The sequence below is a fragment of the Amblyomma americanum genome, chromosome 10 (genome assembly GCF_052857255.1).
Source record: "Amblyomma americanum isolate KBUSLIRL-KWMA chromosome 10, ASM5285725v1, whole genome shotgun sequence".
Lineage (NCBI taxonomy): Eukaryota > Metazoa > Arthropoda > Arachnida > Ixodida > Ixodidae > Amblyomma > Amblyomma americanum.
The window spans coordinates 61,987,091-62,131,269 of record NC_135506.1 but is presented as its reverse complement, the minus strand read 5'-3'; the positions used below and the strand labels follow the sequence as shown (position 1 = coordinate 62,131,269).

The 144,179-nt window shown below is 47.0% G+C and overlaps 4 protein-coding genes and 1 non-coding gene across 8 annotated transcripts in view; 1 reads left to right on the top strand and 4 right to left on the bottom strand.

Annotated features, from left to right (window-relative positions):
• Positions 1-34,217: 34,217 nt before the first annotated feature.
• Positions 34,218-39,067, bottom strand: LOC144108870 (uncharacterized). Of its 2 annotated transcripts, XM_077642097.1 has the most exons (3): positions 38,841-39,067; positions 37,959-38,090; positions 34,218-35,667 (listed from the first exon to the last, which is right to left on the bottom strand). In XM_077642097.1, the coding sequence occupies exon 3, from the start codon at positions 35,465-35,467 to the stop codon at positions 34,433-34,435; it is 1,035 nt and encodes a 344-aa protein (XP_077498223.1). In that variant the 5' UTR covers positions 35,468-35,667; positions 37,959-38,090; positions 38,841-39,067; the 3' UTR covers positions 34,218-34,432. The 2 variants fall into 2 exon arrangements, with proteins under 2 accessions (XP_077498223.1, XP_077498224.1); XM_077642098.1 differs by lacking the exon at positions 37,959-38,090.
• A 17,553-nt stretch (positions 39,068-56,620) lies between these two features.
• Positions 56,621-72,942, bottom strand: LOC144107470 (sodium- and chloride-dependent neutral and basic amino acid transporter B(0+)-like). The gene is made up of 7 exons (XM_077640484.1): positions 72,790-72,942; positions 69,570-69,736; positions 62,018-62,118; positions 60,459-60,580; positions 58,584-58,696; positions 57,519-57,647; positions 56,621-56,873 (listed from the first exon to the last, which is right to left on the bottom strand). The coding sequence occupies exons 1-7, from the start codon at positions 72,905-72,907 to the stop codon at positions 56,706-56,708; spliced, it is 918 nt and encodes a 305-aa protein (XP_077496610.1). The 5' UTR covers positions 72,908-72,942; the 3' UTR covers positions 56,621-56,705.
• A 7,512-nt stretch (positions 72,943-80,454) lies between these two features.
• LOC144108769 (uncharacterized) lies at positions 80,455-129,401 on the top strand. 3 transcript variants are annotated; one of them, XM_077641941.1, is made up of 6 exons: positions 80,548-80,718; positions 90,730-91,005; positions 95,606-95,770; positions 97,803-98,110; positions 99,631-99,977; positions 124,969-129,401. In XM_077641941.1, the coding sequence occupies exons 3-6, from the start codon at positions 95,609-95,611 to the stop codon at positions 125,166-125,168; spliced, it is 1,017 nt and encodes a 338-aa protein (XP_077498067.1). In that variant the 5' UTR covers positions 80,548-80,718; positions 90,730-91,005; positions 95,606-95,608; the 3' UTR covers positions 125,169-129,401. The 3 variants fall into 3 exon arrangements, with proteins under 3 accessions (XP_077498066.1, XP_077498067.1, XP_077498065.1); XM_077641940.1 differs by lacking the exon at positions 90,730-91,005 and having other exon boundaries at positions 80,455-80,718; XM_077641939.1 differs by lacking the exons at positions 80,548-80,718; positions 90,730-91,005 and adding an exon at positions 91,089-91,246.
• Positions 104,208-104,281, bottom strand: TRNAS-GGA (transfer RNA serine (anticodon GGA)). Its single transcript has one exon. It is a non-coding gene; the product is annotated as a tRNA-Ser (tRNA).
• A 4,258-nt stretch (positions 129,402-133,659) lies between the features above and the next one.
• The window catches only part of LOC144107059 (regucalcin-like), a 15,933-nt gene continuing 5,413 nt past the window's right edge, over positions 133,660-144,179 (bottom strand). Inside the window, exons 4-5 of the mRNA XM_077640036.1 lie at positions 139,525-139,671; positions 133,660-134,073 (exon numbers count right to left, since the gene is read on the bottom strand). Coding sequence (XP_077496162.1) covers positions 133,880-134,073; positions 139,525-139,671 — 341 coding nt within the window. The 3' untranslated portion in view covers positions 133,660-133,879. The remainder of the gene's footprint in view (positions 134,074-139,524; positions 139,672-144,179) is intronic.

Below are 144,179 nucleotides of genomic sequence, written 5' to 3'. Positions count from 1 at the left end.
GCACGCATTTCCCCCCGCATCGGTCATCCCCTTCAAGTTGCCCGGCCTCGTACGCACACTACTGCATTTGAATCGTCATTCTTTCCACGTTCAGCTACGGAGTGAACGGCCTTCCACACGACATCGCCGCAGTCACCTGTCCAACAACATTTGTGAATTGTTTAAAAAATATATTTAACAGCGTATAATTTATGTACCTTACGTGTTTTCTTTGTTTATTATCTGCCTTCCACACGACATCGCCGCAGTCACCTGTCCAACAACATTTGTGAATTGTTTAAAAAATATATTTAACAGCGTATAATTTATATACCTTACGTGTTTTCTTTGTTTATTAAATCTGTTTTATACATGTAACCCGCCCCTTATGTAACACCCCCAATCCCGGGGGCCTTTAAGGTAATAATGTGAAGTGAATTGCAACTACAGAAAATGTGTCACATTGCCAGGTCGTGCCAAGTCCTCACATCACTGCCAGTGCATAGGTTAAGCGATGCGCCACTGCATTGGCCAGCGACTGTCTCAAGCACAGCCACCAACGGGGCTTGCGAGACCCAGGTCACTCTTTCCAAGCAATGTGACAAAGAATAGCTCCCACAAGCCTCATTTTTGCACAGACAGTTCTTCAGGACGACGTATATTTTGCTCATAGGACTTCTGTTCTCCGGGTAGTTGTCTGCTCAGTTCCTTGTCTCCCCTGCGAGTGAACAGGGGATAGGAGGCAGGTAAGAAGAGGGGACAACTGGCAGGTGGAGAGATAAAATCCCTCTAAACACTACTTGACACGGTTGGCGGGTGGAGGATTTATGATGCTGCTGCTGCCGAGGGAGGCTTCAAGAGCCTCCCAATGTTATCACACTAAGATGCAGCATTTCTTTTTACTCATCGGCTACTGAAGAAGAGCATTTCAACAGTAGGAAAGGGAATTTGTTTACGAAATCTCTCTCGCAAACAGATACAATCGAATAACCTTTTATTGATGTATTTCGACATGCCAAAGCAACACCATCGGCCATGAGGCACAGCATAATGAAGGCCTCCTCTTGGGATTCCATAACGAGCAGCAAAATGTCAGTACACATAATTTCTGCACTTCGCCTCCATTGAAATGGTGCCATCATGGCCAGGATTGAAACCATAACCTTCAATCTAACAAATGAATGTCATGGTCACTGCGCCACAACTGCGTATCACTGTTTTCAAAGTGCAATTGAGGCCCTTTATGGTTTGATGCCATTAGAGAACAAAGCATTGCAGAGGAGCCCCATTTCTCCTGTAACGTGATACTAAGCAATGTTTTGGGAACCTGCCCGGCACCTGATCAGCACACACTTGCCAAGGTCATTTACCTGACAAACATTTGGACAAATGACCCTCGACAACACATCATGCTGCAGTTCACTTAAAAAGGCAGTAGCAACACCACAAGTGCTGACATTCCAAGGATGAGTCGTTGGGTATGTACAGAAGAAAATGTTCACAGCGTTCAGACAGATGAAGCTGATATGCTTGGTAGCTAGCTGCCACTCCTCACAGAAGTGCAAGCTGTCAATAAATGTGCAATACCTTTTACCCCATGGCCTTTGCTTCATTCATTTATACCTCCTGTTAGGGCTTTTAAAGAATGCGCACATTGCTATAGAAATCCCAGTGGCCTGCCTCCCCTTTGCTATTTGCAATCCTGGCTTCAGAACACTGCATACATTCAGGCGTTGCCTTGTCACTGCGATGCCAATGACAAATGTAAATACAATTGACCAGGCATTTCTGAAAATGACGGCAGCTTTCAATTTAAGCCACAAGATATTTTGTTACATTGTATTTGCATTACCTATTAACACAATCAAAGTTTCACTGCAGCACTTCTTCACCCACACACCCCAAAAAACCCCTTCCACTGAGGCCCCTATGGTCAAAATGCACCGCAAAGATAACGAATGGTTATAAAAGATTTATTTCAATGCAATAAAATTCCATCATATACAAAATATTATTGGACAGCACATAGTTTTTAGCAGTACTGTCAGAAAACCTGCATGGCCATTGTCCTGCATTTTAAACAACGGCGAGACAGGTCTAACAGAGTAAAGGTATAGGGCAAAGTTGACGCTCCCTTTAGAACATTATGGGAAGGAGGGGGGCCCTGCCCCCCCCCCCCCTCCCCCGTGCGCACGTCTATATGATGTAGACCATAGAGTTTCTAAATATTAAATAGAGGGAAAGCTGGCAGCCTTGTTGGCATCCAAGTAGGACATCCTAGGTATGCCGAGAAGACATGGCTTTGAACTAACATCTGGTAGCTTGTAGACCCTTCTAAAGATCAGATTTTTTTAGTTCAGTTTCGTTTTCAATGATGTTTTTCGTGCTTTCAGTGGTGTAGTTATCCAGCTATGCAGGCAGTTCATTTCAGATCCGTAGCATGTGAAGGCTGGAACTGAACTGAACACAGTGTCTGGCTGCATGTTGGAACAGAAATAGCTGAAAACAGACAAGGACAAACGAAAAGGGGACACACACAAGCGCTTTCTCACAACGAAATTTTGTTGGGAAGGCTGCAAAATATATATTGAAGTGGAAGCAGGCAAAAACAAAACAAAAAAGGAAGAAGAAGGGGAAAAGATTGAACTGACAATTGCGGAAAGAAACAGGTCTGAAAAAAAAACATAAAACACATGTATGGCAGCATTATTGTTATGTGGCCCAAGGCGAGAACACAAGAACGACCCGGGCACAGCGCACTGGCTGACGGCACAGGGCCCGCACAGAGCACCCAAGCCCAGAACATGTGCACCACCGAGACACTCCGTTAACCTCTCAACTCACAATATCCGTTGCACGGCCCCTGGTCGCAAAAACACCGTCTCTGTGTACATTGGGGCACGGCCGGGGATGGCGAGAGGTAGGACTTGAAGCGAGAGACGTGGACAATGTCAAGCTGAGCTGCACGGGAGATGGTCTCCGGGAAGGCCCAGGCAATCGCGTAGGTGACAGCGGTTACCTGGCAGAGCACACGGTATGGGCCAACATACCGGGACAGATGTTTTTTACAAAGCCCGACGTGGCGAGATGGCGACCAAAGCAAGACGAGGGCGCCAGAGGAGAAAGTGACCATGAGATGGCGGCAGTTGTAGTAGTCCTGCTGTGAGGCCTGCGATGCTAGTAGTCGGGATCACTCCAGTTGGCGGGCGTGGTCTGCCCGGGCAATTGCGTTGTGTGCGTATTCAGAAGGCTGTGAAGTAGATGTCGGAAGCAGCGTGTCCAAAGGTAATGGGGGCTTGAAGCAGTACAAAAGATAGAATGGTGAGTAACCGGCAGTGCCATGACGGGAAGAGTTATAGGTGAAAGTCACATATGGAAGGAAGCCCAGTCCTGATGGTCCGGGAAAACATATATTGCAAGCATATCCGTGAGAGTGCAGCTGAGGCGCTCTATGAGGCCGTTGGTTTGGGGATGACAGGCGGTGGCCAGCTTATGTTTAGTCAAACAGGAATAGGGAACATCGTCAACAACTTTAGACACAAAGCAACAGCCACGGTCGGTGAGAAGTTGGTGGGGTGCACCATTACGAAGGATGAGATCGTACAGAAGAAAGTCTGCAACTTCAGTAGAAGTACAGGTAGGGAGGGCCCGCATGATAGCGTAGCCAGCGGCATAATCCATAGCAACTGCAACCCATTTGTTTCCGGAGGTGGACTCAGAAAACAGGCCCAAAAGAACCAAACCAACACGATGTAAAGGTTTGGGGGGCACATCCACAGGTTGGAACATGCCCGCTGAGAGAGTGGCAGGGCGTTTCCAGCACTGGCACTGGTCGCAGGCACGAACATAGCGGCATACGGACTGGTAGAGGTGTGGACAAGAGAAGCGATAACGCACGCGGGCATAAGTACGCGAGACACCCTGATGTTCAGCAAAGTGGAGGTCATGAAGCTCGTGGAGGACGGGCCTGGCGGGGTTCAGGCTTCTCTGCGGTATAGTGTGTCATAATGCAGCACAAACCGGCGCACAGCAGGGACAGATGGGGAGGAGTTGAGGCGGTCAATAATAGAGTGCAGCTCAGTATCCCGTTGTTGCTCATCGCCAACGTGAGCAATAGCAGAGTGCGAGAACAGGTCGGCAGCGCAGGCAGTGCAAGATGGTCAGGAGGGTCAACGGGATATCGGAAGAGGCAATCAGCATCTGTGTGTGGCCGACTTGACTTACAGACCGCTGCGTAGTCATAGTCTTGTAGGCGCAAAGCCCAGCAACCTAGCCAGCCAGTAGGATCTTTCAGAGAGGTGAGCCAGCAAAGAGCATGGTGGTCTGTGACAACCATAAAAGGGCAGCTCTATAAATACGGGCAAAATTTTCTAACGACCCAAACGAGGGCCAAGCACTCTCATTCTGCGATAGCTTCTCATTCCGTGAGGCGGCTGGCGCAGGCAATGACACGGTCAGAACCAGATTGCCGCCGAGAAAGGACAGCGCAGATTCCATGACCGCTGGCATCAGTGCGGACTTCAGTGGGAACGACCACATCGAAGTGTATCAAGACTGGCGAGGTGGTGAGCTTCGAGATTACAGCGGCAAAGACGTTTTCTTGTAGGGGTCCCCAGGTGAAAGTCATGTCCTTTTCGAGCAGATCACTGAGAGGGCGGGCGATGAAAGCAAGCCTGGCACGAATCGACGGAAGTAGGGGCACAGTGCCAGGAAGCTCCGCACGTTGTTGCAGGAACGCAGCACCGGGAACTCTTTCACGGCTCAGATTTTAGCTGGATCAGGGTGAACACCCGTGGCATCGACGACGTGGCCCAAGATTGTGATCTGACGACGCACGAAACGGCATTTGGTGGAGTTGAGCTGTAAGCCAGCATGACGGAAAAGGTAAAGAATCTTGGAAAGGTCATCGAGGTGAGAGGAGAAGCTGGGGGGAAGACTATGACGTCGTTGAGACAGCAGAGGCACGTGGACCATTTGAATCCATGCAGAAGGGGCGTCCATCGTACGTTCGAAGGTGGCCAGTGCATTGCATAAGCCAAAAGGCATAACTCTGAACTAATACAGCCCATCAGGTGTCATAAACGCAGTCTTCTTACGGTCCTGGTCATCCACTGCTATCTGCCAATAGCCGGAGCGTAGATCTATGGAGAAGAATTTGGCACCGTAGAGTCAATCAAGGGTGTCGTCAATGCGTGGGAGACCCGGGTACAAGTCCTTTTTACTTATCTTGTTCAGGTGGCGATAGTCAAAACAAAAATGCCATGAGCCATCCTTTTTCCTCACAAGAACGACTGGTGAGGCCCAGAAGCTGTAGGAGGGTTCGATAATGTTCTTAGCAAGCATCTTCGTAACCTCAGCGTTGATGACCTGGTGCTCAGCATGGGAGACTCTGTATGGTCGATGATGGATAGGAGAGGCATCCCTGGTGTCGATGCAGTGCTTCACAGGGAGAGCTTGGCCCAGCAGGCTATTATTGAGATCAGAATGTCTGAAAAATATTCGAGAAGGCCTCAAAGCAGTGAAGATTGGGTGGGGCACAGGTCGGAGGGCATCATGGTCGCGAAGGCGTCCAGAGAAAGAGAGGTAGGCTGGAAATCGGCTGCAGGATTATGAGAAGGGGCGGTGTCGAATGTAGCGATTTAGCACAGTGCGAGGGGGAGATCGCAGCAATGCAAATGACAGAAGGGAGAACTTGGGGATAGAAGCCGAGGTTGAGGAATGGCAGAGACAGTGCGTTCGCCTTGACGGAGGCGACTGTATAGGGCAGGGCAATGTTCCGGGTCAGCATGAGATCGGTACTCGGGGCAACAAGGTAGTCCCCATCGGGAATTGGGGAAGGAGTCAATGCAATGAAGGAGGCGCTTCAAACGGCAGGCGAGTATAGTCAGCACTGAACAAGCGGATAGAGGGATCGACATGCTCGGAACCAGGTTGTGGGAGCTCGAGTTGGAGGACACTCTGTGAGCATTCAATCAGAGCTGAATAGTCGGAGAGGCAATCCACGCCGAGAATGAGGTCGTGGGCGCAGGTGGACAAAACGGTGAACTGAACCGAGGTACTACAGTGATGTGAGCAATACATAGTACGTCGACAGCAGGTATGCCTCCATCCATCACGTGCACACGGGAAGTTGCGGGCGTGAGCTTTGCCGAGGCGTTGGCGAAGGGCAGAACTCATCACAGATACGTGCACACCAGTGTCAATAAGGGCGATGCAAAGAAAAACCATCAACTGTGACGTCCAGTGAGTTCGGTTGGGTGGCGAATAGAGGATTTCTGGTCGGGGTTATTGATGCATCATCTAGTTTTCCAAAGTGGAGCGGACGTTGGGGGCAGCTGTCGAAAGACAGGGCGACTGCGGTGATCGTGAGCGATGGCCTTGGGCCGACGGAGAGCGGGAATGGCAGAAGGAGGATTCAGACTGGTCTGGCTGGAAGCGGGGCGAGAAGAGGCGGTGAGGTTCAGGTCGGTAGTTGGAGAAGCCACCACAGGGAGGCTGCAGCAATGTCGAGAAATGTGTCCAATGCGGGAGCAGTGAAAGCAGATGGGTCTGTCGTCAGCCGTGTGCCATTCTGCCGGATTGCGGTAATAGGGCATGGAGTAGTAGGTGGGGCGCAAGCAGGGGAAGGAGGCTGGTGGACGGCTGGGCGGCCAATAGAACACACCTAGGGAGAAAGATCTATGTTTGCCAGTTCTTGCTTCATGACAGCCTGAATTAGCGACACGATGAGCAGCGTCGTATCAGGGATGTGTGGTGGGGATATCACAAGTGCGAGGGCCTCCAGTTCATGTCCGACGAACCACGTGACCGAGCTGATGATGGGAGAAGCGTCCGAGGCCACGTGGGATGGAAATCTCTGGTCCTCACAGGAAGATGTCACGGCTGTGTTAGGAAGGCGGGAAAACGGCTGCAGAATGCAGCGGCCTTTCATTTGTTCAAATTGACGGCACTCTTTAATGATGCAGTAAACAGTGAAACAGTCTTTGCAAACAAGCAAATGGAAAGCATAGTCTGCAATGCCTTTGAGCACGTGGCCCACCTTGTTTGTCTCACTCACGGCAGCTTCGACCTTGCGGCAAAGAGCCAAAATGTCCTGGATGTAGGCCACGAAGCTTTCTGTTGAAGACTGGGCTCGAGACACAAGCTGTTTTCTGGCAGCGAGCTGCCCGTCATCAGGCCTACCGAACAGCATCCTCAACTTCTCCTTAAAGGTGTCCCAGATTGTTAGGTCATCCTCGTGGGTCTCGTACTACACTTGTGCTGTGACATTGAGATAAAATATGACATTGGCGAGCACTAATGTAGGGTCCCACCTGTCATAGGTGCTGACGTGTTCGTAGAGGCTAAGCCAGTCTTCCACATCCACGCCATCAGTGCCGGAAAAGGTGCCGGGCTTGCATGGAGGAGCCATAACCATGAAAAGAGTGCTAGAGGGACTCCTTGACTCGCCGGGTTGAGCCACGGCGGAAGACCCGGTCTGACGACTACTCTGAAGGTGCGTGGTGTGCTGAGCGTAAAATCCGCACCTCCACCAAAGATGTTATGTGGCCCAAGGCGAGAACGACACCAGAATGACCCGGGCACAGCACAAGCCAAGAGCACGGGGCCCGCACAGAGCACCCAAGCCCACAACACGCTCCGCCTTGAGACACTTCGTTCACCTCTTCACTCACAATATCCGTTGCATTACTACTTCACAACTGACTCGAGGTAGGCAGTCTCATTTTTGTTAAGGTAACAGATGCGTTACTTGCACAGCTGTCCCCTCCTTTCATGATATGGTAAGCTTCGATAACTTCTCTGGTCCTCTGATTACATGCTTAAGCACAGCAGTTTTATCAAAAAAGGGGCAGCATTTACACTACATGCAATGCTTAGGCAAATTTTCTAGTGCTATCAGGGTTAAAGAAGTCCTGCGTTAAAACAGGTGGATATTCAAACAGTGGCCAGCCTGCCCGACGTAGTATTTTTTACGAGACAAAGGGATTTTGTAAATTATCTGCGTTTTGCACTGTATAAACCTAGATTTGCAGTTGATGTAGCAACAGTGCTCACTTTTTAGCGCAGCTGCTTTTCTGTGAACTGACACGGGAGCTGACACAACAGTGCCCACATAGTACTGACTGGCAACCTATGTGAGAAGCGGTGCACGTATGGCAGAACAAGCTTTTTTTTTGGAGTCAGACAACACAGGCCTCTTGGTGTCCTGGCCCTTGACCCATCGCAGACACGTCAGCTACTAATTACTGATAGTAGATGCCCAGAACTGGTCAATCTGTTGACTTGTTCAAGAAAGCTTGTGGAAATTCTATCCTGGCACGACTTAAGAGCAGAGTGGAACAGAAGGAGAGAGCTGCATTTTTCACTACTTTGCAGTGTCCGGAGTGAAAATGAAGTAAAGGTAAAGTGGAGCTAGGGTAAACGCTACCCCCTTTTTGAAAAACTGCTGTGCTTGGTAAAGCACATAATCAGTGGACAAGAGAAAATATTGAAGCTTGCCATGTCATGAAAGAAGGAGACAACTGCTTAAGCGACACATCTATTACGAAAAATGAAATTGCTTACCTTGAGTCGTAGTAATGGTTCCATACATGTTTTATGCTTTTTTTTCATACCTGTTTTTTCCACAATTCATTGTCACTGAAATTTTCTACCTTTGCCTTCCTTTTTCACTGTTTTTTTTTTGTTCCCTGTTTCCACAATATATATTCTGTAGCCTTCCCAATAAAATCCAGTTGTGAGAGAGCACCCATGTGTGCCCCCTTTCTTTCGTTAGTCTCCTTTGTTATATTTTTCCACCATGCAACAACTCTTACTGACCCAGTTTGACATCCTTGTGCAGTTCTCCACAGTGTCTGGTACCTGCTCGGTTTGCTGACAGTTTGCCTCATCACTTGGAGCCATTTACACAGCAAGCTGGGTTTGTACAGCAAGAACTTGTGCATTGTAAGGTGACAGATGACAACAAAGTTTTTCATGAATTTAAAATGCAACAACCTGTTGCTGTGACCACTATACACATTTCTCATAGGAGTCTCAGAGACACTTGCCTTCTAGATGTGTAAAGTACTTCGACAAGTGACTGCGACATTGCAACTAGCGTGGAAAGCACAAGGACAGAGGCAAAAGGAACAGACGAGACAGCACGCTAGACTTCAACTGACGTTTAATGCACACGTAACAGATTTTAACACTTGCTTTCGGCGCATGCTCAGGAGACTGTGCCCCCGCCCTCCTCCACTTTATCAAGAAGCAGGTTGTCAAAACAAGGAATAAACATTTAAACCAAATTGGTGCGCAAGTTTTTCAACAAATAGATTATCTCCTTTTTTGTGAGGGCTACTGAGGGTGTGCTCACGCACTTGTCCCCTGCCTTGTCAATGCAAAATGCCTCAAATATTTCCCTGTCACCCTGCCTATGAAGCCGCCTCAGCACTCTGGTGTGGCTAAAGAGTGGAACACATTTTTCTTCATTACCGCCTGCTGTTTTTATTTTGCATTTGCGGCAATGTGCGGCCAAATGGCCTCCGGCCATCAGAGCTGTGACTGTAGACCGGTGTTTTCGTAGCCTTTCATTAAGGCACTGACCTGTTTGGCCAATATAACACTTACCACAGGTCAGTGGGATCAGGTACACTACACCGATGGTGCAGTTCACAAACTGCGTGGCGTGTTTTGTTGCGCAGGTTTTTGCCTGGTAAGCATTGTTCACCATTCGGCACATCCAAGACAGCTGTCTAAAAGCTGTCTAGGATGTGCCGAATGGTGAACAATGCTTACCAGGCAAAAACCTGCACAACAAAACACGCCACGCGGTTTGTGAAAAGCTGTCTAGGATGTGCCGAATGGTGAACAATGCTTACCAGGCAAAAACCTGCGCAACAAAACACGCCACGCGGTTTGTGAACTGCACCATCGGTGTAGTGTACCTGATCCCACTGACCTGTGGTAAGTGTTATATTGGCCAAACAGGCCAGTGCCTTAATGAAAGGCTACGAAAACACCGGTCTACAGTCGCAGCTCTGATGGCCGGAGGCCATTTGGCCGCACAATGCCGCAAATGCAAAATAAAAACAGCAGGCGGTAATGAAGAAAAATGTGTTCCACTCTTTAGCCACACCAGAGTGCTGAGGCGGCTTCATAGGCAGGGTGACAGGGAAATATTTGAGGCATTTTGCATTGACAAGGCAGGGGACAAGGGCGTGAGCATACCCTCAGTAGCCCTCACAAAAAAGGAGATAATCTATCTGTTGAAAAACTTGCGCACCAATTTGCTTACAATGTTTATTCCTTGTTTTGACAACCTGCTTCTTGATAAAGTGGAGGGGGGCGGGGGCACAGTCTCCTGAGCATGCGCCGAAAGCAAGTGTTAAAATCTGTTACGTGTGCATTAAACGTCAGTTGAAGTCTAGCGTGCTGTCTCGTCTGTTCCTTTTGCCTCTGTCCTTGTGCTTTCCACGCTACTTGCAATGTCGCAGTCACTAACGAATACACACCAACTAGCCCAACTGTCTTCCATGATCGTACTTCGACAAGCACCACATGTGTTAAATGCACTCGCAGACAATTGTATTTGCTTCATTTCTAAGTCTGGTGGTGCCCACGCACTGCATTCAGAAAGAGACTTCCACTTGATGATTTAATTCATGGAAATACCTGCATACTGCACTCGCCAGCATGAACATGGCCATTAATCTGTATGGCCGTATTCGTAGTTTGTGTTGTAATCAAAAGCATCAATATCTGCTGCAGCACCCATACCTGATTGGTCGAAATGCCAGAAGCAGATGTGGAGGTTCGGATGAAGCGGAAAGTATCAAAGAACACTAACCGTGATGTCACATAGATCACTCGGCACCGGGTCAAAGACGGCAGCTTTCTGGATGTTTCGTTGCAGAAACCGCAGTGCAGTGACATCCTGCTGCTGCTCACAGTCGCGACCAAACCGACATCTACTTCCGGTGTTTTGAGCAATCAGGTTTGGCCCCTGCAGCAGATTGTGATGCTTTTGATTATGACACAAACTCAGAATACGGACCTTACTTGCAGTAGACAGGTTTCCGTTTCCTAATTCATGCTTTTTATTTTGCACAAACCACAAGACAGTGCCAGGACATGGTGACAGCCAGCACTTTGCATGTGCAAACAAGTTTCTCATAGAAAGGTGAAAAGTCAGGCATGTTTTTCATAGCATGAACCACAGCCTATGCACGAGCATAGCGTGCAAATCCAGAATAGCAGACTACAGCAACGAAACGTTTCGATATTTCACAATGCCAAAAATGGTTTTATGGGAGTTAACGTCCCCAAGCGACTCGGGCTATGAAGGACAACATAGTGAAGGTCTCTAGAAATTTATGACCACCCGGGGTTCTTTGACGTGCACTGACATCGCATAGTGCACGGACCTATAGAATTTCGCCTCCATCGAAATACGACTACAGTGGCTGGGATCAAACCCACGTCTTTCGGATCAGCAGCCGAGCGCCACAACCACTGAGCCACCGCGGCGGCTCAATGCCAAAAACGGAAACTGAAGTGTTAAATTTTTTTCAATGAACATTTTCTCTGATATGTATACATGAGGTTCCATAGTGCAAAATGAAGGGACAAGACACAAGCGCCCTTGTACTTGTGTCTTGTCCCTTCATTTTGTGCAATGGAATCTCATATGTGAATGACCCACTAGTCTCAACCATCACCCTTCGGAAAAGTGGATCTATTAAACAGAAAAAATTGTTTAACTATATTTGCTAAGATAAAAAGCCCTCTCTAAACTCAGTGCTCATTTACAACTATTTGCTTTTCTGTTCCTTTATTGCCATGTAAATTTTTTATTATAGGTCACTTTGACTGTAAGATGAAGTTTCCTTGATATATATTTTTAAAATTTATTTTTGCAGTCGTAGTTATGTTTTACGGCTAACAGTAGCGAGGCCGAGAAACCTCGTCGCCTCAGCGATTCCCATAGTCGAATAGCTCTTTTAAGGAGTATAGACAACTAATTAAGTATACATTGATTACCATGCGGTATCCACTTATGTATGCAAAATAATTTATATTCGAATTTCTCTGTCAGAATGCTGGCTCCGACGTCAAAGTTGCATATAGGTCACGTGGGGCATGTGAAAACAGATATAATCACTGCTTCATTGCATTAATTCACTGCAATGCTAAGCCAGCAGCCTCAAGAACCGAAATAACGAATGAAGGAGCAGCGATTATACTGCTGTCTTCACACGCCTCACGTGGCCTATACGGAACTTTGACATCACAGAGCTGTTGAAACCAAAACCGAAATTGCATTACAGAAAAATTCAATTGTAAATTTGTTAAGAGTTGCAGGCAAATATCACGTGATTATCCATATATACCGTTTTATACAAAAAGTGCAATGGTGTCAAAGCTATGCCTGTTGTTTGTGCTGCCTGCATCTGTGGCCAAAAAGTAGTGTGTTTCTTGTGGTGAGAAGAAAATATTAAATACTTTGCCTCCAGACTTACTACATGTTACATTTGTCATGAGCTTGATTAAATGCACTCTTATAGCTGACGACACATTGTTGCTTTCTCGTGCCTTAGAACACTACACCACACAAGAAACGCTGAGTAATATGCCTCCCTTTATTTTTCCGTGCGGACTACTTCCGTACCTTTCACAGCGTTGCACCTGATGTACGAAACGGAGTAATGTGTTATGCATCACTACAATGAAGAAAACATGCCACCAAAATTATGTATCTATACTCCTTTAAGAAACTCGCAGAAACGGTGGCGCCAGCTTTCCCTTTAGGTAATATTTAGAAACTCTGTGATGAAGACGATCAGTTGCTTGAGCATGACAACATGGCCTGGGCAAGGTGACAGTTTAAAAACTTTTGTGCACAGTAGAGATGCACTTGTTAGTGAATAATTTTGTAAATAAGAACACCTGCACGCTGCAGTCAATGATGACCAAAATCGAAGGAACAGTCATAGAGAGAGTCACAGCGAAACGCTTATAATACAGACCATTGACCAGGCTGAAACTGTATGTAAACACGATCAACGGAAAAGCAGTACTGAAGCAAACAGGCGTAGGCACGTCATCTTTCACAATCGGCTAGGCCATGAAGGAAGCATCGTGAACAAGAGCAGGTTTACTCTAGACGCAAGACGTGACATTTGTTCACAAGTGCGGCGTCGTTTTCCATGTCTGCTGTTTCAAGATTGAAAGAAATGGAAACCAACCATCATATCCACCAGCAGCCTCGAGTACTATGCTTTGTCCGCACATTTAGCAGTAAGGCAATGTAAACAACTGTAAGGCACGGTTTGCTCCTACTTACGACGCGCAATATCGTACTCAACTGCGAGATTTCTACGAAGAACATGCCGCCGACGTACATACGGGAAGACCGTTGCTGTAAGGCGTCATGCTCCTTTCCATCATGGCGACTTCAATTTTGGATTGGATTGGGTATGAGACGATACGTCAACTAGGCAAGGCAACTATAGACGTCCTCATTGTTAAAAGATGAATAAAATAAAAACGTTTCTGATATTGCATGCGTAAAAATTTTTTTTCAGAGTTAGTAAGCACATAAAGCGTACTAGTGCGCAAAATAACATTCGCAGAGTATGACACAAACGAAACCCAAACTCTTCATATCGCGCCGCTTATGAAGCGTTGAAATGCACGCGCTAAACTATTGCGCGAAAGTTTCCAAGTTCTCCGTGGTGTGTCTTCTGTACGCCGACAGCTACGCTAGCTGAGTGACAGCGACCTGCACAGTCTGATCGCATCCCTTAATGACAATAAAGTTGGCACCATAAATTGCGCCATGGACCTTGGGCCATCCATATCTTCGCAGGGTGATGGACCGGCCGCCGGCGCTCTAGAGTGCATGGAAGATTGCAGGTCATCCACTAGTGATGTGAAGGTTCTCCGCTGCAACTTGCCTGATGGAAAAGCCGCAGAAGTGTGGGTGCGCCAATATAGCACCAACACTAACACCTCCTGGATTGGCGAGAAGATCCAAACAAAATGCACCAAGAGGACCTTGGTGTGGGCTAGTTGGTTCATACTGCTACGACACAGACTGACAAAGCGCAACGGAACTAGGACGAGTAGAAGAAACACGAAACACAGGCAAAGCGCAACTGAACTAGGACGAGTAGAAGAAACACGAAACACAGGACAAGCCTGTGTTTCGTGTTTCTTCTACTCGTCCTAGTTCCGTTGCGCTTTGTCAGTCTGTGTCGTAGCAAAATGCACGAGGTAAGCGAAACTGCGGTTTTGGCATGACGAAATGTGATGCGTGTTATTCAAATCAGGATGTATATGTCGGTGGCTCCGGATAAATTTCAACCACCTAGGGTTCTTTAAAGTGCGCTGACATCGCACAGCACACGCGCGCCTTTCGCCTCCATCGAAACGCGGCCACCGCGGCCGAGATTGCAACAGGGTCCTCCGCCAGTAGTCGATCGAGCGCTCTCGCAATTCTAACCTCAAGAATTTTGATGCCTCAGGCTTGTTTGATATAAAGTCCCTTCATGAGCTTTACGAAGATCCATCCATCCATCCATCCACCCACCCACCCACCCACCCACCCACCCACCCACCCATTCATCCATGCATCCATCCACCCACCCACCCATCCATCCATCCATGCATCCATCCATCCATCCATCCATCCATCCATCCGTCCATCCGTCTGTCCATCCATGCATCCATCCGCCCACCCACCCACCCACCCATCCATCCATGCATCCATCCACCCATCCATCCATCTGTCCGTCCGTCCGTCTGTCCATCCATGCATCCATCCATCCATCCATCCACCCACCCACCCATCCATGCATCCATCCACCCACCCACCCACCCATCTATCCATCCATGCATCCATCCATCCATCCGTCTGTCCATCCATCCATCCATCCACCCATCCATCCATCCATCCGTCCATCCATCTGTCCATCCTTCCGTCCGTCAGTCCATCCATCCATCCATCCATCCATCCATCCATCCATCCATCCATCCATCCATCCATTCATCCACCCACCCACCCATCCATCCACCCACCCACCCACCCACCCACCCAGCCACCCATCCATCCATCCATCCATCCATCCATCCATCCATCCATCCATCCATCCATCCATCCATCCATCCATCCATACGTCCATCTGTCCATTCTCAAGGATGGAGGAAGCCGATGTTGCATGCAAGCAGCTTGAGGAACCCTAGACTGCTGTACAAGCAACAGTAGCAGAAGGCATATACACACTTTATGGAGCACTTTCACAGGGTGACAGATCGTAATGGCTACATTACAACGAAACAATTTAATGTATAAATACAAGTATAAAAAAACTTGATTCTTTAAAAAAGACTAAAAAATTCAGGGGCACTTTGTTAACCTAAAGTGCGGTGAGGCGAAAGCCTTTAGCACAGTGTCACTGATGTGTAGTTAAGATGTTAATTAAGTACACAATTATTTGTGAATCTTAAATGCTGGAGACACTGGAGGGCATTTGGGACGCATCTGCCTGATTCGAAGCCTTTCTGCAAACACTCTCCAGCAATGTAGACAAGGAGAACTACATATGCGTTGGCAGGAAGTAGTGTAGTCGTTAGCATGCTTACCTGCAGAACGGGAGTATGGTAGTTCGAATCCCATCGTGAACAAAGATTTTTTTTCTTATCGAAATGAAGTGTCACGGACAGATGGACGAACGGACACTGCGAGTATGAGCCATTAAAGGCTTTCGCCTTCATAATTCAGCTTAAAATATATACAATTAAGTGTGATGAACATATTGATATTAGAGGTAAGAGATCATGAGCAACTTGATTCCTGACGGAGTTTGGTTGAGAATTTCTTTGCCTCTGTTGTGACAACTGTTTAGAACTTTGGGTAGGTGACACTGAAGCATTTGATAACCATAATTAGTACGGGAGCTGGAAACTTTCCACACATCTGTATGATGATTTAGACGTGCTGATGCAGACTGTTGCAAGTTCGCTATTTCAGTTAATGTCATGCAATGTTTTCAACAACTGAAATAAAATTGTTTTATTGTCTTCGGTTATAGATCTGCTGATTTTTAGGAAGATTATATTTTTTGAAGACAGGTTCAGTGTGCTCTGTATAAGGTAGGTTTTCAAAAAAGATTTTTTTTTGCAATAATAGAAGTTTGTTAAAGGAGTATAGATACCTAACATTTGGGCGCGTGTTTTCTTCTTTGTAATGATGCGTAAGATATTATTATACATGGATCACCACGTGTTATTCTCCTACGACCGCTGAGTAATTTATAATCGTATTTCTTTCTCGTGCTGTTTCAGTTTCAACAGTGTAATGGGGACTGTGATGTCAACTTGTGCTTACAGGTCACGTAAGGCATGAAAAAACTGCCATATAATTGCTGCTTCTACATTCGTTGGCATTTCGTCTCTTGAGGAAGGCTCACTTCAGCACTGCAGTAAATAAAAACAATGAAGCAACGATTATACGGATATTTTTCCATGCCTCACGTAACACAAAAGCAGTCTTTGACATCACAGCCATCGTTCAGCTGTTGAAACCGACACAGCATAACAGAAAAATTCGATTATAAATTATTTACCAGTTGCAGGTGAATATTGCATGGTGATTCATGTGTAGTAGTGTCTTCCACATCATTGTAGAGAAGAAAACATGCCATCAAAATTAGGTGTCTATAGTCCTTTAATGTTGGATTCCGTTGTCGAGCGCCATACCAAATGGGAATACTGTATATTAAATATAACGTATATATTGTATATATGTTATGTTATGATGATAAAAACGTTTGCAAGGGTTGGTCCTTTGTTTGTTGGTTTGGTTTTATAGAACTTTAATTAACGTCCTAAAACGGCTGAAGCGAGGGACGCCGTACTGGGGAGCTCCGGAAAATCGTGACTACCTAAGGGTTCTTTAAAGTGCACTGACACTGCACAGTACACGGGCCTCTAGCATTTTGCCTCCATTGAAATGCGACCGCTGTGGCTTGGATCGAACCCATGTCCTTCAGGTAACTAACTGGGAGTGAGGAACAGAGCTTCAAAAAGTGTTTTTTGATGAAAATAACCCTCTGTATTGTGCTCAGTCCATTCATAAAGTGTAATATTTCCTCCAGGCGACATAGGTTGACTGCCATCAGAGCCTCTAACTTTTATCTCGGTGTGTTACCACCATCTGTTCTGGCTTGACATTCTTTGCAAATTCAAAATGTAAATCCTTGCTGAAACCCCCAGTTTTCCTATCGTTATTGTCATCATAGGGAAAGTCTGCAAGAATATGCCAATATTTTAATCTTGTCCCAACAGTAGACTTCGTTCGTTTAAGGATTTTGGTAAACTGCGTTATGAATTTTTACCTCTTCATTATAATAAGCTTCAGCTGTAATAACATTTTATACGTAACTATGAAACAGTACTGAAGTATGAAGACCAAGAAATCCCTTCCTGGCTCAAAATTTCAGAATTCCTCAAAACTTTTCATAATAAGCATGCCTTATGAGCACTATTTATTTTAGCTCTCCCCAAAGGCACAAGGCACATATATCACCCATATATCATGTATGATGTCAAATAATGGCACATAATTTGCTCCATATGCAATCTTTTAGGCCATGTTTTTTTTTGCCCTGCAGAGGCCTTCTCAGTTATTACACTCCTTGATGTGTCTGGATTCATTTCAAATAATTTGGCTTGCCTGCTTTGCACAACATAAAGACTGTCTTGTTAAGGTCATTAGCAAACCTCATAAGGCCTACATTACGCACGTGTGCACTGACTGTGGAATCTTTTGGTTCTTGTAGGATGGTCTTCCACAAGGTGTGGCGGTGCCAGCATAATCCACGTGACAAATTGTCACACCTCAACACCTTGTGCCCAGTGAAGCTGGATATCAAGATTAAAAAAGTGAATTGCGACACTATGAAAAATGACCTGTTCCTCTGCCGGCAGACACCGCTACGGGCCGTTGTAAAGGTATCGCAACACAACCTGCAGTCATCTGACCCACTAAGACTTCTCCAACCCAGCGAAGAAACAAAAACTGCTTTTCAAGAATATTTTGAAGATGGAATGACGACAGCTCAAGCAATAAGCCACCATGAGAGGGTTCTCACTGGAAAACCAAATGGGCACACCCTGCTGGCAAATTCAATGGCCAACCCACCACCAAGGAGTGTTTACCGGTGGCACCAGGAATGGCGGAGTCAAAAATATGGACCCCAGGGTAACCCGTCTTTAAAGCTGCAGGAAAACAAGCCCAGGTATTTAGCCCAAGGTAAGCAGGATTACCTATTCCCAAAAATTCCAGCATTATTCTTTGAAATTTTTAATTTCTGCTACTGCTTCCAATCCTGATAAGTGTTTGCATCACCACATATCAGAGATGTAAGTAATGTACAGTTGTGTGATGGGGAAGACATTCAGGAAAACACTTTGGACAGGTGCTGTACACTCTGCAGTGATTTAGCTCTTCATCATCCGGGCAAAGCAGAATTAATGCATTGCTAGCATCTGTGCTTATTCATGAGAGCGTATTGTGAAAACAAAAGATGGGCCATCATTTCCAAGCTATATTAGCTGTGCATTTTCAGTGAAAGCCCTCACACTGTGGGAAAAAAATTTATGTTATAAATTAGAGCAATAGGATAGAAAAAAAGAGCTAAGGAGAGGGAAAAAAACAGAAAGGTAGAATAAACGCAAGTCCCACATTCATGAAAAGAAGAGCGTGGAGTAAGTTCAGCAGGGTGCATTGCTGGGCAAGTTGTTTGACATACTCAAATATGCGGCACTGGCAGACAACAAAAGTCATCTGCCAGTGCTGCAAATATTAATGCAGTAAGTGCTCAGTGTTAATTGCTGACTTCAAAATTATTCTTGTACGCCAATGCACTGCACATGTAAAAGCTGTGTAGTGACACACCTGTGCCAAGTTTAGCACAAAAAGCCATAAACAGAGGCATTTCCATGAAATAGTCTCAATACTACACTACAATGTTACAAAGTTCTAAAAGCGGCACTGTTCCCAAAGTGCCCTCTGTTATTGTAAGTCTACGAATTCATACCAAAATGATGTGTGTTCATTATTATTTACCTTAAAACACCTTAAACGAAATGAGGTCACAATGCAACTCACTGTAACTCTAAGTTGTCTGAGAAATATACATGAATGATAGATGGGCAATACACTGCATATGTGTACACTCAAGTACATCTTCATCACCCATTTTGAAGAGCCAGAAGTATCATAAAATTGAATACAGCCGCTTTTATACATTTTCTCCTTCCTTCTGTGTATCTTTGAGTAGAAGGATTACCTGTTCGTATGACTACTGTAAAAAATTTATCACCGCCTCTACTGCTGCTGCACTGCATGAGTTGCAGGTTCTTTGTGTCCCACTAGTCCTAATTCTGACAAACTGGCTTATATTTATCTGTTGAGCCATTGTTAGAAAGCTGCAAAGCATTGAAGACAACAAGAGAACTGATGCATGACATGATAAAGGAAATGAACCATGTAAACAGTGCACCAACTCAGGCGTTGCAAAAAGATTCTCAGCTTTAAGTAAGCGTAGATGGAGACTTTGCAAGTCACTGCTGCTGGTAGCATTCCATCACATGCACTTATCAATCTATGATTATTTTTAAAAATGCGTACAGTCATTTGATCATTTCAATGATATAAAGGTAATGAATAGATTTAAGCAAATAATCTATAAAGTGCTGCCAGAAACTCAACAGCTGTGGTATACAAGAGTGATAAACATCCTGGCTGAAAATGTGCTAATCCTTGTTCACTGTCCAGAGAACTGACCAATGTGGGAGTTACACACATGAGCAACATTATCTTTTAGAGTAAGTGAGAACAAATTTATTGTCGACTTTGTCGCTTACGCTTGCTGCGGTGGACAGAAGAGGAATATGGGAATATCAGATTTGTCCTGCTCTAGAATTCTAAGGAAAAACTAAAGCTATTTATTAACGTCTTTTGCCGAGAGATTAAAATACAATATCTTTATATTTTGCATTGGCAAAAAATATTGGCAAATACGCTAAGATATGTGGCCTCTACAAAGCAGTGTAAAGCGTGGCTAAACCAACCGTGTCCTTCATTCATGTATCAATAGACCCCTACTTTTCCCTTCCTTAGCAACCCAATTCCCCAACAAATGGCCTTGAGGCTCCCTTTCTAAATAAACATCTCATTCATTAATTCATTCATTTTGCATGAATTATCAAACTGCTCTGAAAATGCACTTTAAGATGCAAAGATATAAAAAAAGACTGTCTTTGAACAAGCTTGTGTTACTGGAGGGAACATTCTGTGATAAAAATTTACAATGCACAAATAAAAAGACTGCCTTTGAACAAGCTTATATGTTATCAGAGGCAACATGCTGTGATAAAAATTTACAATGCATAAAATCTTCTAGACAAAGTACTGCCAGTACAAGAGCTGGAATATGGTATGTAAGAACACCTGCATCAGGATTAGTGACTAGCTAAAATTAGTGATAAGCTCTTGTTCAAAATACTTCGCACACCAGTTGCAGTGCGGAGTAAAAACTGATGTTCAGAGTGCTGTGGTTTTATAAAAACAATGGCGAGCAAGCTTGTGAAGTCAAACATACAGATTTTACTTTACTCCGCTGCTGTAATCCATAGTGAGTAATAGAGAGTTCTCCTATGTACATAAAAATGTTACGAAAGCTAGCTATTGGGCATAAAGAGAAACACAAAAGGTAGAGAGGCTAACCCTGACGTTTATCACTCTTTTCATGCTCCTTCAATGATATGCTTGTCTGTTTTGCAGAGACAGATGTCAGCATCACGAGTGTGGCAGATGACAGCTGAGCAGTCCTTGTCGTCACACCCATCATGCATTGAGCCCAGCAGCTGGAGTCCGCACGTGACATTATATTCGTGGACTCTACATTAATCATCATGCAATGAAATTAGCAGCACCATAACGGTGCTGCTGACAGCCACAAAGGCAGGGGCAGTGCCTATTGCACTCGTCATACACAGCTCCCAGACCAGGGAGGGGTACAAACAGGCCTTCCAGAAACTCAAAAGCCAGCATCCATTATGCTTTGTAATCAGCCCGGTTGGTTGCTTTATTGAATTATGAGCAAATTGGAATAACATTAATTTTTTTTACAAGGCTTCTCATCCAAACCACCTTACTATCCGAAATATGACAATGGTGACAGATTGATGTGGCACGATATTGGCGCGTGCTCATGGGAGCGCGCCGACGATGAAGACGAAGTGTGCGTGTGCCGGTGGACAAAGATGAAGTATGTGTGTGGTTCGGACAGCCATCTTGTGAGTTCCCTGCTGTGCGCTGGACTTCACTGAGACTGTGATCTGTGCCGGTCCTGTCTTCATTACAATATTGTATTTTGATTTGGTTTTCTGTGCATCTTACAACTTTTACGTCTGCCACTTCTAAAATGACCACTGTATTTTTCTCTTAGATGCCTATTTGTCACATGCCCTGCATTAATGCTGCTACTAAATATACCTTGTACCTATGTATATTTCTGCCTTTAAGTTTTGCCACATACAATAGCTTATTTACTTTTTGCCTTCCATCTCATGTTGTATTAATTAGTTTTTCTTGTGCATATGTCACTTCTTGTCCCTCTTACTCAATGCCTTTCTGACCCTTGTAAGGTATTATGAATAAATAAATGAATAAATACAGTGCATATCTAAAACCAAACACAAATGCAGGAAAAGTTGGGTTTATAACGCAACAAGCTGGACAGTTTTTTGGTATAGGTTCAGTCACATGTCAGGCGAAAGATTACCAACTTTCCTTTTCGAAGAAGATTGGATAGAGGCCAGGACACATGACAGACAAACAGCTGCATGTCGAAATTAGCAATTTTTTGGTTAAGGCGTGTCTGCCTACAAGCTGATTTTCTCAATCACGCTGCCTTTCAAGGCATGTTTCCACCAAGAAATTTTCAAAAGGAAACACAATGCAGGAAAAGCAAGCTACCAATTTTTCCACCAACTCGTTCTTGGTTTTTATCAAGGAACTCCTGCAGACTGCTGCTGCAGACTGTTGCTTTACCCCCCATGTAAATCCCTCACCCAAGGGCCCTTGAGGTATCTATAACAACAAAAAATAAAATCAAGCAAGTTCCTGAATTCTAGATGAATCTTTAGCTTAGTTTTGATAAGTTATGTAACTAGCTGCATAGTCATCCTCTTCTTATCTTTCCAAGAGCTCTTCACAGTAGAGAATGCTTTCTTCTCTGACTGCTGTTGGAAGGCACCTAGGTTAGAAAATGAAAGCCCTTTGGAGTGGCTATTTATTCCTGACTATATGACCCGATCGCACTCAAAAAGTGGTTATTTTGATAAGGTCATGTTTGGAACAGAAAGTGTCCTTTAGACAACCCTCACAAAATGTGGGCTAATCAGTAATCATAATCAACAGCATTGACTGCTTTTTTATACATGGCAAAGTGCTGGCGAGCATTGGTGTTAATGTCCCCACAATAAATACATGTCCCACTACAACGTTTTAAACATGGGCTGTAAGTGCCTCTGCATTTAGAAACCTGCCACCCACAGGCTCTAGTATGTGCCAGAAGTAAGCATAAATTTTTTTTAATCCTCTTGCCACAGTGTTGGCAGAATATTCAAGAAAAAACAGGGCATAGAGTTGGCAATTATGGGTAGAATGTTAAAATATAATCTTGCCGAGGTGTATACGAGTGCGTCAGCCTGTTGGTTTATGCTTGTGATGGGTTCCTTTTCACATTACAGTTCTAGCTGTGCTTATGACTGACGACTTAAGACCCGAAAAAGATGCCCTACATGAAACATGGCCCAGCGCACGACAGCTGCTGTGCCACTTTCATGTTCTACAGGCCGAGTGGCATTGGCTGACCTCCACAAAGAACCAGGCAGCAGGGAAGAGCGAAGTCACTTGATGAGAGCTTTTCAGAAGGTGATGCAGACACTGTCATTTGACTACCTGCCTAGGCCATACAATACAAAAGAAAAGAGAGACACTCTGCACATAAAACACTTCGCCATGCCTATTTTGGCTGAAACATTGCATTACTCAGAAATAAGAACATAAGAAGAGCTAATATTTAAAAGGACGCTAAGGATAAACTGAAGCTGGCCTGCACTGATAGATTCCTGCAATCTAACGAAAAGAGGCTAACCACACCCCTATTGATGTAGCTTTTAGAAGTGAACAAAGACAGGAAAAAATGAGAGTTATCGCTACCGCAACCATTCTAACAAGCAAAATAGAATGACATTAAGACCTAATCTAATACGCAGATTCCCAAGGCAAGGATCCATCACCTCCCACTTCTAAACAGTGATCACAGAGCTCTTTCTAGTCTTGACGGCATGAGTTTTAGTCAAGTGGAGGGAAGGAAACAAGTGTTTCATTTTCACATCCAACTTTCTAAGAAATAAATGCCTCTTTCACTGCCATACGACTGAGTGGCACTAGTGATTTTGTTTTTAATTTTCAACGAAGTATGTGCAACATACAGAACCTGTCACATATAGTGCACACCTTGAGGTAAACATACGATGACAGGAAAAGAATTCCATGCACTTCTCCTGTCACATACATAGTCTCATTGTCATGCTTCACAACAGTGCAGAAAACACAGATGAGAGAGACTAGACATAACAAGCACTTGTTGTGTCTAGTCTCCCTTTCACCCGTGTTTTCTGCACTGTTGTGTATCATGAATATATATATTAACTCGCCCAACCTTCTATACTCTCATTGCCACTTGATTCAATGGTGGCCACTGAACTGAATGGAAATCCGCTCGTGCCAAACATCCGCTCGTGCCAAACATAAGTTTTTTCACTTGCCATTTAACTCTATGGAGATTAAATTAACAGAGGTTCGAAAATGCAATTAGATAATGTCAAGAAGCCATGAGGTCAGCCACATGGTCACCATACATTGGAAAAAATACACAGGATTGAAAGAAGAAAAATGAAAATTTTCTGTTCATTATTTTATTAACTGTTGACTTAACTAACTCCTTCAGAAATTAATTTTTATTCGATCATCAAAATAACAGCTCCGCAGATTTCCAGAAGTAAGCAAAGCAATACCATCTTTTTTGTATGCCACATCTCTGTATTTTGCCCATTTAAGCATAATTGCATGCTTCATGACAACCAAGAACTGGCAATTCCTTGCTGGTGCTACAACACAAAGAGAAGAGAACAGATAACAATTTGTTTGCGAAAGTACCACTGGAAAAAATATGAATGCTTCTGAAATGAAATGCACCGTGTTGCCTCCCATCTCTGTCTTTGGATTGTGCCTACTTGCAAAGTGTGCAGTGCTTTATTTTCTGAACATGTGTGAATTAAAAACTGCATTTACAACAATAAGAAATGTTTTCCTAATCTGCTGCTTCAGAGTGAGTGTTCGTCCCGAATGTAACTTACCTAGTTAGATATATCTTGTGCCAGCCAACAGATTTCATGCTTTCTTATTAACAAATTCATATCTGCGACAGCAACACACATGTATGGCCCTTGAAGAATTTTATGGTCATTGACTCCTTGTGCATTTAGATTGCTCATGTGACAGAAGATCCCTGGTGAGAAAAACTAAGCAAAGTTTACTGATCAAGAAAGGATGATGAGGAATGCAGAAACAGCTTGTACTTGCTCAAGATATAGGTCCAATCCATTTGTGATATAAAGACATTCAGTTCAAAAATGAGTTCACATGGTATGGTACGGAAATAATGGTACGCAGCTAGTAATACAAAACACCACTGTATGCGTAGATGATATGCTTTTTTTGTTCTGGTTTCAGATTCTGCATGCAAAAACACTGGAAGAGCTCCAGACAGCTAAGGAAGAGCTTCACTACCTCAAACACAAAGCCTTCATAAAGAGAGTGGAGACCTTTCTTCAATGCCAGCAAGAGTGGGTGCTCTTTTACTGTGCAGGCACAGTCACCAGAGGCCGTAACACGAATAATTATTCAGAGGCATCCGTACAAATCCTGAAGGACATAGTTTTGTGCCGTACCAAAGCTTACAATGCTGTAGCCCTGGTAGAGTTTACCATCACAACTTGAGAAAATATTTTGAGGAACGGTTGCTGAGGCATGCGCATAACCGTAGGAAAGAGAAACTTGATGTACAGTGGAGCTTTTATCCTTTCAACTATTATTATGAACTATTGTAGAAGCATAACAAAACTTCTTGGAGGTTAATGGCATAGTCATCACTTTCAGCATAGTATATCCCTGTGCTCATTACCTGGCTGATAAGAATATTGTAATGAACCACTGGGTTGTGGACAGTTTCTGTTATGTACTCTGTGCAGCAGGGTTAAAGTTTGGGGCATGCTTGCCCCAACTTGTAACCAGCAGCTCCATAATATTACATAAGTGTGAAACAATATATGAACACAAGGCAGAGACACACCACCAACATCCCATTCCCAATAGTGTTATATCTTGTGGTGAGCCTTCAGATAATTTTTGTGCATCTTGAAGCACTGAAAAGCACATGTTGTGTTTCACATACATGAACACATTAATACACTACATGCAGTCATATACATGCATGTATATATATGTGCATGCCTATGAACACATGTATGGCAAGCATACTGTTATCATTAGTGAGAAAGTTCCTGTTCAGGCGAGAAGGCCCTGAAGGTCAAAACAAAATGAAACAGCAGATCATGCATCAGTGCGTTCACCTTCACTTGGGATGGCGTGCGTGCATGTGTTAATGATTACAGTGCACATATATTCAGGAAGGGCAACCTCCTTGAGAATACTGACAGCGTGATAAATCTAATGGCCAGGAAACTTCACTTATTCTTGATAACAGAGAGATAGATGCAAGGAAAGGCACAAAGATTCACCAGGAAATGCCCAACAGGCTGCCCTACATGAGGAGAGGGTGAAAAAAAGGACAAAACAGAAGAGAGAAGGAAAGTTGAATTCATTTACTTGAGAGGATGCAAAATGTCCATATTGTCGTCTATAATCTACAAAAACAAACAAGAGCTTGTGTGTATACAGACTGTAGCTTAGGATAAACGTCATGTTTGTGAGAGTAGAGGTAGTTCTGGCAGCAGCACATTTTAGGCATGCAACCAAAACAAAAATGTACACTTTTCTGTAACTCAAGCTGGAAAGGCTGATGGTGGGTCAGTTGGTGTAGGATGTTCAGGAGGGTGAAAACCAGCAAAAAAGGATACGATGCAGAAGATAGAGGGCAGGACAGTGGGTTCACTAAGAACTGAAGTCTGTATCGAAGAGTGGCTGCGAATTAGTAACATAGCCATGCATGGGCAAACAGAAATTTATCTATGAAAATTCACAACATATCAATGTCTTTGTTATAGATGGTGCACTCACATTTTGTGCTTCCTTATCAGGAAGGTCTGAAGGATTTTGCATGCCTTACGTGTTTTCTGGTGGCCTAGAATGGAAACCTTGCCAAGATATGGTGGTACATCTGCTACAGTGAAAGGTAGCATTACAACCAAGGCGGAATGCCTGTTCAGCTCGGACTTTCCATCAGGAATGACAAAACAGCAGAATCCGTCTTGAAAAGTAAGAACAGCAGTGCCAAAATAGAAAAAAGGAAACATGTGACCAAAAAAAGGTACATTAAAGCCAGTCATTACTTATTTGCACATGATGCACAGCATAAAAAATTTACCAAAAATCAAGGCATAAATATGATTTTTTTTCAAGTCCAGCAAAGCCATCGTGCCTCATGAAATATGCACTGAGTAAAAAAGAAACTGTGCACTACCAAACATGACAGCCAGCACATGTAATGCACCACAGAAGCGGTTTACAGGATTCCTTTAATTTGTGGAACAAGTTATGCCTGGCAGTGCGTGTGTTAATGATAAGAGAAGTGATAGATTGTTAAAGTACTAAGGTAGTGAGCAATACTGATGCTGAAGAAAATGATCGTCTTGCCTTTTAACGTAGCTGATGTACCACAGTATATATAGTTGCAGCCATTTAAATACGAAGCATTTGTTAATGATCAAACTCCTCTCGTACCTCACCTATAGTAAATTAGGAGGTACCCGACATGCACACAAACAAGTTCCGCTGGTGTGTTCATACATAACGTCTTGAAACTATCACACTTTCGCTAAATGTACGCAAAAAGTTCAAATGATGAAGCTTGCTCTATACAATTGTGGCCCTGACTGCACGTCACGTTTAGTGAAGTTTACATTATAGGCCACAGCGACATCCTTGAGGCCTTTGATATCAAGAAGTTTGGTGATTCTTATGTGAGTGTACCATCTCTACCGCTGGTGAAAAAGGAATTTTATGTTATGATTTCTCATATGTAAATTTCTCTTAGCTGCAGTTTTGGCATATTTAGGCTGTATTACTTGGCAGCCTGCCTTCAATAAATATTTTAGTCCAGCATTGTCCACCCCTTTGTGTTGTGTACCGTCTTTTCTGGTTGATTTTCATCTGCCTGTTACCCACTCTACCCACCCGTCCATTGAAAAATGTCGCATCAGTTTTTAACCCTTTGAGGTGTTATTTTTGTTTTAATCGAAAACAAACATTTTTCTTCTTAAATAGTATATTAAAGCCCCATGAAGAGATAATTTGTTAGTTTGCAAGTGTGAAATACCACTTTATTTTTTAAACGGATGTGCAAAATCCTGTACAATGTGTCACAATTAATCGAAACAGCAATAATGAAATGACAGGAGTTGTCGAGTAAACAGCCGAAAAATAGTGAAATCAATTTTTGTTTTTGAGTTACACATTACGCTTGAAATTGCGAGACAAAAGATGACCTTACTGCTGGTGGCAAGATCTATCTGCATAAAAATGGCAAAGGACATACTAATACCCTGCTCAATGTTTCGCTAAATATTACTTATTGTACTTATTAAGTGGCACAAATAAGAACCACATCATATGTGACATGAAGAACACTAATTCCATATGAAAGAAAGAAATTACTGCTAGGCATAGCACACTCTCAGAACAGCCCATTAGTTTGCCCTGTACACAATTATGTACAAAATGCCTTAAAGGGTTAAGCAGGACTCACTCTTTCAGTATACAGTCAGAGATAGTATCATGATTATTTTTTTTATTTTGCATTGCAGGATATGGAGGAAAAATACTGTGTACTTGAAAACTTGAAAAGGAGCTGCGACGTGTGCACAAGCTGGCTGAAGACAGCGCTGTTTATCCTAAACTACTGGATGCAGTCACTGCACAGCTCAAAAATGTGACAAGTAGTGGTGCACATGCTCTTCTGCTGAAGCTAAAGGCCTCCTCTGCAGCAGATAAGAGGCGTGGCCAAATAATAAGAGTACAGCCAACAATCCTGGCAAGGTGCCGGCCTGGCCTACCAAGGGGCTCGAAACGTGTTCCTGCTGGGCAGCCAGTCACAGCAGGACAAGCAAGAAAAACCAAATGTGGCCACAATTTAGGCAGTAGCATTCAAGAAAATGAACCGGGGGCAAAAATTCGTTACTAGACCTGCTTTCATAGGTAAAGACAAACAGGATGCAGCAGCACAACAATACAACCACTGCTACTGCATCCTAGTGGCATCGCTATAACTGCACCCAGTGCGGTGGCAATTGCGTCACCCTCCTCCCCCCTCCACCTTCTCTTCCAGTGTGTGGCGCATGAGCCCTACTCTGCTTCAGTGTTTAGCTTACTTCGTACCATATGAATATAATTCAACTAACAGTGGCAAGAAAAACATGCTTGGTGAACTTTCATATTCATATTAGCAGAGCCAGGAAAATGAAGCCTCTGAAATTTGCTTTTTGAACAAAGGTGCACCAATGAAGAGAAATTTACACTAGTGTTTTGAAGATGTAAATGAATGCAGCGACTGACAGTGTGAAAAGAATTGCGAAAATTGTGTGGACGTTTAAAAGGTTTGCAAAGATATGAGTACCAAAAGCTACAAAAAGTTATAATGGTAACCGCCCAAGGACTGTTTCAGATGTATACAGAACCACTGAATTGATATCTGCAGAGGTAATTAAAAAGAAACAATAATTAACTGATGCAAACTTCTTTCCAGTATGTGAAAATGTGTGTACTCATTACGCAGGAACCATGAAGGACAATTGAACTGTTGAAGTGCACAAGGCCCTAACAAAAGTACAGAAAACTGAATTTTATTGCTGTTGGAATAAGCAACAAAAATGTAACCATTCAAGAGAGTTTTGACAGCTAGAAAGTTGAATTAAATTGCAAGAATGACAGGGCAACCTTATTTATTACTGCTAAAAAAACACCTTCACAACGACTAGTAAGTCGTTAATTGCAGTATGCGAAACACTTCTGGAGATGTACACACTAGCACTTCACTCCGATTAAAGCACTGGCAGTAACGGGATGACAACTGTAGTTAAGTGTGGGCTAAACAGAAATCAAAGGATTTCGAACTCTGTGCAATGGAATCACAGGGTTCCCAACTGTATCTAAAGAAATGTAGTGTACAAATTTCAGCTGGAAAGATTACGGCAACAGCCTTTTACAATACAGGAGGCTTTTTATTACTATAATACATGCCATGTAATACGAAGACTTCAATATGCTTCAGTAACGACAAATATGGGAGAAACCAAAGTGAAATGTCGTGTGAAGCTGACAGCAAATGCGTTACGGCAAGTCTGCTCACGTCGATGCGCCAATATACAAGCCTTTCAAATCTAAGCTATCTGGGAAGGTGGCCTCATGAAGCTTGAGCATTCACCGTGCTGTTCAGGCCTCGGTGGTGGTGAATATTTTATCTTCTGTAATACAAGCAATTTCTGTGTGGGCAATGATTTCCTGATGATAATGTAATCAAGAAGCGCTAAGCAGGTTCCTGCAGCACCAAGAAGTCTCCTTAGTTGTGAGAACAATGATGTAAGATGAAATTTGTGTTCTTGTCAAGTGGTATTACACTGATAACATGACGTTCAATTTCTCTCCGAAAATTTTGTTTCAAATGCAAGTAGACAACCTATTAGCACTTGGTGAACAACTGACTCACCTTGAGTTTGTATAGCGCAAATGAAACGAGCAATAATTTTTTTATTCAAGGAGAGGGTTGCAAGAAGCTCCTGATCATTTCTTCAACTTTGGTGCTTTTTGCCAGTTTGCTTTCAAGAGATAATAATGCAAGGCTTGAGAACCTAGACATCTTATTTGTAGATGTTAAGTAGTTTTTGATAAGTTAGAAATTAAAACCACTGACCATCTCATTACGCCCCAGGCAGGGCTATCCTGAGGAATATTTGAACGTCTAGTGAAAAAGCTCAAGATGAAAAACCCAACTGAGGGATGAACGCGAAGATGTGCAACAAGGACGAATGCTTGGCCTCATGCAGGTCAGTGCCTGCCACTTCAATGTGTCTCCGTAGCCAAAATATTTTGGCTCGAACAAATGATCAGAGAAAGCAGTGAGTTTAGGAAATGAAGCATTAAGCTAAGTGGCAGTTAACAAAGGCACTGCATGCCCCCCGCCATCCTTCTATCCTGCAGCTGCACTGTCTTGAGCTCTGCACCCGATGCGGACCGCACCCCATCACCCCCCTTGTGATGCCACTGCTGCATTATGCCACTGACTTTGCAAAGTGTCGCATTGCTATGCCTGCCGCTTCTAGAAAAGGCCTCCCACCTCAGTTGTTATCAGTGTACATTCCTATTTCATGTTGGAGTGTGCTATGAGGTGTCCAAATAAGCTCTAAGGGGCAAAAGAGAAAGGCTGTAAAGCTTTATTTAGCTGTTAAAAAAAACTGAACACCTGAAGACTTGAGGTTACTGGTATGTTTACGATACCTCAGTGCATTTCGGTTCCATAGAGTTTTTTCTGTTTCACCGATCCATTTTCTGCTTTGCAATAGCTTATTCCCGGTGCGAACTGTGCAATTTTTACACTTTCCTGTACACTGTTTTTTTTTGTGTGTTGCCTTACGCTATGATACCTCAGTGCATTTCTGTTACATAGAGCTTTTTCTGTTTCACCGATCTGTTTTCTGCTTTGCAACAGTTAAGTTGCCGTGCGAACTGTGCAATTTTTACACTTTACTCTATTACTGTTTTTGTTTGTGTGTTTCCTTACGTGCCTGGTTTTTAAGAATCTATTTTCGTACGGGGCCACAGCCAGTATTAAAACTAAATATTTGTGGTTCACTCCCTTGTCGAAAGTGGCAAATAAATTAAGGCTTATTAAAATACCCCATGCTTTGATATAGAGCCAGGACCAACAGTACATTGTTATGGCAAATACACAACAGCTGTGTGCAATTTTCTTATTGTCCATGCGATGTCCATGTGGCAAATTTAATTTAGGCATAGAAGAAACATGTAACCTTTTTTGTCTGTACACACTAGCAAAAGTCATGACCTGTATGCAAAATGCTCCTTTTCATATGCAAATCTATAAGGCCAGTACCTTCAACTGCACAAGAATTTTTATTGATATAAGTCGTCATCAGCGCCACCCAAGTGCAGTACAGGACAGAGGCTCCTCCTGTTGGCCCCTAAATTTCCTGTTTTGTGCCAGCCAAGGCCATGCTATCACAACTAATTTCATGAACTTGTTACTTCCTCCTGCAGTCAGCCACACTTGAATGCTCTTTCCTAATAGTCCAGAGTGCATGACAAAGAATTGAATTCAACTAGTACATCAGACTTCCAATCACATCTACCTCACTCCACATCAGCAGCCACACGCTTAAGTTAATTAGTGCCTGGCCACTCAGGGTTGAGTGAAAAATCTAGGATGACAAAATTAAAGGGGCTTCTTCCCCTGGCTTCAGTTTTTACCTCATCACGAGTGCACCTACTGATATTTTATCAGTGGATTACTTGGAGACTTGACTTGACTTGAGTAATAATATTCAATCACTAGGATATATATCAGCAGAGAAGAAAATACAGTTTAAAAAATAAGCAAACATATAGTCAGAGAAGTACAAGAAGATCATCACATCAATCAGCATACTAGTATATTGCAAATATGCAAAAATGCTGTGCACTGAAGACAGCTCAGAAATTCCTTATCAGATTATTGCTTTGAGAACAACTTTTATAACTCAAGTACTCTGCTGATAGGTAGACAAATTGGGAAATTTAGTGTCATGTCACAGGTATTTTACTTCTGAAGAAGTGTTAGTCCTGACTCATAATGCCCCATTATTAGGCAAGCACCGACGTGGCTTTGAGTGATGGAGTAGAACTAAGTTCAATATATAATGACCTCGCAAAAGAGATAAAAAATGTTGGGGCACAATTTTCAACATGAAAATATGCAACATTCAACAGAAATACATAGTAATGCACAAATACAGGAGGTAAAATAATTTTTTTAACAAGAAACAGCAGTTAAAAGACTAAACATAAAAGTTGGCAGACACACTTAAGACTGCTTACGTGTGAGAAGGCGTCAGCTCGCCCGTTAACTTTGTGCATGCAGTTGCCGCAAGCTGCAGCGTGATGCAACCCGGTGCCATGCAGCTGACAATTCTACCTCTGCATGGCCCTACATAGCCGCTGCTGTGAGGACACTGCACCCCTTCTGATCTGTGTGCCAATTTCGCAAAGGCAGTCACCGCCATACCGCGGCCCCCGTGCTCCGCCTTAAGGGTATGATGCCATGGCTATGGGTTAATGCCCATATGTGCACAACTGGTCTTTCTCTACTTAACATGCATAGATCCTTGGGAGTCCTCATAGCTCACTGGTGCAGTGGTTAAGCGATGCGCCACAGCCCTGGGATGGCAAGTGCTGCCACTGGTGTAATTTGTAACCTCGCGTAACCAATAATTTCAACCACCACCTGCCAGGTTGCATGAGGACGCCATCTTTTATGGGTATCATCGGGCGTTAACGCAGGCACATGCAGGTTTTCATTAAATGGGCAAGTAATGCTCTTGTTTTAAAAGCAAGACATACGTTTTGACAGGATATAACTTTTAGTGTTCTCATACATACCGGTGACACTGCTTTACCACTAACACAGGAAAAACACCACACGCACAGGCGTTTCCTGCACCACTACGGGAAGAACAGCTCCAGTGATGTTAATGCTCAGATCTGTAAACTAGTCAGGAAAACACTCTGAATGCACACAATGTAAGTGTGGCTAGGTGCAATCTTGCTTCCCCTACAATCTTGGTAAAAGGATGAGAGCTTGTAGAAGCAACATATATCAATACGACAGAGTCTTAGACTTTGCACCACATGTTTTGTAATGATCAGAAGCGACGTAATTCACACATGCCACTCAGCCTTAGTGGCAAATGTTTTATTTTGGAAAAGCTTACTTCATAGGGAAAGGTTTTAAACAGATTCTCTCTGCAAGGGTAGTTCAAAAACATGCAAACTTCCTGTTTGAACAAGGAGCATGGGGGCAACCTGCAAATGTAAGCACTCACGCTGGTCATCAGCTAGCAGTGCTTGTCGAACGCAATACAGGCAAAAGGAACAAGAATTTCACGGAACAATTGATTCCCATACTGCATGTTTATTCTCACGGTACCATTTTTAACCAAAATTACAGACAAACGCCTTTGGGCAGAGGTGATGAAGAAGTGGTCTTTCTATACTTATTGGCTTGCAGATGCCTTTGAGGCTTCCGCTTTGTGTAAACACCATGAGGAACAGAGAGCAGTGGTATGGCTTCTCGTCTGTACGCGTCCACCAATGTTTTTCGAGGGTGCCACTGTCAAAAAAGGCCATGGAACACTGAGCAGTGGCATGGCCTCACGCCCGTATGTGTTCGCAAATGCATTTTGAGGGTTTGACTCCCTAAAAAGCCTCGTGGGCACAGTTCACTCAGGAATGGCCTCTATCCAGTGTGCAAGCGAAGGTGTGTCATCAGGTTGTCCTTACGCGTAAAACTCTTGTCGCAGTGGTCGCACTTCTATGGACTTTCACCGGTGTGCAAGCGAAGGTGCGTCATCAGGCTGCTCTTTTGTGTGAAACTCTTGCCACAGTGGTCGCACTGGTATGGACGTTCACCGGTGTGCAAGCGAAGGTGTGTCATCAGGCTGTTCTTTCGTGTGAAACTCTTGTCACAGTGGTCGCACTGGTATGGACATTCACCGGTGTGCAAGCGAAGGTGTGTCATTAGGTTGTCGTTTCGTGTGAAGCTGATGTCACAGTAGTCGCACTTGTACGGACATTCACCGGTGTGCAAGCGAAGGTGTATCATCAGGTTGTTCTTTCGTGTGAAACTCTTGTCACAGTGGTCGCACTTGTATGGTCTTTCACCGGTGTGCAAGCGAAGGTGTCATCAGGCTGTCCTTTCGTGTGAAACTCTTGCCACAGTGGTCGCACTGGTATGGACATTCACCGGTGTGCAAGCGAAGGTGTGTCATCAGGTTGTTCTTTTGTGTGAAACTCTTGTCACAGTGGTCGCACTGGTATGGACGTTCACCGTTGTGCAGGCGAAGGTGTGTCATCAGGTTGCCCTTTCGTGCGAAGCTTGCCACAGTGGTCGCACTGGTATAGACATTCACCAGTGTGCAAGCGAAGGTGTCTCATCAGGCTGTTCTTTTGTGTGAAACTCTTGTCACAGTGGTCGCACTGGTATGGACGTTCACCGGTGTGCAAGCGAAGGTGTGTCATCAGCCTGTACTTTCGTGCGAAACTCTTGCCACAGTAGTCGCACCGGTATGGATGTTCACCGGTGTGCAAGCGAAGGTGTGTCATCAGGTTGTACTTTTGTGTGAAACTCTTGTCACAGTGGTCGCAGTGGTATGGACGTTCACCGGTGTGCAAGATAAGGTGTGTCATCAGCCTGTCCTTTCGTGTGAAACTCTTGTCACAGTGGTCACACTGGTATGGACTTTCACCGGTGTGCAAGCGAAGGTGTGTCATCAGGTTGTTCTTTCGTGTGAAACTCTTGTCACAGTGGTCGCACCGGTATGGACGTTCACCTGTGTGCAAGCGAAGGTGTGTCATCAGGTAGTTCTTTTGTGTGAAACTCTTGTCACAGTGGTCGCAGTGGTATGGACGTTCACCGGTGTGCAAGCGAAGGTGTGTCATCAGGTTGTCCTTTCGTGTGAAACTCTTGTCACAGTGGTCACACTGGTATGGACTTTCACCGGTGTGCAAGCGAAGGTGTGTCATCAGGCTGTACTTTCGTGTGAAACTCTTGTCACAGTGGTCACACTGGTATGGACATTCACCGGTGTGCAAGCGAAGGTGTGACGTCAGTTTGTCGTTTCGTGTGAAGCTGATGTCACAGTAGTCGCACTTGTATGGACATTCACCGGTGTGCAAGCGAAGGTGTGTCGTCAGGTTGTCCTTTCGTGTGAAACTCTTGTCACAGTGGTCGCACTTGTATGGTGTTTCACCGGTGTGCAAGCGAAGGTGTGTCATCAGGCTGTCCTTTCTTTTGAAACTCTTGTCACAGTGATCACACTGGTATGGACGTTCACCGGTGTGCAAGTGAAGGTGCATCATCAGGCTTTCCTTTGTGCAACTCTTGTCGCAGTGGTCACACTGATATGGACATTCACTGGTGTGCAAGTGAAGGTGTCATCGGGCTGTCCTTACGTGTGAAACCGTATTGACGCATGGAGCACAGTTGGATGTTGGGGTCGTGTCACTGCAAGAACTTGGTCCAGTAGGTTTGCCTTGCTTGTCATGTATAGTGACTGCACCTGCGTTGTGAAAGACGGAACTTTCAAAAGAATGTGGGACCTCATGTGTCAAACTCTTTTGGAGCTTTCACCACACGTTAGCAAATGTGGAAATGAATCTTGCACAGCAGCCATGCAACTATGAATAACTCACGGTTCAGAAGCTGACCACACACAGAATTACATTTTGAAACAAAATTTTGGTATTGAAAATTTACAAAAAAATTGAAGCCAACATTTAATCTGTAAAGGGTGCATTATTACCAAGTTGGTTAGTAACAAATTTTAATTTGGTTAAAACACACGGTGCCTTTAAACCAAGAGCTCACACCATGACAAGCTTCATGACAACAGCACGTTAGTTGCCTAAGACAATACAACTATTTAGGAACAGGTTTGATTTATTGCGTTTAACGTCCCCAAGTAAATCAGGCTAAAAGGAACACTGTAGTAAGGGCTCCAAAAATTTTGACTTCCTGGGGTTTTTACCGTGCATTCACATAGCAAATATTTTTATACACGTGAATTGTTGTTTTTTGTGCAATATTTGACATCTCTGGGCGATCAAAAGTGACCTAGACTTCACCTCTGCCTTGTTTTTAGCATAAAATACAGTTGTAATTCCTGTAAACAAGACGTGTTTGATCAAGTGCAGCGTCGTCACTGCTACTCTATTTGTCCTATGGAGCCATTGTGTCGTAACACAGAAATGGCCGTATTAAGAGCTATCCTTGCCGAAGGCAGTCGTTCAGTCGTACCAAAAAGTAAAAATATCAAAGTTAAAGCTAACACACAAGCACCATTAGCATCAATATCAATTCTGTTAGGACCATAAAGTTGCACTGTGAACTAGATCAGGACAAACAACTCAGGTTCGAGGAACGCGATCATCCCAATTGAGATTTCAGCCCTGTCGACGCATCAAGCTGACTGTTAACAGGCATTCATGTCCCCGCAGTACACTCTTTATTTCTGCCTTGGCTGCTTCATTGCTTTTCACAGACACCATACTCTACAAAGCCACCCAATTGTTATGGCGGCTGACAGGAATACGAGGTACATTCAAATGGGCACATCTCGCATGAGGACGTGCATTGTACCTCCTGGTTTTGATTGGTAGCAAAGGTAACAAAGGCTACCATTCCCAACCGCATACTGCCCAATGTCTTGTGGCAGATCTTTTGAGTCCTCTTTGGAACTGCATCCAGCCCATTTCTGTTAGCAGCCATGCCGAGTCGAGATGTTGTTTCAGAGGGACGATTTCTTGACAAAGTTATCTGTATTTTGGAATTAGCAAATGCTGATTATAATTCTCTTGAGATGGACATTAACAACAGCATACTTCAAGCTTACATAAAGACAAAAGCTGTTCTTGCAAATGCTGGCGTCAAACTTCAGAAAGGGGACTCATCGCGATACAAGTTCTAGTCGGACAAACTCTATTCATAAAGAGGTGCCTCTTTAAGGATAAAGCTTGTATAGGATAAAGCTCTAATATGGGGTTCATCTTGGCACCAAGAAAAACTTTTATCAAAGTTTAATATTATGTTCTGTGAAGAGGCACTACACGTGAAATTTCTTACCGCAAGAATGTTTTTATGGCAATTTGGCTAGCCACAGGCATATTTCTCCTATATACTGAACTGAAACTCTGCACCACAAGCTTACACTGCAAGGTCCTCGCAGCTCCGAACTCGTGGAGCTGAATGATATAAATTAATAAGCATGCAGTACCCATCTTTTCATCCACATTGCACCACTGAAGGCTATGTCAATGCCTCATATCTGGAGGCAAGCAGCTTAAGCACACAGGATAGGTCACAGACAACACACACCAAACCCTATGTGTGCAGTGCCCTGCTGCGTAATGTGCTTACTAAGGCTTGTCTAGGTCATCACTGCTGATTTCTGCTTGCCTCTATGGCTACATGTTTTACTCTTTCCCAGCAGGATGATCACGTTTCTGATCACCATTTGCTGAAGCTATCATTGCCTGCAACGCTGCCGCACGAGTTTTGTGCATATTCAACTTTCAAAAAGTCAAAAATATCAAGAAACTTGTCCAGAAAGTTCACCTTTCTGTGGCCTTTCTCAACTGTCAGTTGTGTGTTTGTTGAAAATGAAGGCAAACATGCATATCAGCACACATATAGCTGCTGAAGTCTTTTGCTTGTTATTTGCTTTGTGCATTCCACGAAGCTCGACAATCGGGGCTGTCTGATTCCCGCATTTGTTAGACACTTTGCGCATTGGAAAGCATGAGCTCAGCTCGAAGCGGCGCACCTGCGAAATTAACAGAAAACGGGATTCACCTTGTGGCGCTTCAGTGCTTTTGCTGCCTTCGCCTTCTATCGCCCAGCTTGGTCATGCACCTTCTTCAACAGGCAACAAACGCCGAACTCGAAGCATGCGTCAGTGACTTCGTGTGAGAATCAAAGCTGGTTCTGAAATGTGTTTAAAATCTAAATGAAAAGCACACATATTGCGCATGCAGACACGAACGCGCGAGCAGCTCAGGATACATGCATGACAGAGATACGTGTAGCAAAAAAAAATTGGAGGACGCTTATGCTTCGTCTTTAAGAGTGAGACACGACAGCGTTGCCAAAGAGTGCACGGAACGCCATCGCCCGTTCGGTGCGACGCATAGACCGTTGGACAATTTAAGGAAAGCACGCCTGTCTCACATATCTCGGTGGACACCCGAATCGAGAAGTAAGGGAAGGAAAATGAAATGAAAATTGATTTTAAGGAAAGGAAAATCTTTTCCCTCCCGGCGCGGTTCAGGTGTCCACCGAGATGCGCCATTTTTCGCTCACGGCCAACGCCGCCGACGCCGACTACACCGGCTTTTCTTCGACACGAGCACCTTAACTCTGTCGCGTTAAAAACCCAGCATTACATTCCATATTCCATGCTGCCTTTGAACCGGCGGCCAGACAAAAGCTGACCGCGGTTCAGAAGGTCATCGGGCAAACTAACATCCTTAGCAGATCCTCACCAAGACTGAGCTCCAGTCTGGGATTGCTCTGGCCAAAAAACAGGCGAGCCTTTTTGCCCGAGTTCGGTGCCGGGCGTTGCGTCTCGCTGCTTTACCCGGAAGATGAGGGAACGCAGCAGAAAATAACCGCCAGCAAGGAGATTAATAGTAAATCTGAGTGTGCATCCAGCAATGAAAACGGAAAGGTACTCACGGGAACATACTGAAATGCGTAGGAAAAATTAGGGATATGATGTCAGATTCCTCTTGCCCACGATGGTGATTATGTCCTCCGGCTGAATGGGAACGTGGGCGCTACTTCCTCTTTCACAGTCATCATGTGAAAGACCACACGACAAGCAAATAAAGCTCCGCTTAAACCCCGCGGCTTAAACCAAGCAGCACGAACGCAACCAGAGGAAGAGAAGGTCGGCGAGGGTCCGGGCTGATTTTATATGGATGGATGGATGAATGGATAGACGATGATCATTTTATTCTTTGTATCTGACGGCAGCTTGCGCTACCTATCCATGAATTTCCCTCTTGCCCTTTCCTTATGCTCTCTTACTTGAAGGGGCCATGACATGGTCGTTTTTCACATTTCAGTTTTGTGCTTAAGTAACTAATTCAAGATCTTATGATTCAATTTCCGAAATTTGGCTGCACTGGATGCGCTGTAAATTCCAAAAAAATGCGATCGAAATTAAGACCATAAGACTCTTACCACCGGCAGAGACCGCCATATTTAATGATATCGTGACGTCAATAGAGTATGCACGGAACAGCGTCGTCTGCTCTCGTTGCTGCAATATACGCAGCGAGGTCTCATTCCTCCCTGTACTTTCGCGGGTGATCGAAGTAGCAGTCGTCCCCTATATATGATTGATTGGTGCCGCAAAAGCGATAATAACAGTAAAGCCTGTTTCACATGCAAGCGAACCGCTCGCGAATCCGCCTTTTTTCACGGCGCGACTGCGCATGCGCCCATCCCCTGGCGGCGGTATCGCGAAACATATTGGAAGCGTCGCGCGCTCCACTCGAGACCGGCCGTGGAAGTGTAAACAAACCGGCTTCTTACGCGGGGTGCGTTGCTGCGGCCGTCGGGCGTTCAGCGCGACACATTTGGCGATGCATTCGACATGTGTTACATACGGCTGCAATGCCCAATATGTAAAGGGAAGTAAACTCGGATTTTTTCGCTTTCCGAACGCTTCCCGGGACCGCCTTCGACGCAAAGCGTGGATAAAAGCAGTTCGCCGGCTCGACGATCGTGGCCGCCCTTGGGCACCGTCAAGACTGTGCGAGAATCACTTGGTGACAGGTACGTTGGTTTTAAATGCATGTGCAGTCTATCACGAAAGGTTTTATTAATGGCCAGGAAGGCCTCGAATGTCACCGCGGCATTTAGACTTCGTTCCGACGCTTTTTGCTTTCTCAAGCAAGAAGGCCGAATGGGCAAGTGCTGTGAGCCACTTTCAAAGCGCGATGGAGCGGACAACGAAAGAGAAGCTACGAGAGCATTGACGCATGGTGCTAGAATTTTTTATAATCTCCAATAGAAATTTCCTTGTTTATGCCTCTACACCCTGGCCAATCCCCCGGTGTGAGTATGTGCCATATATTAAGAGGCAGAAGAAGAAGAAGGTGCGTTATGCGTGTGTTCGAATCATATCCATGATGAAGAGCGCTGCGTGGTATCGCCGGAATGACTCAATGTGCGCCCCTCGCGCTCGTCTTTATGGACGTGCATGCTTGTTTAACCTATGCAGCGGTGTGCTGTGGGAAAATAAAGTGAAATTCTAGCGGAGCTGCCATGTTGTGAGTACGCTAGTGCTTCTGTAGTTCGTGTAGCTATTTGGCAGCGCTTGAGCACAACGATTGCTTGTGAAAACTGTTGTCCCCAGTCGTTTTCTGTGCCACGGTGTGCACGATGTAGTATCCACCTTATAATGGATGGCAGGCATACACAGCGGAAAACGCCAACCTCAGAGATCGGGGATATTGCATTGAGCATTATGTTCCGAATGTAGCCTTCATCTCTGAAGCGGCGGCCCTTGTTCAGCTGGCGTTCGCATCGCATGCCGGTTGATCAGAGATACTGAAGAATTTGCTCTTCGGTGGGCACAGCAGCCTGCTTCGGACTTCGCACCGAGCCATCAGACAATCGAAATCCTCCAGGTACCAGGTGCTGCCCAGGACACGCCATCGTTGACAGATTCCAACAAAACGTGCTCCGCAGCGGCACTCAGTCCGGCCAGGTTGGGCGCACAGTATCCTTCCGGTGAGCTTCCAGCGTTGTACGCGAGGTGGCAGCACAGGAATATGAAAAAGGCCTTTCACCCACTTGGACAGTCGGCGGCGAGAGTGAGCGGAATCCGCTACCACGGCAAAGATTCCGCCGAAATACCCAGCGGAAAGGCCGATGGGCCCAGGACCGAATTTTGCCGCCAGTAAAAAATCCGCCGAATCTCGTCAGCCAATAGAAAGGCGAGTGCCCGCGGCGACAAAAATGGCGGCGTCCTTCGATGCACGACGCCTCGCTTCGGGCTGAATTCGTCGCTGTTACTGCCTTTTTCAGCGCGTTCACTGGACATAAAAGATCCAGTAGTCTTTCGCTTTGTCTTATCTCGCCCATAAGAAAACGTTTGAGAGATAAGTTTGCTTTAATTTTTATTTCGGGTGACGATTCTTCCCCTTTTAGGCTTATGAGGGGCGTCGGTTTGTTGACAATAATGGTTCCTCTCTTATCCACCAGATGGCGCCACTAGGCGTTTAATGTGTTGGAAATGGCCTAACGTCCCACAAAATAGCTGCATTTAGCGTACGCGAGCGTGCATACGGTTTTGGTATGCAGACAGCATGGATTAACCTCTTGCCAAATCTGTGTACGCCGTGAGCAGACGACACACAGACGATGACCGGAGACGCGATGGCCGGGAAGTGTGAATGAGAGAGCATTTCGGCGGCCGCGGATTCCGCTCCCTCTCGCCGCCGAATGTCGAAGTGTGAATGCGCTATCAAGCGGCGGAGGAAGCTCCAGCGGCTGGAGCGGCGAGGTTCGAACAAGTTGGAAATTTTCGCGGCAGCACCGCATCTCAGCCAATGACGGCCCGGCGTTGCCACGCGAGTTTGTACGCCGCAAGTACAAACTTTTGTTAAAAAATAAATTGTATAAAGTGCTGTTTAATGCACTATAGGCCGATGCGACGGCGATCGACGGTCGGTATGCAAATGCCGTCGCTTACTCACTGCATGGTCTGTCACGCTAGACCGATGACGACGCCAGCGCGATCAACGACAGCGTATCGTAGCAATGTTAAGAATCAGCTTAGTGGGAACCAGAAGTGTGGTAGGGGACTAGTTGGTATGACATTCTATAAATTTAAGAATTTAAAAACTTATTGGACCTCATGCCAGCCATGGCGACATACGTACGCGATGTGCGTGCACCAGCGAAGATGTGCTTTCAGTCGGTGCCTGCGCATAGAACCGATCGGCGAGCCAAGCGACACGGGCAGAAAACGCCGCACTACGGTGCCGCTCGTCGCCGTCGCCTGGGCTTGTGCGGCCGAGCGAAAGCTTCACTCCCTGGGAGGCGACGGCCGGAAAAACTGCACTTGTGTACCTTATCCGTATCGGAAAATGCGAAACGAGCGGCTACATATCATATCTTCACACTTTCTTACAAGTGAGGAACTTTTTGCCATATTCTTGAATTTCGGTCGACGGTGGACCGCCGGCTCCTTTCGTGACGAGGCCTAGCGAGTCCGCAGGGTTCGTCTGTGCGATTTCGTCGATTGCGGAAGCGAATTCGCAAGTTTTAGCGGTTGCAAATAGCTGCCGAGCGTAGTGACCTCTAAGCGGCGACTGCCAACGTCGCAGGACGCGAGTATACAATAAGGAGGAAGTGCCGATATGTGACCCGATCTGCATATAATATGCAGAAGGCAGCCGGCAGCAGCCGTCGGCGTCGACTGTGGACAACAAATCTGGCTGTTTTCATTAATTCAGGTAATGTCCGAACATAACGCCGGTATCGTATACACGAAGCGTTTCCCAAGCAGGCGATATAACATCACCGGAGTTTATTGCAGAGTTATCATGGTGTGTAAAGGAGTAAAAGTGCAATTTGTGCGCAAGAGTACGTAATATTTAAAATAAGGAGAACATCTTGCTTTTTATGTCACGCAAACTAGCTGTACTGTTTGCGCACAGCCATGTAAGCAACCTCAGCGCGGGGCTGCGGTTATCGTAATCGTCGCACTCCTGGGGCACAATGCGCACGCACAGCAAAATGCTGTACCATTATTTCGAACCACTCATTTAGACAGCGGCGACTATCCATCGGTGCGGGCAGTGAAAGCATTCGAGTCGCGTAGGGTTTTGCAAGCGGCTTGGTTCATGCAAAAGGGTTCTACGAGTCGAAGGGAATGTATGCTCGACTTACAAACGCGTACATGGAGCGGGGAAGTCGCCGCACTCGGCACTTTTCTCTGCTCTTTTCGTGCCTCAAGGTTACTGTAGTGCCACCTTTTGATAATTTGGGTTTAATTATCGAGCCGATGAATAGCGGGCAAGAACTTGGTAGCTAGCTACAAAACGCCGCGGCTCTCACGGCGCACATCGGCGAAGGCTTGCACGGCATGTGCCGCTTTTCACATACGGGAGCACCTGACTGCTCAAAAGAGACCACACTCATAACTTACGAACAGCATGCTTCTAAGCGTAGATAACAAAAGCAGGGGTCCATCGATTTCTGTTTCCTCAAAAATCAGAAAACGGGCGCCACGAGCAAGTCCGCTTTCCCAAGGGTAACTCAGCTCGCGTACTAAGCTGAAGGATTCCCAAAAGAGACAAGTCCGCTTTCCCAAGGATCACTCAGATCGCGTACTAAGCTGAAGGCTTCCCAGAAGAGAACACGGAAAATGCATTTTATTTCGCTAAGCTAAAAGAAAAAACTTTTCGAGCGACCGCTGTCTACGGTGTGCATGCAAGCACCTCAACAGCTCCCAGCAGACGACGCGGGGCGTGTATGCTCTCGTGATGTCAGCGATCAGAGGTTGCCAGACCAGCAAGCAGTTCGCAGAAGAAACGAAAAAAAATTCGTTTTAAAAATATTTACTGCACAGAATCAACTGAAAACTCGGGGAATTGTACTTTAACCTGTTCGGAATTAAAGGCGATAAGCAGGGTGTGCGTGAAAATAGGCTATCATGGCCACTTTAAGAATGATTTATGCGCTGTCAAGAAGTCTACTGCCACCCACATTTCATATGTTAAGGTATTTAGGTTATTGCTTTCAAAATGAGCTAAACTATTCACATGAAAATAAAATAACCAATTCACATGAACAATGTTTTTGTAGATGGTCTGTAATTTATTCACTTGAGGTTGTGTGGATGTTCACCAGGTTGTGTGGGTACTTCTGGCGGATGTTTGAATTTTCTATGTTTCTATGTATGTTTTGCAAGTGAATGTGTGCGGCTGCTGTGAAGTAGTGGTTCGAATGGTTGAGATAAGCGAGTGCCATAAGACAAGCAGTGTCATTTTTCAACAATAAACGCAACTTCGCACTTACCGTGAACACTGGTGCACCATTTATTTATTATCGACTCTGGTGTTTGATACAAATGATATCAATGATACTTAATGATACTGTTCCCTCTCTGCTGAAAACTAGGAAACGGCGATATGTGTTTGCCACAGATGTTTGAAGTGAAAACTAATGTGTCGTTCTTGTGTGATTTACAATAAAAATATTCCAGGCATATTGCCTATGTGAGTATGCTTTCTCATGGAAAAACAACAAAATTCCTTCTTAGTGCAGGCTCATTGTAATATTTCTGTGGTTGACGCAATACTGCTGTAAAAACTGCAAATTAAACAATAATATTGATGTGCACGTCATCTCCAAGTGAAGGCATAAGGCATGAAGCTCAGCTAGAGTGGCGATGCAGATACTATGTGGGTACATAGCAGTCAATAATTATAGCTATGTTAATAACCTTGTTTGTGCCAATGCTCAAGTATCGCATTTGATGCAAGCTCCACTGCAGAGCAAACCATAACGCATGGTTGTGAGTTCCGCTGCATGGCTGCTATTTCTTGTTAATACCATTGTTCATACCCTGGTCATACCATTTTATTATCCCGCACATCTCGAACATTGCCACACTTGCTGCTGTTGCCTGCTAAGCGTTAGAGAGAAGTAAACTAAAAAAGTGAGACGGTAGGGAAAGAAGCAATATCAAGAGAAGTATGTTGGACGAAGCCGCATCATTATGTACAGTACATCCCTGTCACGGAGAAACATCACCGACTTGTGTGCAAATCTACTAAAAGCAATTCCTGGCGGCAATCTCGGCTAGCTCGTTGCTGCGCCTGTGAGAGTTAATGCGAAAGCATTTCTTGTCTCATGAGCGGCGAGCACAGTACTTCTCGGCAGACTGTGTGCGCACGAACTGCCCATCATCAATTATAGGGATAATTAAAATAGTTGACTACATAAGTATGTAATTAAAATAATTATTAATTAAATATCAAATGATTAATTTTGGTAATAAAATGGATAAATTAATTAGTGGACTTAGTCAACTACTTTACAAAGTAATAGACAATTCAATCGAATTTACAAATTAGTTTATTAGAAAATTTATTAAATAAACAAATGAATTCATATAAGCCACCAACATTATTAATTCGGTAAACGACCTATTTAAATAGTCCAATTAGTGAATTTTTCACATATAGTTGAATATTTAGCCGAATTATACTTAATTACTAAGTTATTCAGTCAATTTAATTCATTAGTACTTTGGTGTGCATAGTAGGTGCTCTAGCAACTGGACTCTAGTCTTCGGATATTGTAGAAGCGAAGTTAGAGCGAGCCGCCGCGGTGGTTTAATGGTTATGGCGCTCGGCTGCTGGCCCGAAAGACGCGGGGTCGATCCCGGCCGTGGCGGTCGCATTTCGACTGAGGCGAAATTCTAGAGGTCCGTGTACTGCGCGATGTCTGTGCTCGTTAAAGAACCCCAGGTGGTCGAAATTTCCAGAGCCCTTCACTACGGCGTCTTTCATAGCCTGAGTCGCTTTGGGACGTTAAACCGCCATAAATCAAACCAATCAAGTTAGAGAGAAAACACGACTTTGAAGTGGAAAAGGCATAAACAAACGAACACACAACAACATAATCGGCAACAGTAAGAGAAATGCTTTCGCATTACTGCACCTAAGCATACCTAAAGGGCCACAGAAAAGGGCGTTTTAGCTTGGATTTACAAAGCTTGTACTGCGTAGAGTACAGGCCACCGAGCGTCCATGCAATGTACGAAACCTCGAAAGCGCCGCGAGAAGTTTGCAATACATTTTTAAAAACTCCCGCCTCGCACTTCGTGGCAACGAGTGGTGCCGAGTTTTCGCTCGAAGCCTGGTATACGACGTCACGTCGTGCAAGTGACTTCCGCAGCCGGGTGTTATCATTGGTTCACCGCGCCAAATTCAGACATCACGCGCTACCAGGGCCGCGGCAAACCCGCGCACGCCGCAGCCCAAAGGTAGGGGAGGGGCCGATTGGGTGGGGCCGGCGATGGTGCTCTGACGTTTTGGTGTGCGAAAATTGACTAGAGTGAGAGGCCCAAAGACGCGGAAGTTCAAATTTTGACTGCACATAACTAATCCTCCACAAAACGCATTAAAAAAAGAATTCTTGGAGGATATTTGTGAAGCAGTGCCCTTTAACATCCCAGATATGCCGCTACTTTATTGAGAGCCCCTTCCTGAGGCCGAAGTGCACCCCTGGAATTTTTTAGCATGTGCTTAGAAGGTTTTAACAGCAAGTGCCGCTGCAGTATGAATATTAACTCATATGCATGTGGGCGCGCACCAAATCGCTCCTCCATGCCAACGGCACCTCTTTGCGATTGAGAAACACATACCTTAAAGCGTGCATCTCTGCTTACCTGCCGCTGTGTGTGTGGACTTGGCCTCTTTGGCGTGCGCCTTAGCGGAACTTATTCGGAATAAAGGCCCTTGTGTGGGGCCTTTATTTATGAAGTGCGCTGTGATCCCAGCTGTTGAATGAGGTTGGTTGCGCGTGCAAATGTTGCGATAGCAAAGGTGAGTACAAGCAAAATCACTGCGCGGGAGTTTCGGACCTTAGTAATTTTAGGATGAAATCGTGCCACCAGAACTGTCGAAAATACAGACTGTTCCGCAATTACACGCGCGCCGTAGAATGTTCCTCACGGAAAAACTGTCAGTGGTTCGCGCTGATCCCCAAAATCAGCAGCTTTGAAAGCAGTGGTCCCGAATTCAACACATTTCAGCTCGTCACCACAGCTACAGACCACACTGAATTTATCACGAGATACATTTTCAAGCTATACGCGCGCTGACGAACGGCTTTTATTCACTGCACAGAACCGGAGAGTAGCACCAAGCAAGAGCCACTACGGGACGTCATGTCGGCTTCTTGGTCTCACAGGCTTCGGCACCAGTGCAACCATGTCCGTAAGTCGCAGTGAATACAGTACAGTACAGAGCAACACAGAAAAGAACAATACAGTATTCCAGCAACATATTTAGTGGTCCTCATATAGTGTGAGCGGTCAGCACATAAGAACGAAGGTACGAAAATATATATAAATAAAAAAAACATCCGACTGTTCTTGCGGCAGATTTCAGTTTCGAATATAAAGGCGAAATTTGTCATTGGGGCCCAAGGAAGATCTGTCGTTAAGAGGCAAGTAGAACGATGCAGGACAGCAAAAATAATATGCGGCCCATGTAAGTCGGGGTGCGCAGTCGACGTTTGGTAGAGTCCGCAAGTTCTGTGACCAGGCCACGCTGTTAATACAGCGTGTCCCTGGTCTGTGGTCCGTGGGTAGAAGCGCCGGTGCCAAGGGTCTCTCTGGAGCTGTCCAAACGACGTTAAGAAACCTTAAGTGTATTCCTTAACTCCCGACTTCACATTTCAAGAGCCACCGCGGTGGGTCAGTGGCTAAGGCGTTCAGAGAGTGAGGTCTAGTTCTCGAATTTGTGCGTCGGTGCTATTTAACTGAAGGGGGAATAGAAAAAAGCGCCCATGTTCTCAGACTTCAGCATGGAGTAAGAAACCACAGGTAGCCGAAGTGATTTTGGAGCCCTCCACTAGCCGTACTCCAATAGTCATCATCATCATCAGCCTGACCACACCCACTGCAGGGCAAAGGCCTCTCCCATGTCTCTCCAATTAACTCGGTCCTTTTCCAGCTGCGCCCACCTTATGCCTGCGAACTTCTTAATCTCATCCGCCCACCTATACCCTTCTGCCGCCCCCTGCTACGCTTGCCTTCTCTTGGAATCCACTCCGTTACCCTTTAGGACCGGCGGTTGTCTTGCCTTCGTATCACATGCCCTACCCAAGCCCATTTCTTCCTCTTGATTATGACTAGGATGTCATTAACCCGCGTTTGTTCCCTCACTCACTCTGCCCGCTTCCGGTCTCAATAAATCGATTTCTCGCATCAAAGGCCAAATCCCGCTGTTCATGGTACTGCCATGACTAGTTTTATTTAGTGCTAATATAAATAGACAATTTTCCTCCCCAGTATCAGAGTTTTTCAATGTTCTTGGAGGACTCTGCCTATGTGGTGTAGTCGTCTACTCTTCGACGACTTGTAAAATAGAAGTGCGTAATTATCGCTAGTTTCGATCTAAAACGATATATCCCGTTGTTTTGATAGTATCCATGAGTAAATTATAAATTGTGGGTGTCAACGTCTCGAAGCGACGCGTGGACTATGGAGGGACGTGGTAGTGGAGGGCTCCGGACTAATTTATTCTGACATTACACAAAACACTAGTGCTTTTACATTTCGCCTACAACCGCCACGGCCGGGATTCGATCTCGCGACCTTCGGATTAGCAGCCGAAAGCCAAAGCCACAGAGCCATCGCGCCGAGTAGGCTCCGTGAGTCGTGAGTACCGTGCGCTCAAAGATTTTTTGGGACTAGGATGTCCTAAAGAAGAGACGATGTTAATATCATCGTAGAGGTATGTCTACCGTACTTGAGGAAAGATTCATGTAATTCATGCTGGGTAGATAATGGCTTACGTGTACCTGCAGTTCAATTAAGTCACACAGTAAGTCCCACAGTATGTCACAAATAGCTAGACTAGAGGCACTCAACGAAGGCAGCAAGATGACCTTGGGAATTCCAGTGAGTGCCATAAGGTTTAGGATTTTTAGGACTTGAGTGACAAGAATAGGTGCTATGTCAATATCGTGGTTAAGATGTAATTTACCACACCTGAACCTTAGTAAAATGTCACACATAGCTGAAGTCGACCGGGGCATACCCATGACAGCAGGGAACGATCTGTTCAGGCAAGCGGGCCGACATTGCACTGAAGAACTGATTTCACTCCTCCAAGGGGGCAATTTTTACAGCACATAAAACCTAGAAAATAAAGGCAAATCAATAACAACGATAATCACAATTACTTCCCCCTGGAGGGTCGATAAAAAATAGCATCTCTAACATATCAGGGGTTAAGCAGTTGCAGAAGACCAGAAACATCCCAACATTAAGCCTGTCTACGGACCACCGCGCAGGATACAATTTAAACTTGTGGTCTTACCTTGAGGCTGTTTCACGTGCAAGCTACTGAGCGAATTCTGCTACAAGGGGCACGGCGCAGCGACGAATTTCCTTCTTTTGGGGACCTCGTCGATCTGGCCGCCTGAGCCACCACGGCCGCTAGAAACAGATTTTTGCACCGTGGCGGCAGGAATCAGGAGCGTATTCGCTTGCATGCGCAACAGCCTTTAAAATATGGCAGCAGAAAGAGCTGTAGGAGTGCTCGGTATGCTTGCGGTGGCTGACGATAGCTGGAGCGCAGCTCGATTTGACTACTCACCTTGTTCTTTCGCTTGTATCTGGCCGGCGGGGTGAGCGCGATCACTTGACTGTTTCGCGACATTTCTCTACTGGCCGCGGCTCAGGCGGGCGCAGAAAACACGTTGCGATTTGCTTATCTCCAAAAAGCCTTAAAGTGGCGTGGCTTCAGACCGCTCCAGCGTTTTTCCAGGTCGGCCAAGGCGGATTTAAAGTGGTGGCGAAGGCTGGGCCGAAAAGTGGTTTAGCGCGACTGCAGCACAAACAGAGGATGGGGGGCAAAACACTCATATAAAAAAATAATAAAGCTACAAAATTGGAATGTAATCTGCCAATAGAAAAGAAAAAAATATATTAGCACCTTATTTTATGAAAGAGGTAAGTCATTTTATTAAAACCTGGCAAATTTTGTATTTTTGCAACACTCTTGACCTGCCCACTATTCATGAGTGTGCGGTGCATTACAGCGCGTCTTTGCAGGCTTTGTTTCGATACCCGGCTAACCCGGCCACAGTGGCGGGAGCTTACGAAGCGATTTCTTATCGCCAGCTGTCTGCGATGGCGCGCCTGGTAAAGCGTATAAATTTAGCTCGCCGGTCTCAAAATGCTCCTTTTGCGAAGTTTTCGTCGTCCTTGCACCAATGGGTCGGCCTCAAACCGGTGATCGAAAGAAACGAAGGCTCGGAAAAGCAGAGCAAACGTGGGTTTCTGGCGTTTGTAAAGGTTGGACAATAAATTTTCAAATGCGGTGGCACCGTTGCGCAGGTTATTCATTTCTCCTATTCTATAGGACAGAGCTTTTTGGAGATAAGCAAATAGCAACGTGTTTTTTGCGCCCGCCTGAGCCGCGGCCAGTAGAGAAACGTCGCGAAACAGTCAAGTGAGCGCGCTCACCCCGCCGGCCAGATACAAGCGAAGGAACAAGGTGAGTAGTCAAATCGAGCTGCGCTCAGCTATCGTCAGCCACCGCAAACATACCGAGATATTATCTCGGCAACATCGCGCAACACTTCACGGCGCTGGCGTCGGTCCAAGCCGCTCCCGGCCACACTTTCCGTAATTCGTGTTAAGCGTGCTGACGACTGTACATATGCGCGAAAGCGCAAATCTAGTTCACTTCTTGGTTAACGTCGCAACATGAAGCGCAGATGTAAGCAGAAACCAACAAGGCTCTAAAGTTGTCCCTAGGCAAAGCAATAGTAGCACAGCAGAGTGGTGCGCCTTTAAGTTTCTGAACGACTGCCGCTTTGTTACTGCAATTTACGCTGTGTTCCTGCGTAACTTGGTGGAAGGGCGCACCCTGCCACTGGAGGAACACCTGGAATCGCGCTGCTCGATCGGCCCTCGCAAGCAGCCGTGGTGGCGCCCTCTTCCGTCTGCGGTGACAGCATAGGTGAATAGCCGTGTGGCTGCCAGCGATGGTGCGAGACGGGGCCCTGGCTCCTGCTCCATGTCATGCCCCAGTTGGGGGCGAAATATCGCTGCACCCTTTGCGCGTACTGGAACTCCACGTGGGCATCCGGGTTCGGGCCCCACCGCACCGAAGGCATCAGGCACAGCGAGGGTTCCTGCCAAATGCGCGGGAACGTGCTCAGTAACCAGCAGAAGTAGTGATTTTGGCGGTAAAATTCAGCGCGAACGGACGAAGGACCCAGAAAGGGGACAAAACAAGCGCTGTCTCGCAACTAAGCTTTATTAAGAAGGAAGGAAAAAATATATACATATACAGAAAAACGACATAGGTGAGATAGGTACGAAGTACACAGATAGCGACGAGGGCACTATCACCTCCAAAGTTCAAAGCCTCGAATGCACTGCGTCACAGATCAAACAAAGAAGGTGGTACATCACGAGGCATCTAAAAAACCTATCTCGCTATCATATAACGCGACCGAGGGAGTGCTGACACAGACTTCATTACTTCATTCATTACTTCGGAGTACACTACAGTCCATTCTTACTCTTCTAGTCATTCCACTCTCGTGGTTCGATTCTGCCGTCACTACCTACCCTAAGTATATGTATTCCCTTACCACTTGAAATGCTTCACTGCTTATATCCTAAACTGCTGTTTTATTCCTAGGCGGTTGAAGATTTTACTTCAGTTTTCTGCATATTCCTTTATAGAACCGCCGTTCTGCTTTGCCTGACGAGGTCCTCAGTCATACTCTGCAGTGCTTCCCTAGGTTATCGAGCAAGGCAATGGCATCAGTGAGTCGGAGATTACTAAGACATTCTCCATTGCCACTCATTCCCAACACTTTCCGATTTAGTTCTGTGAATATCTTCTGTAAAAACGTGGTGAATAGCAGTGGAGAGGGGATGTCTGCGTGCCTGGCACCGTTCTTGATTTATTTTATCTCTTCCCCTGAGAAGCACTACGGTTGCTGTGCAACCGCTATAGCTATGTCCAGTTACTTTACCAGTACCCTGATACATGGCTGTTGAGGTTTGGATGAGTCAGATGCTTTCTCGTAATCTATGAAAGCTATACTGTGCAGGGTTTGGTCATATTCTGCGCATTCTGATCGATGATGTCTTCTATTGTGAACTAGGGTTCACTAAAGCATGCCCAGTACTTTAGTTGACTGAAACCTAAAACTGCTATAATTCCAACAGCAATTATCTTAGCAAATGTCTTGCAAACAACGGGTAGTAAGCTCATCGGTCTGTAATTTTTCAAATCTTTGGCGTCTCCCTTCTTACGGATCACGGTGATCTTGGCGTGTTTATAATTTTCAAGTACGCTAGAGATAGTGACGTATTGAGTAAACAGGGTGGAGTCTTTCTAGCACATTCTCCCCTCCATGCTTGAACATATCTGCAGTCACCTCATCATCCCTAGCCGCTTTCTCCGTTTGCATTCCATGTAAAACTTTCTTAACTTCTTTGTTTACCGCGAGGACGTGGCATTCCTCCACAAGACTGCCTCCGTCATTAGCGTACTGATTATTTTCACACCTAGACATTAGCAAAAGATAACCAGCAGAGAGGCGACAGCTTTGGCTGAGTTTAGCGCCTTACGCAGTGCGGCGTAAACATGTGGCAATTTTCGCTGTTTTTCACTTATCACGCTTTTCACGTGAAGTAATGTCTCGGGCCTTTACTTCCTTTTCCTTTTCTATGAACTGGCGTCTCTTCATAATTAGCAGCCTTAGTGGCTTGTCATCAAGGATTGCTTAGACGGCTTATTCTTCTTAGTTCTCAACAGGGATGTAAACTGTGCACATTTTATTCCATTTTATACTAGATTTCGTTCTGGACCTACTGCAAACGACAAATTGCAGCGGTGATAAATGTGCTAAAAATCGGGGACTGCTGTGAGCGCGCTGCAGTCGCAACGACGACAATCCTGACAGACATTAAGCTCATCGGAGTCTCTTAACCCCCCCCCCCCCCCCTCCTTTTATTAAGTACAAGGGGAAATTTCATGTGTGGCAGCAAGGTACGGTTGAAATTGAAAGTTTATTTCTGTAACACATATATTACAGTGAGAAGATAGGGCACTGAGCAAAAAGCTGCTTAGGAAGCTTGAAGTAGCACCCATTGCCTCATGTATACATGGACAGCAGTTTTTTCGCGTACAACAGGCTTGAGAATAACATAACATTCCGCTCAAAAAAAAAAAGAAGAAAAACGAGAGAATAATAACAATAATTGGTTTTGGGGGAAAGGAAATGGCGCAGTATCTGTCTCATATATCGTTGGACACCTGAACCACGCCGTAAGGGAAGGGATAAAGGAGGGAGTGAAAGAAGAAAGGAAGAAGAGGTGCCGTGAAAACAGTATAACGTTCATCGCGTATACAACAAAACAGAGTGGACACACATAAAAATAAAAGCCAACATACATTACAATACATCACACTTATCTACAGTGATACCACAAAGGCTTAAAAGATATACATGATGGACAGTAAATGACTGCGAGAGATTTCTACACATATGCTATTTTCCGCCAGAATGTTAAGGTGTTGTGCTATGTTATAGGAAAAAGACTGTTTATCATATGAGGTGCGGCAAAAAGGTAGAAGCCAGGGCAAGTGACATCGTGTATTGTACACTCGTGTGTAGTGATGAAGATTGAAGGCTGCCAGCATGAGTTCATTATTTGTTTTAACAGAGACGCTTCCAAACTTTCCTAACTTTGAGTATCAATGCGATTACGCCGGCCGGAGCCCCTTGAAGTTCAGGGCGCTATTTAAACTCATGCAAGACGACCGCGCATAATATGCGCTTTCCTTCTTAGTGCGCATGCCAGCAGCAAGTCAGTCACCCCAGTCATCTCAAAGACGGCAGTTGTGCCACAGGTCTTACCCATCTACTCTTCACTAAGGCGGCGATGGCGTAGGCCGGTATGAATCCCAAGCCTGCCAAAGCCAAGCCAAGAACGAGGTCTTTCGCCCAGGAAGGGTAGGCATATCCGTTGTACGAGAGACGTGGTGTGTACACCACGCCTGACAGCAGCAGCACCTGCAGATGGATTGGTTACATTGGGCGAAAGAACTGCAGAGCACTGGCGTGCTGACCAGAACTGTACAAAACAAAGACAGGTGTTGTCAGCATACAATTCTAGCTAATCACGCGGAAGTCTGAGCCCCTGTCTACAAGAAAAATGACAGCACAGTTCGATTATGCAATCTTACGTGGAAGTTCCCATGACGGACAGCCATTGGCGAAAGCACTAGCACTATGGAGGGAATTATTTGTTTTCTATGCCGGAAGAAGCATTTTCATAAAAGAAATGAAAATGTTCATCAAGCCAGTTGAGATCGATGCAGTAGACGTAATAGGCGCAACGTAGGTGGCCTAAAAATCCGGGGATACAGTTGACAAACAATTGCCGTAAATTTTAAGGAACCTTTCACTAAATCACCTGCCAAAAGATTTAGTGCGTTAGCACTTATAGATGGCCATTCCCAGCATTTGGGCAATGTGTGTTTGTCGGTTTGCCTCCCTGTCTGTCTGACGCCGGATTTGTGGCGGCTGCTCACCTGCCCACTGTGCCAGGCGGCAGTCCATTTACTCGTGAGAGGCCACCCGGGAAGAGCAACCTTGGTCGCAACCCAACCCAAGCAACCCCAGCCCCACCGATGGCAACTCCTGCCACTGTGCCACTGCTCGCCTGCCCACCGTGTGGCTTACTTGCCAAGGTGTAGCCGGTGGTAACCAGGCGAGAACCTGGGGCGCTAATTACGCGGCACCGACCCTAAGCGCACCCAGTTATAAGCGGAATGAGCAGCAGCGCTTCGGAGGAAGTGATTCAAATGATACGGGCACAGTAGCTTCACGGAAGAAGCAGCTAGGGTGGTAATTAAGTGGTACCTTGGTAGCACCTATAGTAGGTCGTAGGTATACAATCCAACCGACAATTGACGTCATGCTAGCGCACATATCCGCATTTGGCATGATTACCCAATTCGAATGAATTTTTTTTATTTTTCCAGCAGTGCCGTATACATCAATTCTGACTTACTCCTCCTAAGCCCTACCTCGTGTCACTCTTTTCTGGGCATAGAACTTGTTTCTTCAATGTATGAAGAAGATGTGTCAAGTGCACTTATACACCTGCTGTTCCTGTCGTGAACTATGAGCGTAGAGACTTCTAGAATTCCACGATTGGTTTTGGTTTATATGCGTTTAACGTCCCAACGCGAATCAGGCTATGAGAGACGCCGTAGTGAACGGCTCCGGAAATTTCAATCACCTGGGGTTCTTGAACGTACACTGACATCGCACAGTACACGGGCCTCTAGAATTTCGCCTCCATCGAAATTCGACCGCCGCGGCCGGGATAGAACCCGCGTCTTTCGGGCCAGCAGCCGAGCACCGTAACCACTCAGCCATCGGGGCGGCTTTAGAATTACACGAGCCAGCATGAATTTATTTTTCGCGGCAATGTCTACGGTGCAGATGTATGCCGCAAATGCACAATCCTTCTAACGAGTCTCTAGGTAGCAACCGGACGCTGTCTTCAGCTCGACAGCATCCTCACTTCCAGTGCCTTATTCGTGGAACTTTTTAGCAATAGCGACGTGGACGGCTATTGACTGTTACTCGCCATGAAAGAGATCGGCAGCACAGTGCTCCAGGCGGCGCGCAGGCAGAGGTTGGGCGTTCCGTCCATGATCATCTGGGCATCGAGAAGCAGGCGACGGATGCCTGCACGTGATGACTTCTTGTGTAGCAGCTGGTACACGCCATGGTCAGGCACGCGCTTTCGGGTAAAGAAAACCGGTTCATTAAAAGACTTGAAGCTGAGGTGACACACGTACGGACGAAAGAGAAACCCGTCGCATTTGGTTTGTTAGCTGGCCTGTTCCGCCATATTTTTTCCCTGTTAAGCCTTTTGCCCTGACATTACCTTACCTTGAATCCACACTAACTGGACTACTCCAGTTCTCTAAGCTGTGGAGACAAAGGAAACCGCGATGCAGACAGAGTGCTACACCTAGATACGTGCGGATGCCAGTAAGCAACTCAGGCCACTTGGAAACGAACGCCTCAGTTCCTCACGTCTGCTTCAGAGCAGTCATGATTCCGTTTTAGATCGAGAGCTCTACACTTCGGGGTACAACATCCGATTTCTATGTGGATGAGGCAATGACCTTGCATACCTCACAAGGTGAAACCGAACTTATCTACGCGGTGGTATATTGCCCAATCTGTGGTAGTATGACCACGTGACCAATATGACTATGATCACTGGGTGCCTGACCTTGACCTTTGAGCTTGGTCCTTTACCTTGACATTTGATTTGACACGGGCACCCCATCGACAGTGACCTTCAATGCCTCACAAGGTCAAAGCGAACTTAACTGCGTGGTGGTATGGCCCTAGCTATGGTAGTCTAAGATGTAATCATATGACAATGACCATTGGGTACCTGACCTTTGACCTTGACATTTGATATGGGGCAGTGGAGACCATCCTTAAAGAGCTTTTCCTCGTATAAAAAGGTTCAAGCCATGTTGAACCCCAGTCATTTTTTTCTGTCTGAATATGAGAGAATTTTATGCGCCGTCTGCAAGATGCGTCGGTTGTATTGTCTTCGACTAAGTGAAGCGGCCTGTTGACAATGCCAAATACTTTATTTTTCGACAATCTAGTGTACAAGGCAGTGCACAGGCGGCAAATTTTACATCCGCCTCTTATATTGGTGACCCCCTCTCCCCTTTCGAAGCTTCCATGGCAACGCATTATTTAGCATGCTTTAGGCAAATAAGTTGCATTTGTTTGCTGATTACTGCCACTGGAGATCCTACGCGTACCGTAGACACGGGTGAGGACCAGAACCTCGATCAGGTTGAGGATCAGATAGAGCGACCCTTTGAAGTTGTAGTCCAGCAGATCGGCCAGATAAGGCCCAGCCTGCAAAAAAAAATAGAGGCAAGGGCTCGAAGCCACACTCCGCTAACGAGTTGGAGAGCAGTGGCTAGTATCGGCTGGTTACGGAGGCAAGGTTACATGTTTTTTTGAAGCTCGGAAAAAAAATACACATTGGCGCAAACAAATTCATACAGGCAAAACAAAAGAGACAAAGGACTCTCTCTTTTGTCTCTTGTGTTTTGTCTGTGGGAATTTGTTTGCACCAAGGTGGATTTTTTCCAAGCTTCAAAAAAATGCCAAAGCAACTAGCCCAGCAACATGCCTCACTAAGGTTACATATGCATTGCCGTGACCACGTTATCTCCCTCTCCATGGCCAGGCGCAAACTTTCATCACGTCTGCGCCGCACATGGACGTTCATCAAGAGTAGTAGTAGCCGTAAGTGGTATGAAAATAATAGTAAAAAGGAAGGAAAAGATTTTTGCTAGCCCCGGCATCTGCCATCGATACAGAAGCACCTGAGCTGGGGCAGAGGAAATAAAGGCTTGCAGGCAGAATGGAGAAATGAAATGAAAAAGGTAAGGGGACAGGAAGAGAGGATAGGGGGGAGAGGTAATATACGCAAAAACTATGTACACAATAAGAGGCTGCATTAGGAAAATCTCGAGACAAAGAGCGAGAGCCCACCCCTGTGCAGAGCGGCATGCTGAGCGCGTAGAGAAGCAGGCACAGCGCCGCCCTGGACACCACTGTCCGCTCAGCGACCGCAGGGAAGTCGACCATGAGGACTTCCAGCACCACCTCCTGCATGATTATCTGCAGCGGTGGTTCCAAAAGAGGATGTTGAAACTATTGAAAAGATACGTTATCTTTCCTTTGTCCTGCTAATCAAAGTAACGATTACCAAGGTAGATGGGGCACATGCAACGCAGTTATTTTTTAAAGTATTAGAGAGGGTACCATAGCAGTTAGCAGAGTGCTGCAGCACGGCGTGCCCTGAACACTTATGCCACCGGCGCTGACGTACGCACCAGTCTCGACGTTTGCAGCGTTCCTTATGATTAAAAGTGGACCCAGTTATCTAATGCGACAGGACGTCTACAAATGTCTGCTAATACCTCAAAAATACATGGACCCTTGTCATCATAGTCAAGCCTCTCTCACTTGTTCTGGTACCTGTTGTCTTTCTCTCAAATTCATTCTGCTTTCAGTCTTTTTCCGCTTATTCTTTTTCAGCAGTGACTGTGATGTACTTTCGGTTATTCTCTGGGCAGCTTCTGTAACACTATGGCTTTTTTAATAGGTAACTTTCGCAACATGTTTTTCTTCTTTCTCTCTCCTATTTGACCCCTTATTCCCTTTTTTAAAATTCGGGGGTCAGACGTCCAACAGAAGATGAATAGTTACTGCGTCTCTCATTTCCTCGCAACGCACTACACTTACCAATCCTCGGAAGCGACAAAACAACGAAAGGAATTGTCGGAGGCATCGCAACAGATTTTAACAGATTGTTCTCAGACAAAAAAACTTGACTATCTTAAACATAGCATGCAACTGTCCGCATATTTCGTAATAGGCCTCATCCACGAAGCTTCTAGCGGCAGTGTGGCTGTTTTGAATGGCAGAAGGACATTTAAGCGCCTAAGCCTACTCGGCATCTCCCCTTCCAAACGATGCCGTTAGTCTGGTGGCTAGTTGCTACTCTGTACTACCTGCAGCGTCGAGGTGCGCTCTGGAGATGGAGTGACTCACCAGGTCGCAGATGCCCGTGCAGAACATGAGGCTGAAGTAGAGGACAGAGAAGGATCGCTCAGGCTCCAGGAACAGAAGCGCCTGCACTACGGACACGAAGTGGGCGTCCTTGGCTGCGAAACAGCGACCGCCGAGAGAACATTGCGGTGTTTGGCTAAACAGCTGCTGTTGATTCTTGGAGGAAGCCTCTCGTATTACAGGAAGGCAAGGCTTACGGGAACATGAGAACAAAAATTTCCTCGACTTTTAGCTATTATTCACCGCGACAAAGAATCCATGGCTATACGTCTGCATCGCAAGCGGCAGAAGACCGCTTGTTTATAGGCCTGTCTTGATCATGTGACGGTCACGTGACCACAGATGATTCGTTCTCTACAGCGTTCGTCCAACATGTCCCAGATGACTCTAGGCCCCTGGGTGACTAGGAGAACCGCGAAAGCTCGGGCAAGTTAATCGGACATGTTTTGTGATGACTGCCTCAATGGGAAACGATACTTATTATGAACGCGCCGTTTCTTCGTCCAGCAGTCATCGCAAAGAATGATTGAAAGAACCGCCATGAGGCGCAGGTAAGGGTTCACGTATTACTACCACGATGACGGCTACGGTGATGTCGCTTACAACAGGGTATATACCGAGTGTAATAATTGGTGTCACATTGCTTCCCACTCACTGCGGCGAAGAAGTGACTGTGACACGGCAACCAGTAAACTGAACCAATTCCAAGGCCTGCAAGAGCCAGGGTCACCTTATTGAGTGACCACATAGGACACTTTGTCGAGCAGGTAGACGTCCAATTAAATGACGTTTACGCCCGAAAGCGACGCATTTAGCTGTGGAAAGTGCCATAGTGGTAGACTTCGCAATGGCATCGAAAAACTGAAGTTATTTAACACGAAAAAAAATATCACTACACACACTTTTTACTTCGATACCATAATGAGGAACTTCGTCCGAAACAGACGGCATCGGCATCGTAGTAAGTCGCAAAGGAAACCCCCTAGCGCAGGCCGAGGACAACTTTGACCAGGTGTGGCAGACTACCAATGTATAAATGAGGCGGAGCGTGGTCGGCTTCCATTTATACTTATCTCTGAACATGCGACCCATGGGGTCCTGGGAGTGGGGATGTCATGGTGAATACTGAAGAAGTTGGCGCGGAAAAACGAGGACAAGCGAGACAAACAAAGACGAGCGCTCGTCTTTGTTTGTCTCGCTTGTCCTCGTTTTTCCGCGCCAACTTCTTCAGTATGCATATCAACCAACTAGCCCAACTTTCTGCTCTCCAAAATGTCATGGTGACTTGGGGCCTTATTCTAAAAGCTGTTCATTTTATATTGTTCACTTCGCGTCCACTCGATCCTCTGTCAGTGGTCGCTCAGATATACGCGCGGCTTTCAAGCGTCTGGGGCAAGCGACCTGGCCATTGGGTGGCTGGCGACCAGACTTCACCATTGGCAGCACACAACCGCCAATGACAGCCAGTGGTCAAATCCGGTCTTGCTGTTGACAGAGCGCTGCGATGCACCTCACTATTGCCTGTATATTGTGTTCAATTTCAGCCAGTGATGAGATACGCTCTCCAACCACCAAATGGCCGGGTAGCTTGCCACAGACGCTTGAAAGCCGTGGGTTATATCTGGGTGAACACTGACAGATGACCGAATTAACGCGAAATGGACAATGGAAAATGGACAGCTTATAGAGTACGGTCTCCGGTTAGGGTAGTGACAGCACTTGCTGTCATGTGACCAGTGAGGTAACACGTAGTTTGCGCTTTCTGTTTGAGTAGACAGCAGTATCATACCAAGTGTAAAAATAAGTACATACTAAAGCTCATCGGGAGCAGCAGCGCAGACAGCCGGCCACACTCACGCTCAAAGTACGCGTCCAGCTCAGTGTCCGTCTTCTCCGAGACGAGGAAGAGCAGCAGGAAGACCATGGCGGTCGACATGAGCGTCGTGGCGAAGTTGGTCCACGCCAGGATGGGTGCAACGCTGCGAGAAAACACGCACTCACGTCCACCCCTTTTCCGACCCAAAACGAGGACTGTGAAAGCACCCTCTCCTGAATCACGGCACTGAAGCTTCCTATAGCAGCCGCAAAGGGTTCGCGCGTTACACCTGAGGACTTCGCGATGGAGGAAGAAATCGCTGGCACATGTTAGGACAGCCAGACCATTATAGTTGCCAGCCAATGGGAATTTTGTAAGAAGACAGTACATGGTAACGAAACAAATGCTCTGCTACACACAAGGGACGATCAGAGTTGTGCAATGTACAGTGTTTTCTAACATGTTTAAATTTGTAAGAGGTTGTTCCAACATTCCAAGCAGAATTCCGGATATTAGATGCCGACTTAACGGGGCCGTCTATCTACGCACCGCGAACGATTTCGCTGCACATTCATTATAACCATACGTCCAGACATAAAAATAAACATGTGCACCACCTGACACGTGTCCAAGTGGCACGACCACCACCTAAAGATGAAGTAACATTTTTGCCCGCATGTCTGTGTACATATGTATTATCTTTTCCCTCGCACTATCAGCCAGTAGAATCTGCGGTGTCCCAATGTCATGGAAGCTGGAGATAATGCAATGTTTTCTGATGTGTGGAGGTGAGTAGGCCGTCTGGAGTGGTTTGGTGCGGGACAGAGAACGTGAATCTTACATGGGCTGCTTTGTTGCGGGCGCTGCGCTTGTGTTTTGTCGTTCATGTAGTCACGCGGAAGCACTTGGGCGCGAGGATTACCTGTGAAATTACCTAGCTGCTTTTAAAATTTCGCATCTTTTGCTCCCCTGATAGCACCTCGAACCCTTTAGACAAACCTGCTGACAGCTGTAGTCACACAGCTTCTATAACCTTCTACCTTGTTTGCGTGTATCTACATTGGTTTAAATTGTAAATTGTGCGGTTTAACATCCCGAAGCGAAACACAGGCTATATGGGACGGCGTGTTGAAGGGCCCCGTATTAATTTAGACAACCAGGAGTTCCTTGACGTGTGCTGCTAACATCGCACAGCACACGGGCATCTTTGTATATCGTTTCCGCAGAAATACAAACCACACGGCCGGTAGTTGATGTCTTTGTATTGTGCTTCCAATGTATGCTGCTTAGGCGACCAGTGGTTTCTGCTATCGCAACTTTGGTGCAGTTAACTAGTTCTTTACTGCTGCACTGTTTAATCCCTAAGTAGGCATTGAACAGAACCACCTAACCTCAAGGCTCATAGTTACTCCTTTACAACACACAAACCAGTTTGGCCGGACTTGTGCGAAAGGCCGGCTTTACACCTTTGGTCAAGTATACCGTCAAGAGCTTTCAGTGCGAATGATTTTGCATAACTGCGCACTGCACGCATATGGTTAAGATACGAGTCCGAGCATAGGAGCAATATATATCAACCTGTGTTAATGAAAGCACCCACCAGCGGACGTCGCCGAAGAACTTGTTCCAGCCGGCCAGGCGCAGGAAAGACCGGGAGCAGCCCACGCTGTACAGGCTCCGCTCCGTGGCCAGCTTCCAAGACTGCGGCGGATTGTGTAACGAGACTGAACACAGGCCACCCGTTAGGTACTACAACACGAAGCAGTGTTGTATTAAGGCTACACAAACCATGAATGCCTTTTGTACGTTTGAGGCGTCTACAGCGTGAGTGTACAATGAGCTGCCACATCACAGTCCTGAAGCACTATCAAGTGGAGACACGCGCTGTTTGAATAAAGAGACGTTAGATTCACGAGTCTCGGTCCCCACCCTCCACATCTGCAAAACTTGGCGTTGTGTCATACCAAATATCAAACGGATGTTATCAGATCGCACGAGTCAACGACCGACCATCCGGTAAATTCAAGTTATTTTTGCCTGCACGGGCACGGGTAGAACAAAATGTCGACTAATGCAGCTGACACACGCTTTTACGAGTGATCTGCCCGAAACCAGTAAAAGCGTGCACTGGCAAGAAGAGGACACCCGCCGCGGTGACTTAGTGGTTAGGGCGCTCGGATACTGATCCGTAGTTCCCGGGTTCGAACCCGACCGCAGCGGCTGCGTTTTTATGGAGGAAAAACGCTAAGGCGCCCGTGTGCTGTGCGATGTCAGTGCACGTTAAAGATCCCCAGGTGGTCGAAATTATTCCGGAGCCCTCCACTAGGGCACCTCTTTCTTCCTTCATTCTTTCACGCCTTTCTTTATCCCTTCCTTTACGGCGCGGTTCAGGTATCCAACGATATATGAGACAGATACTGTGTCATTTCCTTTCCCCAAAAACCAATTATTATAAGAAGAGGGCACGTCGCTGAGGCACCTGCAGGTCCAGCAGCTGGGCGGGGTCGAAGCTGGAGAGCTGCTTCCAGAGGTCCTCCTTGAAGCCCTCGCCGACCACCTTGGCGCACACGAACCACACAAGGAAGACACGCACCACGATCAGCGTGTACGTGACCTGCGCGTAGCACGCCGTGGCCAGGTCGCTTAATCCGCAACACCGTCTGTACAGCATTTCATTTCTTGACGGTCATCGTCAAAGCCACTTAAATTCACTCAACAGGACGAAGGCCTTTCCTAGTGACCTGCAATTAACCTTGTCTGACACCACCTATGACAGCCCTGGATCGAAAAACTTCCTAATCTCGTCTGCCCGCCTGAGGCTCTATCACCCCCTGCGAGCTTGCGTTTCTCTAGAATCCTTTCTGTTATCCTAAGGGACTGCCAGTTTACTGTTCGTCGAATTACACGCTCTATGCATGCCCATTTCTTCTCCATCTCAGCTAAGTTGTCATTAACTCGCGTTCGATCCCTGACCCGTCCAGTTCCTTTCCTGTCTTGCCAGTCTATCTCTGATCAGCCATGCCAGACAATTCTGGACGAAAGCATTTTTGAGCGGGAAAGAGTTTATGAACGCAATTTTTATGTATTGCAAGATTTCAATATATGGCAATCAATATATCCGCAGATGTCCCGTCGGCAGGCTTGCATTTTTTTGCTGTTAAGGTATTTGCTATCGTCAAATGGGGATCCCATTGGTTTTCTAAGGCAGTTTTAACTGCTCAATGCGAGAAATGGGGAAAAAAACTTTAAAAGAAAGATTTTGCTACACATCTGAACCATGAACAATTACCTTCGAAATTTTCATATCAGTACCTTAAATTTCACATTAAAAATTTTTGTCCAAGACTGTTGGACATGGTCAAGCGCAATTTTTTTCCAGTACTTTTCTTTATCCTCTAAGTTTATACCCCATGGGTGAGTTATAGCCGTGCTCAACATATGCGGCAGCAAAAGCTCCGGTGCTTAATTATCGTGAGCGATACATGGAGACATGCGTTGCGCGTTAGGGTTAAAAGATGTAGGACGCGCCCTCTCCTAAGGAACGCGGCACATACCGTCCGGGAGAGCGCGATGTGCAAGCAGGAAATGGCGAATGCGATGGTCCAGGTGGCCGCGTACGCCAGTGCAACGTCGGGGTTCACGTGCACCCCGTCCAGACGGCGGTCCAGGCGAAGGACGAAGTCCCTGCATGCGCGACACACATCGACCTATTGAGCACACGGGGCAGTCAGAGGCCACTACGGTCCGCTTGGCGGTGTGCCCTCGAGATAGAGTGCCGAAACAGAATACAGTATTTCCTTTTCAGACATTTGACCTCACGCCGGAAGGTTATTATGCATGCTGCTAGTTTGTTGACGCATCATTTCTCTTTGTGCATTCAACGATGCCTTCCATGGTTCTGGTTTTGCTGGGCCCGACGGCGACGACTGGAACGCATCAGGTTCGGTAGCTCACTTTTCTTGAAACGCAATAAATGCAGCTTGCTGTGGCTCGCGTTTTGCGGTAGGGCTTCGTCCTACAAAAACGGAACTGACCTCGATTCAAAGTCGATAACTGAATGTCACTGAATGGGCCAAATATGACAACCGGAGCGGTGCGGTAGCTCCATAAAAACTGCAGGTCACTTGTGTCCGCTGACTGTGACTATTGAGCAGTGCCATTCAGTACACGCAATAAGGTGGTCTCTAGCTCAGACAGTCTGTGATCCGTCCTACATGGTCGTAAGTATTTTCAGAGCGAAAGCCCTCTGCCGATGGGCAAACCGCGAGCAAGATCTTGCCATGTTTGTATGCTTGCTGCGTTTGTGGGTTTGTGCCAAGTGAAATAAATAATTAAGAAAAAATAAAATAAATATCGCCGACTGGGATTCGAATCCGCGGCGGCGCGAACAGATCGGCTTCGCTAGCAATGGACTGCGCGACAGCACTAGGCTTTCGCTGCTGTCGAACATGCCTCGTGTTAAACTGCGACGAAGTCTCGCGGTGTGTATTGCGCATCTTCGTATTCATCAGCTAACACTACTATCAAAGTAATATTCGCGCTTGGAGTTATGCGGTGGCAGTGCCAGAGAGATGTGCGCTGTATGCGCTGGCATGAATAACGTTGTGGCAGATATACGGCATTAGAGCAATACGCGTTCGTGTTGACAACATTACTGCAGATCCTGGAACTGGAGCATACGCCTCCTGCGTACGTTAGGCAAATTGGCACTGACGATGAAAAAGTTGAAGATTCTCATAACTGGTTTCCTGGATCAGTGGACACCTTAATCTCGCTTTCAGGTACGTTGCGGTGGTGCCCACCTGCAAAAAGAAACTGTGATGTCGTATCATATTTTGTGCTTAACACTATTAAACCGCCAGTCATTTTTTTTAGTTGAGCGCCTTAAAGTCCACCATTACAAAGTGTTCGATATTCAGCGTGGTGTGAACTGGTTCACCACATTGTAAATACAGAGCACCGCACTGTTCAAGAGCCTTCCAGAGGCCGTCTTTTCATAGCCTAGGCCGTCGTGCAACAGGCGGGTGGTGGTGACTCGAGGTCTGCGTTGTAGCGCAGCAGGCTGGTCGAGACGAATACTTGTCGCCTCTCATTGCTGATTCAGACCGCTTACAGAGTCAGTCATTCATAGCGGGAACATTTGAGCGCGTGGCTCTGTTAGTCGCGCAGCGGGCGCAAGGTTGAATTTCCTGAACCCTGCCAGATTACAGGGTTGCGCGGATGGAGACGGCGATGAAAGTGGCGGTGCGAAGCGTGACCTCGACCGCGATGGTGTTCTTGATATCCCCCGGAGTATGAGTGGCCTCGAAAGTCGGGCGTGCTATTGTGAACGCCTCTTGGCCACTCCACCATCACCCGGTCCCTAAACCCGTCTACGCCATAAGCGATCTGGGGATTCCTGTTGTGCTCTCTTTCATAATTCTGTTCGCCCGTACACTAGTTTTTACCTCGATGCATCTGACTCTATTCCTCATGGTCCTGCATTACTGCCTTGGAGCATCGCTGCTCTGGCACCACCAGGGACGAGAGCACTTAATTACTGGCCCAAGGATCACCTGTTGTGATCGTGACTGTCCCGACACTTCTACATTTCCACTTTATTGGCACCAATCTACCTGAACTTAACCTCTCTCGGCAACCAACAGTGCCGGCAGTATTACTAAGGCCATTTGGAAATGGTGAAGGCCTTAGTGCTCCCATTTTTTCCCCAGAGGTATGGGTCATGAGTCACGACCTAAAGGCGGACAAACGGAGGCTGCAAAAGGAGTTTAAAGCTGGAAATGAGTATTTAGAGGTTCACACCTGATGTTGGGACGATGGCAGCTGCGGAATGTCGTGCAGTCTTCGCAAAAGAGATCGTTGCGTTCGCGAAGCGTCTGAGCATAGACTAGCGCCACGCGTGTTCAAGAAAACGCTAGCAGCTGACGTGGCATTCCTCAGGAATACAAACACCAGCACTGCATAGCTTCAAAACTAAAGGCTTCGATGAACAGCCAATGAAAGAATATAGTGCTTCGCGTCTTCTTTTTCTTGCCGGTCTCCTCGACAGGATGCAACCTGATCTTTCTTGACAGTTTTGAACTTCACTCCTTCCACTTAGTAGGCCAAACTGGCATTCCATTAAAACTATACGATTCCTGCTCCTCTGCGCTATTTCATTTAACTATTCATAAAATAGCCGGAAGTCTACTCGGATGAACAATTATACCTATATTTTAACGCATACATGGATGATGTTAGACTAAAATGCGATTTTAGGGGAAGAAAGAGTTGTTTTAAACAGGGAGGTTAGGCCCTAGGTGATGGTGCCGCAAGGTTTTGTATTTGTTTTTTTGTGTGCCATGATTGCACATTAAGTTTATGAAGTGTCGTCATTCGAAGAGAAATGAATCAGTCAGAAGTCAACGCTCTTTCGTTTATTATTCACCGTCCAAGGCTGTACCTTGTCCTTTTGGATGTACATACTTGAGTATTACAAACTGTCGTAAACCTCCAACTTGATAAATCAGTTTAAAACTCAGGAATAGATACTGCTGAACTGAAAGTTCGGTAAGGCTACAAAATACGGCGTCAGGTCACGAGAAGCAGGGAATGCTTTTCGAACGTGAGTCTTAGGCACGCGTGGCAGCATTGGTAAAATCAAACACAGGTGGGCGCCGAGCTCTCAGGCCGGTCGTGGTACGATGACGTCATAAACATATGGAAAGTTCTTGTGGGTATACAGTGCAGTGTTATCAAAGAAGAACAAAACTGGTCCCGCACCGGTGGTAGTGCTCGACGGCGCTGAGCGTGGAGGGGGTGCAGTTGCGTGGAAATTGGTGCCTGGGCACGAGCACCACGCGATCATCGAGCACCACGGGCACAACCGGTTGACGGTCGCGCTCCATGCGGCCCTCGAAGCGCAGTGCCAGGGAACGGTGCACCTGATGGCACGGCCGAGGCTGCGACGAGAATGCACATCTTTGTGTCTGTTCTGCAACAACAACACACCATCATCATCAGCCTGACTACGCCCACTGCAGGGCAAGGACCTCTCCCATGTCTCTTCCATTAACCCCGTCCTGTGCCAGCTGCGGCCACCGTATCTCCACAAACTTCTTAATCTCATCCGCCCAACTAACTTTCTGCCGCCCCCTACTACGCTTGCCTTTTCTTGGAATCCACTCCGTTACCCTTAAGGACCAGCGGTTATCTTGCCTTCGCATTAAAAGCCCTGCCTACGACAGAGCAGAACTCTTTGGTGATACCGGTTGAGAAGCTTCTTCGAACCACAGTAAAGAAATCCAACTCTCTGATTTGTCCTAAACCCGCAAGCCAGCTGACTGTCCATACTGCACACGCCTGCTTGAAACCTAAACTTGGTGGGGATGAACTGCTGAGCTCAACTGGTGGCTGGAAAATTACGGAGGGCCCTTAAGACTATTTACGTGCTGTGAATGCTAAAGCATGCACGCGGGGTGTTCGGCTGCGGCGATGGCGTCTGCTATAATTCAGAGAACAGCGAAGCTGATCTGTTCGCGCCGCCCGAATGGAAGCTGATGAAGACGACGGTACCCAAACCCAGTGCGAGAGACTGGCAGTTTAGTGCGCGGAGTGATGTGCTGCGGTAATGGCGTATGCAGTGCTTCCCATACAAAAATGTCCTATGGTCCGCTATAGACAATTGGCCCAAATAACTATAAACCTTTCCTTTTATATCTATAGCTGTGATACAGGCTGATATATTTTTCTATGGAGAGCTTAAGACAGTTGTATGGTTCCAAAGCTATAGCTTCAGTGGCATAGATTTTTCAATAGCTGGTAATAAGCACCTATGTGGGTGCTTATAGACGTTCATAAAAGGCCATAGACGGACATAGCTTTTTCCACAGACGCCCATAGGACGTTTCTGTATGGGTTTAATGAAGGCGCCATGCGAAGCTTATCTGTTCGCGCCAGACTTGGAACCGACTTCGACGTCGTCATGTGGTCACGTGAATTTTCGCACAGTCTATCGCGGAAAATGACGACAATGCCAGATTTTTCGCCTCATGAGCCGTATAACGCTTTCGCATTAATAACTAGCTCATGGGCTAACCTATCGAAAATGGCCGCAGCTCACGCTCTTATTCCCCATCTGGAGTAGGAGTCTCATAAGTGGCTGGATTAACGATCATTGGGCCTGAGGGATGTTGCAGACCTGAAATTACGTAGTCCTGCGACGCCACCCGGAAAAGGCTCGGTGCAGCATGCGCATGCACGCGCAGAAAAATTCGCATAGGTCGCCATTGTCGTACAGGAAGGAAACATGGCAGCCTTAGCCACCTCGTTCCAGAGCAGTAAATCATACATCGAGCTTTTTCTCTCCACACGTCTCGCCCGGCAGACCGAAGTCTCCTCAAACTGCGGCCAGAACACAGACTGTGCACGTGATACTAACGAGAGCCCGTTGGGGCCAGCAGGTAGAGAACATCAGTCCCAGTTGAGGTGCTGCGCCCCGTGATCACGTGACCAGGCCTAGCTAGATACGCGATAAGGTGACCACCCTGTACACACAGCCCGTATTACGGGCCTAGTTTAACCGTTGTCACTGCGTGAGACGGGCAGTCGTGAGACGCCGCCAGACGCTACGAAAAGCCTCTGGGACGATTTGTGCGCGTATGTGTAGGGGTAATTTAGTTAATAGGAAAGGCCTTTCTCGTAGGCAGCTAAATCATGAAGGAGCGGATTGAGAATGAGGCGAGATTCTTAAAAAATAGTGGGAGGCTTATAAGTAAAGTTTACGCGTGCTCTAGCTGAGTTTCGCTACTTACGAAGCATATTTCATTTTTTTATTTACTCTCAGGGCCGATCGGCGTTACAGATAGGAGTGGGTAATCAACAAAAAAAAAACGTAGTACGCAGATCAATGAGGATGATTATATACAGCAGACTTCAAGGTGTCGGGCGCAGTGATGGACACGACGGAGGCGAGAACGTGGTTCCAGCCCATGCTATCCTAAGGGTAGTGACCTTTCGGGTCATGAGAGAATTAATCCGCAAGGTATAACGCAACTTGTTTATACCCCGTCCGACCTCTCTGCAGAGAGCCCTGAAAAAGCAGCGATGATTTTATCTTGCAGTGCGGTTCCATAACCCACCCAGACTGTGCAGTCAAGCGCGTAGGTACACACCCCTAAGGCTTCGAGGACGTAGCAGGCACTGGCGTTCATTCCTCCGCAGGCGGACCAGGGCAGCGGATCCAGGCTGCTGCCCAGCAGGTACAGCGTGGCGTAGGACATGCTCAGCGCGTCGCTCACCGAGGTCGCCACATGGAAGTAGGCCATCGTGTAGCTCAGACCTGCAAGTGCGCGGTGAAACACACGCGCGTTAATTTGACACAGCTGAATTTGCAAGCACTCATCCAGGACTTCTGTTTGCTTGTCTTAGCTTACTTTGGCTGCTTTCTCTGTAGCCACTGGACATGCTAGCATCTCAGGTGGGAAAAACCACGTTGAAGGGGAGTGAATGAGTGTGGTGGGCATGGCAGGTGAAGGGAGGGAGCAATGCGTGGCAACCACATGGTGCTCCTGGAAGCAAGAAGCGCAGTAACCGGAAGTGGTTATGTGGAAGGGAGATGCGCTGTGACTGCCTCACTTCCGGTGGACGCCCGGAGCGTGCCGTGAGGGAACGAATGCATGGAAGGAGTGAAAGAAGGAAGGGAGAAAGAGGCGCAGTAGCGTAGCGCTCTGGACTACAGTTTGGACCATCTGGAGAGGCTTCAAAACGTGTATTGTGATCGCCGCGGTCGGGATTTAGTCCCTAGTTCTCAAGGTAAGCACACGAACGCGCCAACAACTGAGCCACTGCACCGAATTTAGTGGGGTAGGGAAGAGAGAAAATGTAACACGTCGATGGCAAGCATAGACGTCGCCATGGGCTCTGTAACTTGCGGCAATAAAACCGAAACGTCTGTAATGAAACGCGCGAAACCGTGGCGAAAAGAGGCGCGTCATGGTCGAGCGCGGACGTTTTGTCGTGGGAGCTCGTTGTGGACGAGATGTGTCACAACAGAACACAGCCGCCTTTTCCTGCTTTCTCTGGTGGATGTCATCGAGAGGGGCCTGAGACATATGGTTGATGCAGGTAGGGATAAGACTGCGCCATTTGAGGTCGTCTAGAGAGGGCAGATTCGGAATTCAGGTGATACAGGACTGCTTAGAAGCAAGCCCACTTAGAGGGTGCGGGGAAATGACCTTTTAGCTTCCCTTCGTGCAATGACTCTCCATTTAAGAAGGTGAAAGCTTGAGAAGATGAAGCGCAAAAATGGACAGAGCACACAGAAGAATGGACGATGAGACAAGCGCATGTCTCGTCGTCCTTTCCATCGTCCCTTCTGTGTGCTGTCCTTTTTTGTGCTTCATCTTCTCAAGATACATGCACAAACTCTCCCAGCAACGTTTTACTGCAGTTTTAATGACCATCTCTGAGGGCGTTTTTCTTTTTACATATCTTTTCACTTCGCGATTTTTCATTTCGATGTGGATGTCAGGTTGAGTAGAATGATTTCAAAGCAGGCATTAAAAAGGAGCTCCTTCAGCGAAGTTATGACAGTGCCGATGCTTAGGATTTCCACTCTATTGAACTCGCAGATAAGAGCGCTAAGCCCAACGAGAAGCTCATATCTCATGGTGGTGGTCACGGCAGCTTTCGCTGCCACAACTAATAATCCACAGTCAGGAGCTAACAAAATCAAGCGTCAAAATGGAAGACCCCAGACTAAAGCGCTATGCGCAGCAACTTACTAGCTCGGCTTCAAGCAAAGAACGGAAGGGAAGAAACTAAGCATACTGATTACTGACAAACAATGTTGGCACATACTCCTTGAATTTTTGTAAGTGCACAACACGTCATATAACATCAATCAATCAATCAATCAATCAATCAATCAATCAATCAATCAATCAATCAATCAATCAATCAATCAATCAATCAATCAATCAATCAATCAATCAACCAACCAATCAATCAATCAGTCAGTCAATCAATCAATGAATCCTTTATTTCAGTTTGTACATGCAAATTGGGGATGATGGGAAAAAGCAGTGAACGATACACCGCTTGACGGGCCTCACCACCCTTAAAAGTCAACAGTTGGCACGAGGCAAAAACAACCACTGCTAAAAAGTGAATACAAGTGCGCTTAAGAAGAACAAGGTTGACCGAAACAGATATCTAGTAATTGGCAGCATAATTATTGGCAAAAGACAGTGAGGCCATGACACAGAGTGGTACAGTACACACAGACATTTGGCATCACTGTGACATCACTAGACGATGTGAACAAGAGACGTTCAGTATTCAAGCAGCGTTTTAACAGCGTTGCTTACATTCTTGCTACCCTGTCCATGGCGTACAGAGGAGTCTTTTACACGTCACAGAAAAGCAGCGACCGATTACAATTACTTCATCTGAACAGTAACTGATTTCTGTGCTTCATTATAGCCCAGAAAAGGCAAAATAATTACATGAAACTACTCGATTACTATTGCGTAATTTTTCATCACTTTTATTAACAGGATGAGCTAGCCTTGCTTTATTTATAGCCTGTTGAAGTACATAAGTTGGTAATTCCGCCTGCGGTCGATTCCTAAAGCTTTCTTCGGCATTTTGCTACGTTTCCTTGCGAATATATCAGTTGTGATACTGAAGAGTATCTCGATTCACGCGCAGGAGAGAAGTACGGTGCTTTAACATGCGAAGACCTGTACACCACCTCGAAGCTACGCGAAGCGCCATGCTTAGCTGTCGCTCACACTTAGAGGGGACGAAGGCTAAGCTCACTAAACAAGACATTGTGTTGGACCATCGTAGTGAAATGCTAAATGTGAAGCATGGAACGCGGGTCTCGTCAAAGCAGGTCACTCGGGCTTTAATCTGCTGACGACCTTAAGCGCGCGCCTTTTCCACACCAGTGTGTGACACCAAGTTAAAGTTCTATAATTTGTATAAATGGTTACAACTTGTGTTATGAAGAACTGTAGCAGGTAAACTGAAAAATAATTCCATTGCCGAAAACATGACACATTAAAAAAGTAATCAATGCATTACAATATTCGAAGAGTGTATAACAAGTTACCAGTTACTTGTAACACGTTCCGTACAAGTCTGGAAGAGAGGCGCACAGATTCGCTTGCACGTTGCTTGGAATAAATAGCATTACTGCTTTCTGCAAGCAACGCATCCCTGTCCTCACGGTATTCCGTACGTTTTGAGGATGCGAGTGAAATAGAACGCGAACTTCTGAAAAGCACTCGGCATCCACCGTCGCATTATTCTGATCCTATTTTACACCTTTCTTCCGTCTCAGAAACGTGCGGATAGATTTTTCCATCGCATTTAAAAGCCACTCACCAATGAACGCGGGGGAGCACTCCAGGGCCCCCCGGTTTCCGCAGTGGCGGAACTGGCCCAAGATAGCTTCCATGTGCAGCATGGGAACGACCAGCACGCCCATCACGACCGCATACATCGCTAGGAACGAGCCTGCGGCGGAGCCATACCACCCAATCTGACTGTCAGAGTGTGCGCCGTTCTATATAGGGCTTCGAGCTATAGGCGCGGGTACCAGGGCGAAGCGCATGCGCACACCTCTGCCCCGCTTGTAGATGGCGTACGGGAACCAGTTGAGGCTCGTCAGGCCCGCCGTGCAGAGGCAGGCCGAGGCGTAGAAGTGGAGGCGGCTGCGCCAGTAGTAGGGCGGCCTCGCCGGCCGCTTGCTGTCCACGGACATCGGAGGGCTCTCGGATCGCGATGATGCCCAAGATGACGAACAGCGTGAGGGCGAATCCTAGGAAGCACGGAGCCTAATTCTGGAGCAGCCACGAACGGAAGTGCGCGGGCTTCTACGTCCTCTTCTTCTGAGCCGATTCTAACCGGCTCTGTTCCTCGTGCCTCTTGTTGCACGAGCTTCTTTCTTTGAAGTGCACTCGATGCTAGAGAGAGAGAGAGAGAGCATAAACATTTATTATGTAAAAAGAGACTGGAGCGGATTGTCGGTGGGGTCCTCAGTCCAGGACTCCAGCAGCTTCCGCTTGCAGCTTTAGTCTTTTCAAAAAAGAAGCTCAGGCGCAGCAACAAAATGCTCTTCGTTGTCGGGAACCAACAATGCAGCCCATTCTTGCTTAAATAATCTACTATTGACGAAAAACTCCAACAGCTCATAGCTGTTTTTCTACTGCGCGTTGCATCGCCAGCTAGCCTTATGTTAAGTACATTCAAAGCTGGATATACGTAACTGGAAGGGGATCGTGAAGTAGTTCAGTATATAGATAATTATATTTATAAAATGGCAGTAGATAGAATTACCTATATTATAAAAGCAGGAACGTATAGCACGCACTCTTTGAACCCGCACTTTGCAGCGACGTTCCGCCCGCCGGAGTGCCGGCAGAACACAGCTCGCGAAGCGTTTCCTATCCTAAGCTTTTGCACGCCGAAACTGTGGTGTACGGCGCTTTGGAACCAGCCATTCTCTATCACAACGTGTTTAATAGAAAATTAGAATAATAGCTCATTAAAATTAAACTACACTCATCTTCCGCACCGTCTTCAGCAGCAAAGCGAGCGAAGCATGTCCAGTGAGAGCAGCCACTAGGGTTTAGGTTGGTCGGCTTCGGCGCATGACAGCGAAGTGGCGTGGAGAATGAGCGCAACAGTCCGAAGGTCACCCTCAAGAACACCGCACGTTCAGTTTGTCGCGCGGTTTCCCACCGTTAGAGCTGCTAGCAGGTGCCGAAGGCCACGCAGTCGACCAGTCTCCGCGCGCGAAGAGGTATCAACTTCAAAGGGCGCTGTTAGGACAAATGCCAGTTGCAGGGGCGCGTTGCACAGCCTTTCGATATATCGAACTGGCGAAATTGGAGTTCGATATACTGAGCGATTTTCTCATTCCTTTACATTGGATTTTCAAAGGGGTTATCTTCGTGCTCGATATAGGCAGTAATTCGAAATATCCGGGTTCGATATATCCGGGCTGGACTGTATGCTTCAAATTTTCTTGCCCTATTACTGAGTACATTTTGTATACAGCAATATAAGCGAAAGACGTAATTCTAATTGCGTAGCTTTTATTTCCTTCGTGCACCAAAGCACGCAAGAGGGGTGGGTGTCCAGTGGCGCCGGCTGCAACAGGCCCTACCGGAAACGGTGCCGTCGGGGCCGGTGACTAACGAGGGGGTCGCACACCTGCAGAGAATACCCTCTGGCGGCCGGCAACGGACCGTGTCAAGGAAAATATAAGCAGATCTGTGGAAAACAATCCTGATTCCCGCCGAACATAATCTCACCAAGAATCACGCGATCTCGAGCGTCACACGGGACGACACATAATACGTCACGTTTGTTTTTTCTGTTTTTCTGGCATCCGCGTTTCCACCCGATCTACCCTGCAATGCTAGTCAAGCTACCGTGCCGAACCTTTCAATCCCCTAGGAGGCCGCACCTGTACTGTGCATGGATGTGTCTCCGTGGCGCTTGGCAGAAGCGGTGTGGCCGTCGTGATTGATCATATGCGCTATAAACAACCTCCATGTTTCGACGCCACTTGTCCTTCAGGCCACTCTGCTACTCGCAATACATGTTTAGGCGCTATACTCGTTGTCCCTCGTGTCCCAGCGTCGTCTGCTTTCTGATGAGAACACCCACACACTCAGCCAACTCTTATAATCTGCTATGGGCGCGGTGGCTTGCACAGAGTTGCCGTCGTCGCTTCGACACACATCATGGTTGGGACGCGCGCCTCTTAACTGCGTCCTTTTCACTTGATTTCTTCTATTTCAGGTCTCTCCATACGTGAAAATGATAGCTGCTACCAATGCACAGAACCTACTGCATTTTATTCTCAATTTTCTTGTGGCAGTACTACAACTACAACTCTACCCCCCAAAATGGCTGTTGCTATACGACGCAAGCGAATATCCGCCATGCAAGTGCCGCTCGTGATAGGATCTGAATGTCAAGAGAGCTTGCTCGCATCTTGTTTAATATGTAAACAAAAAACGTTTTAGGCATCGCTTACCTTTGACTCTTGCCTGCATGCGTCCTTGCATACGCAGAATGCACCCGGAAAACCTTTTGTAGCTTTAAAACAATTGATTCAAGAAGAGGGCTCATGTGGGTTGGTTGGCACATATTAACGGAGTGAGCAAAACTGCTTTTTAAGGGGCTCTCAAAGGGGCTATAATAAAGTTGCGGTATGCCTGGAATGTTAAAGCACGGCGCTCCTTGAACATTGTCCAGCAAGAATATATTTAATGCGTTTTATAGAAGCCACTTTATCAGTAGTCAAAATTTGAATTTCAGCGTGCTCCCGCCTTTCTGTCTCCTCTAGTCCCGTTTTGCGCACTGGAAGGTCGGAAGTTATTGTAGCGACACTTTCCTTGGCTACACAACAAAAGTTAAGCAGGTTGGTCGAAACTTCTTTCTTTTGAACATCTAGTGTAGAATCTATAATTCCTGAAGCTTTCGGTGTTAGTCCTAAAACAAGTACGCAGGGAAATAGAATAACCTGAAACGTCCTCAGAGCATGTACAAACACCAAATTGAAAGCTATACATACAGCATTGCTTTCTACGTTCATGAACAGAGCCGTTCATTTGTTTTCTTTTGGTTCTACGGCATCACATGGGTGCGCGGACTGCTAAAGTTAGATTATTTTTACTACCATTACTATTATCAAATATTTGAGCTTGCTGCAGTACAAAAGCCTCTCCTAATGGCCTCTAGTCATTTTTCAGCCTCGAATAATGACTATACTATCGCGATCAAAAGTATACGGGACGCGAATAAATGGCAAAAAGTTTATTTCGGCCAATGTATGTGGGCGGCTGCGTTTTTATGGAGGAAAAACGCTAAGGCGCCCGTGTGCTGTGCGATGTCAGTGCACGTTAAAGATCCCCAGGTGGTCGAAATTATTCCGGAGCCCTCCACTACGGCACCTCTCTCTTCCTTTCTCCTTTCACTCCTTCCTTTACCCTTCCCTTACGGCGTGGTTCAGGTGTCCAACGATATATGAGACAGATAATGCGCCATTTCCTTTCCCCCAAAACCAATTAAAAAAAATGTATGTGGGGCGGGCAGGCTCTATCCACTGGTAACATTACCACGTGACTGGGACGCGTGGCAGAGCTTTAATAAACTTTTTTTTTTTTTCCGAGAACACGTGTCCCGTAAAATTTTGATTGCGATAGTACATGCATGCTCAATAATATGCATTACGCAAAGAGAATGATCCAAGCGGCCGCGCTGGTGTCGCATGTGGCTTGAGCGTCGTGTAATTGGGAGGTGCAGGGTTCCACCCCTAGTACCGTCGGGTACAAAAAGGTTTTCCAATAAGTTACAGCTGTCCTTAGGCATGGCGCTCGAAATCCATGGAAAGGAACGCTTGGAAAAATAGGTTTCCGACGGCTTTGCCTCTGTTGCGCGATAGGAAACCAAAAAAAAAGGAAGCAGTCATCAATATGATTTACGCCTAAAAAAGTTCTCATGGATCGCTGAAAAATTCATGGATTTGGTGGTGTGCAGTTTAAAGTATGCCAAGGAGTGAAAAATGAGCAGTTTCACGTCGCGTTGGCAGTGCTTCAATATAAGCGCGATTTTCTGGCGTTGCGATATTAACAAAATGATTTAGTAAAAGACTGATGTTTCGAATTTGGTAGTTCTGGTGAGGATTTCGAACAGCGGCAGCGTATTCTACTCTAGTGCGGAGATAGTAATTTGATGCATGTGAGGTCACTATACGTAGTGTGATGGAGCTCGGGGAGGCCGAAAGAGCGGCTGGCAGAAGCGGATATTCAGTTACCGTGATGGTGTCATGCTATAGATCGAACTGTCACAGAGGCCTATAGCTTACTCATGCACTGTTGAAAGTTGAACCATGCCGATATTCGAAAAGTAGGGTATTGGAATGCAGGTTTACTGTTGGTGGAAGGAAAAATTTCAGTTTGGCGTTATTAGCCATTTTGCGCTTTGCTTGCTCGCCTTTTTAAGGCAGCTAGAAGGACTTTAAACCCGGTGAAACATGTTTTGTCATTGTCAATTGATCTGTCACTCGCGAAAAGCCCTAATTCGGGCTATACCTTGCTAGGCAAGTCACTAATGCAAATAACAGGAACCTAAGGGCGCTGCCTCATGGAAAACTGACTTCACACGTGCAAGAGCGATTTACAGGACAAAAATGAATCCAGAATCAGAGAAACTCTTTAATCGCTGCTCGAGCGTTGTCAGAAACGTTCACTCTTTAAAGCCCAGAACCGCGAATTCGAAACATACCATTGGCAAGCAGTGTACTCACTACAACATGAAGCTTGCGTACACAGTTCCTTGTCAAAATGTTCTCAGTGATCAGTGCTTTCCAATCAGAATGCTAGGCGCTACTGTGAGTAAGTTGTGCGACGAAAACTGAGACGGCAATGTGCGACCGCGGCGGCTGCGTTTTTATGGAGGAAAAACGCTAAGGCGCCCGTGTGCTGTGCGATGTCAGTGCACGTTAAAGAACCACAGGTGGTCGAAATTATTCCGGAGTCCTCCACTACGGCACCTCTCTCTTCCTTTCTTCCTTCACTCCCTCCTTTATCCCTTCCCTTACGGCGCGGTTCAGGTGTCCAGCGATATATGAGACAGATACTGCGCCATTTCCTTTCCCCCCAAAACCAATTATTATTATTATTAATGTGCGACTTCCAGAAGGCGTCCAACAACTCCTCGTGTCTCATTTTCTGAAAACTGTTGCAGCAGAAATAGGAAGACATTTGCGTTGCACAAAGTCGTCTAGAGTCCGCAGGCCTTCGAGTCTGTCTTTCACGAAGCACGTACCAGCTGCGCAGAAGTGACCAACTCCACATTGTTTCGGATTCGTGACATACCGCTTTTCTTTTTAATTTTGGCAGTGTAATTATTTATATTGACTTGTGAATTTGTGCACATTATATATACCTACAATGTTGTGGATCTAATGATTATTTTCTATGAATAGTTCATAACTTCGGAATCAAAAGGTTAAAGTAAAGACAATGAAACGCTTACCAGAAATTACATGAAAATGCCCACACCTGGATTTCAGCCTGCTGACAGCAGCATTTGATGACTATTGTGCGGAGATTGAATGCAAGACGACGTAGATCTGCCAGGTGACAGCTGCGTGCCTTGAATTCCCGAGATTAATTAACATCTAAGCGTAGCTACGGCGGGACAGTGGCAGGCAGTATACTCGCCGGGATAATCGCACCAATAGTGTTGTAAGCCGTATGAAAAGCACGGACGGCATGAGACAGAGATATATGACCACGTCAAAATTTGAATACTATCTCTTTTTTTTACTTCGATGAGGATGAATGACTTGCTCCAATAATTTTGCAGATTATTCGTTTTCTGATAGGCAGTCAGTTTAGTGCTATTGTATGGTCGCTGGATTTAGGGATGGACAATTAAACCACTTTAGGGCAATTCAGGATGATGGGAGTCGTCAAGGGTTACGAAAACCGTTTGCGCAGTGCGGTGGAAACCACGCGATATATCCTTTCGCCATTGTCATCGCTAGTACCGCTTAATTTCGCTGTAAGACAAGGGCTGGCTCACTGGTCTCTGATAAGTCGGGACTCGCAAAGCCCCTAATCGTATGTTCCTACATGTCTGTTTGCCGTTGCTTGCTGCTCTTCCCTTCTATTTGAATCCACTCCGTTACCCCTAACGACCATCTTGCATTCGCATTACATGCACTGTCCCCGCCCATTTCTTCTTATTGTATTCAACTAGGATGCCGTTGAGAGTCTGGATTGACACTCACCTCTTCCTGTCTTTTAACGTTTGTGCTTGTAATTGTCCTTCCCACGGCTCTCTGCTCTGTCGTTAGTTTCATTATCCTCCATGTGTGAAAGTGTCAGCCTGATCGGTGAGTAAAACCAAGGGGCAGCTATTTTGTCGCAAAGATTCTGGTCTTGGCCTAGCAGTGTCTAGTAAATGCACTTCACTGCTTTCTTATTGTCCTAGTTATTTCTATATTCATCAACATTTCTGAACCATAGCTAGGCGATCGGACGCCCAAGAACCGTTGATTTTCGGAATGATGGAAAAGCATGTGCCTTATCTGTACTTGAAAGGATAAAACATATGCCAAAATACTCCTCTAGAAACCTTCACCCTGTATATTTCATGCAGCCCAGTAATGTGGGTACATTTTTATATTGTGGGGTGCAAGGCTGCGTGTGGGGGTGGGTAGGAAGGGAGGGGATTTTGGACTACCACTCTCGCTCTTCCTTCGCCTCAGGGGAGATCGAAGTTATTTATTCAGTTCCCGGTTTTGTTTTGTTTAAATATATTTGCCGCTGCTACTATCAGGTAAAGACACGTTTCCTCCACACACACAGAACAAGTGTGCGACGCGTGAGTGACAATGCCTCGGGCAAAAACGTACACGTGACTACACGTGGCTGCGTTTTGTTTTTAGGCCAAGTTCGGCCCGGCGGGAAAAACAAAACGCGCTTTGGTATACATGTATATACACGTATACGCTGCGTTGGGGGCTATCCATTTCCCCGCTCCGACCTCGCCATTTCCCAGTTCGCTTGGGACAAGGTCGAACTCTTCCTGACACATCTAAACGACGCCAGCGGGCCGGTTGAATGAGTGTCCCTCTTTGTCTCTTTTCCCGGTGCGCGCTTTCAAGGTTGCCGGCTCCTGCGCGCCGTTCGCGCTTAATTGCGCGCAGCGTCGCAGAAGCTATCAAGTCCGCACGTCCGAATCGAAGAAGCTGTTCGTTTGTGAAAAAAAAATATGATTGGCTGTGCTGTCCTGTCAATCACTTCGTTGGTATTTTCGTTTGGTCAGTGCTCGCTAGCCGGAAGAAGCCGCGAGCCATTCTGACGCGCGAAAGGATTTGCTTTTTAAAAATAGGCTCCTGATTAGCTGAAGCGAACTCTAGCTTCCGTGGCGCTGCACGCTTTTAAATGGGACGGAGTTACAGACCGTACACTCGTTTACCGCTCGCTAATCGTATGCGCGGATCTTCATTCAGTCTCACTTGAATGCAACTCGTGCAGGTCCAATGAACGGGCGACGTTAAAACAAGAAAGCAGACGACCAACGCAAAGAAAGGTCGTCCGCTCGTCGCCGGTTGCAGACGGCTGTCAACGAGCAGCAGACGACGAGCGCGCTTAGTCGTTTCGGCGCCCGAAATACCGCCAACGGTAGGAGACGTTTCGGATACGGCCTGCACCATAACCAGCACAGCACATCTCGAAGAGGGCATCCCAGGAACTTTGCATGGATTCCGGTTTCGGAAGTAAGGTGAGCTGTTGAGCAAAAATTGGCCTAAAAGAAAGGGGGGCGGGTGGGGGGGGGGGGGAGGGGAGGGATGGATTTATATTTTAGCAGCGCAAAAAGTGCAAGACAAGATCAAAGGTGGAACAGAGTGCAAACGTAACACAGACGTCTTTGCTCTCGTCTCCATTTTCTCGGGCTGCTAAAATATGAATCTACATAGACTCGTCCAGTTTTGTGTTGTTCTCAAGAGACGGATGGGGGGTTCCCGAATGTTATCACTTTGACAATGACTCATTTGACGGGGGTATCCCAAAAGCTAGGCACGCGTGAGCACCTGTGTTTTTCCTTCAAAAGGGAGGGGCACTGGTTTTTTTTATGACTAAGTAATGATGAGTCATTGAAGATTAATGTCAACACTTGAACAGGGAAAATAATAGCATAGTTATATTGCCTATGTTCAGAAAGTAGCACAGAATGAACTGCGGCCAACGTGAGTGAAATGCCAGGTTATCTTTTGTGCATTTTTATTTCTAAAGATGCTCAGTGATTGCTGCATGTTAAAATCAAAAAGAACGAAAGCCAGAAACATGTAGCGGCTTTCACTGAACACAAAGTTCTGATTATTTTGTGCTCACGTTCGTCAAACATCATCCCCGCCACTCTATTAGTTTTTATTTTTCTTTTCCTCCGAGAATAAGCAGACTAGACTTTTCACGTTATTACCTAAAGCTTAAATATAAATATTCCCCATCGTTTTAATTAACCACCATTCCAGCATTCATGCTATCTTTCATAACTCTCGCTCACGGATATTTCTTATAAGCTACCTCCCCTATATGCTCACTTTTACTATTTTAGTTCATAAAGCGCATATTTTAGTTCGAAGAGAGGTAAGCAGATAAGCGGAACTTTCTTTTAAGAAGATAAGCGGAACTTTCCAGTATTTATCGCACAAATGATTCGCAACTCTAGTGATAACTTTCGTATCGGCTAGAAAAGGACAGTGCAGTGGAGTGAAGAAAGTAATGACAATTTGCCATTTCGACGTGAACAGACAGGATATACGCTATTCTATACGTCGGTTTACCAGCCGCAGCTGTTCTTTCATTATTAGCACTGCATGCTGCACCCTCTCTCACGTCGTTCATTCAACGGCAGCAACGAGTGTCACTGTCGTCATCGTGACTGTCGTTTTCGAACTGCCAATGAACCCAGAGATGAATTCAAGGTCTCTGCCTCTTGTATGCACTTCGTCATCGTATTCGGAGCACTGCCCGCCGGACGCAAACGTCCTCTTTCTGGAGAACACAGCGACGTTGGCTTACGCACATCACCCTTCTTTAGGAAAAGGTGTTATACCCCTGTCACACGGGCACTTGTTAGGCCTTAGAAATTAAGGTCCTTTGCCCCAAAGGCGCGTGACGCGCATCTACACGGCAAAGCGTCGAGACCTTTGCGATAAAGGTCCGTAGCCGCAAAGGCGGCCGTCATCGGCCTTAAAGTTGCTTAAAGGAGCAACCCAGACGGCAGCGCCAGCTAGCGAGCTCAAAGAATAAAAAATAAAACGCAATTTTTAGTTTTGAAACCGTAAAAAATATCTAATTTATCTTATTCAATGGTTAATTTTGCGTTACAGTGCACTTAACCGTAGAGGAGGCTATGACTAAAGACATCCACACTGCTAAGAAAGGACTTGAACGCTTTTCAGCAGCCGCATCGACACACACGTGCTTGCGCATCTCGCTTTGCTGTTTTTTCTTCGTTTGCTCTTTGTTGTGTGCGTGTTTTGAGTTTGCTTGTGTGCACAAAGACACAAGCAACAAAGCACGCTTCTCGAACACAACGAGGAGCCGAACGGAAAAGTGCGCCTACCGTGGTCGGACCGAGAACGATGAAAAAAAAAAGAAACTTTGTTTCAAAATATCCGTTTCTCACCGTCAGAACGCTCGTTTATTATCGTGATAGCTACTTTTTCCAACATAAACGAATGCACTCTTAGCTGAAGTGCTACCGTCTGCTTTAATTTCATAATGTTACTAGCGCCGCTTCACACAGAGCGGTGACTTTTGGCATTCACGGAGGCCGCGTTCTAGCTCCTTTGGATTAGCCGTGTAGCAGCGTCGCTGCTCCTTTTCGGTTTTCCTCCTTTAGTGCAATAAGACAACTTTACGGCAAAGGCCGAGAAGAAGTCCCGTGTGACAGGGGTATTAGAGGCACACACGACATCTTACCATTGTGTCGGATGTCTGCTGGTGTTATAGCGTGCACGATAAGTGATAGCAAGAAAGCGTAAACATCACTGTACGAATCTATCGCATTGTATTTTACGGACCACAAGTTATTGCTCGGTGGGTGTCACGTGGTCTCGTGCGCGCACACACACACACACGCACACACACGCGCGCGCGCACACACACACACACACACACACACACACACACACACACACACACACACACACACACACACACACACACACACACACACACACACACACACACACACACACACACACACACACGCACACGCACACGCACACGCACGCGCACGCGCGCACACACACGCACACACATTCGAGTCATTTTACTTCCACTGAGACGGTGCCGAACAGACAGATATTGTAGCATAGCCCGTACCGATAGAACTGCCGCGTACAGTGGGCTTCTATTGCGCATGCGCAGAGCTCACTGAAGGCGCCAGATGGCGCCACGATCCTGTCAACAGCGCCCATGCCTGCCGCGTAACGAGCAATTAGCGCGTGCACAGTAGAGGGCCGGTATATGCGTTAAGCGATAGTGGTACGTGCTGTGCTAAATGTATTGCAGATTGTTTTGTAAGCGCCGTTTCGGTTGATGTACAGCGTCTTGCCCCGATAGGCGAAGCGTTCACACTGCCCCCTTTGGCTCACGCTCACTTTACATTCATTTTACGCAAGAGGTGCCCACAGATGTCGCTGTCTTACCATAATAGTTTTTGGCAACCATGCTATCTCCTTCGCGTGCTCAGTCAAGCATATCTGCGTCATCTTCGTGTAGCTTTACTTCCGTTGCCTCGAGCCGTTTATTCCTGCCTGTGACTTTGCGCGAGCAAGCCTCCCTGACATCTTGTTGCGGAAAAAGTACGGCTTACGGTGTTTACCCGACCTCAACGTTTTGTGCCTATAAGGAAAGGGATTACATGCATGGCTGACAGCGAGCCTAGTGTTTAATGGTGAACGGGTGACAACATGACTAAATTTTCTTGCTTTCCCGCTCAGCATACTGACAGAGAAAGAATCTCGAAATAACAATGAGTCTTCTTGTACATCCGCATTCTCTGTTTTTTTTTCTTTCCGTAAAGCGGTTTTTGACTCAACTGTCGCTCTCGAAGCCAACCGCAAAATGTGGCCGCCTGTGCAGACTCTTTCGTGAGTAGACGGAAGAGCGTTAATAGAGCATCTCGAAAGCCCTTCGACGGTTCGAAGTTGACCTTTGAAGGGAAACAAATTAAATAGTGGTAACGGGGAAAGTTTAGCGTAAAAAATGGCATTGCACTAATCTAAACTGCCCATACATGCTCACGTATGAATTTGCAGTTTACGATTACTGTGCTGTGAAATGGTGAAGATATGAGCAGTGATAGCGACAAACACAGGCCTGGTTTGATGTGACGCCACCACCTGGAGGCGAGAAAGAAATGACTCGTTTATGAAAAAAAAAAAACAGGTTTCAGATGGCACATCAAAATCCAGTTGACATGCTCGTCTGTGTTGTGGAGAGGTTTCTGGAAAATAAAGGTGGTAACAGAACGATGCAGTAAACTAACCCCTTCTTAAGAATTTGCAAAAAAAAATGTGGTCTTAGATTTCGGGGTTGAATACATATCTAAGGTGGGGATACAAAAATGTTTTAAACTTTCGCAATAGTCGGATGTCTTGCAGATAGGTAAAAAAAAAATTTTAGTGCACAGCATAGTCGCGAAAGTCGCTGCGAGGGTCTTAAACCTATTTGATTTTTAGCTGCAATTGTGGGAGTGTCCATTTTGTGCTGGCAATATGTCAGCTCATCGGAATAAGTTGTGTATTCTCACAAAATGTGCTGCAGTGTTTAAACTGAGCAATGCGAAACAATTTGCGGCCGTATACACAAGCTATACAAACATGACAGTAAAGTACACGCCCCTTCCTTTGTGAAGAAATTTGCTTTTATAGAAGTAGACGCACGACAGAATTGCAACTTATTATTATTTGTGGCCTTACCATGCACATATCCCTTGAATACGGAATAGAATGAAATTTGAGCATTCATACTTGATTACTAGATGATCATTAGTTATAAGCACACTGTTTTATGTTTTATAGCTAATTTTCCTCTTTCCCTAAAATACACAGAAGTGGTTTTAAACTTCACCCAGGAAGTAACAAAGAAGTTCCTCTTTTTGTGTAAACTGCATGTTGTTCGCTTGGAGAGACTTGCACTCTTGGCTGGCAGTCACAGGCTTCACTGTGTGCAAGCGTGTGCAGTTTTATATAGTTTGTTCCTGTTACACTTTTCTGGTTCCCTTTCTGTTCCATTAATGTGTCCTCCTCTTTAACTGAAATAACAATTTCCACACACAAGGGTGATTTCGCAGACCGCTCCCCCAGAAAAGCTTAATTTGCACGAATACTGCACGCTTACAGTATAGGTGCACATTATAATGTGAAGGTGGCAGGAATAAAATGCTTTGATCAAAACTGCGAAACATGAAAATAAACAAAACGGTGCTACTTGAGCTCGAGAGCAACACGTAATGCGCAACGTATTATGCCAAATAGCATATATCGGTTCAAAAATACAAGAAAGTTTTGCAAACCTATACTGGACTAGCTGCTTGAAAACTTATGAAAACGCTGCTGTTAATACATTTTTCGATTGCTTTCAACCTAGCTCGCGAAACAAAAACATCCTTACGTAGGTGTTAGAAATGCGGCGCCAATCATTGCAAGCCAAGTGAATTGAAATGTATAAATATATTGCACGGACGCTGGCGTGCCTCACTGCACTGCAGTTATTTCTTTCTTCAACCATAAACAGAAATATACACAAGCACATCCATATAAATTTGTTATTTTGTTCGTATATATCGGATCGCAACCGTTTAAATCAGCGCTTTGTCTTCTTCGCTGTGCACGGCCCCGTGTGATGTTTTTCTCGTTTTCTCTCTCTCCCCGTGGCCTGGACTGTGAGATAAATGGTTGGCCACACCATTCTTCCATGTGTACTGTGTCTCAGCCTGCTGGCGCTGTAGTGGAAGCTGCCGCTGGCTTCTGAAGTGTGCTTGATCGATTGGCCATTTGGCTTCCTCACGCTACACCACCACAACCACCGAAGTGACGCGTGAAAGCCACTAACAAGCCTTTCTTGGCAGCGAGATACACTGAGGAAGTTCTGCCAATGCTTTTTTGTAGCTTCTGCTGTCGTACCAAGAAAATGCGCACCATACTGCTTTCTTGTTTCCTATTTATAATACTGCGAACACTGTGCGGTTGCTAAAGTGTCAGAATAAAGGAAGAAAAAAAATTACGCCATTTTGAGCTAGTTCAACTACAGTTTATATATTCGGAAGTCTTCACATATTCGAAGTCGTGAAATTGATACGACTCGCAAGTATTCCACTCAGCGATGGTTGCGAAAAAACGAGCATTTACAGACAACTCATGATGCGCACGGTGCAATGGCTAAAGTGCGATTAGTACAAGGTGTGATATGCTTAGGGGACGTATGCACACGTAGGAGTCAAAATCGAACTCAGTGTCTTGTAGCAGATAAAGGAAGTGACGGCCAGTTAGCTTTCTGTGTCTTGCTAGTTATGGAAGTTGTGCTTTAATGCGAAGAACTGTCCATGACTGTTTGCTTTTTATAGGCGGAACTACTGTGGCCTCTAACCTTGGAGATTTCTCGAGTTTATCAATCTGGCACAAGTGATATCGTCTCACCTCTCAACTGTTGATTATGATGTTGCTCTAACCATACTTTATATAGTACTAAGTGCTCAAATATTGCGCCTTTGAGCACTTTTTACGCCTTGTATCTAACGGATAAAGGACGATAATTTTCGATATCGATCTTATCCTTCGATTTATGAACCGGTGCGACCTTCTATACGAGCTACACGCTTGGAACAGAGCATTCACGTAATGGCACAGTAAAAATCTAGCACAGCAAAAATCTGGCCTAACAGCCAATCTAACTGAAATGTTGGGTCTTTTGCGTTGATATCTGAGGCCCACTGCACAACAAACCATTTGCTGTAAGCTCTGCTGTGACTTCTAACCTTTACATACCTATAGAGTAATTTGTAGACCAATTTAATTGAAATATTGGGTCTCTTACGGTGACATTTGAGGCACAGTGCACGACAAAGCATTTACTGTAAGCTCTGTTGTGAGTTCTTCTTAACTTTACTTACCTATAGAGTGATTTGTAGGTTGATGTGTTGGCACTAATCCCAATAATTGTTTTTATTCGGAAGCTAGGATCGCTATTTGAGTTGTTCTTTTTTCTTTTGGAAATATTCCGGACAATGAATTGTGATAAAAGCTGCTACGAGCCCTGTCGCTTACAAGGCATCGAAATACGTATGACAAAACACGCACACGGTTATTGGCGGCTGCAGTTGCGCTCCTTAATCTAGCGCATGCCGTTCGTTGAGAATGCCTCCCCAAAAACGGTTGAGGACGAGGCGTGGGCGTAATAGTAAGTTGACGAAACTATATACTAGTAGTGCGCTCTACTGAAGTCACAAGTAGATCCTTCCGGCCAAGGGCTTGCAGTTTGAAGATGAAAGAAAATGCACCGTCGGCCCTCGAAGTGACACTGCCGGTGATGACGGAAAACAGCCCGCCACTTGGTGAGCACAGTGGACACTGAACCTCGATGTAATATACTGCTACTTTATACTTATTTCTAATTGTGGCTTTCGAATAGCCTTGTCAGTTTTCGTTCCTTTAGCGAAGAAGTGTTCAAAACTTACCAAAATGTCTTTAAGTGCATGCGCAACAATAAAGAAAGGGAGTTCCGAATATGCCGTGAAGAGCATTGAAGAGCAGCTGGAGCTCTTCAAATAATGGTCATGCCATTCTTCATAACCCATGTGCTGCTTTGAGACATTCGACACCGCATACCTTAAGCACCATGCCATACCATACCATACCATACCATACCGTACCATACCATACCATACCATACCATAACATACCGTGCCATGCCTTACCAAACCGTACGATACCGTGCTGTACCGTACCGTGCCGTGTCGTTCCGTACCGTAATGGGCCGTACCGTACCGTACCGTACCGCATCGTGCCGTACCGTACCGCATCGAGCCGTACCCTACAGTACCGTGCCGTGCCGTACGTACCATACCGTGGCGTACCAGACCGCGCCAAACCGAACCGTACTGTGCCGTACCGTACCGTAGAGTGCACTACCGTGCCGTACTGTGCTCCTGATATGGCGTGGTATGATGTGGTAAGGTATGCGGACTTTGAAGTCCCGAAGCTCCACCTCTGCTGTAGGAAAGGCACGTATAATATGGTAGAGGACCAACTCCCGACTCCTGTGTTTTCCCAGGTCTCGTTTTTCTTTGTGTCGTGCGCCGAATCTGGAGTCAACGAACCGCACTTAGCATCTCATATAGCAAGTGTTCTTTCTTCTTTTTCGTTTCATCCGCAAGCGCTACACTGGGCTAACACGCGAAAGGTCGTCGACATTTCCAGCACCGGACAGCCAGACACAGCCAAGAGAGTTCATCGCCCGTTTAGGAGTAGTTCCCATTCGTGAGCAGCGATAGTTGGCGAGCTTTCCCCGCGCATAAATATGCCTCGTTCAAATGCCCCACATATCATCGGACAATAAACCCTTCGACATGGTATTGTATAAATCCGGGCGTTGGTGCACGCGAAACCGACACCAGCTCCGCCATACTTCTTTTTGAATGCATCGCTTAACGGTCCTTTCTGGCGGATGTACTGCTTCCCTCCTCGGTAGTGCTATTTGCGGTATTCCTGTACGAACCATTTTACGTCCGGCATGCTACACCTGTGTGGGACGTTTCGGAATGAGCGATCGGTTTCGAACGTGACGAAGCTGTTTCTGAACTTAGTTCTGTTCGGACAGTCTATTTCTCTCTTAACAAGACCTCATCCCGGCGCCTCTCTCGAGCGACACGCCATAGTCTCACTTCCGAAACACCGAACATATGAGCAGGACCACGTGGGAAGGCAAAGTATCGTTTCAAAACAAGCAAAAAAATAGAAAACGCAACGGGTATTCTGGCGGGGCGGGGGGGGGGGGGGGAGGGCTGTAAATAGCAGCGGAAGCGTGCGGTGTCGGCGCACTCAAAAGGGCAAACAAAACGATAAAAGAAGTGGGCGCTGAATTCGATTCAACCTTGCTCGCGGTCGTGGACGCGACAAACGCGTGCTCATTTTTTTGCCTAAACTGCATGCACCTGGACACAGAGGGTTGGCGGGCGCCGCGACGTCTAGCGTCCAGTGTAGTGCTCCATTGACCGAGTTAGTCGCGTAGATCGACGCCACGGCGCTCGCTTGATCGGTGTGCTTCAGTCCAGCGGCTCTCCAGAGCGGAATATACGTCTTGCATCGCATTTCGACTCTGGCCTCTGGTACGTAAAACACTTGCTCGTTAGGAGTTGAAGCGGGAACATTGAACTACCCGAAGCAGTCTGTGTCACACGCACAGCGGCAGTTAGTTACCAGGATACGTAGCTCGAGTTGAAATGGTTTTGTGGGGAACTCCGGACAAAACTAACGTCGCCGTCTGAGTCGGCGTAGTACCACGCAACCGAGAACACGTCCTGCACCTTTTGTCATTGTGAACGTTATCTAGGCGATCTTAACCGTTAGGCTAATGTGGACCAGAGACTAGTCACTCCGCTTATTGTTATGTTGAGATGTGTTTGTTTGCTTCGCAAATGCATGAAGTCGAGGGTGTTTCATTTTATCTACTTGTTCTCTGTAAAGAGAAAAATCTCATGTTCTGCTGCACAGCGCTTATTTGTTTCTTTTTTTTAATTGTAAGTAGAATCTTGGTGGCCATGCTGTCCTTTCGGTCACCGAATGTGAGGCCCATCAGCTTTTTTGCTGTGTTAATAAGGATAGTGGTTAGGGCGAGTTGTTTCATGTCGCTTAGTCTTTTCATTACTACTAGGCTAGGGCTCTTCGAGCTGTTGACTATAGCATGCTTCTTCTTTGGGCTGTTCCGTGGTGCCCCATGGCTTTGAACCGCAGAAGAGCACATGGTAGATGGCGTACTGTCCTCAGTGAAAGGAGTTATTGCTCACGGCTTGAATGCAAGGCTCATACCTCGTCTTTTTTTTCCTTTCCGGGATTTTTCAGTACTACGTCAGTCATTTTTAAAGGCTAACTCTATTAAATCACCCCTGTCACATCGGTACATATATTTGACTGCTGGTTATTGTTCGGTTGTTATAGTCACCCTTACCATTACCTCGTGATCTCTTTACTGCTAAGATCCTCATGAAAGCTCTGCTTTCGACTTCGCCAGGTAAATTTATTCCCGCAAGCGCTATCATTAAGCCTTATCAATAGACAGTACCATGGTTGTCGTTTTCAAGTCCTAGCTGGTCATAGAAGCATAGTAAGCTGATCCAGTGTATGCATTGCTTAATCGCATATACGAGCGGGCGCCGATATGCACAAATTGTTTAGGTCACAATCTAATTACATAACTTCGTCAGCCTAAAACTGCCTGATGTAAAATCTTCAACTTAAAACCAACTCAAGGTCGCAAAGTTTTGTGAATTAAAATTCGGCACAACGATACCAGGCAGCAAAGTACACACGCCCACTATAGCTTGTTGCGTGCAGTGTACGCGGAAACATGCCTGCCACACTATACGATTTCTTTTCGTGTACGGTGTCTGCAACCATAACGGCGTAACGGCGGTATTCTAAAGCCGCCCATTGTGCCGCTCTCGCTCCCAACACACGTATACGCCATATATGTATCTGCGCATCCCCTATGCACTTCGCAGCTGGGTCCCATCGGCGGTGTTGGCGGCACTGGAATTCCCGAGCCTAGAGGCACGGCGCCCTGTTTGTTCAGCGACTTCGAGGCGTAGAGACGACCGCGCGCGCGGCTGAGTCCACGAGGAAAGCGGCCAAGCCGTCGGGCTCCCGCGAGCGTCAGCCACCGCCTCCCGTAACCTTGGCTCGTGCTTCGACAGCCCTCGAAGTCGCGCCGTCGGGCCATCACCGAGCCATCTGCGCCCGCTGTGGGTTCTCCGCGGGGACACTTCGGCCTCGCGAGAGTGAGTACGTGTATTTTCTCGCGATGCCGAGGCGCGATGCGGGCTGTGCCCGTACAGGTAAACTCCTGGCTGATCAGGTAGTGGCGTACACACTCCTAAGACGTCCCTGAGACGGCGCCCAATAGTGAGGTGTCAAGGTGGCCCTGCTACGGAAGAAAAAAAGACGTCGTCTGCCGTGTTGTTGTCGCCCCTGACTGTTGCGGACATGGCGTCTGGTCTGCGTCGATGGTACGAGGCTAAGGTTTGTGGCAAGTTTCCTTTCACCTTAGTAGCTGGATAGCTTAGAGCGCGTTCAAAAAAAAAGAAAGAAAAATAGCGAATAAAGTAAGTTTAGTAATTTTTAGGCAGTGCTAATTTTCGGATTTATATGCAGTAGGATTATTGCTTTGATGCGAATATTTTAACCGGGCCTGCGGAGATTTTATGAACTTAACTTTTCAAGTTGTTCGCAGTGGGTGTCTACTACTCGTAGGTAAAAGTTCGCGATAGAAAATGCAGTGCATGCAACATGCAATTAAGCTTCTAAGTAATACGCAGCACAACCTGCCCACTAACATCTCTGAAAGACAGGTGTCACGAAGCTTGCGCTGAAGCTCATTATTTGGCTAATGGGAACCATTCCTTTTAGGCATAGTGTATCTTACTGTGGTCACGAGGTTACGGTACAACAAATCGAAAATCGTAAAATTCGCTGCGAAGAGGAGTGAATAGTCGGCACTATATGTGTACATACTTGCTTTCTAAGGAATCAATTTGGTGCGTGACAGAATCACGTGTGATGAGGCCAAGAGCAGACACAGCTGCGCATGCAAGACGAGAAGCGCTGCTAATGGAATCCAACTGCCTTTTATTGTTGAAGTTTCTTGACCAGTGAAGGGCTGGCTATTCTAACTCAATAACCATTGTTCACAGTCACAAGCTTGAACAATATCATGCATCCAAAGGCGAAAACATGCGTGTGGAACCGCGATGTACCGGTGTTTTGTAACGCTGATAGCTATGACACTCTAGTCTTCCTCTCGGCACTTGGTTCATTTTTCATCCACTGTAGGACGTCGGCTTACAAGGCGGCACCAGGTTTTTTTCCTCCTTCGTTTCAGCCTTGAGTCAGGTGTAACCATGCAGTGCTGCATAACTGCACATGAGCAGGAGGAAACTAGAGCGACTATCGCTAAGCTTTGTTTATAACCAGGAACATAGGCGCTGTCACGTATAATGTACGGATTACGGTGAACAATACTAAGCAGTGGCCAAGCGTGCCATTCATATTGCTATCGGGAAGACAATTCATTTCTCCAGAAGTTTCTGACGGTTACTTGTGCAGTAAATAGCCTGCTTTGGCCCGTGCCGTGGTCGTGCTCTTTTGGTGTTCATAAGCTACCACGTGTTTCTTTAGTGGACGTCACCACCATGCCACTCTTAGACGGGCACTGAGGACAACTCAACCCAATTATTGTTCTTAGCGAAAATTGATTCTACGGCTCTTTCTCGGCCAGTCGAATTGTGTCCGCCAGCAACAGATGCATTTATTGCTGAGAAGATTAGATATAATAATTTTGTTACCCCTTGATTTAAACTCGTGGTGTCCACACCAAAAAGGACTGCGTGATCACCACTTCGTAGTGAATGGTGGTGTAGCCTAGCCTCTGGGATCAGTGCCAAAGAGCGATGTCGACGCATGCAGTTTACTTGGGGAAGTGGCCGGTTGATGGCGACATATGTATTGCATTTCTTGACGTCTTGTAGCTGATAAAAGTTGAGTTTTAGTGAAAGTAGCACATTTTTCGTTAGAATAAGGCGATATATGAATACAGGCCAACTTCAATTTTTCTCAATGTACCTTTGACACATATGTGATTCATGTTTAATGCCATGTCACGCATGCTGGAATGTTCGACATTGGTCAGTTGCTTTTTCTACTCTGTTAATGTATTCTGTAAAAATATTTCTAATCTGTAGTAATTACTTTCTAATATGTTTTAATCTTCGCTATATATTCATCCCGTGCACTAACATGCAGATAACCTTTGCTTTTTATGAAGGAAAATGACGCGACCTTCAATCTAATTTAAATAATATACCTCTTTCGTGCAATAAGTGCTGAACGGATTTAAACACTAAAAGTTAAAATTCATGCGTTCTCAGCGCCTTAAGGCATAGCTTCCACAATAAAATATCATAATCTGGAAAGCTTAGGCACCTATGCAAAACTTCACTAAGGATCCTTTGCTAGTATATTTGCTTCTCCAGAAGAAACTAGAGCGCACTGAACTTATAGTGCTCTAGTTCTGAACCCTCACTACGCTAACGTGAGCAAAAAGTCTTTACCTACTCTAGAATATTTAACCTTGTTTAAATTATTCAAATTATAGCCGCATGATCAGTGTAACTACACGGAAAATAGTATAAATCTTGTCAAAATTTGCCTTGCTTACTTTCTTGTACAAAGATCTCGCATGTTCGCGGAGTTCTTAGCATTTATCTCAGTCCTTACGGAATAAGTTAATTTATTCTCCGGCAGATCTCTCTTCCCGTATGTGCCATCATATTTGAGTTAGATGTAGTGCCCGTCAAAATGACACATTTGTAATAATTAATGGTTCCGAGGTAAAAAAAAGGCTTTTAAGGAAAGGAAATGATGCAGAAAGTGTCTCACATATCTCGGTGGGCACCTGAACCGCGCCGTGAGGGAAGGGTTGGAAGATGGGAGTGGAAGAAAGAGGTGCCGTTGTGGAGGTCTGCGGAATAATTTCGACAACCTGGGGATCTTTAACGTGCACTGACATCGCACAGCACACGGCCGCCTTTGCGTTTCGCCTCCATCAAAACACGGCCGCCGCGGTCGGGTTAGAACCCGGGTACTCCGGCTTAGACCAGCGTCTTAACCACTGAGCCACCGCGGCGGATGAACACATTTGACCACATTCATTCCTCTTTCATCTAACGACTGGAAAGGGGTTCGAGAGAGAGAGAGAGAGAAAATTCCTCCAATCCAGCACTGACTCCAGCAGTGATTTCCCTCCAGCACTGCACAGACGTGTTGGGTTAGGAGCCACACCATGACTTTTCGGAGGTGTTTCTGTCGCAGTGCTAACGAGCTTTTCCACGAAGTCGAGTGCAGTAAGTTTGAGTTATTTTGGGGTACGGTGTGATGACGGTTAATAATAGTGGTCTTGCAAGGGACACTCCCACAGCATGTGTGTTTTGGCAGACTTATCGTTCGCTTCTGAAGACAAAAAAACAGCTTTCATTTGTAGTGTGGCTTATGCCGAACGAATGAAAGTATGATTGTGCGTGTGCGTGAGCCGGCATTTCCACATGTCTTTTCAGTGTAGAGTCCATGTTTTAATATTACTGGTATATTGTTATTGCGCATTGTCCGCTGCGGTGGCTCAGTGCTTATGGGGGCTCGGCTGCTGACCAGAAAGACGCGGTTTCGATCTCGGTCGCGTCGGTCGCATTTCGATGGAGGCGAAATTCTAGAGGCTCATGCACTGTGCGATGGCTGGGCACATTAAAGGGGCTCTCAAATGGGCTCTAATAAAGTTGCGGTATGCCTCGAATGTTAAAGCACGGAGCTCCTTGAACATTGTCCAGCTAGAATATCTTTATTGCGCCTTGTAGAAGCCAATTCACCTGTAGTCAAAATTTGAATTTCAGCATGTTCGCGCCTTTATCTCTCTCGTCGCTTTTTGCCCACTGGAAGGTCGGGCCCCACCTCCGGGGATGGAGCTTCCTGACCCGCATGAGCTACGCGGCTTATTGGCCGTGGCCATGGCAGCTTCCTGACGTCTGAAAGAATCTAACGAATAGCCATCTCTCAACATGTATACGTAGATGCGAGCGACGGAGAAGGGTGCGAGCATGAAAAAAGTCGCCGGGAAGGGCTCGCCAACTTTCGCGCGTGAATGTGGGTCGTCTGCTGCATGTCGAAGTGTATTATTTGGTTCAGGTTTTCATGACAACACAATGTAAACTGATTGAGCTAGTTGATGTCCTCTCATCGGAATGTGTTTCAGAGCCCCTTTAAGGAACCCCAGGTGGTCGAAATTACCGGAGCCCTCCACTACAGCGTCCCTAATAGCCTGAGTCGCTTTGGGACGTTAAACCCCCATAAACCAAACCTTGTTCTTAAGCCCACTCTCCTGTTCATTTACTTTGTGCTTGTTTGGCTTATGAGGGTTTAACGTCCCAAAGCGACTCAGGCTATGAGGTACGCACTTTGTGCTTGTGTGCTTGATGATATGACAAACAAGCGAACGAACGAACAAACAAACAAACAAGCGGACAACTGAAGAAAAATAAACAAACAACCAAACAAAAGGAAAGAAAAACAAAGAAACTTGCAAGCAGACAAGCAAAGAACAAAACAAGCAAGCATACAAAGAAATGAATCAGTAAGTAAATAAATGTGTATGCGCTCTGCAACACCTATGTTAGGAAGCTAGTGGTCGTCCCTTGTGTCCCATCGTTCGCAAGCGTAGCTCTGAGCTCCAAGTCACAAAGTGTACTGCCTGGTGACCCGGAATTGCACACTGCTTGCCGCGTGAGAGGGAGGACGAAATGGCGAAGGAGTCCCTCTCTACCTCCGTGTGCGCAGGTGATGGCGCCCATGCTGTCGGCGGCCATGTTCTACGCCATGTGCAACGCGTTCTCGCGCTGCTGCCCTCCCGACAGCGTGACCATGCCGTGCCGGTGCTCGGGGCCCAACACCTTCACCGTGCTCACCTGCGACGGGCTCATCTCAACGCGACAGGTGGAGAGGGTGAGTGCGTACCTCTCTCTCTGTCTGAGCACGTCCCTTTTTCTAAACGTCCCAAACAGCCCCCGCGAAACTATGTGCCGAAAAGCTTCGAATGATTGCCATGTATCGACCTTTCCCTGTGACACCATGCTGGAGACTGTACTGAGATAGTCTCGCGCTCATTGAACTTGAGACGGTTGATGCACCAGTTTCCTGCCCCAGATTCCGCAGGTCAGTGACCACGTGCTTTATTGCCGCCTAACAGTCAGCCAGGTGGAGCTTTCGACGTCACCAACCTAATGACTTTACACGATCCAGCGCTACTAGTGGCCTCTAGCCTGGTAACGTTCAGGCTTGACTGGAACTGCAGTCCTGACTAAAACTGTATATGTCTACAGAAATGCAGTCGTCGCGATGCAACCTCCAATGCTGCAAATGATCCTAAAACGAAGCCCTCCCTCCAATGGCCTCGGCTGATTTTCATGACGTCATGGTTATTGTCCTTGTACCCGCTGGCGTGAAATTGCAGGAGCTAGGTGGCAGATGAAAGGGGATTAACCACGGCTTAATCGGATCGACAGCGGGATGATGAAAATAGGTCCACTCTATTGTTTGGATGACCTCCTTTGAGAGGCGTCTGAAGCTTCGTCCTTGAGTTGTATCCGAGCATGGTGCATATTTTTTTCTTTTGCAGGGACATTAGTGGACATATGAAAGGCTTCGTTCTTCTAGTTTTCTTATTAGCGTTGTACGGCCTGGCAGCCGACGGTTTTTGTTCACGGTAATTACCTAATATACCTGAACTAGTAGCAGCTTAATTTAGAGACCAGTACTGTGACATCCATTGCAAAATCTTATATTGGCGGGAGCACGAAGGCGTATTGAATGAAAACATTTAATATTAGAATGATATTGAAGACATATTAGAAGAAAAACAAAACTGACTAGATGACGATGTTGATGATAGTGAGCAGTTCTCTCCTCACTTTTCATACCGACTTGTTGGTAACTCCATTCACATGCTCCTACATTTCCTCCTATTCTGTACACCTTGGGGTCACTGAACTGTCCCCTTTTAGAACAGTACTGAGTGAATCGCAATCCGCCTCATCCCTGCCCTTTGTTGTTCCTCCGCAGAGCCGTGTAGTTTCTTAGTGCATGTCTTTTAATGCAATAAACTCTAAAATAACGCATCCACATTTTACATAAACACAGCTTTTGCACTGTATGAACTTGGTGGACCGAAAATTAGAAATGCAGATACGCTACTCCTGGGAAGAACAATGCGTTTATGTTATGTCTTTTTAGACTTTACTGATTGCCTAGCAAATAAACCTAAAGCAGTGCCGGTCAAACCCAATAACGGTCCGACGATTGTGCTCTTATACCCGCGTATAGTGTTGGTTCCACGAGTCTTGTTGAAGTACTATCAGCTTGATTTAAAAGATGTTCATTTTATACCTGATTTCTTGCGGCATACCTTAATCTTCAAAGCTATGTAGGGCATCCAAGAGAATACCCGCCGCGGTGGCTCAGTGGTTAGAGCGCTCGGCTACTGATCCGGAATACCCGGGTTCGAACCAGACCGCGGAAGCCGCGTTTCGATGGAGGCGAAAACCAAATGCGCCCGTGTGCTGTGCGATGCCAATGCAGGTTAAAGATCCCCAGGAGGTCGAAATTATTCCGGAGCCCTCCACTACGCCACCTCTTTCTTCTTTTATTTTCTCAGTCCCTAATTTATTCATTCCCTTACTGCGCGGTTCAGGTGTCCGCCGAGATGCGAGTCAGATACTGCGCCATTTCCTTTCCCCAAAAACCAGTTTACAGCTTTTTGCAAGAGAATGAGCGTATTTATTCTTGAGGACTGAAAGCAGTTTGTATACCCAGCTGTGCATGAGTTCCATGATAGAGACACTTTGCTGAGCCGATGACCGGCCAAGAAAGAATGGCGACCTCCACAAGGCGACATGGGGGGGGGGGGGGGGGGGTAGCCGCTCGAACGCGCGCATCCTAAACAGTTCAAGTCTGCGTTGCTATAACAACTTTGTTGCAGGTGGCCTCCCGGGTGTCGAGCCACAGCCTGGACTACGGCAAGTTCAGCATGTCCAATGCCAAGGTGATGGCATTAGAGCGGGGTATGTTCGGGAGCCTGCGCTTCGAGTACATCCAGGTGAAGAAGTCCACCGTGGTCCAGGTGGATGACGGCGCCCTGGAGCCATCGCGCGACACCCTCCGGCGGCTGGAGATCGTTCACTGTGAGCTCAAGTCGTTCCCCTTCCAGAACGTCTCCACGTTCCCCAAGCTGGAGAGTCTCTCGCTGCACTACAACAACCTCAAGGCGGTGCCGGACTACGCCTTCAGGTTGGTACCTTTAAGGTTTCGGACAAGGCGTTTGTGCACGACGTCAAACCGGACATGAACTACATTATATTATGAATGGATCACATTTTGGTCGCTTATCCTGATATTATTCTAAACCGGAACAAGCGATTGAACTTCTCATTCGAAAATTCTGCGTGGCAGGCTGTTACGGCTGCAGCAGAAACAAAAAAAAAACATCGAGAGATCTTCCTTTTGAGTCATCATATCTTTCTTGTAACCGCAGTGCTAAGACATCCGCTTTAGATGGAGCCGTGAGTTGGTAATACGTCTACAAGGACTAAGAATTGGATTCTAGTACTTTTCGAAAAAAAGATCTGTGAACCGTTTCGAAAAAGCTCACAGCGCTTTGCTAATTGCTTGTTTTGTAGGTTTTGCCAACAACATAACTTTGAGTGAAATTCAGCTACGATTATTCTCGCGCAATAATAGTAGCACGCCGTATCAGTCATGTAATATTTTAGTAAATCAAAATTTCATTAGGTGCCCCTCCTAACGTCGCCCCTCGGGCTTTGTTTGTCTAGGCATGACGATGCGCGCTGACGGTAACACTTTAGTGAGAAGGTAAAACTTATTACATTAGGATTATACTTGTATGTATCCGCAAAATTAGCCTACAGTCGTAACATGATAATACGCAACACCGGTTCTCTAATCAGAGAATATGACAGGGGAGCAACTGTTATACACTCAGAAATACACACAGCACGTGGGACGACCAGACACCAGTTAAAAGTATTTCGCTGCCTGTGATGCAACGAATGCGGTAAAAGCTCTTCAAGTTGACATATTTTACCACGACTTATTGAAGGTCGCGAAAACACCTATACCCAACAATTCTGGACAAAAACATTTTTGAGCGGGAAAGAGTTTGTGAACGCAATTTTTTCGTATGTTGTAAGATATCACTATAACAATCAGTATATCCGCAGATCTCCCACCTCCCGTCGGCAGGCTTGCATTTTTGTTTGCTATTAACGTTTTTGTTGTCGTGAAAAGCGTTCCCGAATGATTTTCTATTGCAGTCTTAACTGCTGGATGCGAGCGATGGTCAAACTTTAAAGATTTTGCCACGCATAGAAAGAATGGCCCATTACCTTTAAATTTCCCTACAGTATCCAGAAGAAGGTTGTAGCACCGAAAAAGACAACGCATAGCAAGCGAGACGGGACAGGCGCAACTTCCAACTGTTTATTCACCGCCAATGCGAATGAATATCAGTACAACGATCAAGATGCTATGCTTGCCATGTGTTGTCTTTTTCGGCGCTACAACCCTCTTCTGGAAGCATGCACCAACTACGCCCCCCCCCCCCCCCAACAAGTATTACTGTTCCCTACAGTACCTCATAATTTCCCAATATTCAAAACTTCTGACCAAAAATATTCGGCATGGAGCGTGGACATGTGCTGACATGCTGAGGCTACAGTACCAACCTCCATTACCCAAAATGTAGGATCCCTTTAGCGACGCTATCACACCCTCTTTTTCGACTCGCGCAGGTACAACCCTGGCCTGAAGAAGGTCGACCTGTCGTTCAACAAGATCGCGTACGTGGGAAACTACGCCTTCTACTACGTGCCCTTCCTGGAGGAGCTCAACCTGCGCAACAACCGGCTCAAGGTGCTCAACAACCACGCGTTCGCCGTGCACGTCAAGCCCAACAACGACATGGTGCTGGACCTGTCGCACAACCAGATCGTGATCATCGCCGAGGACGCCTTCCACAACGAGAACTTTAAGGTGCTCAACATGTCCCACAACCGGCTGCGCACCTTCAACGAGAAGCACTTTCGCCCCTTGCTGGTGCGAATGGCCGTCCAGCTGGAAGGCACCATCGACGTCGAAGGTGAGCGGATTGAGCTGAGGTAAAAATTAGCGGGAAAACTAAGCTAAACCACAGCGAGAGCTGTGGTTTATCTATAGTAGAACTCAATAGTAGCTAGTTGTTGTTGTCCTCATACTATGGCACATGCCCACATAGAGGGATAGTATGAGGACAACAACTAGCTAGTTAGTCCAGCTATATGGTGTAGCTTTTATCCTCCTCTTCCTCCTTCTGCTATCGCACATCCATACACGGCACCGGTTTTTATGGTAAAACCGGTATGACGTCACGCCATGCGCTCAGCTGCTCTGCCACCAGCTCCCCACGCTGACGTCCGACCGCTGCGCTGATGGGGACGTTATACCAGTTGGCACGCACGCTCGGGCAGGGTTCAGCGGCTTCGATAAAGTTTGTTATAGGAGACCGCTTTTAAGCCGTAATATATACAGCTCTTGTTTTAAGACAATGCATCCTTTATGGTTACGTTGTCAGCCGCTTCACTCTGCTCGCAATGGGTCCACGCTGGACACTTCTGTTTCATTTACTCTACGCGATGTGTCGCCACTATACGGGGAGCGGTGGTGCTCTTCCTGGTCATAGTACTCACTGAGCCTGGTGCTGGTGCGTGGCCGTAGCTAGTTTTCGGCGTTTGCGTCACTTTATGTGTGTCGCATATGCTTACTCGTACGATCACGTGTCTCCCTGGTGGAGTACATCATCGCACTGCTGGCATACATCACTGTTGAATTCTGTGGATAAAGCGCCTCGTCACGCAAATTTGGTCGCTTATTCTCGGTGGCATATTACTAGTTACTGTGTGCTCCCTCTCCAAATGGTGGTGGTGGTTATTGCTATGAAGGGGGGGGGGGATACTGGTCCCGACGTATGTTGTCCCTTTGGGCATCACTCTTCGGGAAATGTACATACGGAACAGAGAATAATAAATGGGAGAGCGTAAGAGATGGTAGTAGGAAAAGATTTCATTTTTCTGATATGTTTGGCATTTAAATCAAGGAGGTGTCACATGAAGCAGTAAACTGCGCTCGCCGGATGCTACCAAATGTGACCTGAGGAGAGAGGGCTTCAGTTTCCTGGTTTTCACGCTGTAATGATGCAGAAATGAGACGTGCTTCGTTCAATACTAAGAGACTGGTAAGGGGGGGGGGGCGATTAGGCAGGGCATCGTTAAGTGGCAGCGCAACTGTGCGCAAAAAAACGAAGCACGTACTACCATTAGTTCCAAACAGACTGAGGAGACAGCGCAGAAGGTTGGCCTTGGAGCTCATTAGATGGAGCTCAGCAGTTGTGAATTACCTTACATTCGCGCCTGTCAGCTACTCACGTTTCATCAACGCAGCGACCGTTGCATCATGCGCCACGATACGCATATAGAGAGCATAAAGAAAGCAAATACGACACGACACGAAATTAGAAGCCACACAACCGCAGTTAGAAAAAAGGAGAGCTCCGCAGCAAAGGCTCTATCGGTGTGGTTGATCGCGTGAACCGCGCACCGTGTGTGCGTGCCATTCCAGAACGTAGCCGCATCCGTCCGCGCAGAAACAGTGAGTGCGAGGGTGTTCCTGATCGCCGGTGCGTGACAATCGAGGGAGACGCTGTGCCGGCTCCACTGTCACGCTGCGACCGGCTGCGGCCTTCGTTCAATGCTGCCCGGATGGCGAGTGCCAGTTCCTGGCAGTGATGAGGGAGGGAAGTCGTGACGTCCGTCTGTGCGCTGAATCACACAGCGATTGTGCCAGCTTGTTTTCACCCGGTAGGAGCCATTCACGCGCGGCGGGTTGATAAGGGCCTGCGGAGTAGAGACTTCCTCAGGTCTCCATCCTAAAACTTAGAACTGTGCTATTAAGACCCGCCGCGGTGGCTCAGTGGTTAGGGCGCTCGACTACTGATCCGGAGTTCCCGGGTTCGAACCCGACCGCGGCCGCTGCGTTTTTATGGAGGAAAAACGCTTAGGCGCCCGTGTGCTGCGCGATCTCAGTGCACGTTAAAGATGCCCAGGTGGTCGAAATTATTCCGGAGCCCTCCACTACGGCACCTCTTTCTTCCTTTCTTCTTTCACTCCCTCCCTTATTTCTTCCCTTACGGCGCGGTTCAGGTGTTCAACGATATATGAGACAGATACTGCGCCATTTCCTTTCCCCGAAAAACCAATTATTATTATTATGCTATTAAATATCTACCAATACAGGTATTTATAGTTGTTTCATCCGTTCTTCCGGTAAACTTTAAGCATTGTACATCCGTAAGTGAAACAATGTGTGCATGCAAACTGCTGTCGTGACTGCTCTGCTTGTTTACTTTTTTAATTGCAAAATAATATAGTCCCAAACATTAGTATTTTCCTGATGTGGGGTGTATCCACGATGAAGTAACTCCGCCGACAAAAGTGTGTGTAGAACGATAATGGCGAAGAAATTCAAATGTTTTGGCATTTGTGGCATATTTAAATTTTTCGCGTAAATTCAGAATATCCCGCCTACAAAAGATCTATTTGCTATTTCTGAATATATTATGATGCAGCAATGCCCTCTTCTACCGGCTGGAGGTTTTGGGAGCGTAACGTTTGCCTTCAGTTCGTTTTCCTTCCATTTTCGTCTTTTCATGGGCGCTTCGCACTACGTTCATTTTCCGTCTGTTATACATTATTATTAACTTGCTGTCACTTCCAGGTGACATATTCTGCGGTTACACGTATTACTGCATATTTTTATAAGCCGTGGGCGGAGTGTGAGTTTAACATAACGCCATCAGGACTGCTGAAATAGCAGTTATCTGCGGCAGCAACTACGTGATGAAACGCGAACAGATTTCATTGGGTTTCAGAGAATGCAGTCCCTGCCGTCACAAGCATTGAAGAGCTGTAGGTTCAGAGGAGGTTTGGTTTCTCGATCCTCTCAGGAGGCACCCTATAACGACCAACCGAGTTGCTGAGAAATACATTGTTCGGGCGAGCGTGAAAAAAGTCAAGACTAGCTGTTATCGAAATTTGAGAAGACCTGACCATTTTATCAGGCTCTACAGTAACTCCATTAACTGTGAGACGCTATGTCCAAAGTGCTGAACTAAACGACAGGAGCCCAGCTCAAACCGCGAACATCTGTAAAAAGAAAGGTTTCCAGGATGATTAAGATGAAGAATACATGATATCAATAGGCGACGAATTGAAAAGAGTGATTTCATTAGATGAATTGGAGTTTTTGTCATGCGGGACTGATGGGATTGCCATGCATACGCCGCCTCGAACGCAATTGATATGGACCTCGTAGTCAGCCACCTCACTCTCTTCGCAATTGGACCACATTGGACAGTTCTGTTTCATTTACTTTAGGTGATGTGGCGCCATTTACGGGGAGGGGGCAGGCTATTAAAGGTTATCCACGTTAAACCACAGACGTGGGAGCGCAATGACACATGGCTGATTCTCCGCTCCTAGAGTTTGTTTCCTTGAGTGTATTCAAGGTACCATGAGCAACGAGATTGATCCGGGCATCCTCGAAAAGGTTATGTTTCCTTAGGCATGCAGGAATCTGTGATTTGGATAAGTGTTTCAGCAGAATAACGACCTGAAATACTTTTTACGCTTGTGAATGATTGGATGAAGACGATGACGGTGGACCTTATGGAGTGGTCACGTCATCCTCGAGAGATTATTTCCATTGAATATATTTGGATAAACGTCCTGCGTCGTCCGAGAAGCTGCTGTAGTAGTCGGGACCCTGTGCTAGCCGTCCACTGACAGCTTCTTGGACTCCATGCTTTGGCCGGATCAAGTAGTGACCGCTGGAAAAGACAGTGTGAAGTATTTATGCATTAGGTTGTTTTGAAAAGGCATTCTTGAAATTGTTGCCTCGTATGAAAAAATAAGAACATATAATCACCATACCTTCACGGTGGGCTGAAAGCAGTGCAATAAATTTCCTGTTATAACATAATTCCTAATAATATGATGATAAACAGTGGTTGCTATTGTTTAAAAAGTCCAACATTTTCATCCCACCAACCTCGAGCACATTTTTTACTTCTCATAGCCTATCCTCTATGCTCCTTTTTTTCTTTGGCTGTTGGCTCCTGTCACACATATATATATAGGGAGCGAACAGTCACCGAAACCAAGGTGCATAGGGGAACGTTATTTCTTTTAATTTGTTGTGCTTATCAGTGGGATAATAATACTTATATTAATAAATCGCTTAAAGAAAATTACTTATAAAGCAGCAGAAAAAACAACCATGCCGCCGGTGGGATCCGAACCCACGACCTCCGAATATCCCATCCGGTGCTCTTACCAACTGAGCTACGGCGACGGCTGTCCAATCTGCTGCTGTCGTGGGTATTTATGTTCATTGAGTGCAAGCGAACCTTGAGAGTGTTCACCGGCGCCACCCTCGACCATAGCGGCGGACATAGCACGTCCTGTAATACCGCGAGCGTGACGTGGATCGTCATCTAACGGCGAGGGCGGAAACTGTGCGAGAGCCCTCTTATGCAACCTATGGCATCAAGACTGCCAGAACCGAGACCCTCGTTAAGCGATTAGCAGACAAGGTAAAGGAAATTAGGGGCCCGTTTGACAAACTTAAGAAGGGAGCCAACTGTCACCGAAACCAAGGTGCATATGGGAACGTTATTTATTTTAATGTGTTGTGCTTATCAGTGGGATGATAACACTTAGATTAATAAATCGCTTAAAGAAAATCACTTATGGTGTCTTCGACTGGTCGCTTTAGATCGCTCTAGAGCGCTCTGAGAGGCGACCGCACATTCGGCTAGTCGAAATCGGGCGCTCTGACTACATTCGGCTGGTTCTTTCTGAGCGCTCGCCTCCAGCTCGAAGCGCTCCGCGCTCCGAGAAAAAAGTCGGAGCGGCTCCAAGATGAGTCCACGTGACAGAGCCACTTCCGCCATTTCGCGAAAGCTGTGCGAGGTCTCGGCGTCCCCTGCGCGTAGGCAGAAGGAAGTGTAGGCTTTTGACGCAGTAACGCTTGCTGCGTTGTGTTTTGTGAGTGCCGCGCTGTGTGAGGCCAATTATCCAGGAGGCGCCGGATAAGCATATACGCAAGGAACGCGGTCTGTGTTGCTGTCGCATGACAACAGTGATTCCAGCAGAAGCTCAGACGAGGACGACAGTGCTGTCCACAAGGCGACGTTCGAAGAATGAGCGTCCCGTGGGACGGAAAGCTGGGGTAGCGATCCACACAGGCTAAGCGGCGACCGCGATGCAAACTGTATGCGGCCCCGTGCGGCTAAAGGTAATCAAGGGACCTTACGTGCGGCTACTGTTGACATCATCAGCGGTGCCGCGTAGGGGTTCCGGAAGTTACGCCCCCCTTCTGCCTCCTGCGTTTCCGCTCTAGAAACTCGCTGACCATTCGGCTTGACTAGTCTGGCTATGCGCTCAGAGCGAGAGCGGCTCCCACTCTGCCAGATCCTTACCGGATCGCGGGAGCGACCAGTCGAAGACACCATTATAAAGCAGCAGAAAAACCAACCATGCCGCCGGTGGGATCCGAACCCACAACCTCCGAATATCGCGTCCGGTGCTCTTACCAACTGAGCTACGGCGACGGCTGTCCAATCTGCTGCTCTCGTGGGTATTTATGTTTATTGGGTGCAAGCGAACCTTGAGAGTGTTCACCAGCGATTATATATATTATATAAATATTATATATATAATATATATTATATTATATATATTATATATTATATAAGCGATTATATATTTATATATAAGCGATTAGCAGACAAGGTAAAGGAAATGAGGGGCCCGTTTGACAAACTTATGACAAACTTATATATATATATATATATATATATATATATATATATATATATATATATATATATATATATATATATATATATATATATATATATATATATATATATATATATATATATATATATATATAATCACCAAAAATTGAAAACATAACAGGATTTATTTCATGACGTTTCGGCTGGAGAACCAGCCTTTTTCGAGTGACACTCGGACTAACACTCGAAAAAGGCTGGTCCTCCAGCCGAAACGTCGTGAATTAAATCTTGTTACGTTTTTCAATTTTTGGTGATTTTATATTATATTGACCAAATCAGCTGCCAGAAACCACTTTTGGTATATATATATATATATATATATATATATATATATATATATATATATATATATATATATATATATATATATATATATATATATATATATATATATATATATATATATATATATATATATATATATATATATATATATATAAGACAGATACTGCGCCATTTCCTTTCCCCCAAAAGACCAATTATATATATATCAAGGCCTGCGACTCTCATGCGGGTGGTGCGGGGCCCGATCCCCAGTGCCGCCGGGTACCCACCGGTTATAATATGGGTACAAGCTACCCCTCCCTGCCTGGTGATCGGCTTCTTTAGGGTGAAATGCTTGAGAAATGGGTTTTTGTCCCCACCTTGAGCAAAAGAAAAAAGGCCAACAAATGGGCTTCTACTGCACGAGGCGGAGTTAGGGTTGCTTGACGGCGGAATGTGTCTCTGCTCCGTCAAGACAACGGTTTATAATGTCTCTTATATTGGTTTTTGAGAGAATTCGACGCAGTGCCTCACATATCTCGGTGGACACCCGACCCGCCGTTAGGGAACTGAGGAAGGTGCGAGTGAAAGCAGATAGAGAGGATGAGTTCCCGCAGTGGAGGGCTTCGCAATAATATAGACCGCCTGGGGATCTTTAACATGCACTGACATCGCACAGCACACGGGCGCCTTACCGTTTTGCCTCCATCAAAAGTCGGCCGCCCCGGCTGGCTTCCAACTCTCGTGCTCTTTGCGCCAATATTGCGGAGAACATCGTCATCGTTACTTAATTTTCATAATGTTCAGTAAAAGTACAAATAAGAAATTAACTTTCCGATAATTGCGTAATATTTCTACTTGAGGAGGAGGAGGAAGAAAAGGAAAGGCAGGTAGGTAATCTCTACTTAAAATGCATAATATCAAATATTACATCTATTTATCTCATTTTGAAGCGCTAACCTATAACAAGCAAAATTTTCAGTCAGCTAATAAAGAACAGAGGACCAAATCTTATTGGATTAGCACATTAATCAGTGAAAGCTGGCTGAAATCAGCGGCCGGGAGATATAAAGCTGCAGGCTTCTTTTGACGTTTTACAGGTGACTATCCTGTTGGGCGTCTTCAGTGCACATTAAAGAACCTCAGGCGGTCGCAATTTCCGCAGCCCTTCACTACGGCGTCCCTCATAGCTTGAGTCGCTTATGACCTTAAACCTCCATAAACCTAAAAGCTACGCTCACGAGAGAGAGGCAAACTTTACTGCTACGGAGGAGTTCAGGACATGCAGGCCCCGGGTTCCCCTTAGGAACCGACAGCACTCAAGCGTTTGTGTTCCTAAGGTCTACAAAACTAGCGGCCCGGTCGGTGGACTGCACGCTCGGCCTTTCTCCGCTTGCGGACACCTGAACCGCTCAGTGACAAAAAAATACTGCATGGTTTGAAACGCGGCTGCTTCGGCCGGGACTGAAATTGCGTTGTATACTGAGGGATGAGTGCAGGATGGGACTAGAAAGCGCTGTGCACGACCAGAGGCGCATGCCTGATTTAGAACGTTGTTATGCATCATCGACGGCCCCTTTCAGTCCTCCTCAGCGCAGTCTAGGGCATCTTGCTTGCAGCACATTAGACAGTCTAGTTCCATGTCTAGCTTTATTCACATTTTGCGCTAGAGAGAGAGAGACACACACAACTTTATTGCCACACGTGTCGGGAAATAGGCCAGGCGGGTCCTGTTTGGCACCCAGTTGGAGGCGACGTCCTGGGCCCACGAAATCAGTGGAATTTGAGTGACCTTGTCTGACTGGGTGACGAGCTGGTCCCATGGAGCTTTCCGCAGAGGGAGCTGGCAGGAGGGTCTTTGGGGCGGGCTATTTTCGCATCCCCAGAGGATATGCGCCTGAGTAGCGGGCTCGCCGTGGTTGCAATTTGGGCAAGTGGGGTCATATTCCCCGTTGGCGATTAGTGACAGCCTGGAGTGGCTGAGAATTGAATGCGTCTGTAATCTGTGGAGCAGGGTGGCTTGCGCTCTGTCGAGGTTGGGGTGAGGAGGTGGGAAACGGCGTGTCGTCTCTTCATGAAAATTGGTGATGTCGGCAAAAGTATGGGGGGTGGGGTGCTTCAGTGAGGGCGTCTGGGTCCGTGGCCCGGCTGCCTGGATTGTTACTGTTAATCCATGGGCAAGTCGGTCAGCCCCTTCGTTTCCAGAGTTTCCAACATGGGCGGGTACCCAGATTACGTTAATTTTTTGGTCGGGAGTGCAGCCGCGCACTATGCGTGCGGCAGGAAGACAGACGCTGCCTGCCAAGTAATTTAGGATTGATCGTATTGAGTCAATGAGGACTGTGCGTGTACGGCGGTCAGCGATGGCCAGCGCTATCGCTGTCTCTTCCGCTGCGGTGGGGGAAGGGGCGAGCACCGTGGCTGCGGAGATAAGGCTAGATTGCGGCGTGGTTGCACAGACCATGTACATACATACGTTGTTGCATTTCGCCTTGCCGCGTCCGCGCATGTTGCGTGTTCGTCGGCAAGATAGAAATAATCCAGTGCTCGGGCTTTATGCTCAAGGCGCGCGTCGTGTCGGCCAGGGAGCATGTTCTTGGGTAGCGGTTTGCCGACGAGGTGGCTTTGTACGCCTGTGGGGAGGGGGGCTGCGGGATAGGGATCGCCTATTAGGTTGACGTTTAGCCGGTCAAGGATGAGAAATGAAAAACAAATAATAGGTTTTTGGGGAAAGGAAATGGTGCAGTATCTGTCTCAGATATCTTTGGACACCTGTACTGCGCCGTAAGGGAAGGGTAAAGGATGGAGTGAAAGAAGAAAGGAAGAAAGAGGTGCCGTAGTGGAGGGCTGCGGAATAATTTCTACTACCTGGGGATCTTTAACGTGCCCTGACATCGCACAGCACACGGGCGCCTTAGCGTTTTGCCTCCAACGAACCGCGGGCGCCGCTGTCGGGCTCGAACCCGGGAACTCCGTATCAGTAGCCGACCGCCCTAACCACTTTGCTAACGTGGCGGGTGAAGGAGGAATAAAATTTTCTTTGCAGCCAGCGATAGCGGAGAGTCGACCGTTTCTAACAGCGTCACTCTTACGGAACTTATAGAGGTACGCAATAGAGCCCAAATTCATCGCCTCTCCAGAACCCAGCTCGGGCGTCACATCCTAGACCCATCGCCGAGGCTCAGTGATTTGGGTGATTATTCTGGACTGTATCACTTTTCGGTGCCGGCCTCAACCGCGGCGTCAGGGAAAGGAGGAAAACGGTATTCTGAGAGCCTACTATCAGCGCACTCCTGCCACGGTTGCTATGTTGTTACGGCGCTCGGCTACTCAGCCGGAGTTCCCGGGTTCGAAGCCGGCCGCGAAGGTCGCGTTTCAATGGAATAATAATAATAATTGGTTTTTGGGGAAAGGAAATGGCGCAGTATCTGTCTCATATATCTTTGGACACCTGAACCGTGCCGTAAGGGAAGGGATAAAGGAGGGAGTGAAAGAAGAAAGGAAGAATAGGTGCCGTAGTGGAGGGCTCCGGAGTAATTTCGACCACCTGGGGATCTTTAACGTGCGCTGACATCGCACAGCACACGGGCGCCTTGGCGTTTTTCCTCCATAAAAACGCAGCCGTCGCGGTCGGGTTCGAACCCGGGAACTCCGGATCAGTAGTCGAGCGCCCTAACCACTGAGCCACCGCGGCGGGGCTTTCAATGGAGGCGAAACGCAAAATGCGCACGTCAGAGCACGTTAAAGATCCTCAAGTGGTCGAAATTATTCCGGAGCCCACCGCTACGCTACGCTACGCCCCACACCTTTCTTCTTTCATTTCCACCTTCCTCCCTTTCCTAACGGCGCGGTTCAGGCGTCCACCGAGACGTGACATTCAAGCTCCATTTGCTTTCCTAAAAAATAATTGGTAATTGATAATTGGTTTTCTTGGGGGAATGAAATGTGCAGTATCTGTCTCATATCGTTGGACACTTGAACCACGCCGTAAGGGAAGGGGTAAAAGAGGGAGTGAAAGAAGAAAGGAAGAGAAAGGTGCCGTAGTGGAGGGCTCCGGAATAATTTCGACCACCTGAAGATCTTTAACGTGCACTGACATCGCACAGCACACGGGCGCCTTAGCGTTTTTCCTCCATAAAAACGCAACCGCAGCGGTCGGGTTCGAACCCGGGAACTCCGGATCAGAAGCCGATTCCTAACAAATATAATTTTCAATTTTCAGCGAAAAGCCCTTAGCAGTTGCGGCGAAATGTCACACCACTCTTCGACAGGTGGCGACAGGTGGCAAGACTGAAGAATAAAGGTACTCCTCAACACGTTATTCGTTAAATGGCTGTTGATTTCGATAAGAATTTTTTAGCGGGATATGGAAGACAACTTTATTGATCACTGCGCAGAAGCTTCTCTCCGAAATCTGCGAGTTAAACGGCAGAAGATATTAGCTCAGCCTTCACACCTCTGTGCGCTGATCACAAGTGCGTGATTTGGGAAATTTTGAAATACCGCCTTTGTTTAGCGGTACTAGATTTCTAGTGTAGCTCGACTGTGAGGACCATTATATGCTGCGAAGATTACGCATATGACAGCAGGTTGTGGTGGTGAAAACATTTATCAGGTTCCTGATCGGGTGGGGAAGAGAAAACAGCCCGGTGTGAGAGCGCGCGGGCGGCTGCGTCTGCTGTCTAGTTTCCTGCCACCTCACAGCCAATCAGCTCGATCTTGACTACGCCGAAGTCCCGCACACTTTCGTGCAAGCCCTTCTCAAAAGACGAACCTAATCCCAGCTCAACGTCTTAAACGTGTACAGCCCCCAAGTGACAAGAGCGCTAAGACAGCCACTCTCCTCCGCAAGACCTGTGCAGCCGCGCGGAACGAGATGCTACTTATAGTGGGCTACTTCAACGCACCGCACGCCGAGTGGGCTACCCGCAGAGCCTGTGGTCGCAAAGGAGCCAAGGTGTGGGAGACAGCCCAGACACTGGGTCTCACGCTACTCCTCGATCCCGAACATCCCACCCGTTTCGGCAACAGCGTCACGCAAGCACAGCTGTCCGGAACTCACTTTCATCCGCAGTATCCCAGACGCGCGCTGGGAAAATCTCGGTATGAACATAGGTAGCGATCACTATGTTCTCAGCACTACCTTTACTGCCACACACAGCAAGGCCCCCCGTCGCACTGTCGCACACACCAACTGGGACGCTTTCCGATACGTGCGAGCTCAGCTCACGCGGAGCCCCATAACCGACCTCGACACATGGAGAGAGACACTGCTCCGCGACGCCGCCAACGCCATCTCCATGGCCACCCAGGAGGAGGATGGCCCCACTCCCAACGCCAAACTCATGCACATGTGCGATGCCCAGTGCAGCCTCCACGCTCACTGGCTCCAACGCAAACACAACAGCCCTCTCAAGCTTCGCCCTGCTCGCCTCGAATGAGAGGTCGAAGCCTACTCTGCCAAACTCAGTCAGGAGCAATAGCACCAGACTAGCGACCGCCTCAACGGGCAGTTGGGATGCAAGAATACGTGGTTTCTGCTGAAGCACTTGCTTGATCCGACACACACCAGGTCCGCACACCAAAAGAATCTCAACCGCGTCATACACGCGTTTCAAGGCACCAAGGAGGAACTCCTCGTTACCTTGAAAGACAAATACATCAACGCCTCCACAGACATACCCATCCCCTCGGAATGCACGGGATCTAAGACCACAAACATGGACAAAGACATCATGGCGTCGGAAGTCCACGCCGCCCTGAACCACATCAAGACTACCGCGCGGCCGCCGGCGAAGACCGCATCACCAACAATATGTTACGCAACCTCGACGACCGTTCAGTCGAAGCACTTGCGGACCTTTTCAACCACCACTGGCATGAAGGTCACCTTCCAGACTCCTGGAAGTATGCCAAGGTAATCTTCATACCCAAACAAGGCAAACGACTCGAGCTGGGCAACCTCCGGCCCATCTCGCTCACGTTTTGCCTGGGGAAGGTTATGGAGCACATAATTCAGTTCAGTTCAGTTCGCAGACTTCAGACCCACGTGGACAAGGAGGACCTCCTCCCCTAACCATTATTGGTTTCCGGCTGGACTTTTCACCCAGGACATCATGTGGCAGATACAACACGACATACTCGACCCGGTCCCATGCGGGCCACACGCACCATTCTCGGCCTCAACGTCAGTAAGGCGTTCGACAACGTGTCGCACGCATCTATACTGACCAAACTCGCCCAGATGAATGTAGGCACCCGTACCTACAACTATATTGCCAACTTTCTCCACAACCGCACTGCAGAACTCCACATTCGAGATATCTGCAGCCACAAAATCGCCATGGGCACCCAAGGGACACCACAGGGAGCAGTCTTGTCTTCATTCCTCTTTAACATCACTATGCGAGGCCTTTCCTCACTTTTGGACACCATACCCCATATGAAACACCCACTATACACCGACGATATCACCCTCTGGACCAGCTCCGGCTCAGACGGGGAGATACAAGATTCACTCCAACAGGCAATCGACAGCGACCACGCTTTCGTGCAGGCAAACGGTCTCGTTTGCTCCCCACCAAATCCGAACTGTTAGTCATCCGGGATAGGCGTGTTCGCCGACCCATCCCGACCTCAGAGAGCCGATCACACTCCACATCGACACCCACCTCATACCTCCCGTGCAGACCATCTGCGTGTTAGGTATGCTGGTACAGAACAACATGCAGCACTCTGAAGCCATCCAACGCCTCCGAACCACCGCCCACCAGATCAACGGCCTCATCCGCCGCATTGCCAATCACCGCCGAGGCATGCGGAAGACCATCCTCTGCCGCCTCACACAAGTCTTCCTTCTTAGTAGAATTGTCTACTCATTCCCATATTACCCCTTGCGCCGCTAAGATGACGAGGCGGTAAACAGCGTCATCTGCTCGGCGTACAAGGCGGCAATGGGACTGCCCCAGTTCGCCAGCACGCAGCGACTGCTCCAGCTCGGGGTATACAACACCCTCACGGAGCTTATCGAAGCACATAAGACTGCCCATATACACCGCCTTTCTTGCACCTACAGGTGCGAGAACCTACATATAATATCCACCCCACTTCTCTTCGAACTGGAGTTTATAGTTGGCTGATCGTCAAGCCCATGGCCAAGAACATGTTGCCCGGCCGCCACGATACGGGCCGTCAACTCAAGGGCCAGGCTCTGGACGACACGTACTCCACCGACAAACACGCCATGTACGTGGACGCGGCGAAATGCGACTCCAACATATACGTGGCCTGCGTAGCCATGCCAACCACCGCCCTCATCAACGCTGCCACAGTGCGCTCACTCCCCCACCGCTGCTGAAGAGTTCGCGATCGCGCCGGCCGTCGCAGGTGCCCGCACACGCACGATTCTCAGTGACTCTAAACGAGCATTTCAAAATTTTTCGGCGAACTCAATTTGTCTACCTGCCGCACACATCCTACGCGGCTGCACTCTCGACCGCACTGTAAGCTTTTTTTTTATACGTCTTTATTTCTGCATAAAATAGGCCTAGCCTTGCGGCAGAAATGAGGGGCTGCATGGGGGTGGAGGTGGGGGAGGGGGAGGAGGGCCGGTCTCCACTTCTTCTTCGAAGCGGGGTGGTCCTGTGGTCGGCTCGCGTGCGCAGATACCGACACTAAGCTTACAGTGGGGGGGAGCACACTGCAAGCTTAGTGTCGGTATCTGCGCACGCGGGGAACTCTGGGAACGAAGGGGTCGACCGTTTAGCCCGAGGCCTAACCAACCGGGCAGCCGACCCCTTGAACCCGGATTCTCTTGCCGAGGCCCCCCTATCCTATGCAGAAATCACCAACTTCTACAAGGAGACAAGAAGCGTGTATCCGCTTCCCTTCTACGACCTCGACCGAGCGCAAGCCACTATGCTTCGCAGACTGCAGACCAATTCGATTCTCAGTCATTCTAGACGATACCTCATCACTGAGGGGCAATATGACCCCGTCTGTCCTAACTGCGACCACGGAGTGTTTGCCACTCAGACACACATCCTCTGGGGATGCGAGGGTATAACCCGCCCCTACAAACTTACTGCCAGCTCCCTCCTTGGAGGGTTGGATCCAATTTCTTGTAAGACCAGACAAGAAGACACAACTCGCACTCGTCTCGCTCGTGGGCTCAAGATGTCGCCCCCACCTGGGCGCCACACTCAGCTCACTTGCCCTAACTCCCAACCCTCAAGAGTCAAATAAAGTTGTTCTCTCTCTCTTTCTCTCTCGCCTAGTTTCCTGCCAACCCCTGATGAGCAGGGGCCCATATAAGGAAACGGTGTGCGGGGTCTGTAACCCGTTTGCAATTTTGGTAGATTACATTGGCCAGGAAGGGAGTCCAGCCTTGTTCGACGTTCCGACAGGCTCCTCTAGAGTCAGTGAATATGTATTTTGAATCGGAATGTGAGGCCGCGAGAGCAATCGCCACCTCTTCTGCGTGTGTTGCACTGCGGACTCTGAAGCTGAAGCCAACTCTGTTGCTGTTGTGAACTACCGCGGCCGTGTACCATCCCCCATGGTGAGGGTCGGAGGCGTCCACGTAGTGTACACCTGTCTGTTGCCATAATGTCGGGCTAGGGCTTCCGCTCGTGCCAGGCGCTGACCATTATGGTCTTCGTGTGATATGTTGGCTGGAAGAGGTCGCAGATGGCAGGGCGCGTCTCCAAAGTTCTGGGATGCGAAAAGCGTTTTCCGTGAGAGTGTTGTGTTGGGTATGGAGTCCAGCAAGAAGGCGGCGACCCGAATCCATTTGCGACAAGCGCGTGTACTGGTTTGTAAAGTGCGCCCCTCGGAGCTGCAATGGACTATGTTCTACTGCGACTGAATATGTGCATAGACGGTGGCTTCTGGAGTGCATTATGTTCTACTGTAAGTGAATGTGTGCATTGATGTGACTGTGGGAGTGGAATATGTACTATTATAAGTGACTGTGCGCATATCGGAGGCAGATCCGGCATGTTCTAGGTCATTATTAACATATAAGTGACGCTACGGTGGGGCAATTGCCGACAGAATAAGCAAGGCTAATCGCACCTGTAGCATACAACTTAACTCAACCCCCGAAAGTATTCACTACCCAAGGACCATAAGACCACTGTTTGAAGTACCCATGGGGAGGTCAAGGGCACGCTTAATAATTTTGCGAAGGATAACCTCTCGGGCGTAGTCCTCTTGTTTCCTTATGTGGAGATAAAGAATGCAACAGAGAATTACACTGGTCACGAAGGCGTTTGCCAGCCGCAAGGCATCCTTACTTCGTAACCCTCCACGTTTGCTGGAATCTCGGCGGCCCAAGCGGCCCACCTGGTCCCCCACCTTACGAAGTTTGGCCAATGTAGTGTCTGGTCGTCTGTGTTTGTGGATGTAGAGTCCGAGTACCGATATCTCGTCCCTTTAGCGCGTGGGACCATTGTCAAGAGAAAGAGATTTTGGAGTTGTGCACTTTGGAGAGGGGCGGAGGTATATAACTTACCATTTTTGAGGGGAACATTGAAGACAGCAGCGACCGGTGCAGTGGTTTGCTATTGTCGCCGCTGTTCGCATGCTGGTTTCAATGTCCCCTATGCTGCCCTGTGTGGCGCACATGTCGATGTCATCGGGGTACAGGGCTTGCTGCAAGCCGGCGACACCACCCAGCTGGGCAGGCAGGAGCATCATAGCCAGATTGAAGAGCAGCAGGGAAAGTACCGCGCCTTGAGGGGTTCCCCGCGTGCCGAGTAGGTAGGACAATGCTCTGCGTCTTGGGTGTGGATGTAAGATTGGTGATCGTGAATAAATTGACATATGTACTGAAATGTGTTGAGACCACAGTCGGTCTCACTCAGATTAGTGAGTATGATCTCGTGTGTTACATTGTCAAATGACCTTTCAAGATCCAAGGCGAGTACTACCCGGTCATTATGGGGGCATTCGTGTGGGCCAAGGACTTCCCTATTGAGTTGCAGGAGGACATCCTGGGCGGATTTGTGTGGGCGGAATCCGAACTTGGTGCTCGCAAAAACATGTTTGTGTTCAGTATATCCAGATAACCGGTCTCGTATCATCCTCTCCATTAGCTTGCCTGCACAGGAGGTGACAGAGATGGGCGGAGGTTATCTCTGCCAATGTTTGCCTGATTTAGGAATAAAGGTTACCAGAGCCGTTTTCCAGCCGATTGGCAGGGGGTTGTCCCGCGCCAAAATCGCATTGATGTAGTCGAGAGGGATTGGTATGCCAAGTCGGCGAGGGTCGTCAAAAACTAGACTGCCGGTGACCGTGTCCCTTCCTGGCGCAGTGCGCTTCTCATTTTGACGAGACCCGCCCGCATATGATGGAGCTCGAAAGGTTGATCCAGCTCCGTGTTCCCTTTGCCTGCATAAGGGTACGCAGATCCACGGGGGTCTTGGACTGTGCACAGTACTGGCCCCGAAATTTCTGTGCCAGTTGAGTCGTGTTGCCAGGAAAAACGTGCTTGGCTCGCTGCAAATGTTTATGTGTTTCGGCTCGTGTTTGCGTTAGGTAGATTACGGCTCGAAAAAGACGCCATGCGTTGCGGCTGGACATCTGTCGCGCGGCAGTGCTGCATCTATCAACCCAGTTGAGTCGGCGCGTTGGTCCGCGTACTTTTCCGCTCTCTGGGTAAGCTCGGTAATTCGAGCTTTAAGCTTTCTATTGTGTTTATGGCGTCGCCAACGGCGGAGGATGCTTCGGCGAGCTTCCTAAAAGTGTTGGTGGTAGTTATCCACTTCCGCGACCGCCTCAGAGAGCTGGATTTGAGTTTCATGCGAGCGAAGACTTGTCAGCAGCTTTTGGGACCAAGCTGAACAGCCTTGCTCGGAAATGGGTGTGTTGTCAAGTGAGTCAAAATTTTTCCTTATTTTCGTCCAGTCTGAGGTACGGCCTTGTGTTGTGGACGCTTAAGGGGGCGTGTTCTTAGTGTAGTATTAAGGATGCAGTGGTCGCTACCGCGTGTTTCCTCGGTGTTGAGCCAGTCTGCGTGTCGTATATTGCGAGCGAAGGTTAAGTCCGGACACGTATCCCGTGTTAAGGAGTTTTCTAACCTGGTCGGGTGGACGGGGTCCGTGTGGAGGGTGAGGGCCAACGTGGACGCAAGTTCCGCCAGCTTATCTCTGCGCTAGTCCTCCTTGCGATACCCCACAGCTGACTGAGAGCGTTAAAGTCGCCAGCAATCAGGACGGGATCGCGACCCGCTGCTCTTAGCACGCGGCTGAAGAGGTCCGGAAAGTCACTCGCTTCAGTTTGGGAGAGCAGTAAACGTTGAGTACATGCAACGGTGGGCCCAATGGCGGAGTGATACGGTAGTGACTATCAGATAGGAATACTGGAGTTGGAGGTCAAGATCCGTGATTTATTCACAAATGAAAATTGGGTCACTGACCAAGTCGAAAGATGAAAAATGACGTTTCGGGTCCCATACGGGGCCCTTGTTGACAATGAGGCTGTCACAGAAGAAGGAATGGTTATATACGCTTCAGAATCTTCTGCAATCTTTTCACGTAGATAGGATGTAGCGTGCCCTGATTCTTGTTTAGCGTGTTGGCCGTTGTCTGGATGATTAGGGATTCTAGATGAAGTCTTGCAGATAGGTTTCTTTCCGTCGCCATGATTTCCACCTCATCCCAGCCAATCTCGTGGCCAGTGGACAGCACGTGCTCTGCAACTGCATTTTTTGCTGCGCGCTTGTTTCTGACGTCGCCCTGGTGCTCCTTCATGCGCCGCTGGAAGTTCCCGGTTTCCCCAATGTAGACGGAGGGCAGTCGCTGCAAGGGATCCTCTAAACAACGCCAGGGAACTTGGCACGTGGTAGCGGGTCCTTCACGTTGACCACATCGGCTCGCAGTTTGCTAGTTGGCACGTGTGCAATGTGCACTTCGTGTTTACGGAAAATCCTAGAAAGGGCCTCACTGATCTGACGCACGTAGGGAATCGCAGCACGTTTTATCTTTTTTGTCAGCTGTTGTGCTCCTCGTGTGTAGGTGGCTTTCTTGGTGACTTTGCTGGTAAAATTTCTAGGGTAGCCGTTTCGCTCAAGATCGTGCTGTATAAGCTTCATCTCGTTGCCAAGGCTGACCGGGTCGGAACAGATGTTTTTAGCACGGTTGACAAGTGACGCAACCACTGAACGCTTGTGAGCCGTAGGATGAGCGGAATCAAAATCCAGGTATCTCCCCGTGTGCGTTGCTTTTCGGAAGACGCTGAAGGCTACCCGATGCGCCTCACGTTTGACGAGCACATCCAAGAACGGGATCATGCCGTTCGCTTCCTCTTCCAAAGTGAAATTTCTGGATGGCTCTACGGCATTCAGGTGTTCAAGGAAGCTGTGAATGTGCTGCTTGTTTAAAATGCAAAAGCAGTCATCAACATACCTCAGAAACACCTTTGGACGATGTGTGAGCGAGTTCAGGGCTTTCTGTTCAATAGACTCCATTGTCAGGTTGGCAGCCGTGACTGAAATGGACGCTCCCATTGCGGTTCCGAAGATCTGCTTGTACACTGTGCCGTACACTGTGCCAAGAAAGCCACCTACACATGAGGAGCACAACAGCTGACAAAAAAGATAAAACGTGCTGCGATTCCCTACGTGCGTCAGATCAGCGAGGCCCTTTCTAGGATTTTCCGTAAACACGAAGTGCACATTGCACATGTGCCAACTAGCAAACTGCGAGCCGATGTGGTCAACGTGAAGGACCCGCTACCACGTGCCAAGTTCCCTGGCGTTGTTTATAGGATCCCTTGCAGCGATTGCCCCTCCGTCTACATTGGGGAACCCGGGAACTTCCAGCGGCGCATGAATTAGCACCAGGGCGACGTCAGAAACAAGCGCGCAGCAAAAAATGCAGTTGCAGAGCACGTGCTGTCCACTGGCCACGAGATTGGCTGGGATGAGGTGGAAATCTTGGCGACGGAAAGAAACCTATCTGCAAGACTTCATCTAGAATCCCTAATCATCCAGACAACGGCCAACACGCTAAACAAGAATCAGGGCACGCTACATCCTATCTACGTGAAAAGATTGCAGAAGATTCTGAAGCGTATATAACCATTCCTTCTTCTGTGACAGCCTCATTGTGAACAAGGGCCCCGTATGGGACCCGAAACGTCATTTTTCATCTTTCGACTTGGTCAGTGACCCAATTTTCATTTGTGAATAAATCATGCTTCGCCCTGACCAGACGGTGTTCCGTCGAACCTTGGACTATGTAGATATTCGCCATCAATTTGGTCAACAAGCTGTCACAGGAATAAGGCGCTTCATAAGCCTCTCTGCACGCCTAGCAGCCTTCAGCACCCACTTGCGCTTCAGCCTGGAGTGCAAATCGAACAACGTGACCCCAAGATCACTGAAGCTTCGTCGACCTGTGAACACCGCCTTTGGACGCCACGTCGTGACGAAGGCAGAGCGACAGCTTGTACAAGCCCGCATCGATGAATGTAAGTGCACCTTGAAGCGCCTACAACAGGAGGCTTTCTTTGCGAAGCGGCAACTAGAGTTCCGCATGCCAGAAATCTACGCGGAGGTACAACTAGCTGCCAACCAAGAAGCGAGGCGCACAACAGAAAAGCACGAGGTTTCGCAAAGAAGCAAACTATGCACTTTGCTGGGGGAAAAAAGGAACGAGTCTAGAGGACCAGTCTTCAAGGTTAAAAACTTGTCGTCGTACACCATGAGTGCCACCGAAGAAATGGTGCTAAGCCGAGGCTTGAATATCAATCAGGGGAAGCCGCCGGATACGCGGAAGATGATTTGCGCTGTGGAAAGAGCCATTAGTCTTCTTGATAAAGACGTACAAGAAGATGTCAGAATGAATGCGATCGGTGTTCTTAAAGGAATGCGGAAACAGCATCATGAGCACATTCTTTCTGAAGGTGAACGGAAGGCCCCCGAGTCGCTGAGAAAGAAGGAAGATATTGCAATTCTGCCCGCAGACAAAGGAAATGTGACTGTTGTGCTTGACCGGTCTGCGTACCACTCAAAAATGTCAGAGATGCTCGAGGACGCGACAACCTACTGCAAGCTCAGTAAGGACCCTACGTCCAAAATACAGTCCCGCTTGCAAGTGATCCTGTCTGACATATTCAGTGGTCTTCCGCCTTCTCAAAGAAAACTGTACTACAGGCTTCTTTGCACTAACGGATCCGCTCCGCCAATATATGGCTTGCTGAAAATTCACAAAAGTGGTACTCCGCTAAGGCCAATCGTGGATTTCACCAGGTCGCCTCTTTTCCGTCTATCCGGTTATCTGCACAAAGTGTTGGCTCCGTTGGTGGGACAAACAGCGACGCACGTCAAGAATTCGCAAGACTTTATTGAAAAAGTCAGGGATGTCGTCCTCGAAGAAAGCGATGTGCTCGTGTCCTTTGATGTATGTTCCCTGTTCACAAGTGTCCCGGTCGATCTTGCTGTGGAAACCTGCAAGGAGCTCATAAAAACCGACCCCTCATTTCCCGATCGCACGCCGTTGAACGTCAGCGAGATCAGCGAATTGCTTCATTTCTGCTTAGCCAATACGTATTTTTCTTACAACGGCACAGTGTACAAGCAGATCTTCGGAACCGCAATGGGAGCGTCCATTTCAGTCACGGCTGCCAACCTGACAATGGAGTCTATTGAACAGAAAGCCCTGAACTCGTTCACACATCGTCCAAAGGTGTTTCTGAGGTATGTTGATGACTGCTTTTGCATTTTAAACAAGCAGCACATTCACAGCTTCCTTGAACAGCTGAATGCCGTAGAGCCATCCATAAATTTCACTTTGGAAGAGGAAGCGAACGGCATGATCCCGTTCTTGGATGTGCTCGTCAAACGTGATGCGCATCGGTTAGCCTTCAGCGTCTTCCGAAAAGCAACGCACACGGGGAGATACCTGGATTTTGATTCCGCTCATCCTACGGCTCACAAGCGTTCAGTGGTTGCGTCACTTGTCAACCGTGCTAAAAACATCTGTTCCGACCCGGTCAGCCTTGGCAACGAGATGAAGCTTATACAGCACGATCTTGAGCGAAACGGCTACCCTAGAAATTTTACCAGCAAAGTCACCAAGAAAGCCACCTACACACGAGGAGCACAACAGCTGACAAAAAAGATAAAACGTGCTGCGATTCCCTACGTGCGTCAGATCAGCGAGGCCCTTTCTAGGATTTTCCGTAAACACGAAGCGCACATTGCACACGTGCCAACTAGCAAACTGCGAGCCGATGTGGTCAACGTGAAGGACCCGCTACCACGTGCCAAGTTCCCTGGCGTTGTTTATAGGATCCCTTGCAGCGATTGCCCCTCCGTCTACATTGGGGAACCCGGGAACTTCCAGCGGCGCATGAATTAGCACCAGGGCGACGTCAGAAACAAGCGCGCAGCAAAAAATGCAGTTGCAGAGCACGTGCTGTCCACTGGCCACGAGATTGGCTGGGATGAGGTGGAAATCTTGGCGACGGAAAGAAACCTATCTGCAAGACTTCATCTAGAATCCCTAATCATCCAGACAACGGCCAACACGCTAAACAAGAATCAGGGCACGCTACATCCTATCTACGTGAAAAGATTGCAGAAGATTCTGAAGCGTATATAACCATTCCTTCTTCTGTGACAGCCTCATTGTGAACAAGGGCCCCGTATGGGACCCGAATCGTCATTTTTCATCTTTCGACTTGGTCAGTGACCCAATTTTCATTTGTGAATAAATCATGCTTCGCCCTGACCAGACGGTGTTCCGTCGAACCTTGGACTATGTAGGTCAATATCCCCTAAGTTGGCTGTGTATGTCTTGTGTATGAGAAGACAAGACGCGGGATCCTGTTGGAACGTCGTGTAATTTGAAAGTATGGCGCCCAGACCTGGCTCTTGGAGGGTAACCACGGCTGGTAGAGGCACGAAGGTTTCAAGGTAGAGGCGGAAATTGGCCCCCTTAGGGCGGTCCTTAAAGCCTATACAGTTCCATTGCGCCACTAAAGTTGACATGACCGATTTGGAGGCGAGGAACGCCTTTGATTAAGGTGTCTCGTCATGATTACAAATATTTAGTGGGGAGGAGGAGGGAGTGGTTTCCCAGAGATATGCTTGGATCAGCCTCTAAGGGACCGGTCCTTACAAGCACTTGGTGGAGGTCCCTAGTCTGGGACCCCAGTGGCGGTGGCCGCTGCCCAGGCGCGCCCGACTAAGGCTTGTTGGGCCTATGAGTCGTGGCAGCCGAGCAAGGTCGCCTCCTAGTCCTCCCGGGTTGGGTTGGGGATGGTGGTAATAGCCAGGTTGGAGGGGCAGGCCCACACCATATGATAGGAGACAGGAGGCCAGCCACCGATGCCTGGCGACTGTCTGACAAAACGTGTTCGCGTTCGAAAAGGCGAAGATGCCCCTCCGAACACAGATTCTGAAAACGCTGAATCCACAAATGTCCGAGTAAAACACTCGGACACTGGTTTCAGATACCTCTTGCGAGCTAGCCTGCAGCGTGACTAAGAAGAATATGTTACATGGAACAAAGAAACTGTTGTACACCATCAAAAAAACTGTTGTACACCATCCGCAACATTGTACGACGAACGATTGCGTCAACCCGCCGCGGTGGCTCAGTGGTTAGCGCGCTCGACTACTGATCCGGAATTCCCGGGTTCGAACCCGACCGCGGCGGCTGTGTTTTTATGAAGGAAAAACGCTAAGGCGTCCGTGTGCTGTTTGATGTCAGTGCCCGTTAAAGATCCCCAAGTGGTCGAAATTATTCCGGAGCCCTCCACTACGGCACCTCCTCTTCCTTTCTTCTTTCACTCCGTCCTTTATCCCTTCCCTTACGGCGAGGTTCAGGTGTCCAACGATATACGAGACAGATAGTGCGCAATTTCCTTTCCCCAAAAATCAATTATTATTGTTATTATTATTATTATTATTATTAACGATTGCGTCACTAATGTAATAAGAAAATGATTTCGTTAGGAAAGGGAATGGCGCCGTAGCTTCCTCACATCTCGGTGGGCACATCAACCGCGTTCAACAGTTTGTCGTACAGCGTTCGGTGCTGTGTCGTACGGCTTCTCATTGCATCTAGCTTAGATTTGATAGTCAGGTTGGAGGCTGCCTTGCGACAGGGGTTCGAACCGGCGACATATGCGCCTTCAGTTGCATGTCTTCTCAGACCTTCGCATGAAAATTTTGATGCAACTGTTAATCGTACAGCGTTCGGGGTATTGTCACACGCGCGTGTTGTGTGAGTGGGTCGTGTCATACTTCTAAGGAAATTAGACACATCAATGGTCTGAAATAAAAGTTCGCAAACCGCAGCCAAGCGTCTACCTCTTGCTTCCACGACATGTTTTCACATTCCCACATGTAAGCAGTCTGAAGTGTCTTTGTGAAATTTTTATTCGCTCCTTCATCCCTCCCCTCTTGGGGCCATTGAAATGTTTTCAATGAGATTTTGCCATCCTGCACTCAGGGTCTGATGTGCGCAGATGCCGCCACCGCTGTGCCCACCGGGTTACCACAGATTGCTTTTGAAGTGCGAGATGCCTTCGTATTCCTTCCTCAGTTGATGAGGCGAGAAAACCGTTTTCTATGGAAGAGTTAATCCCCGCCGCGGTGGCTCAGTGGTTAGGGCGCTCGACTACTGATCCGGAGTTCCCGGGTTCGAACCCGACCGCGGCGGCTGCGTTTTTATGGAGGAAAAACGCTATGGCGCCCGTGTGCTGTGCGATGTCAGTGCACGTTAAAGATCCCCAGGTGGTCGAAATTATTCCGGAGCCCTCCACTACGGCACCTCTCTCTTCGTTTCTTCTTTCACTCCCTCCTTTATCACTTCCCTTACGGCGCGGTTCAGGTGTCCGACGATATATGAGACAGATACTGCGCCATTTCCTTTTCCCCCAAAACCAATTATTATTATTATTATTATTATTATTATTATTATTATTATTATTATTATTATTATTATTATTATGGAAGAGTTAACTGCTGGGCTAGTTGGTGATGATGCATACCAAAAAGATTATTGTGCCAAAACAACACACACGGGAAAGACGACGAGCGCCCGTGGTGTCGTCGTCTTTTGTGTGTCTGTGTTGTTTTGGCGCAAAAATCGTTTTCTCTGAAGCGCAAGTAGGTTTTTGGGCGGGGTGAGCTTTTTGTGGAAGTTTTTTTTAGCGCTGTGGAGTACATTTGCTGCCAGGCTGACAACACTGCTTCGCAGCAGTTTTGAGAGCATTGAGTGCACAGTAATAATTCTCCGAAACTGATGCTGCATCGTTTCATGCTGATGACTAGGAGTCCGCACCGATTCTCAACCTGCCGTGGAGGATACTCATAATGATTGTGATATGGCGCTTACGAATAAGGCACTACCGTGCCTCCTCCAGTATGAGCAGCGCACAGCCTTTCGATTTTACACATGACGCTATCGGTCGTAAGCTTTTACCTCTGATTACGGCATAATGAGGCGCTCAATTACCCGAAGCTTGAGTTCGGGTTTGGAGTACTGGTGTTCTTTGGGTTTCCGCTATCCTCCGCGAAGAACTCCGATTGAATTCTGTGCCAGTATTTCGGCACCCTGCCCCTTGACGGCTGAAGGAGTGCACCGTCTCCCGTGACACGGGGTATTCGGCAATAGCGCCCTTTGTCCTTTTCCGTAATGTGTTCGGAGCGTCTCCTTTGTACGATTGTGCGATATACGCATGTCGCTTACATGGAAGCATACCGTAGCGAACGCCGTGCAGAGCGCTCGCGCTGCCCCCTGCGCCCGCGTTTGCCGCGTGCCCGTACAAGAGTCCAGGGCGTAATATGGAGAAGTGTAGGGCTAATAATCAACACGTGGCGGCGCACTCAACGTCGATAGACAGGACTGTGTTCACGTGTTGTTAACATATACCAATTAACGTAATGTCTTCGCAGGCAACCGGATGAACTGCACGTGTGGCTCCCTGGAGTGGCTTCTGCGGATGCAGCCGTACTACCGGCGCTTCGTCAAAGGCTTCGAGTGCGCTGAGACGCACAAGACGCTAGAGCACATGACCACCTGGGACCTGGACTGCACCCACGAAGGCCAGCAGACGCACCAGGAAGAGGATAGGCCTTACCTGCGGATTGCTTAGTGCCGCATCCCTTCTCTCTCTGGCTGGGACAGACGAACCTCAGGAGGAGCGAGAGACTGGCCTGATGGGAACGGCCCCGACTACCACTGCAGCCCGGATACGGCGTTGTCGATACGATGTCCATCCTCTGACTCCTCGCACTGCTAAAAGCTGTCTGTGTTACGCTGTCATGGACAGCTACTGTCAAACAGCGACCGGACGCTCTACTACAGCCCTCTTTACCCCAATTCGGCGTTTGTACTGCCGACGAGATGTAGCAGAGTTGGAATCCTCGGTCTTCACTTGATCGCCATTCCCCTAGAAAGGTTCTATGTGCAGAATTCTCGAGTTGGACTAGTACTAGGCTGTCTGATCACCACAAGAGTTAAGCGAGGGGCCCTGTTTATGTCTTGCTTGGAGCGCTCCAGGCATGAGCGAAGCGCTCTTCTTTCCCTGTGCGTATTTGGGAAGAACAGTGGCGCAAGTAAATCATTCCGTCACCGCCGCCTGCATATAGTAGCAAGCACCACAGAAGGTACAGCATGCAAAATCTTTAGTTATCGTGAGTGATGGCCGACTTTTTTATGCTCCTGCGTCTTATGACGGAGAAAAGTTGGGAGAATGTCACGGCTCACTAAGCCAGTGCTTAATCTTCGCATTTGTCTAACGTTGCTCTTTCATAAGGCGCATGAGGTCAGAAAAGTAGGCGGTCATGTACGACAGCTAAAGATTTGACAGGCTTTACCTTCAGGATCTGAATGGCTTCTTCACCGCTGCTTTGCCTATACAAGAGGTTCCTATTGTGCAACATCATCACTTCAAAGATGCTTTTGTGGCCGCATGCAGCAGTTGCAGGAGTGCAACAAAAGCGTCGTTAGACTGAGGCCACGTTGTTAATGGGAGGCCATCTGCCTCTGCTGCCCACTGAAAGCAACAGGTGTTCTCTGCAGAAGCGGGAGGAATCAACATAACCAGCATTTACATTCGTCCATGCGCTGCGGTACAGGTCTCCTGTCGTAAGCCTTCAGATCCCATATATTTGACGCAGTCGGGCAGAAAATGGAAGCAAGGTGGTTTTGCTGCTCCTCATGGCATACACGCATCCCCCCCACCCCGGCTCTTCTAAGCGTGGGTCGCGCGGTGGTTTGTGTAGTTTATGACAAACTCTTGCGCTTTTTGTGTGAAGTGACCAAGTCTTGCAGTTGTGGGCAGCAGTCTTGCTCTTGATACTGTTCTCGTAGAATGGAAAGTTTTTTTTTCCAATTTACCTGCATCCACAATCCTTCAGATGGAAACGACTTGGCACTTTCGCAGATTTATACTAGCCCGCACTACGCGAACAGGAAGAAAGGGTTAGGAAACCACACCAGAATGTTGCTCAGCAGGTCGCAACAGGTGTTAGTGCGTTTACAGCTTAATAGAAAAAGCGGTGTGCAAATTACCGGGTGGTCTAATACTTGTGGTCCTTAAAGGGGCATTAATAACTCAACGAAAATAGGACGCCATGCTAAACTGAAGCATTACGTTCGATAACAATCCGATTGTTTCTTTTTTCTGCATCTAAAGATGACTGCTTTCCTCAGGAAATCACGATGTAGGTTCCCGAGTCCTTTCTTCATTCCCATCTTCGCAAAACATTGCTGATGTAACGTCATTTCCTCTATACGGCGAATTAGACAGCACGGCGAATCTTGCGACCAATCACAGAAAGCAACAAAAAACAAAACCACGTTCCCAGCCTTACACACAGGCTTTGTTGCAATATTTGTCATCATAGCTTCATGATACTGTTTCGAAATGAAACGGCTAATTTTTCTTTGTGCTAATGCCTGCCTCACCGTTCGGAAAGAGCGCAAACCGATACCTTGTTAATGGGTTGCAGGTGGGAAGTTTCTTTTGACAACGGCATCACGCATTCGCATTAAAATATCTCAACAGTATCGCCGTACTTCTTTCCTGTTTCGACGATACCGCCCCTCCATACCAAAGCGTCAAAGCAGCGTTGCACATGAACACGATAAGCCAATCTTGGACGGCGAAGAATTAAGTTGACCGAGCGCAGTTACAGGAAACATCGATGCAAGTCGCTGCAGCTGTCGCTTTTACGCAATTCTCTCACTTACTGAAGCTCTGTCCTCTGCAAACAGGACAAGTTTGCCGTCTTGGAACGCTCATCCCTTAACGCAGTTGGACGTAGTCTTCCATCTTAGTTTCTGCCTAACATTCAGGTATCACTTGCTTCAAAGGCAACGTTCAACACAAATATAGAATACCGGGTGGTTCGCAGGCGAGAAAGGAATTGGGAACTGGCTTCCTCTCGGGCACTTTCTCGAGCTTTGCAACGCACATGTCACTGCGGTATCACTGATGTCAAAGTTTTCAGGCTTGAATTTTAAAATAAAGACCGTGAAGGTGATGGACATAGCGTGACGTGGAAGAAAGTTCCTCGCAGTGTCCTTTTTCGAAAGGTGTGTCTGCATGCAAGTCCACTGTCGGAACTGCGAAAGCCGGCGAACGCCACTTTGCTTCTTTTATTATTATTTTTCGCTACCCGTCATGCCCTACAACATACTAGTTGGTAGATTAATTACTGTAAGACGTCTTATGGACATCTCACATGTGGCTTTCACTTCTGTAAAATACACTTCTGTCTCTAATGATGCATGCTAGAAGCTCGGTCACTCAGTCGAGGGCTCGATACCAGATACTGCCGTTGTACATAGCATTTATGTTCTCAGTAAGCATTGTTAAGCGTATTTCCTTCCCATATTTTCTTTTTGAAAGTGTTTGGTTACAATTTCTACCTTCAAATGTTAATCAGTTCAGCCATGTTCGGATGTCTACTGCTTCGACACTAGAGTTTCGTGTTTCGCGGTTACAAAAAGCTACCAAGTGCAATTTAAGGGCTGCTGAAAAGTTGTATTACGTAACCACTATAGAATTCTTTGGGAATAACTTAAGGTACACATGCGCACTGGTTCTCACGGGCACTTCGCTCCATCTTTGTTCGTGGCCTGCGGTTTGTTACGCTCTGTCACATGACAGACCAGACTTTCTTTCCGGGCACTGATGTATTAGAACGTAAACACCTGCATTTCTCTCCATTACGCACACTGTACTGTTCACAGACCGGTGTTGTTTTGGAATTTTCTTTTTTCTGCGCGACATCCCTTGCACAAACCCTCATGCCGTTTAAAGAACGATTGCTGGAACCCGTGATCGAACATCTTTTCTTTTAGGTAAAAATATATTTTGTTCATGTTATGTCGTGCACTATATTAAATAACAGGCCCATCGTAGATTCGAACCTCTGCAGTTCCTTGTGACGCCTTCATATGAAGACTTTGCACGCATTGTGTCTGATCTCTTTCGCATATAGCAGAGCTGAATGTACAAGTTACGGAGCCAGCCTTATTAATCGTGCTATAAATGTCTATCACGTGACGCGTGCTTTCATTCCGTTATGTTTTCACGTTGCACATCGCTCTGTACGTGCAGCTGCAATTATTTTGTTGTGTCATTCCTTACTCAAGCTTCAGGCCATCCCGTTAAAGCCATTGTTGGCAATCACTTAATTTGTGCCCGTATTTTCCTTTGTTCTTTCAACCTACGCTTTCTTGAAGTACTTCCGTCAATAAAGTATGGAAGTGAAGGTAAAGATTTTGTGGATTTCAGGACGCTTGCTTTGAGGTCGGTTGGCTAGCTGACCGATAACTGATACCTTTATGTTAGTAATGGGCGTACAGGTAAACACGAAGGTGTGAAGCACACGAGCAACTTATCGGCGACAGCCTGTAGACTTCTGAATCGGCCACCTGTGCTCCGTCAAAGGCTTCATTACTGCGAAGTGTGTTTACAAATGCCAATTTACTCGTCACGTATACTTACTTGAATAATATTATGTTCAATCTAGCACTATAATGAGGCATGGCCACTTCTAGCCCAAGTTGGTGGGACACCTCTGGCTTAAGGATATCCTAGATGTGGTTTCCCCTTCTCTAAAATACATTTTTGCCCCTCATGATGCATATTAGAAGTTCAGTCACTCTGTCGAGTGCTCGCCCCGACCGAGGGACCAAACTTCTAAAAGGCATCATGAGCTTGTGGCTTGTGTGTTGCTTATGTATCCTTGTTTAGAGAACTGTTACATCGTCCAAATTTTGCATAGGAAATCTTATATTTGCACACTATTATTTGTTCAGTAAAACTACTTGCCTGTTAACATTTCAATAAATACTTTCTCGTTTTATCTAACTTAGAGCTTTTGTCTTCTCTTAAGCCACACTTCCGACACAGCACAGCCTAAATTGATAAATTTTCAATTCTTATATTTGTTGGCACGCTACATTGATTTTTTTTTCACATTTTAAAAATATTCAGAGCTTCACCTACTTCATGCAAGAACCTGCCCAGATGCAAACACCCTCATGCAAGAACCTGCCCAGATGCAAAAGCCCTCATGCAAGAACCTGCCCAGATCCAAACGACCTCATGCAAGAACCTGCCCAGATGCAAACACCCTCATTCAAGAACCTGCCCAGATGCAAACACCCTCATGCAAGAACCTGCCCAGATACAAACACCCTCATGCAAGAACCTGCCCAGATGCAAACACCACAGAAGAGCTTTGAACAAAAAGGAGAGGAGCGCGCCTTGCTGAATAAACAACCCTTAGGGCCACCATATGCCTGGCACCTTTGGTGCAGAAGAAACTTCTTCTACAACGGCCATTAGCCGCGGTAACTATCTCCCATCATTCAGTAGTACCTAACATTGGTAGAGCGCGTCAGTCTGCCGGCTCTGACCTCCAGCTCAAGCTAATATTACCGGCAGGAAAATATTGCAAACGTGGGACCCTTGCTACACAGATGGATCCTCATACCCAAATACCGATGTCTCTTGAAGGTAGACTAATATACTAGCGGTTTTATGGAAGACTAAGTAATTCTCAAGAATAGGTTCCTTGAGGTAAAAACAAGACCTTTTCAGCATAGTATTACCAGTGTTGGCGGACACCAGATAACCGGTGAATCGTTTTTAGTAGTAAGCTGGCTAACTAATTTTAACTCTTAGAGTCAGGCGCCTAGTTTCAATTACAGATATTTAGCCGGTTGATAGTAATAGCCACATCAGCTCTTTAGAATTTAGAAAACGCGATTAGCCTTGACGCTGTGGCTCGACAATATTTGCCTTTTTTGACTAGCTACGTGCACTGGTAAGCTTGCTTTGCCTGCATGCTTTTCGAGAGCGCATGTATTTTGGCACGATGCAGTCAGATTTTGTCGAGCCACAGCACCGAGGGTAATCACGTTTTCGCAATTCTGAAAACTGAAATGGCTGCTACTAACAATCGGCTACATATCTTTGATTGCTAGCGGTTGTGTAGCTGTGATAGTTAAAAAGTTAATTATTGGAAATTAGTTAACCAGCTTACACTTAAGACAACTTACAAGCTTTCCGGTGTCCACCAACCATGGTAATGCTATGCCGCAAAAGCATATTTCTGAAAATTACTGTCTTCCTTGCAACATCTGGCAGAAGACACTTCGAACACTCCCCTTACTTCGAGCTCCTCGCAATGCAAAAGGTCATTTCTTGAAGTCTGTACCTCTTCGTGTCACAAAAAGTTCTTTTACATAGGGTTCTTGATTTCGTTTAGGTTAATATTGCATTTATTGCGTCATAATAAATACATCACTTTGCCTGCCTCCATTCCGGCGCCCTTGTACATTGTATTTGTACCCAGGCAAGAGACCTGTCCGCTGAACAAACTGGCATGCCCATTCATACGCCTTCACTCAATTACTACATAGCGGCCATCGTTAGGAATCGTACATCGCTGCTTAAATCTTCGCCTTGGAGCTCAGAGTTTTACATATCATTGCCGACGCATGAAAGAGAAGTGGTCATCCGGGGGTAATTTATTTATTTACTTCATTACCACAGAGACGGAAGACATAACGGGGGTGTGGGTCACACGACAATGCTTATGAGGAAGTAGCAGATGATGTTGGCAGATTTGTGGCGACATGTAATAAAATGCACAGTAAAGTCAAATGGACAAAGGCAAAAAAAAACTGACGGAGATTTATACAAACATGTTCGATACAACTGTCTGTGGCGCAGGCAGAGGCTCTCTTTTTTTTTCTTTTTTATGCCTCACCATAATTTGCCTCACCATGTCTTGAAAGCTATCTGCTCTGATTGCTTGAATATTTGAGGGAAACCAGTTAAACAAACTTGTTTGAGGCGGTTTTTGCTTAGTCTTTCTCGCCGCATTCTTCGAAGTGCTGCACTTGCCTAATGCAATGAAAACGGCACGAACTACGCGACAAGAAAGTGGCGACAAACACAGCGGTGGATAGTGTTTTTATTTGTTTGTCATGAATCAAATGGCCCGGCAATAGACTCAAGAAATATTGTACGATGATGAACTTGCTGTGAAAAATAAACACTGCCATCTCAGCGAACCTGATGGAATGGCAGTGCCCGCTACCAGGACGGCCATTCTTCATTGTTGGCACTACACTGGCCACGTTGCAAGCGTTGCTCTTGGACGCCGGCCATAACAAAGCCCAGTAGCTGTTTCTTTAGCGCTGCACCCCGGCAACGTCAACATTAAAGGACAACTGCATAGCATCCTGAAATCAACGAGCTTAAAATGGTTGAATGTGTGAAACCTGCAGGTAAAGCTTGCGAAGTGCTTTTGGGCTAGCATTTGAAATGGTGACGCAATCGCCGATTAATATCGCGACTGCCTTCAAGCTTCTCCGCAGCTCAACGCTGAGTTGGCTGGTGATGTAATCGAAGGCATTGGTACATTTCCAAAGCATTGTAGGCTTAACGCCTCAGGAGCGAAGGAACAAGACCACTGCTGCGAACCGACACCAGAACAGAACTGCGAGCCGCGGCTGCTCCAGCCACGGCCACGTGCCGTCTTTATTTTCTTCGCCGGGTGGCGCGCGCTATCCGGGTTCCCGGCGCCACCAAAGAGAGGGCGCTACAGCATAAACGCCAGCTTTGAAGGAGATACAAAAACCAACACCACAGAAGGCAAAGCCCGCCGAGCGCTGTTTGGCAGCATCCAACGAGGCACGGCTTACGGCAGCGCTAAATTGAAATCATACCTTCCGTGACGTCACAATGAATTTCTCTGCAATCCTCCGGTACTTTGAGGAGAAGCGCAATATTCGATCGTCGATTACATCACTATTTTAAATGCTGATGCAAAAATACTTGGCATGCTTCCCCTACAGCCTATATAGATTTTAATTCATGAATATTGCGAAATTCTCCTAAAATGATGCCGTTGCCCTATAACTGGATGCGTCCTGAAGACTGCTATTATATAGGATTGTTGGCAGCCACTGTTGTCGATTTTGTAGCCATAGCTACATTACGGTAGCATCTCGAGCCGTCAGCGTGGCGCCGCCGCCACCCTCTGGCTGTGCCACCACGCTGTCACGTGGTGCGGAGCAGCTGCTGGTGGCGCGGCGCCGTGGCTGATCACGTGACCAAGTTGCACTCGGCCACCTGTAGCTGTCGCGTCACTCCAGGTTTAACCAAAGCTCAACCACTGCAAATTTGTTACGTTTGAAGCTGCTATTCTATTACATCTAGCTCTAAAATGTTTTCTTTTATTATTTCATTACATTATCCGTATTCCGCTTTTTGTTTTCTATCAATAAAGGCATCGTCCTATTTAAACATTCTAAGGGCTTTAGGTTTGAAATCCGGATTCATAGAAGGGGTCTGGTAGCACCACTGCCATCTCGAAGCTATCGAGGGTAAAGTGGAAGTTCTCAACCTCGCGAGATTATGAGCGCTTGGATAATGGCGACACGCTCCAGTATTTTTTGCTGAAGATTTATTTCCTTCACTTTCGTACAAGGAAGACCTCGATTTGAGCATGCTATGCAAGGTGTTAAAATGGATTGCCAGAAAATTTTCGTCAATATGTTTTGTAGCGATAGCTACATTACGGTAGCATTACGAGCCTTCAGCGTGGTGGCGCCGTGGCGTTGGCGGCGCTGCCACCCTGTGGCTGTGCCGCCACGCTGTAACGTGGTGGGTCACGTGGTGCGGAGCAGCTGCCGGTGGCGCGGCGCCGTGCCTGATCACGTGGTTGGTCATGTGGTTGGTCACGTGACCAAGTTCCACTTGGTCAGCTGTAGCAATCGCGTCACTCCAGGTTTAACCAAACATAAACCACCGCCATTTTTTTTCAAATTCCAACAGATACTTTAAGGTGATAGCGTAAACATATTGTTGTTTCCTTTCTCATTTGTGTCAAATGCAGCGATAACTTCCCTACGGGTGTCCACTGGATGTAAATGAATGAATAAATGAGTCATCGAAGAAAATATTATGTGTACATATTGAGAATTTCACGCACAGAAGAGTGGTGTTTTAAGCCAATTGTGCGCGAACCTACGAGTCACCCCTGATATCCTCGTACCAGTGTTCTATTCTTTCTGCCGGTTAGTAAAGACTACTAATCTCCTATTCCCCCTAATGGCATGAAGACTACTTAATTTATTGATTCTTCTACACCGCTGTTGGTCGCGAGCCGATAGTGCTGCCTGTCCCTGGCTGCAAATCCAGAACGTCGCCATGGCAACGGCATGAAGCAAAGCATTGCGCGTGGGAGGGTGGAGATAACAAAGGTAATGGAGGAGTTGAGATGAGCGCGGTGTGCGCACTCTCCGCACTCGTAGCTGGCAACGGACGTGTCAGCCACCGAACTCGTACGCTGCCTTCCCCTTGACTCCCAGCTCCGTCACTTTAAACAGCCGGCCGTCTTCCGGTCTCGTGGCGTCCGGCCGGAAGCTGCCGGAAGTGACGTAGAGCGTGTCGTAGTTCTTGCCCCCGAAGCAGCACGATGACGTGTACTTGGCCGGGAAACTGATTTTGGTCAGGATCTTGGCTACATCGGTGTGGAAAAAAAAGAGGGAAAATTCAGCCTCGTTTCTGTTTCGAAGGAATGGGGAAAAAAAAACTTTAGAGAATAAGAAAAAACCAGAATTTCCGCGCTGGCAGAAGGCGGGGCCTGGCATTGAGGGATGGGCGGCGCCGGAAGCGAAGGCAAGTAGCGTACGCTTTACTTTGCGGTTGCATGCCAAGGTTGGCAAGCATTTGAGCATTTTCTTGGTTTGAGCGGTCCGAAATAGAAGCCCCAGCCTATGACTGCTGGTACGACCTGCAGCCAGACCTTACATTTTTAGTTATAATGTATGCGATCATGCAATGTCTCTAGGTCTGTGTATACTGGATGTTTCAGTGAAGGAAAATGAAAATTTGAAAACTGGGCTTTTTGAGATACCGGGATAGCTTATGCAGCATTGTAATACCATTGTTGACGAACATTAAAAAAACCAGAGAATCATGTCTGCCAGTGAGCTGGTTAATTAGTTTCGAAAAAATAAGTTTTTCAGTGTTACATTTAGGACCATGATAGCTATTGGAGCTTTATAATCGACTGTGGCAACATTAAAACCACTTTTTAGAATTTCAAGAACTCGGCTTGCCATCGGCGGTGTGGCTCAACAAATTTCGGCGGCCGCGCGCTTTTCCGAAAAGCGCGGGCCACGAAGCCACGCCTTCTGTTCCGCCCGCGCCTCTGCAACACACGACAGATAAGGTTACGTGCGATGTGCGCCGTGGAGTGACCTGGAGTGACTGACCTCGTTTCACGCGCGTCGAAAATATGCGCTTTTCGATAAAGAAACACGACAGCGAAACTTTGTTGTATCACTGCGCCTGGGGTAAAAGCCTGTTCAAAATTCTAAAAAGTGATATGGCTACGGTTGCCAGTCTCCGACCGCCATCAAGCGCCTAACTGTAATGAGTTAAACATATTACTACTTATCAAGATTTACGCATCTTCTGATTCCCGCTGGCAAAGGTATTGCAAAGCCGCAGATGAAACCTCGATAACTCACAAAGCATGTGTTTAAAAATTCTGTTTCCCCTTCGCTTAGACAGCCGCGATATGAAGGAGCCCGATGGCGGTGTGTCACGCTGAGCTTAACGCACGTGGCTTTGAGAGGGTTTCAAATGGTCCGTCCCGAGAACCGTCGAAACAACCATGCTGCAAAACCTGGATCCGGACTGGCCATGTGTCAAATCTCCAAAGACATCGAACTGGAGTGTCCCTGCTTAATGAGACTGTGACTGACAGTACTGCTGTACGTTAGGTGTGTTATCAGGCGACGATAAAAAAGTGGTCGTGGCGTAACTAATAAGACGCCGGCCTCACAATTACACTGTGAGCTAACTTTTGTGTTATTAATTTACGGTTTAATATTTCAGACATTTTCCAGCGCTGAATGGACGAGGACAGAAAGGCACGGACGAAGCAAATTCTGAGCTCCTTGTATTTCTGTTCTTGTCTGGTGATCGCTGGTAAATACCTCGCAATTACGAGTCCCGGCATTCAATATCAGGACCCCTTGATGAATCAGAGGCGCTTTCATTCGCACCACCGAAAAGCTTTCGTAGCGAAGGATGATTGACAAATTTTTGCACAATACACGCGCGAAAAATATTATTCCAGCGTCGCTGTGCTACTATAGTCCACTGTTATTAATTCCATCTGATGCAACAGGGACCCCGTTATGCATCTATGGCTTTTTAGCAAAATTGGTTTGCCTGATCTCGCAGATTTTTTTTTCTTTGCGCAAGCCCGAATCTCCTAAACCTCTCTCTATGAATATATACGTAAATGGGACCAATAATCGCAGCTGGTCAAGGCCAACGAAAGCCAGAACATGTAGGATAGACAACGAAGAAGGATCTTCTACAAGCAAATCAGTGCTCGACTGCGGTATTAAGGGGAGCGTTAGGTTTAAGAGCTGATTGGTTTGGTTTGGTTTGGTTTGTGGGGGATTACCGTCCCAAAGCGACTCGGGATATGAGGGACGTGTAGTGATGGGGCTCCCGAAATTCCGACCACCTGGGGTTCTTTAACGTGCAATGACATCGCACAGTACATGGGCCTCTAGAATTTGGTCCCCATCGAAATTGGACAGCCGTGGCCGGGATCTAACCCGCGTCTTTCGGGTCAGCAGGCGAGCGCCATAGTCAGTGAGCCACCGCGGCAACCTCTTACTACTTGGACTGTGGACTGTGCAGTGAGAAAGACGATGACGTTAATACTTGCGGTAAGAACTCAAAGCAAACAAAAAAAATCAAATTAGCTATTAACGCCGAGAAATCCTTGTCGTGTGTTCGATTTCTTAATTATTACAACTTTTTGAGTGATAGATTATCACTATCCGAGTCTTGGCCAATCCCCAAAGTATATGTGTCATTCCCTCTTGAGAAGGAGAAAGGGAAAAAGGAGGACAACATTTCAGCAGATATTAACAACAACAGCTGCAACATAACAGCGAAGGATGTCAATCCGGCTTTGGTTTCTGAAATTTACTCGTCCAAAGTTACCCGTCAATGTAATACGCAGGTTGTAAGGTTCCCGAATGCGCAATGATGTTAGGGCTCGAAGTGCTGCTCACGAGCGGCGGTAGAAGGCCCGTTGGCTCTTCGTGCGCTCCAAGCGGTTCAATGCCCGTATATCAGGGGGCGCAGACGAGCGAAACGTTTAAACGGAATCATCATCATCATCATCCTGACTACACCCACTGCAGGGCAAAGGGCTCTCCCATGTATTTCCAACTAACCCTGTCCTTTGCCAGCTGCGCCCACCCTATGCATGCAAACTTCCTAATCTCATCCACCCACGTAACCTTCTGCCGCCCCCCGCTACGCTAGCCCACTGAAGGGCAAAGACCTCTCCAATGTCTCTCCAGTTAGCCCCGTCCTTTGCTAGCTGAGCCCACTCTATGCATGCAAACTTCCTAATGTCATTCGCCCACCTAACTTCCTGCCGCCTCCTGCTACGCTTGCCTTCTCTTGGCATCCACTGTGTCACCCCTAAGGACCAAACCTCAGCACTGTTGCTAACGCTGACTGGGTAACGCCTCTCAGGAGATCCCATGTGGTTAGCGCTGTACGTGTTAGAGAAATTGTACGTAAGCGTTATCGTTAGAACCGTGAAGTTATGTGCACGTTAAATTCTGTCGCTAGCCATATTTGTCCCCGGGAAAAACATCGCGAGGCAAGTTTTGCTCTAAAGGGCGACCCTGCAATGCGGCCTCGGCGGCCTGTTCCCACAGGTGCGCTGGGTCTATTTTTGAGATCGAAAGCAAGTTCGTCGTTTTCAGCTGTCTGCTAAATGTGTTCTGCATCCGGGACAGCTTTGCAGGTTATAGTGCTCATAGCAATGTTTTCCCCCGCAGTGAGTGAACGCCTACAACGGCGTTGTGGGCGCTAAGGACGAGCCCGATTGGTCGCTTTTCAATAGAAAAAGGCAGTAAAGACTGTGCGGAGTGATGCTCGTCCGCGTTGAAGAACTTGGGTGGCCGAAGCTCGTTCTAAACTTTCCAATACGGCATGCTTCGTAAGATAGAAGTGGCGTCCGGCGGGTAAAAAGTTTAGTAACGAACGAAAACAAACAAAAAATATGCTTGTTTTGGTTTATGGGGGTTTAACGTCCCAAAGCGACTCACGCTACAAGGTACCCCGTAGTGATAGTCTCCGGAAGTTTCGATCACCTGGGGTTCTTTAACGCGCACTGAAATCGCTCAGTGCACGGGCCTCTAGAATTTCGCCCCCATAGAAATTCGACCTCCGCAGCCGGGATCGAGCCCACGTATTTCAGGTTAGAAACCGAACGCATAACCACTCAGCCACCGCGGCGGCCAAACAAAAAAATAGCCGAACGCCATAACCACTCAGCCACCGCGGCGGCCAAACAAAAAAATCACTCCCGCAGGAATAAGGGCGTAGTCATTGCTCGACACTAAAACGCCTGCGGTACATGCCTATCGGTCACAGGACGACGTAATCACGCATCCTCCTTTCCAAGCTACATCCATGAAGACGTAACGCTACACAGCAACTGCATATTCAGTTTCAGCCGAAAGCGTAGCAGTGGGCTACGGTTAAATTTTTTTCACGCCTTCATGCACGCCAAGCCGGGCAGCAGTGTAGAGAAGGGGTGTCTAACCAGGACAGCTTTTAATAAAGGCGCTATGTGCAGGACAATGCGCATGCGCGCAGCTAGATGCGAGAAAGTGTAGACAGCGTGACACGACAAAGATGAAGAAAGAAAAGCCAGTCGTGAGAACAGCTGTGGTTTCCTTTCTGTACCCTTGCTGCGCCACGCTGCCTACATTGGAAAGGAATCCACGCTAACTAGGTCAGCCCTTAGCGCGGACCTAAATCCAAGAATACAGGGCGAACTCCCGTAATGAGCTGCTCAGCTGGCAGACCGATGCAGTTTTTTTTCGGCATAGTTTCAGTATTCCCATAAATTCGAGAAGCTGCGGCAGGGTGCAATGATAACTTGAGAGGAATTTTTTGGGAAGGCTGAAGCCAGATTTCTGCAACACCATCTCCGGGCATTATAAGTAAAAGGTTCGCTAAAGCGGAATCTGAAATCACCTTTCTACCGCGGCAATTCGACCTACACTCTCTCACAATTCTTTGAAACCTCGAATTATTGTCCTGTGCGTGGAGTTCCTTTCAGCCAGTGGCGTGGCGGCTTCGCTTTCACTTTCATTTTATTCTTAGGTTTCCGTGAATAAACAGTTTTAGTCGCAGACTACATAGCCGCAAACTACTCCCAAAGAAATAAAAATACTCGTGAACTCTTTGCTTTCGCCGATCGATACGTATCACCTGGCAAGCCGCCACGCGGCTGGCTGAAAAGCACCCCACGCGTTGGCTGACCCCTCCTCTTTTCAGAAGCGAGCCCAAAAAAGAAGGCGGGAGCTGGGACGCCTAATTCCATCTAATAGGGAAATCGGCCGCGCAGGACAGTAATTCGGAGCTTCTAAAAATACTCGGAGCGTGCAGATTGAGTTCCCGCGGTAAAAAGTCGAGCTCACAAGTTGGATGATGTGTTCGCAACGGGATCATCCTTCCATATCATTTGACAAATATGGTAGCTCCCGTCACGGTGCCTCTAATTCCCTCAGTGCAGCATAATTAAGGGCTCATGCCGGGGTTACGTAGCCAATCCTTGAGAGCCCACGCTGAGATTTCTCTAGCGGGTGCTTGGTCATTCAGTATTCAACAAGTCGCTGCACGTGTACCCGTTGATGGCCAGACAACCATACCAGGAATTCACAGGATGCTTCAGGTATCCTCTCGGCTGATGTGTAACACTGGCGCTTAATATTTACAGTGAAGAGCGTCGCTATAAAGGCAAAAGTGACCTGACTAATGGCTACTGGGAACGCTGGAACATAACTAATTAAAAGGTGTATCAGTGCTCTCCTTGCTTACATCGAATGAAAAAACACGGTGGTCCTACCTGTTTCCGGGTCAATCTGCACGACGGCGTAGCCTCCGAAGCAGGCCAGCCAGACTTTGTCGCTGAGGTCGGTGGTCATGCCGTCGGGCACTCCCATCTCCTGGTAGCCGGGCGTCTTGTTGAAGTCAACCAGAACTCGGCGGTTGCCTGCGATGCCCCTCGCGCGTGAAAGAAAGCGCCGAGTTGAACCACTGTAGTGCCGTGTAAAGGCGACCGCTAAAACCACTGTGTAATCAGAGCCCTGCGGCTACTATATTAGTGCTTAGGTTGAGGTCTTCTACTCTAGCTCAATAATATCTATCCAGTGGATTAGACACGAGCGCTTCTCGCCTGAGTTGGGAGCCGAGGGACAGCTTTCGTGATAGCAAGTCTTGAAGCATACTTTCCGGGTTGGCCACATATGTACCATACATTTAGGACGTATTGCCGTCTAACCCAGAAATGCGAACCGCTGGGCAGTTTGATTTATGACTGTCACTGGGGAAACTAGCGAAAGAAGTCGCAGGACAAGCCATAGAAGGAGCACACCTGCATTTGCTTCTTCTGGCATTGTCCGGCGTTTTCTTTCCGCTAGTTCCTTCAGTTTCATACGTAATGAAAGCTTTTCCCTGAGAAGTTGACGAGTTGCGACTGTCGAGCCTCCCGTGTGATCAGTACTTGTGCTCAAACTACACGAAGAGGTCGAGTGGGCATCAAGAAAAAGCATGCGCCTAATAATCCGTATAGACTGGTGAACGAGCTGCTGAATTCCGATTTCCCGCGATTAAGTTAATCCAGCCCTCTGTTTCAGATCTTCCAACATGCTTGGACATCACCAACATAGCGCCATCTGTAGTCCACCAGCAGCGAACACCGCGTATCCCAAGTGATATATATTTGTATTTAATTAAGAGAAAAATGAGCAGTGGCGTGAGGTGGTGTGAAAATACGTTTCTGCTAATGGCCTGCTCTTCTTACACGCTGCAGAATCTGACTTCTAAAACACTACCTGCGTTCACAAGTAGTTCAGTCGTCATAGAAAATTAATAGGGTGTACTGAACATTCAAAATTCTCGCGGCAATTTGATATGTTCAGCGCCAGACAGCACGCTGTGGGGCAGTGCAAACTAGAAATTCTTCTCCAGAATTTTTGGGATTGAGCACTCCTCTACCACATCTCCACGCAAATCCATTCATTGGCCCGGCATTCCTCCAGGGGGCGGGGGCCAAAGGACAGAGATATACCGTGAATTACAGTACACACCAGTGGCTATGGGGCTCGGCTCCTGAACCGAAAAACGCGGGTTCGATCCAGGCCACGGCGGTCGAATTTCGATGAAGGCGAAATTCTAGAGGCCCGCGTACTGTGCGACGTCAGTGGCCGTCAAAGAACACCAGGTGGTCGAAATTATCCAGAACCGTCCACTACAGCGTCCCTCATAGCTTGAGTCACTTTGGAACGTTAAACCCTACAAAAACAAAGCAAACAATTTAACGGATCACGAATACCTTCTGCAAACGGGAGAACACGAAGTGAACGTGGAAGATACCGAATGGCGAGATTAAAATGAAATAGACTTTATATTGTTAGGTCAACCTGGCATCCTTCCGGATGAGGAGCTGCTCGGCAAGGTGTAAAGTAGTGAGCATAGGATTGAAAGGTCTCGAATTAGCGCAGACTTGAAGTAAACAACGCAAGATATTACTGAGGAAGAGGCCTATTGAAGTAAACAACGCAAGATATTACTGAGGAAGAGGCCTATCAAAGAGCTAGCGCTTAGAGGGAAGGTAGATGAATTCGGAATCTCGCTGCAGAGCAGATATTTGGCTTAAACTGAGGACGGCAACCTTAGTGTTCAAGCAATAAGCGGTAGTTTCACACATATCACAACGGATAGCGCATTAGACGCAGGGGGCAGACCAGTCAGACAAGGTAATGGTAAGATCTCTGCGGTGACAAAAGGTCTGATTAAGAAACACCAAAACATAAAAGCATTAAAACAGATGCTTGGGCGAGTTGGTACGACATATTCCTGAAAAACAGCGCGAACTTGAACACGGACATCACCTATTTATTTCCCTGCTCTCAGCAATAAAATTTCAGTTGTAAGTCAGCGCCCGTCTGTTGTCTTCCTTCTGTCCGTGTTCAAGCTCGCGCTATTTTTCAGGAATAAAAGCATCTAACCCCCTCGACAAAATAGAAATGGAAGAGATATCAAAGCTAATGAATAAGCGCATGGTAAACGACATAAGAAAGTATATGGAGAATATCTAGCACGCTCTAAAGAACGAAGGCAGCCAAAAAGCGATGATGAGAAAGCTAGCCATAGGCAAAAACGAGATGCATGCGCTAAAAGATAACGAGGGTATTGTTATTACCAATATGGATGAAGTAGTTAAAGCAACCGGAGAGTGCTGCACAGGTCTGTACAGCAGCTGAAGTAATGAGGATGATAAAGAAAGGCAGTTGTGCAGGGCACTTGAATATCCCGCCGGCAACGAAAAAGGAAGAAAGCCTTAGAAGCAATGGAAATGGGGAAAGAATCTGGTGAGGATCAGGTAACAGCAGATCTGTCAAGAACGCGTGGGGATTTTTAGTTAGAAAAACTGGATAGCCTGTGAACGCAATGCACTATTCATTACTGGAGTCGCTTTGGGACGCTAAACCCCATTCACCCAACTCCCAACTGCACGCGCCCAGCGGACTATATATGTTAGAGCTTTTGTGGAATGACTAATTTATAAGCATCTATTTTTTCAACATCGCCCAAAGTACAATGAAATGCACAGTGCGATCCCATGGATGATGTCAAGGCAACGTTCCGAATGTGGACAATAAGTAGAAAAAATAATTTTCATTTTCCAAAATTGACCTCTGTAGACTAGAAACCGGTCGACGACTGCATACCGGAAATTGCGGTAGCTTTGTTCGCTTCCCTTTGCTTTAAGTTAACTTTTTGGCCGTGCCCCTTTCATTAAATGTATACAGGTTCGAGCTCGTTATTCTTCTTGACACGACCTGGGGAGGTCACATTTGTATTTTACTTTCCGTTAAGTTCCCACTCTTTCTATCCCGATTTCATCGGTGCCAATGCGGCCGCCCATAGGTGAGGCGCATTTGGAGTCGAAGCGCCGCGCAATCTGACACATTAAATTCAATAAAAGTTCACAACTTCTAGCAAGTCCACGATTACGTCTTGTACTTCAGACTGAAAGCAACCATACGCTCCTCAAGATTACGCTGGACTTTAGGTATGTGCAAACAGAAAACTCCATCCACTTCTGCACGTATTTGACAGAGCGTTTCGTCGTCAAAAACCGTGCCCCATATTCGAAAAGCTACGCGCTTGCCTTACAGTTATAATGCAAAAATTGAGCGCATATAAGCGAACGGCACGAAGAGCGACTCGCTAGCTGGTTCGAGGAATGGCTCACTCAATGATGTCGCAGTGGATAACGATGCAAAGCCTGCGCTTTGTGGTAAGAAAAATGTGCGGACATGCCCATAGCACTGTGGGCAGTATTTAGAGTGAATACATAATGCATGTGCACCTGAAAGCGTTGCGTTGTCTAAGGTTTGTTTCGAGGCTATAACTATATGCGCCAGAAATGAAGTGGCTTGTCGTCCTCGGGCAATGATCGATGCGCTTCTGTTCTCGACTTCACCTGCATCACATTTGTGAGCTCTGACTTCCCGCATACGTGCTGTGCTCTGAGCAAGACGCTCTGCCTCCCCTTCACCGATGACATCCTTGAAACGCAACTGATGTACCACGTGGTACATGAGGCGTGGTAATGAGGCGGCCACTCATGCGCAAGCAAACGCCGATATCTGTAATAGTAGCACATAGCGTAATCGGATAATGGGGAAAGCTTGTGCACGCACAACCAGGTCCTTCTCCCGCCGCCACGAGCCATACCTTCTCTACGACTTCCCCTTAATTGTTCTCTTCCTTTCCTTCTTATTCCTCCTCGGCCAAGTTGGAAACGCGGAGAGCATGTGCAGAGCATGTGCGGAGAGCATGTGCACGAAAGAAGCCGACGACGATGACTAATCTGATCCAGGGCTAACTCATAATAGCGTTGTAATAAAGATTTCCGTTATGATCTTTCTGCTCTCGTGTAAAGATTTAGAGTCAAATTATCCTGTGCTCGTATTTAATGATTATCGTACATCCAAACTCATCCATACGGCTGCAAAACAAAGCCAAAGGAAGTGGCTGCTCTCAGGCAAGATGTACAGCTCTCCTTTGAAGCTGTACATGGCTGAGCTCGGGTGAATTCTAATCAGTAATTACTCCCCGATTACGATTATAATCTTGATTTGGGGATAGGATGCAATTAACTCGTGTTTCGTCCTGCTTAATCGTATAAACCTTGGGACCCTTACATCTTGTACAAATCCCACCAATATGAAAGGAAGCAAAGTTTCAGCATTAGGTTAAGAATTACTCCATAATTATTCGTGACAAGCACACTTATTTCTGCTTTCAAACTAATTTTCCTTTTGGTGTATAACACCCGAAAGTCATTTAGTAGAGAAAGAACTTAGCAGAGAAATAACCAAAAGATGCTTCCTGTTATGCAAATTGGCTGTTCTTTTCACATTAGAGGGACGTATATGATATGGTTTAGCGCTACTGCGTGCTGACTGAAGTGACGGACAAGGATTTGAA

Coding starts and splice junctions, on each gene's coding strand:
- LOC144108870 (XM_077642097.1), bottom strand. CDS start 35,467: ATGATGCACCTTCACTTGCACACCGGTGAACGTCCATACCAGTGTGAT.
- LOC144107470 (XM_077640484.1), bottom strand. CDS start 72,907: ATGTATGCGGTCGTGATGGGCGTGCTGGTCGTTCCCATGCTGCACATG. Junction 69,737..72,789: donor GTGCTCCCCCGCGTTCATTG/GTGAGTGGCTTT, acceptor GCGCACTTGCAG/GTCTGAGCTACACGATGGCC. Junction 58,697..60,458: donor GCTGGACGCGTACTTTGAGC/GTGAGTGTGGCC, acceptor GCTGTTTCGCAG/CCAAGGACGCCCACTTCGTG.
- LOC144108769 (XM_077641939.1), top strand. CDS start 91,211: ATGGCGTCTGGTCTGCGTCGATGGTACGAGGCTAAG. Junction 91,247..95,605: donor GTCGATGGTACGAGGCTAAG/GTTTGTGGCAAG, acceptor CCGTGTGCGCAG/GTGATGGCGCCCATGCTGTC. Junction 98,111..99,630: donor GTGCCGGACTACGCCTTCAG/GTTGGTACCTTT, acceptor CGACTCGCGCAG/GTACAACCCTGGCCTGAAGA.